The following is a 144,179-nucleotide window of genomic DNA, read 5'->3' as shown; positions in this document are numbered from 1 at the left end:
CACCACTCACGGCCTTCAAGAAGGAACCTCCATAGCATCACTAATAAACATGTGGGACACCATGCTAGAACACCACTAGTGCCAATTAATTGATCTATTGAGACAAGACCCTAGCCTCATCCTAAGCTATGACTTATCAATATCATAAGGGGCTTAACTTGAAATGATGTTGCCATCAAGGAGACTAGAATATGGGATGCACTTATCCAACAAGGAAGGTCTCCTAGAAGTGACAATAGCCTCTTTAGGGATCTCACACTAAAAAAAACTTAGGGTCAAACCCTACCAGAAGGTCCGTAGGACCTTGACCATTGAGGTTGCATAAGCAACTACTAGAAGCAAGCAATTAGTCCCTTGTCACCCACTTGGAGTTTGGAGATGACATAGAGTTAGACCTCATGACATTCTAATTTGAGTGGGTTTAAAGCTGAGAAATTAGAATCATGTAAAGGTTATTTATAAACTAAGTAGAGAGCCCCTTGTCTAGTATAGGGTATGGATTGATTGTTTGATTTCTTGGGTGTATGTGATTGCAATTGCATGTCACTCAGCCCCAATAGCGTGCCTAAGTCTTCAGGTGTCTGAGTATATTTGTTGACTAGTACTTGGCTAAGTATGGCATTAAAAGGTAGCTTACATGCAATTATACACCATAACAAAACAGTCTGGTAGCAAAGAGAAAAAATCGGGTGCTTATGGAAGCTACCAAGGTCATGCTTAATTAAAAGAATTTTCCAAATGGTTGGTTTACAAAAGGATCTCTTTGGCTAACTGTTGGCTTAATGACATTTGGAGGAGCTAGCAACAAAGGCACATTCTACATCATGCTTCCTCTACCATTCAGGTTGGTCACAGAGGTACTGATCGCACCTTGATCTCTAACTAACTAATCACAAATTATTTCCAAGACTGAGGCTCAAATTTAGATTTGCCCTTAGATAAGCACCCACACTTCGATGAAGATCAATTAGATTGCACGAGGATGTGGATTTTAGATCACATTATTGGGCACTAATTGAGTTGTGGGAAAGACCATTAAATGCCAGAATATTGAAGCCAAAACAACTTAGCAATGGAAATTAGGACAATTCTTAGTGTCCTTAGCTTGAATTGAAGCTTATTTGAAACCTTAGGTGCCTCTAACGTGCAAGTAAGGACTCGCACAATGATTGATCTTGAAGGAACTACCCTTGTAATGATACCAAGGATTATACTTCATTCTAGCCAATTTACATTGGAAGCTCAACTTTGGAGTTTCCCTTTATCCTTGGGGGACATTAGAGTGATTGGAAATATCAACTGTAGCAACTAGACACACTACATGATACCACAAGCCATTACAATGTAAGTTTCCTAAGCTTGACTGAAGCCTCGAAAGAACGAAAATAGTGTTGAAATGTACCACCAAGCTTCAAGCCAAGAGAGGGTGGGTGAAGCCATCAAAGATTTAAGAATTGGGAATGCTTACTTGACTTGGGACATGGCTACATCTTACGCCACTCAATGATTAGAGGTAGAATTTGACATCTCAGTGTTCAATGCTATCACAAAAAGTTGGTGATGATTCGAAAACTTGTGCAACTAAAGGCACAAAAATTTCATCATCATAGAAATATCTTTTTTATAATGATGCATTGTAAATGTAACTTTTATAAAAAATTGTCTATGAAACAATGTAAAAATATGTGTAGTCCAAAGGCTCACATTTAAAAATGTTGAAAGGAAAATGGAGGGTCAATATCTTTTGTCTCATCCTAAATTTTGAAAGGACTTAAGACCTTAATAGTCAATGTGTGCAAAATATTTTCATATTTCAATAGAGGAAAATGAGGAGGATTATAAGGTGATTTGAGGAGATGGATCGTTGAGGGTGGTTGCAACCCCCTTTCCCCTTTATATTCTCCTTTCATGCTTCATTTATCCCTCTCTCATTTTGACATAGCTCTCATCTTTCCTATTCTTTTTTCTTTCTCTCTTGTGCTCCTTTGCAAATCCTCATGGAGAGTGAGGAAGAGGAAGAGAGTGAGGATGGAAACATTTTTTAATCTTTTGTATGCCTTCTTCTCTCGTGCGTTTTGAGAGATGGTTTCTTGGTGAAGGAGAGAGTTTCCTTGTAGGTTTTGTGGCCAACAAGCCTACTTGTAGCCTCTACTTGTTTGGTTAGAGCTTCTTTTTGTGCTATGGTAGGTTTCTCTTCATTTGGTGCACTGTTCGGATTGCAAATGTAACTTTTGTCAAAAATTGTCTATGAAGCAATGTATAAATATTTGTAATCCAAAGGTTCACATTTAAAAATGTTGAAAGGGGAGGGTCAACACCTTTTGTCTCATCCTAAAATTTGAAAGAACTTGAGATCTTAGTCTAAGTATGCAAAATATTTTCATATTTCAAGAAATGAAAATGAGGAGGTTTGTCGAGTGATTTGAGGAGGTGATGGTTGAGGGGGCAGTTGCAACCCCCTTTCTCCTTTATCTTCTTCTTTCATGCTTCATTTCTCCCTCTCTCATTTCAACATAACTCTCACCTTTCTTGTTCTTGGCATGTGAATGCACTTTAGAGATTTTATTTTTTTCCAATGATGGGTCTAAAGGTTTAACAGAGAAAAGAATTGTAAGATAAGATCTCGTAAGTGTCGTTGATGCTACTTGTCAAATGGAGGAGCCATAGCCATGATGCAAATTTGATGTTAATGTTTGGAGGAGTTCGAGCTGTGGTGGATGAGGCGAAGTAGGGATGCTCTTGCTAGCATTGCTAGGGTGGAAGAAAGGGGTGGAAAAATTTGCATGGGGAGGCGGAGGCGCATTGCAACTACGTTGCAATGAAAGGGTAGGTGGTGCAAGAATACAAAAGATATTTCTATGATGAGGACATTTTTGTGCCTTTATTTGCACAAGTTTATGGGTCATCATTCCTCCCGTACTAAAATGTGAAACGTCCCCACAAACAAATTGGAGAAGAACCATGATCAACTCGAACTAATCTTCGACGAACTAATCTTCATCTTCATCATTAGTCTTCGTTTTCTTCTTTGATCATCACTAAATTGACATTGGACAAGGAAGGTAATAACACCACAATAGCAAAAAACACAACTAGGATGCAAAGCCTAGGTTACAAACACACCAAACACAATCACACATAATTGAAAAGATAGGGCTTTTCAACAAAACTACATATAAGAACATCACAGTTAGCATGGACTGTGAAAGATATCACAATGATGTACTCCACCCAGAAAAAATAAGTCAAAGAAAAAGGAAAGGTAGGTTTTATTGAAGATACAACTGAAAGAACAAAAAAATAAAATAAAATCTTGTGTGTATTAGAGAAAGCTTGGCAAAAAAGGTTTCTCTCTCTTATGCTCCTTTGCAAAATCTCATGGAGAGAGAGGAAGAGAAAGAGAGTGAGGATGAAAACATTTTACAATTTTGTGTGCCTTCTTCTCCCTTGTGTGTTTTGAGAGATGGTTTCTTGGTAAAGAAGAGAGTTTTCTTGTCAGTTTTGTGACCAGCAAGCCTACTTACAACCTCTACTTGGCCAATTGGAGCTTCTTTTTGTGCCATGGCAAGGTGCTCTTCAATTCAAGAATACCCTGATCTAGAGTAACAACTCGAAATAGTAGATATGGCTAGAAGGTGGGTCAAAAGGCACAAGGCTCATCTCCAAGATGATGGACCAATAGTAGAAGAGGAGCTACACAACTTCTCAAGTATAAGTCCACCCACTTCTCCCACTTACATTAGGTCAAAAGGAAACCAAATGCCTAAGGCACCTCATCATGAGCCAAGTGATACCACAATTGAACATCAACCAAGACCTAACCACTAGAGGTAGGATTGTGAAAGGTACGAGCAAGAAAAACCTAGAGTTAGACTACTTGCCACATTAACCTCGACCCCAGTCTCCCTATCACTAGGATACCTTCCTACTCAAGCAAAGCCCTATGCTTTGGGAAGTGCTGAAAATTTGGATAGAAAGACCAACGCAACTAGAAATGTGAATCATCCTAAGTCATTAAATTGGTATGCATATATCTAACCTAACCCTAAACCATATGTTAGGAAATTTACAAGTCAATTCCTTCTAGGAGGGAATGAAGATGCATGCAATTCTCCATATCATTGCATTGGGCAACACAACCTGAAAAAGGATTGCTGACGTGGAGCCAAAAGTTAGCATTCTCAATGATACAATTATGTAGGCTTGGGGTAATCCACCTATAGAAACTACACACTTTAATATTACATTGGCAGATGGAATGAAAGTCAAGCCTTTCGGGGTATTCAAAGACTAGCCAATCAATATTGCAGGAATGTATTTCTCTGTAAATGTTATTGTCATGAAGGGAGTACACTATGATATATTGCTCAATTGGCCTTGGATTATTCTAGACTATTTCTCTTAGAAATTATTTCCCCTTCTAAATTTGGGAATCCCTCTTTATACCTTGAGTATCAAACTAAACATAGGAGAACTATTTGTAAAATCACATCTTGATGAGGGAGATATTGATATAATAATAGATTGTGATACTTTTGATTAAGCTTCTATAGCATTGATGATGTTGTCATCGAGGTTTCCTTCTATCATGTGTTATCACATGAAAGGTGTCTTGAATCCTATTGACAAGAGTAATGAATTGGCCACTCCTAGGTCAAACATTGAGCTTTAGTATACAATCCAATACTTGAATTATAAGATGCTAGGAGAGAAACAAGAGAAGACTCATCCACTAATAGAGCTTTTGAAGCAAAAGAAGTTCACATGGACTCTAGTTCATGATGATGATACCTCCATGATAATAATCGGCTACTTAAGATCCTAGGGAAAACTTCATCAAAGGACATAAATGTCATTAAAGTTCCTTAAAGATTTTAGAAAGGGGAGTCTATAGACATATCATGTTGAAGAGGAAGATATAGAGAAGATTAGCTCTCCATTCTATGGTGATAGCACATGTAGATATGTTTAATGATACACCAACCAAACCAAAGGATAAGCTGAAACCAATAGATGATTACACCTTCATTAATTCTATTGTAGGATAAGCAACATCCTTGGGAAGTTTTTAACTCAATCTTAGAGTTTGTGCGACAGAAAAATTGGAAATGAAAAAGGGAACACCAAATATACCTAATTCACGATGTAAAGGTTATGAAGTGACACTGATGTCACCCTACTTCCCTACTAAACTACATTTATATGCACATATTTATTCAATTGTATTATATGTTTTATACTATTATATTATATTCATAATTACTTAATCATTATATTATCATAAATATTTCTTAAAAAAGAAGTTCTTGGTATGAAATATATACTTCCCTTCATCAATAGCAACCCAAACCTCATCTTTCTATTGTGAATATGAAAGAATAAAATAACTCTATTATATAAATAGAAGTTCAAAACTCATTTTACTATTTTAGAAAAGAAGGAAACTTATATCTTGCACTGTCCAACACTCATGCCACCTTCTTCTTCTACTACCTTTAATTGTTCTAGGTAATTAATCACAAAAAAAAGTACTATTTGATGCAGCTTTGTATAGGATACTTGCATGCTACTTAGGCCTATGTGCACTAGAGAGTGTATTAATAACAGTAGCACATATTGTGTTGTTTCATCATTTTTATATTTTTGATGATTTTTTGAATTTTATGTTATGAAAACACAAATATTTTTAAAGATTAAAAAATTTAAATTCTAAACATTTTACCAAGAATCCCCAAATCATTTAGTATTTATACTAAAAAGATAGTTATTTTTTATCAATTATATATTTTACGAAAATAAAACATTATAAACATTATTATGTTTATTATCTATTCTACTTGACCAAGTTATGACCCTTATTTGCTTTTTTCATCTTACAATTGGCTAGGCTTGAGCACTTAATAGGAACCCTATGGATAAGGTAACATTTGTAAGAAAATGTAGATCATTTTGCCTTGAGAGATTTGAAATTTTCAACTTTTGAAGAGAACATAGTGGTTATGTAGAACTCAAAGATATCAAAGGACACATTAATTTATTATATAGATTAAATACACTTGAAGGTTATATAAGCCAAATGGTAATATTAGATTAATTGAAACTACAAAGTCATATCTACCATTACATATGTAGTTTTGTACAATGCAAATTTTTCACATTAGAGATAGTAGATGATCTGGGGTGGGTAGTGCTTCCAAGGACAATGCTCTTGGACATTACTTATCTAAGATTGATGAATATGTTTCTTGTATTACAGAATAACTTCTCAAAAGAGGTAGCTTGGCCTATACAATCATAAATTAATATGATGAAGCAACATGATATGAGAGGCTCGGGCTCGTCATGTGACGAAATCTCCATATCACATTGTTTCATTATTTTTATATTTTGTATAAAATTGGATCTCATATCCAATATTATTATTGGGACTTTTGGATAAGCTTGGCACCACCATTGGAAATATATTTGGTGATGTATTGGGTGCTTGTTATTAGCAATTGTGAGTGGGAAAAATCCCAAAGTAAAACTTGCATTTGAGGTTTAATAAAATCATTCAAGAGCAAGACCATGGCTAAAAACTTAATGCTAAAAAGGCAAAAGATATGAGACAACTCTCACATTGGATGCATGCATTCCTAAACTTAAGGCAATCAATTTTACTCATGATAAGGGTGGAGTTCAAGACTTGGAGATGTGACATACATGAATTGATGATTCTTCTTTAAAAATTTTAAAACCAACAAAATAACTCAAAAAATTCTTTTAAAAATACCACAAATCCCCCATAACATATAGGATTTTGGGAGGGGGGGGGATCAACTATTTTTTCCATAAAATTTTATTATGATTAAGTACACTTGAAGGCTATAAAAACCAAAAGATAATATTAGATTAAGTGAAACTACAATGTCATGTCTGATTTGTAGTTTTGTTGCATGTACAATGTTTCCCAATTGGAGGTAATAGATAATTGTGTGGTGGTGCCTCCAAAGACAATGCTCTTAAACATTACCTATCTAAGATTGATGAACATGACATGCTTTCCATGTATTCCATAACAAAATCTCAAAAGAGGCAACTTGGCCTATATTATATATAAAAGCTCTTAGCCTTCTTAACCCAAGGGTAGAATTTAATGCTAATAGAGTCTTGCTTCTCCATGAGAGCAAGAGTGTTTCTAATTGCTTGCTTAGAACTGTTCTCTGAAAGAATGATGTACATACTTGGTGGTGTGATTTTTCCATGCCTACTATATGATTCCAAGGGCTCTTTCTCTTCCATAGTATAAGGCCCATGAATATGAAGGATATGCTACACAATTAAAAAGAAAAATTTACTATATATCAACTATATTTATGTTTCACAAATATATACTTTTCTAGGATTCACCCAAATATTGTAAAATTTTGTATATTCGATCTTTAAAAATATACTCTCTCTAAAATAAAAATAATTTGGTGAATTGATATAATGATTAGTAAAGAAATTATTAAAAATATATATTATCTCAAAAATACATAACTATTCAATATCTCTTATATATTTTTAAAGCTCCTAAAGAAGATAGAATTTATATAGCAAACATATACTAATGCAATATCTATTCCAAAATATAGTCTCTTTTGGATCCAAATTATGTAAAGATAGGTAGAAAAAATAACAAATGAATAGCCAAAAAAATTTCAAGCTTTAGGATAATGGTCACATGTGACTTTACGATAATGTTATGATCTTTACTTTTAGTAAGACCTTACACCTATTAATTTTTTTAGGCTCTTAAAAATTTTAAAAAATTTAAATAATTTTTTAGCTCGTTTACTATTTTAAAATACTTTTAAGTAAAAATTTCTAAAAATGACCAAAAAATCACCCAATCCCCTTACTGGCACCATATTATGATGGCCTTTCGTGATTTTTTTGGTCATTTTTAGGATTTTTTGCTTAAAATAATTTTAAAATAATAAAAAAGCTCAAAATATTCTTTTAAAAATATTAATTTTTTTGAGAGCATGAGGTATTTATAGAATTTTTTTAACTTTTTGGATAGGTGTAAGGTGTGATTAAAAAATAGGACATTAAAAAACGACACGAATAGGGGGACTGTCCTTTGCACGTGCTTGTTTGCGCCTCCACGATATGGAGCAAGGGGGACCCCTACAGAGATTTTGCTTTGCCGCTCTCATGCCGTATCAGCTCCTCCACGATATGGAGTGAAAAGGATCGTGTCGAGATTATGCTTTGCCACACTTGAACGGTATCAACTTTGCTCCATGATGATACGGCGCGAATAAAACCCTATGGAGATTTGGCTTCACTATTCTCACGTTGTATCAACTTATCCTCTACACATGGTATCAACGATATTTCCAGTGAATAGTTTTTTATTGCTCTTCATGTCATTTTCTATCAAGCAATGATGGCAAGGGGACAAAGCAAATAGCAAGAAAAGTTTATATAGAGAGCAAGGATAGTGAACAAGAGGCAAGGCTATGAGAGGTTCCACAAGCTGTTGTCTCTCCTGAGATCCCTCCTACTGAGTCTTCACATGGAGGTTGCTTATTGGGGGTCTTCCCAAACTAGGGATGTGCTATGTGCTTGCAAGATCTCCTATGGCTGATGTACCTTTTGCACTACATGTGATGGTACATGGATTCATCTTTTCATCTCCTACCTTGTTGTTCTCTATAATTCTCTTTATTCCCCCCTCTCTCCTATTCTTTCTTTCTTGTTCTCTTTGTATCTTTCTCTCGGTTTCTCTCTCTCTCTCTCTCTCTCTCTCTCTCTCTCTCTCTCTCTCTCTCTCTCATTTTTCTTTTCCTCTTTCAAGTTTTTTTATCTTACTCTCTTTTCTCTCTATTTTTTTCTTTCCTTCCCCCCCCCTCCCCTATTTCCTCTCTCTCAAATTATATATATATATATATATATATATATATATATATTCTCTCTCTCTCTCTCAAAAAATGTTTAATTTAAAAAAGACTATTCTCTTTCCTCTTTTTCCTCCTCTCCCTCTTTTCCCCTTTCTTCTCATCTTTTCCCTTTTCTTCTCTCTAAATTTTTTTATTTTTGCTCTCTTAAATTTTATCTTTCCTCTATAATTCTCTGTGTTTATATTATCTCTTCTTCTTCTTGTTCTTCTTCTCTCTCTCTCTCTCTCTCTCTCTCTCTCTCTCTCTCTCTCTCTCTCTCTAATTTTATCTTCTCTTTATAATTCCCTCTGTTTCCCCTCTCTTCTTTTTCTTCTCTCTGTATCTTTCTCTCAATTCTTTGTTCTCTCTTTGTCTCTCTCTCTTTCAAGTTTTCTTCTCGCTCGTTTTGTCCTCTTTTTTTTCTTCTCTATTTTTCTCTTTCGTTTTTCCACACCTCTCCCCTATTTTCTCTCTTTCAAATTATATATTTCCTTCGTCTCTCTCTAAGTCAAAAACTATGTTTAAATATGTTTACTATTAAAAAGACTATTCTCTTTCCTCTTTCCTCTCTCTCTCTCTCTCTCTCTCTCACTCTCTCCTACTTATTCTTCTATCCCCCTCTCTCAGTGTGCGAAAAACTATGTCAAAAAAACTTTTTAAAATATTTAATTAAAAATTTTAATCTAACTATGAGAGAGAGAGGAGGGGGAATTTAATTAAAAAGGGGAGGGGGAAGTTAAAGGGAAAGATTGATTTTAAAAAGGGAGGTTTAATAGAAGAGAGTAGGTTCAAGAAACCCTTTGGAGTTTCATGGCTTCCCAAACCTACAACCAATAATATAGTTGTAAGATAAGAAGTACGATAGACCTAACATCACAAGTAATATTGTAAAATTAGGAGCATAAGTGCAATTCTAAAAAATAGTCCTACCTTTATAAATCATGTATAAGGTCATTACCTTAACACAAGAAGAGAAGGATAAAAACAAGCTAAGGGTGGGTTCATTGTTTAGACTAATCTTAGGTCATGACTCTCTACACATAATGACTAGTCTCTATTACTCTTTCACATCAGTCAAGCACTCTCTATTGCAAGGAGCGACTTAGAATTAAAAACCCTAATGGTGTAGTGATGATTATCAAATATTGTTGCTTGCAAAATTTTACTTTCTTTTTTGAAATGAAATGCACACATTTGTTTGGTCCTTGAAATAAAATTCATGAGGTACTCAAATCCCCCCTTAGGGAGCCATTTACATGTGATATGCAAAAACTCATTCGGATACACCAATATATTTGACCCACTTTTCACAATGGGTACCACTTTACATGAAAACTTTGATTTTTTGAGATTGCTTTCATCACATTGTGATGCATGATCATTTTTGTGGCATGCTTACAAACATAAACCTGGGCACCTTGACAGTTTGCATTGAATGATGATAGATTAATCAATTTCAATGGTAAGGTTGAGCCTAGCATGTTTTTCAAACCCAACGGCGCGGGTTATGGAACTCTATATATGTATATATGCACGAAAAACATGAAAAGAAAATCCCAACCAATCAACTCAACTATCAAAGTTTTGAATCTCAAAAGATTTTAAATGTCTTGCAAGATGCAGTCTCTACATTTGTATAAGACACCCTTTGTATATATTACACCTCCTTTTTAAACACATATAAGTGTATGCTTACATACGCCTATGCATGCTTGACACTTTACCATCTTTGTGGGGATGACGACTTGCCAAAAAAATTATAAGGTGTAGTTTGGAGCCCGGATGATTCAAATTTGAAGCGCACCCCTCCTCCAGCGCCCACTGATACAGATCTCTGGACAGCCAATGAGACACCAACTTCGTGTACCTAACATCCATATTCAAGAGATTCTGGACAAGCCGGTCACACTGCTGATTTCTACTGTTACACTTTACCATGACTGTGAATGTGAGAGAGAGGATAACCCAAATAATTCACATTTACGCATAATCAGAACAAGATTCGAAGAGGCGCAGGACAAAAGGAGCTGGAGAAATTTTGCAACCCAGACACTAATACACAATCTGATGCATCACTTGAGAATGTCCATTAAACCACTTCAGAGACATTAAGTTAGGAGGCACCATCATCTACCACAATGTGCCATTAGGACTCGGGAGTAAGGTATTAATATTTCAAACAGAGTTGGTAAACAAGCAAAACTTCACTGTATTTTCCAAGTGTGCATCTCATGAACACCTGACAATCCTTTGCCTCAAAGGAAACACTAGCTACAGTAGGGAACAGTAAGAAGCAGCAGACAGTCAATGTCCTCAATGCAAACTTACTTTTACAAGTATTACGTATTGACAGAGAGAAAGAACAGAAGTACATACGCATCACTAAAAGCTTACCGGGACATCTGCAAATCTGAGGCAAGATAAAGCAGCCATACATTAGGTAAGGTGCAAGGCCAACTTGCAATGCAAAGGCTGCTTGCTAAAGATGCTGGTGATATCCTTCACAGTATCCTCTGCTTATGTAATCGCTTTGTTGCCCAGACCTCTACACCTTGCAACTCCTTCCGTGCAACAAATAATCGGTCCCCTCCTATCTCCATAGCTTTGATTGTATGGCCTAGGCCCATATTGCGCCTGGGATGTACAAGGTTCATCCTGAAAGATGTGTCAAAGTATTCTTTGTCTGGTGATGACTGCAGTGGTACTTCGCTCCATACATGTATATCATCTCCCTGACTGCAAAATACCTGATTCCCACTCGCAGCCAATAAACTTGTTTCCCCCTTTGCCAAGCTTGGCCTTGTATCCACAAATTGCAGCCATGGATCTGAATGCTCTTTCATCATCCTCAGCTCCAACATCTCCAATTCTCCAGACGAAAATCCTATTTTGAAGACAGCATCTAGCTGATCAACTGCTACCCAATCTGCAAAACTGTCTTGCTCATTTGGCCTCAGCTGCATGTTGGGCTCTTTCCATTCAAATATTTGCTCATGGCTCCGTGCATCGAACAACCTCAGATGCCCTGTGTGTCCAAATGCGCCCCCTGATGTTGATCCAGCAACTAGCAATCCTCTCGTATCCATGTAACCAAGCTTGTTCGATGCCATTACTGACAAACCTCTTTGCCTCCCAATCTCCCCAATAATTTCTAGTTTCTCTGGATCCACAATGGTTATGGTGTTATCCCCAGCTTTGGCACTGCTGAAGCTAACAAAGATAGCTGTGGAGGATGCTGTAATGGCATGCACAGTAGGGTTAAACACGCGGGGGTCGAGTGCATCGGCCCACATGAAGCTCTTAGTGTGTCTGCCTTTCACCACATCATAGATGTGTACTCCAGGCGTGTTCACATCCCCAACCGCAGCAAGCGTGTCTGATATCATGTACAGGGACTCTACGCTCTGTAACTCTGTCAGAGTGGTGCGTTGGCGCCGGAGAGCCCAATCATAGAAGGTGATCTTGGCGCCATGCCCCAAGCAGAGTGAGCCATCAGAGCCACAGCAAAGAGCTGAGGGGAAATCCCTTCCATTCACCAGAAGTGCACCTGTTTTTTCCATATCCAGGCCATCCAAGGGGCAGGATGCCATGGCTGCACGCAGGGCTTCAAGCATGCCATAGTACAGGGCCTCATCGATGAGGAGGTTGATGTCGAGCGGCTTGGCAGGGAGCCGCTTGGAGCGGAGGACGAAGAGGAGGTCCTTGAAGAGCTCAGGGTCTCGGTCTAGGAAGAGGTCAGGCTGGTGCTGATTGTCGGCGGGCAGCGGGGCGGCAGCTGGGGGCGAGGCGAGTCGGGCGAGGAGGGAGGCGTCACCGGCAGACTGCAGCGTGGCGGGGCTGACCTCGAAGCGGGTACCACCAACGTTGAGCCTGATGGGCTTGATGGGAGGCATATGAATGACTGACTGTGTGTCCGTGTCTGTGTCTGTGTCTGTCTCTGCACTCGGTGGCTCTCTCTCTCTCTCTCTCGATCTCCTTAAAGTCCTTCCTCTCTCTCTCTCTCTCTCTCTCTCTCAAATTTTCTAACACATATAAAGACCGCATCACCTGGCTCGCCTTTGACCTTTTCTGTCTGACTCAGTCAAATTCCAATTTGACAAGTCCCTCCTTTTTTCAAAAAAATAATAATGCGCACAGATAATTGTAACTATCCGTAATACACATTTGTTTTTCAAATTAAATATAAAAAACCCACATCTTCTCATATTTTAATTACTTAATTGTTTAATTTCTTATATTAAGTATTGAATTTATATAATCTTTACTATTAGTTAAGGAGAGGTGGGGGCGGGTGCCACATGGCAGCCCCCACCTCCCCCACAAGAAAAAAAAGAGAATGCGGAAGTGGGTGCCACGCGTCCAGCACCTGCCCCCGCCCACAAAAAACGCGCCTGCCCCGACAAAGCGTCGGGCTAAGTCTAGGCACGGAGCGCCTAGTAAGAATGTAAAAGTAATATATACAAGCAATACTTAACGTGAATAGTTAACAAAACAAGTGTCACACAATACCGATTTTAGTATGCACCACAATTACCTGACGATGCATAATACCAACGAAGAATTATCTTTTTAATGATTCAATGCCAAAATATAATTTCTGTACACAAAGATATAACTTCATTGTATATCGTTTGATAAACGTGTTAAATAATAATTTTAATCATGTTTTTAAATAATTTATTCTTAAAAATCAATAGCAAATGACTAAAATATCAGCATTGTCACAAAAAGTTTTTTATTTTTTAAACATTGATCATTTACACAAACTATTCACCTAACATAAGGAAAAGCATAGCACATACTACTATAATATTGTCAACATATCAACATACAATAATATATTAGCACATATTTATTTTATATATATATAAATATATCATAATTTTAAAAACTAGCTAATATCATAATCCCTTATATATTATTTTCAAAAATATGTAACATAAAAAATGTCTAATATTTAGTTGATCAAATATGTAAGACTAAAAATTAATAAATATTTAGATATTTAAATTAAAATACACCTTACATATAAAAGAATAATGCTTTATATAGAAATTTGATACAATAAACAAAAATATAATGATTTTTCAAAGTATCCAATTTTAAAAAGAATTTAATATTATTTTTAAAAACCTACAATTTAACAAAACACAACATTAAATCAAGATAATATTTATATTGAAAATTTCAAAAATCAAAATTTTAAACAAAGCAATAATACATATTAAATAGAAAAAATCTTTTAATTTGAAAATTAACATTATATTCCAAGTTGGCGATAAGGATGGACTACCAAAAAAATAATAATATATTATAACACAAAAGTAAAAATTTGAATACTAATACATAAAAATGTAAATTTTTTCTCTCCTCCCTCCTCTCTCTCTCTCTCTCTCTCTCTCTCTCTCTCTCTCTCTCTCTCTCTCTCTCTCTCTCTCTCTCTCTCTCTCTCTCTCTCTCTCTCTCTCTCGAACAAAAGCAAATAGAAAATGACACAAAAATATTTCTTTTTATTTTCAATATATAAGCCGTCAAAGTTGCACAAGGAGACACCACCTCTAGTAGCCAAAGACACCCTTCATCACCAAGTCCATGGGTTGTCATGCAAACCAAGCATACACACACACACACACACACTCTCTCTCTCTCTCTCTCTCTCTCTCTCTCTCTCTCTCTCTCTCTCTCTCTCTCTCTCTCTCTCTCTCTCTCTCTCTCTCTCTCTCTCTCTCTCTCTCTCTCTCTCTCTCTCTCTCTCTCTCTCTCTCTCTCTCTCTCTCTCTCTCTCTCTTCTAAGTCCGTGACCTCTCTCTCCCTATGGTGCAAAAAATACACTTTCTTTTTCTCTTCCAATCACAGTAACCAAAATAATAATAATCTTTTTTAAATCTACTATGCTTCCAACCTTAGCATGAATATATGATGTGCCACATTTACATTCTAGATTTTCAAAGGAGTCTCTCAAGTATTTTCTTTATTATTAGTGAACATTGAACCCAAACAATATGATCCTTATCTTATGAGTAGGACCTAACAAGGGAATTACCATAGTGCTCAGGTGATATTTTATTAACAAGTTTATTGTATAATGAATATGGTCCTACGTTATATGAAAATAAATGTATTGAATCAATATATTTTTAAATATATATCTATCTATCTCTATCTTTTTCTTTCTCTCTCTCCTTGATATGATTTTATCTAAAATGTAAATATTATATATAAATGAGCATAAGAGGATTTATTTTTTACTAGTATTACAAAGATACTTTTGTCAATAATATTTCAACTTCTTGTTTTATATCCAAGTCATTGAATTTGACTTTTATGTTACAACAAGGAGAAATAATTTTGGTTTTAAAGTCTTCAAAATTCATCTGCTTAAAAAATTTTGATGTGCTATCATTATGGTAGTAATAGCTTTTAACAATTTTAGTGTTGAAGATTGTAAATATAACATGATCCACTAGCTCCCAGTAAGTTGCCAATTGAATGAATAGTTTATTTGTGCACCAAGCATCTCATGTATGTGATTGTAAAGCATCAATGTAGAAATCCTAACTTGTATTCTGCATTCTAACTTCTATTGACCAAGACTCTTGAAGTTTTTTAATTATATGCCACTTCACATTATTTGGTAAATCTAGATCTTGTATTCTGCATTCTTACTTCTATTGACCAAGACTCTTGAAGTTTTTTAATTATATGCCACTTCACATTATTTGGTAAATCTAGATCTTCTTTATTGATTCTTGTCCCTGTTTTGGATTCTTCAAAAAAATGTACCAATTTAGTGATTGCACTAGAATAGTATGTAACAAGGCATCACGAGTGGAGACATTGAAGAAGATTTCAACATATCAAGCAATAAAATGGAGCTATATTTTAGGGATTTTGAGGAAAAAACTTGAATTTCTAGTCTTTAAGCATTCAACAAGATTCAATGCACTTCTATTTCAAAGCCTTTATGGTTTTCAAGCAAAGTATGGGCTGATTTGTGAAGATTTTGGATTATGGAGCATTATGGATTGAATGGAAAATTATTCTTTAATCATTAGTTGAAGCTCTATTCTCTTTGAATCATGCATTTTCTTGAAGCTTTGAATAGACATTTCATCTTCTTTTAATTTTTGAAACCTCTCTTAATCCACTTGCTCAAGCTTATCCAATTATTGATGAGAGATAGTGGTTTATTGAGCCCTTTAATGAACCATAGATCAAGGATTACACCTATTTAGGCTAATTGAAGATTCTAGATCAATTTTCAACAATATTGATTCCATTTCATTTTCAATCATGGGTTCAAATTTCCATGCTTTAATGCATAACCATGATTTATACCTTTGATTCTCTTATACCCAAGAAAAAGGTAAGTATTGCAATCAATGAGTCACTGATTTGCAATGGTAAGACCCTCGGCCAATCTTATTTTCAACACTCTTTTATGTATCAATCCATGTATCTCATTAAAGGCTAAAAGAATTATTTTAGAAATGCGTTTTGTCCATGTTTTTATATAGTAGAATGATTTTTCCATGGATATACCCACCGAGGGAAAAGGTGGATGCTAGAGGAGATAGTGGGATAAAAGAAAAGTCACTCTCCCGCACTATTGAAGACCTTGAAGGGGTGCAACCAACTAAAGTGGGGGGGAACTTTGCCCACCTCCTTGTGATTGGAAGCCCATGTAGGGAGCCCATCCTATTGTTTTATTTCTCACACAAGTACCTCAAGTGGAGTTATTGAAGACTTGAAGATCTTAGGTGAAGAGCATTAAAACACGGCACTTATTGATTAGATTATAGGGATTACAAGTTGATCTCAGGTCCTTTTGGTCTTTACTAGTAGGGTACAAGTACTCGTAAAAGGTAATAGGACACTTGGATATTTATTTGGGAAGATTTTCAATCATGTACAAGTAATGTAGGTTATTCCAAGTCATACATAGGTTGCTTACAAGTTATTATAGTAAAATCTTGCGGGTCCACCTATAAGATATCATCTATATAATGTGCGTTCAAAGGATATTAAGAAATACCCTTTCTTTGCATGCTATATGGCATTAAAATAATCCCTTTTACTTTACTAAACTAGCAAATTTCTTTCAAATTGTAATTACAAAACACCTTTTGTAAAAATAATCTTATAAATTTTACTAAATATAATACCCTTTCTTTTGAACTCACGTGGTATCTTACATGTTCTCTACAGTGGACTCCTCAGGAGTAAAATTGGGTACTAAGAGTCATTTTGGAAGCATTATCCACTTGATTATAGGTGCTACAAGATATTTCAAAGCTTAAGCAAGGTTAATACATGCCATTGTACGCTATACTCAGTACCTATAGGTCTTTTCCACGTTGTTATATGATTTAGAGACCTTACTTTGGGCTTGGTATCATAAGAAAGAAGGGTATACCACACACTACTTATGAGATTGGGGAGACATCTTTTAGGTTTGATGAGCTAATTTTGAGCATTGATGCATCTAACCCTCCTCCAAGAATTCCTCTAGCAAGATTTAAAACCAACTATCACAAGAGTGCTTCTCATCTTTCATCTCCCCTTGGTAGCTATATGGATACACATCCCCAAGTATCAAATGGGAAGCAAGGCTTTGTAGAAAGGGAGCCCTGTAATAAGATAGTGCTGACTACACATAGTGGTCATTCAACTTGACCAATATATTTGGAGGAGTGGATATCCAAATTAGAGTCTTGCTCTGACATCTTCCATAGATATGATGATCAAAAGATCCATTTTGCCACACTTTACCTTAAGGGCATTGCTTCTACATGGTGGAGGTACATAAAAAGAGAGAACCAACATGTTGAGAATTGAGAAGATTTCAAAGCAAAAATGGTTCAAGTGCTTGTATCTCCCATAGAGAATGAGAAATTGCCTAGGAACTGGTATTAGCTAGATCAAAGGAATCTATTTGTTAGAGGGCATACTAACCAAGTCTTGAATCTTCATTTTTATGTAGAAAGTATGAGTGATGATATGAAGTTGCATAAATGCATCTATGATCTAGAGCCTAATTTTTTAGCTAATTTCATGGCCTAGAAACTTGCCACACTATTCCAAGCTATTGAGTTACATGAGAGATATGCTTGCAAGTACAAGAAGGATATCCCTACGTAGGCTTATTTTGGATAGCAAAGGGATGTAAATAGATAGGGAAACTCTGGTGGCAATTTTGGTTGATCTAGCACTTCATTTGGTAGCCCCAAAGTTGGCACATATTCTACATTTAATGCTTCAAGGTAGCAAAGTGCCTTGGGGATTTTACTCTTTGTAAAGGAGGCATGTCACTTGTGAGCAAAGAATCCTTAAAAACCCCCTATTTACACCTCATGCAAGAGTCATATGACCCTCCCTTTTTACACTTATACAATATCTCAAAAAAATTTATTGCATATTCTCTTTTTTATATATAAGATTTTGTATTTTATTTAAATATAAAAATTTATATTTGATTTAGCATATATTATACATGTACATAAATAATTAGCTCAATCTATCTAGCTAAGATATCACCTCAAGCCGTGAAATTTGTAATGTATGTTCTTCTAAATTAGTTGAGATTTATTCCCTTGACTTGGCCAACTATACCTCTTAGAGGCAACTTTCTTGTGTGATCATGGATGATGTCGATGATGTTGTTACTATGGTTGTTGTTGTAGCATCAAAGAGGGAAGCAAGCCCTATGCATGAGAACTAGAGAGAACTCACACTAATGATGCTCATCAAGGCGATCGACTTGCATTGCTAACTAAAATACTGCATAAAAATAAGATAAGGGCACACTATTGTGAGCAAGAGCATTGCCTTTTTTTGCATGAGAGAGGGGGGAGAGAGAGAGAGCATCCTTTTTCTTAAATTTTCTAAATTAATTTTTTAAAAATAAAAACAAGATATCCATAGATTCCAAAGCTAGGTGGATCACTAATTGAAGTTAACAATGGGCAATTTTTTTGGGAACTACACCACCTTGTCACTACACCATTGAATAAGCAAGTCCTAAAGGACAATGTTAACAAAGGGCATTCTAGACAACAAAGTTTAGGTCAAGTCCACTAACTTCCATTTGTTTGCCTTCATCCAAAGTTTCTTCATCAACACACTAGTAGAATCACTTTCAACATAATTGTGTTTAGATCCACTTGATCTTGATGTAATTTTAGGGAAAGATGCAAAGAAGTGGCCAACATTTCATTATGCCCACATAGGACATATTCCTTTCAATCATTTAGCATCGCCCTATACATGAAATCCAAGCATGAGAAATATCAACCTCTAATAATTCTTGACCAATGACTTTTAGCTTTGCATATATATGTATCTCTTATCCTATAGTCAAAGAATAAAAAGGGCAAATGCCTAAAAGGGATAAATGTCAAGTCAGACCATGAATTGGGAGCACCATGTATTAGTAAGATCACATGCAATGGCCAACATCTCATTATGCCCAACAGAACATCTTCCTTTCCATCAACATTTGACATGGTAGTCATTGTTGGCTAGAGGTATTGCTGCATGTGACCTACACCAATTGTTGCCCCAGTTCTTTGGGTGCATATGCAAAGAAGTCATATCTTGAAATTGACTCCAACAAAATGCCCAACCAACTCAACGCCACCAATTTGGTGTTAAGAAGGAAGTGTTGAAATAACAAAGCAAAACCTTACAAATTTTACTATGGAATGGAGCAACACTATCTCTTTGCTTATTGCCAAGTTGTGCAACTATATACTTGGAAGATAGTGCTAAAGGCACCATATGCATTTCATTGTTAGTCTCAAAATAAATTTTTTTATATGCATCAAAGGATGATCAGAATATTATATTAATTGATATTTTGGATTATGCTCCCATACATTTCAAGGTCTACTTCGTAGTGTATGCTAGACTAAAATACCTTACTCACTTCACTCACAATCAAGCTTGCTAGGGGGATATAATTAATACAATGGAGTGTATGCAGCTAGGGGGATATAATTAAAAAACTAGTACTATGGGCTATATGTGACTGTGGAATATATTGAACTCCCTCCCCCCTCTATTTCCCACCCCATACTACCTCTCCCACAATCCTAAAACCACCACCTCCCTCTCTTGCTCCCCTTCCCCCCCTTACTTTTACGATTGGTGGGGGAGTTAATGGGGGCCTACACCTAATGTTTATGCTTATGTACTTTTGGAAAAAAACAAAACCATTTCCTACACTCACATGATTCTGTAAGTTGTCCATGGTGAACCCCCTAGGAAAAATGCTTCAAAGCCAATAATCAGCTACTATAAAATTGAGCCTAAACAAGGTGACAATAGACCCAATAATAATTCAGCCTAGACAAGGTGATAGTAGACCCAAGCATAACTTAGCTAATGGTGGGAAATTTGTACCTATGGATCTCTTTAGAAAGCGCAAAGAGAAGGGTCTATCTTTCAAGAGGGCGGTGAAAAGTAAAAGGTTGGCCATGCATCTAAATGTATTTACAAGAATTCCAAAGTCAAAAATTACAACATGATTGTGCTTGAAGATGTTGATAAAGAAGAAATTGAGGAACCAATGAGTGCACATGCTAAATTTGAGGATTGTGTGATGAAGATCTTGAGCAGGATCATTCTTATGACCTAGTTAATGCCTTTCCCTTTGACCCTTGTGGGCATGTTCCTTTTGATCCTTAATCTACATATTGCTACCACTATGCTTTGTTCTATCTCCAAGGATGCATGGATAGCTTGTAGGATCTCTAATACATTCTATATGCAGGATACCATTCATGGAAAAGATGTGTTTATCTTAATAGATAGTGGCAACATACGTACTTTTGTAAATAAGTTAATTGTTGACAAGATGAATTGTCTCCCTTATTGATTTATAACAGCCCATAAGAGTTCAAGTAGCTAATGCTAAAGAAGAAATCAACAACCAGATGTGTGCACACATTTACATACAATTGACTAAAAACTATGAAGCAAAGGTGAACTCAATTACCTTGGAGATGGGACCCATAGATATAGTACTTGGGTGTGATGATGAGTTGAAGGGAGCTAAGTACTTCACAAAGATTGATTTGAGATCGAGGTATAACCAAATAAGAATGAAGGAGTGTGATGAAATCAAGATTTCTTTTAGGACTCACATTTTTAGCTTATTGATGTATAACCAAATTATGGCAAGTATTGATGGAGGAAAACTCACATTTTTAGCTTAAGAATGGCCTCATCTGGTTCAATGGCAGGATTGTTATTTTCCTGAAAATTATAGAAAAGATGCATTCTTCACCTCCAATGGCAGGATCGAGGTATAACTAAATTACAGCAAGTATTGATGGAGGAAAACTCACATTTTTAGCTTAAGAATGGCCTCATCTGGTTCAATGGCAGGATTGTTATTTTCATGAAAATGATAGAAAAGATGCATTCTTCACCTCCAATGGCAGGATCGAGGTATAACCAAATTACAAACTCACATTTTTAGCTTAAGAATGGCCTCATCTGGTTCAATGGTAGGATAAATTTATAGAAAAGATGCATTCTTCACCTTCAATTGGACATTTTGGTACATTTAAGACATATGATAAAATCATCGAAAGCTTTCATCGGAAGGGATTGTGAAAAGATATAAAAGATAATGTCATGAAGTGCATTCCATGCCAATGGAATAAGGACAACACTCATAAGTGTTGGGGGTAAAGGCGCCTCCGCCTAGCCACCCGTGTATTACTACACTGACAGTCACCACCACTGCACACTGGAGGTGGCGGGCGTCCGTCACTGTCACTTTATTCTTTATTCTTTTAGTGGCAATTTGAATAAAGGAAGGCCCGGTCACACATTGTGATTGTTGGAGTTCCCATTTCTTGTCTCTCTCTCTTTCTTGCTCTTGCTCTCCCGCCATAGCTCTCGAGTGCAAGCTTCAATCCTTCTCTCCTTTCAACTGGTATCAGAGCACGGCTTCCGACTCTTGAGCTTGGCTCGTGACATTCTCAGCTTCCCATCGACTCCCCACTCGCATTGGGTCTCCTTCCAGGCAGCCATAACTCATTCTCTTGAGCTCCCGTTACTCCCCGACTTCCCAAGCTTCTTCCCGGCCTATTGAGGCACCATCAGGGCATTGACATTGAGGTATTGCATCATTATTTCAGAGATTTATCTCAGTCCATAGGTCTAGATAAACAGGGTTTTCACAGGTTGTGGGCAGCCATAGCTCACACCTCTTGGAGCTTCCTTCATTGGATCTTGCTTCCAGCCTATCAAGGCTTGCTGAGGCTTGGTGTAGGCCTTCTTTGGCCCCTATTTGTGCCCCCTTTGGGCCCCATTGTTGACACATGGGACAGCAGACCCCCCAGCCAGCTCACGTTTTTTTTGCGTCTGTTTCAAAATATGGCCCAAAAATCACTCTTTTTGTCATATCTCGGGCATTCGAAACCCGATTCAGGCAAGGTAAGAGTCTAAATTGGGGTTTTGGCACGCTCCGGACGCAATGGTGATGTCAGATTTGCCAAATTCTGATGACAGAATATTCTGCAACAGATTTTAGGTCTGAGACAGCATGTATTTGTATGCCTATGGCTTATGTGATGCTTCTATTGATGTCTATTGATACTGGATCACTTATGGATGTTATGCCTCTTATGTGAGACACATTTGGAGCTGATTTAGCTCAGCCATTGACTGTTTAGAATAATGCCAGATCTGTCCAAAACAGGGAGCCACCTGTTACTTCAATTTTATGCTTACAGGTCTTGGCATTTGATGCCCGATTATGCCCGATTGGTGCCTATACATACGGGAATGTATGCCTATGGTTTGCCTATGGATTTGAGCACTGATTTTCTTAGTTTATAGAGGTTATATGCTATTGAAAACTTCAGAGCTGAAGGTATTTATGCTACAGTTGGGTTATGCCTATTGGTCACGGGGTGCTCCCCGCTGCTCGGTATGATGTCATGATGTATTTGGACTATACCACATGTCTTGTTTATGCTCCGGAATGCTTTTGAGCTGAGATTAGAGCTCGATTGGTTGACTGTCACTTCTTTGCAGCTGGCATTTCATCTATGACATGGTTTATGCCTAGGCTACCCAGTAGGGGTTATGATGTCTTGGTGAATGCTTTATGCTTTGGCTGTGGATGTCAGTTGTTTGAGCTCGACTCGACATTCATTTGAGTATTCCCTTGAGCAGTTAGACATTGACTTGGATTTTTCCATTACGACTTGGCTTTTTCCATTATGACCTTGGATGCTATTGAGGCATTGTCTTGGTTATCTGTCTTTGGTACTTTGACTTGGTTTGCTTGAGCTGTTGAGCTCGTTTATCCGCCTTTTCAGCCAATGGGAGCATCTTGTATGCTTGACCGACATTGAGCAGGAGGTTTATGCTATTTGAGCATTTTACAAATACTTGAGACTTTGGGATCTCTTACACTTACATGTTGCATGGCTCATGCACTGATATCTTGGAATTGATTTTGACCTGAGCTTGGGCTTTGCACTCTAGTGAGCATACACCTACTGGTGTCAGGTCTTGCCAATGTTATGTATACTTTGCCCTACTGTCCAGGGGGTATGCCTACTCATTGACAGATGCTTTGGTGACATGTTTGGGTGTTTGCTCAGGGTCTTGATGACTGTTTGGTGCTTATTTATGTCAGTTTATGGCAGGTCATGTCTTGGATGTCATTTATTGACTTGGTGCAGTGATTTGGTCAGTGATCGACTCTCATAGTACCCTGCTGTCATTTATTACAACAAGCATATAACTCCGGATTGACATGGATTTTTCATGTTGAAATATTCTGAAATGATGTACTTTCAATAGTACTTAGTGGGCAACAGCTTTGGTTACACTTTTGTCATTATTTTTCTCTAGATTTTGGTGATTTTTTGATCATTTCCTTCAGTAAACACCAAGCGATTTTAAACTATTTGCAATCTTCCAGCCTGCATTATGGCGAGTTCGTCCACTGATCATGCTATTTTCAACATCACTAAGTTTGGTGGTATGAATTACTCTTATTGGAAGAGCCAGATTTGGCAAGTGTTGGCGCAAAACTCGCAGATCAAATATTTGAGGTTGAGCGGGCATCTGCCTGCAACTATGCCAGATGAGGAATGGCTTGAGCTTGATGAGTTATGCAAGTCCACTATTGTATTATCTCTCACAGAACAGGTTCATTACAATGTATTTGAGGATGAACAAAGTGCATGGCAGTTGTGGGATAAAATCAAGAATCTCTATGACAAAAAAAGTCTAGCGAGTTAGATGTATTGGCTGAAGCAGCTTATGGATCTACGCATGAAGGAGAATGTGACTATGTCTGCTCACTTGAGCCAGTTCCATGCTATACTCAAGAACTTGACTTCGCAGGACATCACTTTTGCAGAGGATGTTACTCCTCTTTTCTTGCTTGTTGGTACTCTTAATGAGTCATGGGATGTATTCCGCACTACATTATGTGCCTCTACTGCTACCTTGAAATTATATGATGTTGAGAGTGCTCTTCTGCAAGAAGAGGTTAACCGTAAGAATTTGGATGTCTCTCGTGTGTCGCATGCTATGACAGTTAGAGGCAGGAATGATGGATATAGAAACCATGGCAATGGCAGTGGCCGTGGACGGGATTCTCAGAAATCTCGGTCCAAGTCTCGTGGGAAGTCACGTAACAAATCCCGTGGCAAGAATGCCGATGTTACTTGTCACCATTGTGGGAAAAAGGGCCATATTAGGCCACAATGCCATGAACTACGCAATGAAAGGTGCAAAGATAAGGGGAAAGACAAAGTGCAGGATAAGTCTTCTGATCGCAGCATAGTGCCTGCAAAGTCCAGTGTTAAAATTGAAGAGATCAATGTTATGCAGCCTGAGGATGTTGATGATTATATCCTTGCAGTTTCTTCTAGTGCTTCACAGATGACAGAGATACACTCTATGTATGCACAGTGTTGGCTCTTGGACTCAGGTGCGTCCTTTCATGTGACACCTTGCCAAGAGTGGTTTCATTCATACCGTACTGTTTCGGGTTCTGTGCACTTGGGTGATGACAGCTCTCTTGATATTGTGGGCATTGGTGATATTAGGCTACAGTTTCCTTATGGCAGCAGTTTTGTTATGCAGGATGTATGTCATGTACTTGCTTTGACATGCAATCTCATGTCAGCTGGACAGCTTGATGACGCAGGTTATCATGTGTCTTTTGGAGACTCTGCATGGAAGATCACTCGTGACAAACTTGTGATTGAGAAAGGTGCCAAGACTGGCAACCTCTATCCCTTGATTGTATCCGCTTCTTCCCTTGATCATGTTTTGTATGTGGGTTCTATCCCACATGTATCTCTTTGGCATGCCTGTTTGAGCCATGTCTTTGAAGGGAATGAAAATGCTTTCTGGTTTGCAGTACTTACCGCCCCTTGATTATGTATGTTTTGATTCATGTGAGCATTGTCTTTATGGCGGGCAGACTAGGTCTACGCATAAGAAGTCTGGTAGGCCACGCATGAGTGAGCCCTTGGTATTGATACATTCGGATGTCTGTGGGCCCATGCCTTATCAATCTATGGGTGGTGCAAAGTATTTTGTTACTTTCATAGATGATTTTTCACGAAAAGTTTGGGCTTACACCATTAAGCTCAAATCCAATGTCTTGGCTGTGTTTCAAATATGGCTTGCATTGGTTGAGAACTAGTCTGGGTATAGGCTAAAATGCCTAAGGACAGATAATGGGGGTGAGTATGTCTCACGTGCTTTTGAGCAGTTATGTGATGAGAGGGGTATTAAGCGTCAGTTGACCGCCCCCTACACCCCCCCCCCCCAGAATGGTTTGGCTGAGTGGATGAATAGAACCATCCAGGAGCATGTATGCAGTATGCTTAGCCATGCAGGCCTACCACAAAGCTTTTGGGCTGAGGCAGTTAGTACAGTTGTGCATGTCATAAATAGATCACCCTCTAGTGGTTTGGATTTCCAGGTTGTAGAGGAGGTATGCATTGGAAAACCTCCCTCTTATGCACATCTCCGTGTCTTTGGATGTGAGGCATTTTGCCATGTGCCCAGGGACAAGAGAAGTAAGTTGGATCCTAAGAGTGTCAAATGCATTTTCCTCGGTTATGGGGATGCAGGCGAGATGGGTTACCATCTCTGGGATCTGCAGGCACAGAAAGCCATCCTCAATCATGATGTAGTCTTCCATGAAGACAAGATGCATCGGCAACCTGAGAGAGTTGTTGAGATCCACAGGGTCATATTTCAAGAGGAGCCAAGAGCTCCCCTACAGCCAATTAGAGAGCCTACAGCTGCAGCACAGATGCTCATGGTCAGGGTGTTGGACAGCTGGGCAAGGAGCAGAGCCTGCCGTGAGACGGTCTACTAGAGACATACGTCCACCTAATAGATTTCAGCCCTCGATGCATTATGTCTTGGTTACAGATGCAAGAGAGCCTTTCACTTATGATGAGGCTATGCACAGGGGTGACAGTCACTCTTAGGAGAGGGCTATGCATGATGCCAGGAGGCATATGCCATGGTGGATTCCGTGAGGTTTTACGGTGGATTCCGTAAAATTAGATGACCGGGGCTCATACACAAAGAGGATTCTTTGTGCGAGAAGTTGATGGGGACGCCTGTCCTTTTCGGGCGTTTCATTAATTTAGTGTGTACATGGGTGATTCCATAGCGGGTGATTCCGCAAAATGCATATTAAATTAATAAACGTTTATGAGTTTAGAGTGCGCACTCGTAATAAATTAAGGTTAGGATTTATTTCTAACCAGTTGATTTATTTATGTAGCTGAAGACTGCTAGGTATTCACTTTTGTCGGTTTAATTGTATTATTTTACTAACGATTGTGAATGCTTCAGTTGATGTGTAGAGATAGCAGCAGTGGCGGAGGAAAGCATTGGAGTCTAGCGAGTATTCGACCTTTGGATTATATTTTGATAGGCGTCACGCCTATATTTTATTATGTCTATTGAGACATTGATTATTGATTATTATTTTGTATGCGCCTATGCGCCCGGATATGTTATTTCTATTTGGACATTGAGATTGGGCGTGCCAGACTCTATGGGCACCGTCCATTAGCTTTATTTTCCTATTTTTGTAGAAAGCAAACTCAAAAGCTAAAAGCTTGTCATATTTTTGTAAATTGGGCTATTATTGAGCATGAAGATGGAAATATACATAAAATACATGCTTTGTGAAGCGCTCACACAAGGCATGGGGGAGATTGAACCCAATTTGTCTCTTGCCTCTTGTCGTGCATGCTTTTACATTGTTCTTTGTGCAAAAAGGTAGAGTTCATTGTTCTTGGGGACCTTCAGGGATTCACTACGTGAGCTATCTGCGACCGATCTGCGCACCAGTGGTATCAGAGCGGAGCAGAGATCAAGAGCTTCCAATCGCTACCAATCTCGGGCGAAGGCGGAGCTCCAGGAACAAACAGGCTCTACAGTCAATCTCGTCGCGAATCGTCGATACAGGCAGACTTCTGGCGATCAAGAACCCCTGTTTCCACTGTCAGATCGCGAAGGACCAGGCTCTAGAGGCGGAGGACCACGCATTCATCTCCATCAACAAGTCGTTGAAAAACAGTGAGAAAATTCTTAATCTTCTCAATTAAAAGCTTAATTACAAAGCTTTATAAGCTTAAAGGAAGCTTAAGGCTTCTCCAAATCACCTCGGCGTGTCAGAGTGTGGCCCCGAATTTTTCGCGCGATCAAAAAACGGACCCCCCCTCATGAAATCGACGCCGCCTGCTAAGTCCACCATTAAGCTTATTAAGCTTAAGCTTAATCACTTAAGCTTAAGCCACTGTAAGTCACACAGGTCAGACAAGTTGGCAAACTCCTGGTCTCGCACTTCTGAAGTTAAGTTCTGCAAGTCGACGGTAATCAAGTTATGCAAGTTATGCAAGTCGGCCTAAGTTCAGCAAGTCAACAACTCTGCAAGTCTGCTAAGTCTGCAACTCTGCAAGTCAGACTAAATCAGAACTGACTAGTGCTCAAAACTCCTAGAAGACTTGTTCGTATGCAAAAACTCTGAACTGGAAAGTTGTTCGCAGCAAGCTGTTCTACCTCTCTACAAGTTCGTTGAAGTACTTTCAGCAAACGGAGACAGAAATATTGCAGATTTTCTGAAAATATACAAAGAAATACCCAAAAAATACATAGCCTTGTAACCCTGAATTTGAGCTACGCTCATCCCGCTAACCTGATTTTGAGTGAGAAAGGTTTATTGAGTTTTACAGGATGACTACCCCACATATGGATGATCCTATGACTGAATACGACCTACCTGAGCCTACCATGGAACAAAAGCTGGATCTGATCATGCTACAATTGGAAGAAGAGCGAAGAGCTAGGCAAGCATTGCAAGTGCAATTGACAAAACTTCAAAGAGCGTCCACTGATAAAGAAGAACCTCAAGCTGAAGATTTGATTCGACGTACCATTGACGCCACTCTTGAAGTACAAACCATTCGCAAGGAATCCAAGATAAGTAAACGAAGTTTCAAGTTTCGCACTTTCAATGGCATAAGAGAAGGAAAGGCTGTTTTATCATTCATTAGCCAGTTTGATGACTATTTCCATGAGGAAACTTATCCCAAAAAAGATAAAATCAAGTGTGTTACTAATCATCTGATAGACAGAGCATCACTTTGGTGGACTGTAGTCCGCAAGAGCATAGAATGTCCTGCTACTTGGGAAGATTTCAAGAAGAAGTTCATGCAAAATTTCCTTCCACCGCAATTTCATGAGAAGGCTATCAAGCAATGGGATTTACTTCAACAGCGAGATCGTGAGCCTATTCCACAGTATATAGAGCGTTTTTGGAATGCACTCCTACAGCTACGCATGCTTGAAGACGTACCAGAGACGACGCATAAGCGGAAGTATATGTCTGGACTTCTTGGACATTACTACGCTGAAGTGAACATGTTCAAGCCTGCTACCCTTGAAGACGCCATATCACTGGCTCACGACACTGAAGATAAGTTACGCGGAAGAGACAGACGACCACAGCAATTCCAAGCCAATGGTAATTATGGATCTAAACAATTCAATTTCAATTTTAGAAGGTTTAATCCAGGTTGTTTCTCATCACCATCTTTCCGCAAGAATTGGCATAAACCACATGCATTACCATCCACTGTCAATCCAAATCCAAAGCCTATTTCACAAGCAAATCAAATGTACCCAGACTTCCAGCCATTGCAAATAATGTAACCAAAACCAAGCCAATAGTATGCTACAAGTGTCACCAGCCAGGGCATCTCGCAGCAAATTGTCATTCAAAGAAGCCACCAGCACATATCAACTACCTTGGAGCTATGGACGAAGAAATGCATGAGGATATGCCGGATTTCACTGAAGAAGAGGATGATATTACTACTACTTCCGACACTTTACCAGGTATGCCTACTCCACATTCATTGTTGACTATGAAATGTATGGTGCATGGAAAAGAAAGAACTATATTGCATGATGACGGTAGTACTCATGACTTTATTTCAGCAAAATTGGTAAAGGAATTGAAATTATAGACTGTACCTACGCATTATCGCATAAAAGCTGCATTTTTAGGCACTAGGTACAATGGCACACAAGAAGTACAAGATTTAGAAATTCAAATTGGTTCATATATTGAAAGAAGAAATTTCTTAGTTGTCCCATTACAGTCAAGTGACATTATTCTAGGAATGCCATGGAGACACCAGCATAATCCAAATATAGATTATTCCACGCACACAATGAATATTAATTTTCAAGGAAAATCTATTACATTATATGTATGCATGCATCTCATATTTTTCCACTGCTTTCGCATACTCAAGCAAAACGTGCACTACGCAAGAATACTAAATCATATCTCATTTGGGTGAATGAATTGCACGCAAAGGAAAATCATATGCACCCTAGGCATAAGGAATTTCTTGCATATTTTAAGGACTGTTTTGCAGAAGACCTATCACCAGGTTTACCACCATCACGTCCAGAAGACCATAAGATTGATCTAATACCTGGCACACAACCACCTTGCAAAGCACCATATAGGCACAATCAAATAGAGCAAAAAGAAATCCAGAGTCAAGTTGAAGAATTACTAAATAGAGGCTTAATTCGACCTAGCAGTTCCCCATTCGGTGCACCTGTGCTCTTAGTCAAGAAAAAGAATAATACCTATCGTATGTGTATTGATTACCGAGCATTAAATAAGATCACTGTAAAGAATAGGTATCCTATACCTAGAGTTGATGACCTTATGGACAAACTGCAAGGATCTTCTATATTTAGTAAAATTGACCTTAAGTCTGGATATCATCAGGTCAGGTTAGATAGATCCGACATATTTAAGACTGCATTCAGGACACAGTTTGGCCATTACGAATTCTTAGTCATGCCATTCGGATTAACTAATGCACCTGCTACTTTCAGTAGAATGATGAACCGTATCTTTCTGAAATATCAATATTGTGTGATTGTTTTCTTTGATGATATTTTGGTGTTCAGTCAAAATGAAAAAGAGCATTATGAGCATTTATCATTAGTTTTTCAATTACTGAAAGAAAATCAATTGTTTGCAAATCCTGAAAAGAGTGAATTCTTTAAGACAGAAATAGAATATCTAGGTCATATTGTATCAAAAGAAGGAATAAAAGTTGATCCTAAGAAAATTGATGCAATATTGCATTGGCCCGTTCCTAAAAATGTACATGAATTACGCTCATTCCTTGGTCTTGCTAGTTTCTATAGGAAGTTTGTACGTAATTTCTCATTACTTGCTTTACCATTAACAAAACTTCTTAAGAAAGGAATTGTTTATCAATGGACTGAAACTCAACAGAAATCCTTTGATTTACTTAAACGTGCATTAACCAATGCCCATGTTCTACAATTGCCTGACTTTAATAGACAATTTTTTCTAGTTGTGACCGATGCTAGCGGATCAGGAATAGGAGCCGTATTAATGCAAGACAATCATCCAATAGCATATTCTAGTTCTAAGCTGAAACCCTCTGAGCTCAAATATTCCACTTATGACAAAGAACTATTAGCAGTTGTACAAGCATTAAAACAATGGAAGCATTATTTAATGGGTTCAGAATTCATGATAAAGACTGACCAGCAAAGCATTAGACATCTACTTAGCCAACCCCAAATTTCTGACCGTCATATCAAATGGGCTTCCTTCATTCAAAGTTTTCATCCTATCATTCAATACCAACCTGGAAAAGAAAATGTAGTTGCTGATCCATTGAGTAGAAGACCTGCAATTCATAATATTTCTATCATATCTTTTGATTCTTTGATTGCTATGAAAGATACATATCACCAGGATATTACTTTTCATTCTGATTGGCAAAAATTAGTTCAAAATAATTTCATTCCTGTTGATTCATTGCCATATAATGATGGATTTATGTTTTTTGAAAAGAGACTGTGTGTTACTATTCCATTCCGATCTTTTGTTTTGAATGAAATTCATTGTCCCCCATATCAAGGTCATAGAGGTATCATATCTACATTACGCATGTTAACTGAAGATTTTTATTGGTCGCATATGGATGCAGATGTATCTAATTTCGTTTCTGAATGTTTGATTTGTCAAAGAATAAAGAGACATCATGGTAAACAGTATGGATTATTAATGCCTTTGTCTATTCCATCTAAACCTTGGGAACATATTTCTATGGATTTCATTACTGGTTTACCAAATACTAAATCTAATCATGACATGATTTGGACAATTGTAGATAGATTTAGTAAGCAAGCATATTTCATTGCATGTAAGAAAACTTTAACAGCATCACAAGCAGCACAATTATTTTTGAAAATTGTTTTTACTAACCATGGATTGCCGAAAGTGATTATTTCAGATCGTGATTCTAGATTTTGTAATAATTTTTGGATTACACTGTTTGCAAATCTAGGCACAAAGATTGATTTCTCATCTGCATTTCATCCAGAAACAAATGGACAAACAGAAGCCACAAATAGCACCATTTTAGATCTTTTACGTGCATACACTATCTCTAAACCTCAGACATGGGATACTTATTTGCATTTATTACAGTTTGCATACAACAATACACCGCACACATCTACAAAGAAAGCACCTTTTGAAGTCATTTATGGATATAGATTATCTACACCTGTTGCATCTTTGTCTAATAGAATTCAGAGTGCTGATGATATTGCTACTACGCATAATAGTATTTTTGATGAGGTTAAGGATATGATTGCTAAAGCCCAACAATCATATACCAAACAAGCCAACAAGAAAAGACAAGCCATGAATTTCGATAATTAGGGTTAGCTCCATGTGATCTTTACAGATAGGTACTTCAGATTGTTGGCACTCATCACAATGCTTCACGAATTGTGTCGCATCTCAGAAGAGGGTAGGCCACCACATCTAGGACTGAAACACTTTGCGAGGTGTCGTGTCTCTGTTGAAATGTCATCCTACGACTCCACCATGTGTCTCTATCAGTACGTCATGCATCTCATGCTCATATACGCATCTGCGCAGTAACCCATCTTGTCTCAGCTTGTAAAGTTGGCTAGCTATCAACTAATAGGCTTGGATTTTCAGGATAAGCTACCTAAGTCTCGACCCTTTTCTATCGATTGTTTCGGTAGTTTGTGTTCAAGCACTTGAACTATGTCATCTACCCAATAACGTGTCATGTTAGCTCTAAATAAATCTTTTTCGCTGGACAAACGGAATAGATGCGTGTTTGGCAGTTCATCCACAATGCCTTGTCCATCCGGTTCTCCTGTGGAGATGCGAGATAGATGGTCAGCCATGTAATGTTGTTTTCCTTTATGCACTACCACGGTGAAGTCAAATTCCAAAAGTAGAAGAAGCCATCTAGCAATGCATCCTGTAACACATGGTTTATTAACCAGATACAACAAGGCTTGATGGTCAATAAAGAAAGTAAAAGGCATAGCCAAAAGATAGTGACGAAATTTCTTCACAGCAAACACCATGGACAAGCCCTCTCTCTCCATTATCGAGTAATTCATTTCAGTCTCAGTGAGTTTCCTGCTAGCAAAGCTCACTAGGTAGTCTAGGTTGTGTTCACTAAGTTGGCACAACACAGCTCCTACAACGAATTTCAAAGCATCAATGTGCATGTGGAACGTGAGTGTCCAGTCTGGGGCTCATAGTATCGGAGTGATGGTTAGAGCCTTTTTTAGTTTCTCATACACACGTTGGCATTCTGTGGTCCACTCAAATACAATCAATAGCTTGTATAGAGGCCTAGAAATCAATGCATAGTTTAGCACAAACAGTTGATAGTACCCGATATGTCCTAGAAGCACTAAACACCATTGAAATCAGTTGGGGGTGGATGATCGACAATGGCCCTAATCTTTGAAAGATTTGTGGCAATTCCATTCTTCGACACCATGTGTCCTAGGACATATCCATGTTTCACCCAAAACTAGCACTTCAAGGGGTTCAATCAGAGATGGTATAGTTGAAACCTTTCAAAAACCGCTCGAAGTCTATCCAGGTGTTCTCGCTAAGTGGAGTGAACACACAAGTCATCCACGAAGACTTCTAACTCCTTCCTTAGCATGTCTTTGAATATTGTACACGTCAATTGTTGGAAAGTGGCTGGCATGTTAGTCAATCCAAAAGGCATGACTATGTAGGCAAAGACTCCCTATTCAATGGCAAATGTAGCCTTATGCCTATCATTAGGATGCGCTTGCACCTGATTGTATCTAGAGAAACCATCCAAAAAACTGTAGGCCTCCTTGCCAGCTACTCTCTCGAGCATGTGCTCGGTGTACGACAGTGGGTAGTTATCTCTCTTGGTAGCTGTGTTTACCTTCTTGTAATTGACAGACACTCTAATCTTCCCATTCTTCTTTAGTACGATGACTATGGGTGAGAACTAGTATGTGTGTTTAATTTCGTAGATGAATCCTACTCTCATCAGTTTGTCAATTTCCTCCTTAACAGTGTGAGTATGTTTTGGATTCATGGGATACGGTCACTACTTTGGCAGGTGTTGCGTTAGGCGTCATGGGTATGTTGTGAGTCACCATGCTTGAGCTTACTCCTTTGAGCTCTTCTAGGGACCAGTCTATATACTCTCACAGGAGAGTTACAAGACTTGCTTCATCTTGCTCTGCCAAGTCATTTACTATAAAGACAGGTCGTGGGGTCTCCCCTTCCCTTGCTAAATTGACTTCCTTGACCTTGGCGGGTCCCTCGATTGGTTTGCTTGCCTGCCCTTGTCATTTGGCTCCTAACAAGATCACCATTCTATCTCCCTTTTTGAACTTTGTGAATCGTTTTGGCAAGTCCTGCAGTTTTCGTTGTTTGTCCGCTCGTGTTTCGTGGTTCCGCACCTATCGTTCCTCCTTTAATTGTCGGTATCATAGGTGGACGTGTAGGTCCCTCTTAGTGCGTCTAGTCTTGGGAGGCCAAGGTATTTCAGAGTCACTATCTGAGCTGATCTCAGATTCAAAATCAAACTCTCCATCTTCAGTAGAAGAGGGGCTCTCTCCTGGTGGTCATAGCTTAGAATGCGAGTCCATTTGCAGCAGTGGTGCATCGCTTGGTTGGTTGGGCTAGGCCTACTTGCTTGTAGTTGATTGCGCCTGTGTGCTCTAACCAAGTTTGATCGCAGTCCTTGTGCTTGACTCCTTCCCCTACTCTAAGTTCACTAAGCTTATGTGGTCTTGGGTCAACTTGTATTTGTTCGATCATATGCCCCCCAATTCCATACTCTAGGGTATCGACTTCGTTCTCACTCTCATCACTGAAGAAACAATAGTCCCCATATTTGTCATCGAAGCTGTCTTTGTCATGTTGTTCCTTATTCTCCTAGTTTTGACTATTCCCTTCTTGTTGGTGGGGAAGTAAGGCCCAATTATTCTTCAAGTTCAAATCGTGCACCTTGGACCATCGCCATTCAGGCTCATCTAAGAGATCTCGGAGTGGCTTAAGATTCGTTGCTGAGTTGCCCCTCAACTTGTCGGTCAAGTACCCTAGGATCTCCAGGAGCTCTCGTCTATTGTTCAGGATTTGGAATGCAATAGGGTGAGGTTTTCCACGTAGGATTCTAGCCATCATGTAGACCCGCACCGAAGGTGTGTCCTTGAGTTTGTGAGTTGCCTTGATGGCTTGTTTGTACTCCTTAGTGTGTCTGAGAATGGTAGGTCGATAGTAAGAACATGCATCTAGTCTCACTCGTCTTCAAGGCATGGGATATACTTGGTAAGAGCTCCATAGGATCCCCTAGTCTGTCCATCACCCTTCAACATAGTGGATATGGTGTCTAGGTCGATTGGCGTAGCCTTCCAAGTGTCCATCTCCACTCCCACAGCTTCTATTCGATTGTCTAAAAAGATAAGACTGTTGCCCCAGTCTTCTACAGCTCTCGCCTTGCGCATCTAGGGTCGGCCTAGAAGAATATCGTAGTCCACTCCCTTCATGACTATGAAGTCAACAGAGAACTGGATCCCTGCGATATTTACTGGCCAATTCTTCAACACTCTGAATGGCTTCACCTTCCTTCCATTTGCTAGTGTGACATTAAACCTAGCAGTCTTGACGGGTGGGTTACCCCAATTTTGGAGCATAGCATGGCTTAGCACACTCACTCCTGCTCCTGTGTCCACAATTCCCTTTCTTGTGACATCCCCTAGAGCTAGGACTAGTAGGAATGCATGCATTTTTGTGCCTTCCCAAAAGGCATTTACGTGCAGGGATTTAGGCATGGAGTGTAGTGTCAGACTTGGTATTTGAGCATCTGCATCATGCTTAGGCAAGTCCGTGGTAATTGGCTCATTTGGTTCTTCAACCCACTGCTTCAGCTCTAGCCATAGCATTGGGTGCTGCCTAAGCAGGTCGCCTAAGCTCACACCGGAGTGGTCGCCAATGTATTGAGGAGGTTGCTAGTCACTCGCCTCTCTGATAGGTCTGTGGTCATTAGCCAATGGTCCTAATTAATTTGCTATCTTGAGGTAGTTAGAATTTATCAGGGTGGCCTAGCTTGTGGTTCCCTCATCTCTCTTGGTTTTGGTTGTGGGAGAGAGATTGGGGTGCCTATGCTTGAGAGATTGTCAATCTCATCCTCCAATATGGGCTCACCGTCCTTTAGGTGCTCCTAGGCCTCCCTTACCCATTATTTCACCTTCTTGATGGCTTCAAGCTGGCGCTTCAGGTTGGGGCACTCCCCACCCTTAGCACTTCCCTTTTTTGCCGTTTGAGATGCCAACATCTCTTCTTTTGCGTCAATGACTTTCCTTCCAATCGGCATTGTTGTGGCACTTTTAGTTTTGAGGGTGACGTTGGCATCCGGTCTTTTTTTCCTTTGTCTCCAGCTCTTCTTTCCAACTGAGGTTGTGTCAAGGTTGCTAGGCCCTAGCAATGATACGCCGATCCGCTTTGTCTGCACTCGGGTCATGACGTGCAATGGGATAGGTGTGGCCTCCCCGTCGAGTGTCTCAACACTGAACAACCCCAATGGAATTGATGGCTCAGTTGCCAAACTAGAGGATGGCCTCTGTTTAGGGCAATCAACAAAGAGATGTGTGATTCCACACTCAGCGCATCTCAAGTCAGCCTTATCTCTATTTGCTTGCTCCCTCTCAAGGTAGCGTGAGGAAATATGTTCGGGGTGAGACCGCAAGTCTAACATACAATCAGTTCTTAGGCTTGCCCTCCTAGGCCTTTGCCTCTCCCTCTACCTAACACCATCACCCGTATTGATTGATAGTCCATGAGGATAGCATTGCCTTTCTCATCATACGACACATATGGGTTTACATAAGGCTCGTCGCTACTAGGCATCCACATAGTGGATTGGAGTATCACTTGGTGGGTCAGCCATGTAGGGTCTCAGTGGTCTAGGGATGCATGTAGTATCTATTTCCATTCTAGGGATGGTCGGTTTAGCATTGTTAGGTGGCGGGAGAGCCAATGGGGCTCCCCTTCTGAAGAGGTTCGATGGCCTGTTCGCAAGGTAGGGTTGACCATAAGGATGTGGGTATGGGAGCCTCCGAGGTAATCGACAATGCATGGTGTCATGGTCAAACCTACCACAATCAATGTTGTGATCTAGGATCCTGACACTTAGCTAGCAAGTGATTTTCACCACAATGCACACATTGAATATGTGGGCGCATTGGCCACCTTATCATCTCCTATAGTTTGGCTATGCCCATCCTAATCTCTGCTAGCTCTTGTCTTGAATCAGCACCCTTCCCTTTATCCAGCGTGCTTGGGTCTACCCTTTCACTTGGTGTTGAGGTTCTCTTGGAACTCGTGGCATTGGACTCTTCTTGATTCAAGCCTTTGGAGCCTCTTTTCTTGAGCTAGTCATCCACTCTAATAGCTTCTTCAAAGATCCTTGCCAGTGCGTCTCGCTGTAAGCTTGAGTTGCCAGACAAGGCTTTGTAGAGCTCTTTGCTTTATATTCCATTGAGGAATATTGTGATACCGCCCTTTTGGTTGGCCTCTCACCCATGGAAATTCTCTTGAAGAGGCTCCTCATGTGGGTCACATAATCTCAAATATCCTCTCTCTCTTTCTGCTTGACGTTCATAAGTCACACTAATAGGTTATCAAAGTATCTAGGTTCGGAAAATCTCTTAATGAAGAGATTTTTCAAGCCATTGGAATCAGCACGCTTTCTGCAGCATCTAGACTTGTGTACCAAGTTTGACCCTTGTCACCTAAGCACAATCCGAAGGCTTGGGAGTGTTGAGTAGGGTCCATGAGGCCGTTGGCCTTGCATACCTACTCAAACTGCTCCACGAAGCTGTATGGGTTGTTGGCAGCTTTGCATTTGTCTAGCTCTTTTGCTACCACATGGATTTTCAATTGGCTCTTAAAGCCTTGGTTCACTCCTGACCCTATCAGTAGCAATGTTGCCGATGCTGCAGCACTTTGTTCTGCGGCCATGTTATCTAGCAACTGCTTTGTCAGGAGCTCGCTCAGTGTGAGATCTCCTTCTAGTGCTCTCTTGCTCTCTGATTGATTCCTGTCTGCTAGGGCCAGCACCCTCTAGATCTCTCGCATTTCAAAACTTTGGTGTAAGTTCCTAGTTTGCTAATCCTAGTTGTACACAGCTAGGCCTTGTAGAGCCTTGCGGGCCAGTTTTCTCTCTTCCTCTAGGTCTGCTATGATGTTCTCTACCGGCCTACTGAGGTGTTCTAGTAAGGTTTGAGCGTCATATTGGTTCACTAAATGTTGAACAACCTCAAGAAAGTCTCCTAGGTTAAGCTCCTCGTTGCTTCTACGGCCTGTGTTGCCCTCTTCCATGTCTAGGACTTCCTACTCTACCAAGTCATTGATCAAGTCGATAAGGTCGGCGGGTAGATCCACTTCCACAATAGTACGCATCTAGTTTTCAGCTGTGTTCCTTGCTTGGTTCTACCTTCGGGGATTCGATCACCTGCCTATGTCTTTGGGTCTTCTCCTACTAGTGGGCTCCTTCAAGTTCTTACGTTTGGGTGAGTTCCTTATTAATTACAACTAGTCCTCAACTTACCCTCATTATGTGTGTGTGTGTGTGTGCGTGCGCGCGCGCACTCTTTTCCGTGCACTATGCGAAGTCACGCTTTTAACTTTTCTCAATTGTGCTTAGAGGCCTGGAATTCAGAGTGAGTGAGAAGACAACTGCCAAGATGACTCTATCAATCTCATTGTGGGTTTAGCCTGATAGGCTTGTATGCCTGGTTTTTGACCCATCCCCACTGGTTTATAGGGTTCTTTGCTACTCTCTCTGCCTCATCATGATTTGATAGTGCTCTAAAACTCCACTCGATGCTGTTTGTCAGGCTGAATTGCTAGATGGTCGACTAGCTCTATGCTTGCTTCTCACTGATCCCTTCGTTCCTTGTGCCATAAAGGTTTCTCTAGCATCTGTGTGGTCTTCGGATGTTCGGACAACTGATGTCTAGGTGGTCTAGTCTAATGTTTAAAAGATTCTAAAAATTTAGACTCGATCCGACATGTCAGAATTGCAGGGGCCGAATGTCTGATTTGGCCCATCGAAATGGCCGAATGGCTGAGGGCCGAGTCAGGTTGGCCGAGGTCCAAATGGTAAATTCGGGCGAGCTGTGTATGAATGGGATTGGCCCAAATCGGTAGGGCCGAGGGCCAAATTTTTGAGTGTCCCAAATGGTCCGAATGCCAAGTTGGTCCGAATGGTTGATTTGGACAGGGCTGAGTCAAGTGGGCCGAATGGTCAAATGGCCGAGGGTCGACGAGTCAGCCAAGGTCCGATTTTGGGACTTGGCCCTAGAATCGCTATCTCTCGAATGGGCTGAACATGACACGTTTTTCGCCGAGCTTGCACAAAATTCGCTGCACCGAGCGATCCAAGCCTTTATGCTGCTCGAGCATCTCTAGATCCTAACTATACATGTAGGGGAAGGTATGGGAATACCTATAGTGGTGGGTGATGAACTCGTCGGCAATGAGATTGAAGCTCTCTCTCTCTCTCTCTCTCTCTCTCTCAAGCAACCAGGGTTTCAAATGAGCTTCCCCTTGGTTTCCTGGTTGGTAAACCCCTCCTCCACAAAGTTCTTGCCATTCCTGCCCCCTTGCTTATCGGTCTCAACCCCCTTCAGCTCTCCTTCCTCCCGTTTTTCACAGATCTGTGCCCTATTTGGCCTATTTTATAGCAGCAAACCCTACACTTTTCCAACCAATTTTCTAACCTTAACCTACTCTAAATGCAATAAGAATCGAAAGCAAGGTACTGAACTAATTTCTCCTACTAAACTAACCATCAAAGATAAAAAATACTTAATTGTAGCATTGATTAAAGACCCAAAACCTCCTATCTACCTCAAGCTTCGATTCGGGGATGGAATCCTTACTTCGATGCTCGATTTGAAGCGCGCAAGTGCTCAAGCTTGAATCCGTTGGCCTCGGCAATGGAACCAAAATGTAGTGGCGAGCACAAGCTCAATCACCAAGACCCATAGACTATTTATTATTCAAGCGTTTCAAGTGAGCACTAATGGCTACCTCTCACATAGCCAACGCACTATCCCTCTCTATGAGTATAGTGAGCTTACCTTGATGCCCTATTGAGTTGCTTCCTCTTTTAAGCACTCCGATAGCCCCACAATTTGTGATGCAAGCTCAAGCATCCTCAAGCCTCTTCCTCCAAGCTCCATCCTCCATAGCCATGTGCGAGACAAGAGAAGAGAAGAGAAGAGAAGAAGAAGAAGAAGAAGAAGAAGAAGAAGAGAGGAGAAGGTGGAGAGCTTCACCTCCAAGATCCCTCACTCTCACGAGCCCACTCCCTCACTTCCTCACACTCCCTCCCTCAAGCACTCACAAGCAAGCAAGAGAAGAGAAGGAGAGAAGAAGAAGAGTCCACTTTGCCACACACCAAAGAATGAGCTCTCATTCATATTTTGAACTTTATATACAAAGCCCTAAATCTCATTTGGACGGTCATCCCCTTTTAACATGGCCGGTCATAGCCTAGGCCCTTTTTTCCATTGTCCTCCTATCTTCCTAGCTTCCTTCCTACCACCCATCTACCTTTACAATTACGGGTGGGAGCCCAGCACTCTTAAATTTGTACGAGTGGGAGCTTGACACTCTTAAATTAAATCATAGTGTGCCTTGTGCTCTTTTACAAAAGTATTGACTCGCACTTTTTCTTGTGCGCCTTTCTCCTTGATTTAGGATTTTTTTGCACTTTTTGTGTTTCCATATTTTTCTTAGCGTGCCTTTGTCTTCCATTTCACTTTTGCCTTGGCCTTGTTCTTTGCTTTAGAGTTTCCGATGTTTCACCTGGTTTGTCTAAGGCTTAACATTCTTTGTCTGAGGGTTAATAGTACTGGATCTCTTGTGTCCACCATCAAGGTTGATTTTGGAGATGGATCGAGGCACTTCACCTCTAATGTATACATGCCAAGCATCCTACAATCCATGCTTCTCATTTTATATCTATGAAGATATAGTCGATGCTGTATGGCTCAAAGTTCCAAGTATGATGTGGACGTTATCAAGAAGGATAGATTAAAGTGTCCTTATGTGGATTATAAATGCATTGAGACATAGTGGGATGTGCTTTTTATTATGTAACCAATAGAAAATGGTTGGTGTAGGTAGTGGCTTATCACCTTGCATATAATGAGCTTCCTGGCATAAGGAGTTTGATAAGCAATGAAATTATAATCACCTTTTTCATTTTCAATCGATATAGATTGCTCACTTGCAAGCTTTAAAAAAGGACTAGATTGCTTTCTTACCTTTGTTTATCTAACTAGAAAATAGTAGGGTTGCTCCCGATCATTTTTTGAAACAATGTCTAGGTTTTTTTTTTTAAAAAAGGGTGTTCCCTTATGTGAACGTCACATTTATTTAAGAATGATTTCTAATGTTGGAATATGAAATCTCAAAATCATGGATCCCCATCTTTATCTTGGTTCTAAACTCCATAAAACCCCATCTTAGTTTTAAATTGAACTTGTCTGCTACTATATCGTTCACCTTTCTCGCTCAATTTTTTGGGCTCACTCGATTTTGTTTGCTCATCCTTTTAACTACCTTGGAGAAAATCATTGTTGATTCCAAATGTAGAGAGATACAAACATTACTTATCATTGGAATTGTCAAAATAGACTACAATAAAACCTATCTGGAGTACCTTGAAGTGCTAGATTATGAGCAAGCAAAACTCAGCCAAGTAGATCTAGTGACATTATATGAAGTGGGGGTTGAATATGAGCTATATCTGCTAGAAGAAATATCTTTATCCAATGAGAAATGTGACTTTAACTTTGAATTAGAAGTTAGCTCTAATAGTGACCCAAAAATACTTTCACTACCTTAGACATGATGCACCAAGGGGGGTCTTCCAATCCATCTACAATGCAAAAGGTTGAAGGAGGAGAGGAAAAGGACTACTAAGAATTCTAATGTTGAGAGAAAGAAAAAAAACCTCAAGATCTTCCTATTCATTTTATAAATTTCAAGAAAGGAGATCAAATAGTAGTGTTACTATTGAGATGTCTCTACATGAGCTAGTATCTACGACGTGCCCTTGATGATTTGGCAAATATCGTTAACATATGTGGGAGCTTGTGCTCAACTGCCAAGACCCACGGACCGCTTATTGTTTCAAGCGTTCCAAGCCAAGCACTAATGGCTACCTCTCACATAGCCGACGCGCCATCCATATCTATGGGTGTAGTGAGCTTACCTCCATGCCGATCGAGTTACCTCCTCTCCCGCGCACTCCAATAGCTCCATGATCCAAGTGCAAGCTTCAAGCAAGCTCCATCCTCAAGCTCCACACTCCAAGCTCCATCTCCGCGAGCAAGACCTTATCCCCTTTTTTACATGGCCGGTCGTGGCCTAGGCCCTTTTTCCCATTGTCCTCCTATCTTTGTAGCTTCCTTCCTACTGCCCATCTACCTTTACAAATTGCACGGGTGAGAGCCCGTCGCTCCTTAAATTAAATCATGATGCGCTTGCGCTTTTTTACAAAAGTATTGACTTGCGCTTTTCCTTGTGCGTCTTTCTCCCTTATTTGGGACTTTTCTACGATTCTTGTGTTTCTAGATTTTCCTTGTGCACCTTTGTCTTCCGTTTCACTTTTCCTTGGTCTTTTTCTTCTGCTTTAGCTTTTTCATATTTTCCACCTTATTCGTCTGACGGTTAACATTACCCCCCTCCTAGATTAGTGCCAGTCCCATGGCACTCACCATCGTAGGTAGCAGGCTTTGGCATGCACTGAAGACGTGGGTGGAAGGGACATCGGTGGTTGCTGTGGAGGAGGGTTGGTGGTGGTGTGGAGGAAGGTCGTTGGGGGCACGTTGGTGGCCTAGGTGGCTGGTGGTAGGGTTGTTGGAGTTGGTGGTAGGGCTGTTCTTTGTTGGGGATTGTACTGATGGCCAGCACAAGTGTTGGTTTGTTGGGGATTCTATACATGACGATTCTTAGCGGGCTTGCAGGATGATAAAGGATAAGAATTCAAAGTTGGGTGTCGATGAAGAGAAAACGACACTTTCGTTGGAGTCTTCAATACCTGCAATTGAAAACCTCTCATAGGTGGTCTCTCCCTAGGGTAGTGCTATTCTTCTCTATCGTGCACAAGACATAGTGCAATTAGTTTGGGAGATAGGTCTAACTCTAAGAAAATTGAGATTATTGTCTTGCACTTGAGGATCCAAACTGTGTATATATTTTGGTGCATATATTATGTGAGTGCTCATGGATACTTAGATATTACGTAGTTAGAAGACCGCAAGCTGGTTTCTCGTAACAATGTGTGGATGAAGTAAAGTTGTCCATGTTGAGAAGAAGTGCATGTGAAGGTGTATGAGACATCATTTGCATTGTGACTGCATGACGTAGCATAATTGGACACAGGGACACCGCACTTTCGGTAGCTGGGAGCTAGTGGACTTGCTTGATGAGGACGGTGTACTCTTCATGGCCATTCGTGCGGTGCTTACCACAATTGAATGCAATGGTATTAAGGCAAAGTGCAAGGGGGAATCGTGCGAATGGGTCAAGGTGACAGGTCTAACCATAGGCGAGACAAGCTCCCTAGGTATGTAAGTCACTGGACGTGCCTAATTTGAGGACCTCTAGGTGCTATGATGTGATCGTGGGTGCTTCCTATCTTTTTTTTGTTTTTTTTCTTTTCTTTTCTTTTTTCCTTTTTCGTTTTCTTTTTCTTGTGCTGTTTTTTTTTTTTTTTGGACTTGCCTGAGTACAACCATTGTAATATGTTGAGGTTATCAGCCTTTCAATGGGTTGGGGAATGTCAAGCTTTGAAGGCTCAGGAAACATATATTACAATGATGATTGTGCCCTAGCCTCGTTGTTAGAGAAGCAGTCATTGAGATGGGGAGATACACTTGAGATATTACAACCCTCTTTGGAACGTGCGATGTTGGTACAATTGGGGTAACAGTTGCCGTGAGTGCTCGGCGCAAAGTGTAACCTAGAAAGGGAAAGTGGTTACGATCATGCTTTGGGCCATGCGATGTGGGCACTCGCACGGGTGATTTTTTGCTTTCGGTAGCGTGGCTTTGTCGCGGCTCTTTGTGGGGTTGGTGGTCTTGCGGTGACTTGGGCATTGAACACTTTCGCACAAAGACCTGTGTCATCCTACATCCACTTGTCACTTCATGAGAGTACATGCACGACATATGCCGCAACTATAATAAACTAGTGCAATGCAGGGAGACATCACTTATCTGAATTCCATGGTGTTGACTTAGATACTTATCACTTGCGCTTGATTAGCTTTTTCTTTTGCTAAAGACGTGAAATATATTAAACGCAAATATGAGAGGTTTGTACAATCGGGAAACATGTCAGCACTTTAACCATTTAAAGACAAAAAGTCATGGCCAGGTAGCATTTGATAAGCCCTTTATACAACATGGGGCTATTCTATTTGTACGAGGCGGGGTGAGTCTGGGCGATCGGGCGACTGAGGTTGTGCTGGTGAGGGGCTCTTGTGAGGCTGGTCGAGGAAGATGTCGGCTGGGACCCGGATGGTATAATCCCTGGCCGCAACTGTTTCCAAGATGCTTTTAAACAATGCGTCAAATTCCTGCTTGTCCCGAGCTGCCCTCTCCTCTTTCGAGCACCTAGTGCCTGAGTGTCTGGTGGGAGGCTGCATGCCTGGTGTTGCCACACCCGGTGTGCTCCCTTGAGCCCTCGTCCTCTTGGCTTGGGGGGTTTTTGGCCTGCATCCTGGGCGGTGTCGTTTAGGGCCTCTTTTCGGTGCGTACCTCTTTAGAGTAGGCATGTAGCGTTTTGGTGGGGGCGCTTGTGTTGCATGCTCCCTTCGATGGCGAATAGCATCCTTGCAAGCCAGCTACATTGGGTGCTCCATGTCGGCTACCATAGGGGGACCTGCAATATGCAAACTGAGGATTAGGCCTTGAGGCAGGATAAAACTGTTCCCATGGGAGGGATTATACAGTGGGTTATCAAGTGCACATGACAAGAAGGGGAGAGGTGAGGCATGCAGTGTTTGTTATAGAGGGATGGCCCCCATGATGATGTTCATTTGGCCTCCAGCCATTAGCAGATCTTGGCTCATGCTAAGTTGCATGGACTGGTTGTCATGGAGTGGGGCAGGGCTCATCCTCGGAAGGATAGACCGGAAAGGGGGAAAGGTGTATAGAAAGGGACGGTACCCTGTCTACACCATAAGAGATGTTGGTCAAGGCTTCCTATGTCAGTAATGAGGGTTGCATGCCTTCCCCTTGGAGGCGGGAATGATCACACAACTTCTAAATGTGTGGTGAGAGGAGGACCTGAGGAGCTTAGCTTGCCAAACCCAACTCTTCTCCCTGCACTTGACTATCATTGCTTGTGTGTGTTGATATTGTCTCTACAGGGTCACAAAATTCATTGTTTATTGATGTACATATTTACAAATCCATGTCACTTCATGAGGATAAAAGCCAATTGTAGAACTCCGGATTGTACTGGAGTCTGGCACACATATCCAGTCCTCGTGGCAGCTTACTCAATACTGATAGATATTTTGCAACATCGAGTAGCATGGAACCTTGTCCGAGTCTACTAGCAACATGTAACTCCTCCTTAGTGAGAACCTTATCAAACAGAGAGTTCTCTTGGCTAGTTTCAGCTAAGTCCGTACCCCAAATGGCAATCAACACTCGAAAGAAAGTTGGTGCCACATAGGTTGGGTCTCTTTGGGATTGCCATTTGGCCAATCGCTCCTCTGAGACTGTCATGATCTGGGCTCCTAGTTCGGCCATTGCAACGCGGTTTTCACATCAACATTGTTCAAATTGACTTCGACCCTCTTATTGTTGCTTTAGTTGCTCTATCTCTAAGAGATTTGGTTGGCAGAGCACATCATTGAATGTTACAGTTAAGCATAGTTCATCGGCTTCCTTGTCAGATATGAGTCGCATGCATTCATGCAGGAGCCTGTTATAGTGCTCGTCAAGATGTTCTTGCTCTTCCCAAGATAAGGGAAATGGCAAGTATTCTTCAAGCTGCTATTTAGGGAATGCTCCCATATCTGCCAGGACATAGACACGTGCGAACACTTTGAGCTTAGCATCCAACTCGGTTAAGCATTCTGTGACACTTCTATGTTTAACGAGGGCTTGCTCGATTGCTATCTCATATAAGGTTCTAGGAGTTTGCCTAGGCTTTAGCATAGCTCGGGGCTCAGGCCTAGATGAGCAAGATTGGTCAACTCTAGGATTGCTTATGCTCTTTGGGTTTCCATGTTTCTCCCAAGGCTTTGTTATTGCGTCATGGTTCTCCTTGGATGTGATTGGTATAAATTTGTCACCCTATTGTGACAACGTTGTATCCACTCTTGATTGGTCAATGCGAGTTCTGTTGTCGATGGATTGAGTGTTGTAAGCAACCATTGATGGTAACGACTGCTTTGATTTTTCAGAGCACATGGATGCGTCTGAGGTTTCACCGCTATTAGGAGAGGCTTCAATGGGGTCATTGGTGGATGGACTCGATGCTTTATTTTTCAGCTCTCCATCACTCTTGGTGTCAATGTTCTTGGGGTCCACAACCACCTGTAACTACTGTTGTTTTCGCTGTTTTCTCCTCTTTTTCTTGGTCAGTGAAGATGCATCTCTCAATGACTCAGGACCCTGGACTAGGTCAAACGTTGATGTGCTTGGTTGGGCCTCATCATTCTCTTTCTCTAGTGTGTCCTTATGGGACATAGCTGTGGCCTGCTGAATAGCCTTGCTAGGTTGCGAGGGTACAACTGCCTTCCTTTTTGGAGAGTCTAGCTCTTCCCTTCTGTTTAACTCCTCTAGCCTAGACTTTAGGTGCTTTGGAAGTGCTAGAGTTGTCAATGAAGTTGGTTGCGACACCTCCTCCACAGATGAACTACTAAGGACATGTTCCGTAAGGGGCATTGTCATGGCCAAGGGCTGTGATTGCTGTGATCCCCGATTGGAAGTAGTAGGAGCTAGTTCGGTGGTCTTGCTATAATTGGTGGATTGCGGTGTCAAGTCCTTAGGTCGACTGGAAGTGGTCGTGTCTTTTTTTGCCCTTAGAGCATTCACTTGCGTAGATCGAGTATCAGTTGAGCTAGCCATGGTGGATTGCACATGCATATCCTTAGGTTGAGAGCTAAGGTTGGTGTCGTGTCCTGTCTCTTGGACATTTGGAAGCTCTGATGTAGGTAGAGATTGGGATTGAGTAGCCACACTTGACGACTATTGTGCTTCATGTGTCCGTTTAGGGGAAGAGGGTGTAGGAGACTTGGGACTCCTAAGTGGCTAGCTGGGAGATTTGCTCGTGGCTATTAGATGATTTTGCTATTTGCTTTGTTGAGCATTTAACCTGGCCATGAGCAATGTTGAGCTTATGATGCCTGCTATCCTCTTGGGGAATCAAAGGCTCCTTGGGCACTAGCGACTTTTGTGTATCCTCAACGATTACATCTGATATCTGCTTGTCAAGCATGCTAGGCTGAGGATTTACCCTCCGATTGGTCCCGTTTGGTTTCTTGATTTCAACCATGAGGGGCTCGGTCACTCCACTGTTGTTGACTCGAGACTTAGTTTTTCGTTTAGAACTCCTCCTATGCTTCTTTGCTCTTGATACGATCTGTCCTTCAGTCGACAAGGGAGGTTTAGCAAGGGGCTTTGGCACCCAAATCCATCGGTTACCTGCGTAACACCCTTGAGCACGTAGCAATACTTTGGATATCCATCGTGGTGTTGTGCTGACCCTCCATCGATGCCTTCGTCTATAAGGCTTGGGCTTCTTTTGGGGCCTTCTATGATATCTGCAAGTCCAAAGCCCATCCTTGGCATTGTCTCTTGACCTTCTTGTTTCAGGCATGGCCTCACTTACTGGTTCTCGTTGTTCGACCTGTGCTTGTATCAACTCCTCCAACAAGTCCTTGCTCTCGTTAGCAGGCTTGTGACTGTTATGTTAGCACCCTCCTTGCCCTTCCCTCGAGGTTCGATGAGGTCACCCTTGCTAAAGGTTGTGACAATTCTCACACCCGGTTGTGTCACGTGTATCCTCTGTGCTACATAGTCGGCCTCACACTTGGTCGCCCTTTTGAAGGGTCTTCCAAGGAGGGTTTCCTTCCTGTAATTAGCACTATTTGGAGGAACATGAAATAGGATAGGCAAGCTTTCAATTTCAATTTTTGCAAGGATTTTGCACTTCCCTATGAGTGCTTGTGGGTGTACCCCGTAAGGGCTAAGAGTTGCATTAGTCGGTGTGAGCTTTGGTTGGCCTAGTAGGGTCCATGATTCATAGGTCAAGATATTAAAATCTGCTCCTTCATCAATTAGAGCATTGATAGTATGCTCTCTTTTCGCAGTGAGTTTGACCCTAAGATAAGCAGGTGGTGCTATGTCTTCATCTTCCGAGTCTTGGCTTGTAAATTTAAGCCTTCTGACAAATGCCCTTGAGTCCCCAACTGCACGACCAGATGTGGATTCTCCACTGATGTCTTGGATCGTCAGTGCAGTGCTATTCAAGGAGCATCTATCATCAGGATTGTCATATCCAGTCATTCTCGCTGTTGTAGCTTGATGTTGTTGCTTTCCGCTTTGACTAGATGCAGTCCGAATGCAACACGTATGTGTTTTTGCAGCGTGGCCTTTTTGCCCTTGTTGGCTAGATTGGCCCATTGATGTTCTAGGGTCTCTGTTTCTCTCTATTCGGGTATGGGCTTTTGGTTGTTCTTTTGCAAGTGAGAATCCATGCTTGTGTAAAGCCATTACTACACTAGGGTCCAATTTGGAGAACTTGTCATGACGTACGTTTTCTCTCCAACCTACTTAGGGGAGGTGCAGAGGGGGAAGAGCCCCCTCTGCAGGGGTTTGGGGGGGGGGCAGTCCCCCCTGGCCCACAGGGCCATTACGGTAAACACTTTGCGCAATTTGGAGGACCGTTTATAGCCAAATTTTGAACTACTTGCTCTAAGTTTCAGCCCAGTGATGGATCTGTGATGTGCCTTTAGCTCTACGTAGCCTTTGGGGTCAACTTCGGGGTTTAGATGCGTCAAAACTTGTGTTCTAGATACCTATCCAATTTTGACAGTTTTCTGTCCGATTCTCAGATGTCCAATTTTCAGGAGTCCGATTATCAGAATTGGACGTCTAATTTTGGGTTGGTCCGATCGGCCCAATGGTCTGATTTTGGTCATGTCCGATTTCTAGAATTGGATGTCCGATTTTGACAGGCGTCCGATTCTGAGCCATCTGATTCCTTGTGTCCGATTTCCAGGGCCTGAGTGTCCGATTTTGAAGTCTGATTTTCAGTGTGTCTGATTTTTAGGGTTCGAGTATCCGATTTTGAGACTGGGTCCGATTCTAGCAGTTGGACGGTCCGACCCTGAAATTGAATGGTCCGATTCTGGAAATTGGACGGACGGGTTCAACGGCGTTGACGATGGCCCGCGGGTTGCGCGCGATGCCTCAAGGTCAATGCCTACTCCACGGAATCATCCCGTGCCTTCCAAATAGGTGCAAAACAATAGAAGGAGCTACCAAGCATACTTGGAATCAATGAGGTGTTCGAATCGATCAGCACTTCAACGATCTCCCCGTAGCTCTCTCTCTCTCTCGCTCTCTCCCTGGCTCTCAAGCTCACTTTCTTCTCAGAAGGCAAGATGTCAAATGTGGTCTTTTCTGGTTCCCTGGGCCTCTTATTGCCCTATCCTAGCCTGCTGTAACCTCAGAAATTAATCCCTCATACTCTTCTAGCTAGAAATCTGAATTTGTGCCCCTATTTCCCTATTTCAGCCTATTATACAGCAACAGAAAACCCTACTTTTTGCTCCAATGTTTTGCTCCTATCCTTTCTAAATACAAGAAAAAATTATAAGAAAAATACCTACACTACTCCATCATGCTTTCCCAAGTCCAAAACAACAAAAATCTACTTGCTAAGGAGATTGAATACGTCTTCAAACTCCCTTGCTTCCTACCTATCTACCTCAAGCACCGGTTTGGGGAAAACCCTACTTCAATGCTCGATTCGAAGCGCGCAAGTGCTCAAGGCTTGAATTTGTTGGTCCCGGCAATGGAACCAAAATGTGGGAGCTTTCGCTCAACCGCCAAGACCCACAGACCGCTTATTGTTTCAAGCCTTCCAAGCCGAGCACTAATGGCTACCTCTCACATAGCCGACGTGCCATCCATATCTATGGGTGTAGTGAGCTTACCTCCATGCCGATCGAGTTAGCTCCTCTCCCGCGCACTCTGATAGCTCCATGATCCAAGTGCAAGCTTCAAGCAAGCTCCATCCTCAAGCTCCACGCTCCAAGCTCCATCTCCATCTCCGCGAGCAAGAGAAGAGAAGAGAAGAGAAGAGAAGAGAAGAAGAGAGGAGAAGATGGAGAGCTTCTCCTCCCCTATCCCTCACCCTCACACACTCACACACTCACTCCCTCACACTCTCACACTCCCTCTCTCAAACACAAGCTCAAGCAAGCAAGAAGAAGAAGAAGAGGATAGCCACTTTTGGCCACACACAAGAATGAGCTTCTCATTCACTTTTCAACTTTATATACAAAACGCTAAATCCCTTTTGGGCGGTCATCCCCTTATCCCCTTTTTTACATGGCCGGCCGTGGCCTAGGCCCTTTTTCCCATTGTCGTGGCCGTGGCCGTGGTCTAGGCCCTTTTTCCCATTGTCCTCCTATCTTTGTAGCTTCCTTCCTACCGCCCATCTACCTTTACAAATTGCATGGGTGAGAGCCCGACGCTCCTTACATTAAATCACGATGCGCTTGCGCTTTTTTACAAAAGTATTGACTTGCGCTTTTCCTTGTGTGTCTTTCTCCCTTATTTGGGACTTTTTTGCGCTTCTTGTGTTTCAAGTTTTTCCTTGTGTGCCTTTGTCTTCCATTTCACTTTTCCTTGGCCTTTTTCTTCTGCTTTAGCTTTTCCAGATTTTCCACCTTATTCGTCTAACGGTTAACAGCATGTTAGGTGACCATGTAAAATATACACGGCGCAGCGAATAGAATCTGAGAAAGAGATAGAGAGTACACAACAGATAAGAGGAGAATCAGTAAATTCTTTAACTCCAAACAACTGATACAAAGATGGCTCTGTCCACCCGTGCGCTTCCACTGTGTGAAGCTTAGATGGCGATCTAGACAGAAGATAGGTGAAGAGCTTAAGGCTAGCTGGAACAACAACTCTGACTGGGTGAAAGATGAGTGAGTGATGGCTGCGAAGGGGTTTAGCTTTTATAGCCCGCGAAGGTCGTTAGGTCGGCCTGCTGACCGACCTACCATATGAGCCTCCACTAGTCGACCAGGGAATATTCCAGGGAATATTCCCTTTACCATGGGCCGGGGGCGCTGCCCCTTTTAACTCCCTTACCACGCAACTCAATGCAATGTGCCTCGAGTTGCTACCAGCTTAACCACTCCATCTAACCCAAAGATTAGACCCACAATAGTCACCTTTTTGCCATCCGGTCACATAGAGCTCATCTGATATACAAGTCAGGACTCAACCAATGTCCGGGCTCACATTTGGCTTCTCCTCATAATGGGGGCCTTACAACTTTGAGCACCATGGATCATTGGTAGCACCTAATGAGGGTGGGGCATTGATCATATCTAACAGACCAATATGAGGATACGTTAGTGATTCTATAGCTAGACTACACCCACATAGTCCATCCTTGGTTATGGCATATTCATTATGCCACCTCTTCTTTCTTAATGGATTTACACTTAGTGACCATGTGTATGTACATTGTGGTACTTTCATATTAGTCTTATATCATGTTATGGACTTAGTTCTTTTGTGTGGAGAAAAAGAAAGAAGAAGAAGAATATTTCAAGCCTATCTCTCTGTGTTCTCAAGTCTCCATTGATTTTGTGTGTATGTGCTCTTGGTGGGTGCTAAATCTCTCTCCCCTCTTATCTATTTTCATGGTATCAGAGCCATCCCATGATTGCATGGAGCTTGATTGAAGGCTAAGGTAAAGGTGTTGGAGCACAAAAGTAAGCAAGCAAGCAACGAGTAAGAAGCTCTTCATAGAAGATTTTCATTCCTTGAAGCCTATCAAGAAGCTCATCAATCCTAGGAATTGGGTATTTATTATTCATTTTCACCTAGTTTAGCCCATGGTAATCGATACAAAGATGAAGAGTTCTATCTTTCTTCTTTTGGAATGGGATTAGGGCTCCCCATAGAAAATTATTCTATCAAATTAAGCTTAATCCACTAACTATTTGAGCTATTCCTTCAATGTAATGGCTTTAGGAATTGACATTCGATAAGGCCTTTTTACCACCATTGGTCTAGGTATTGGCACAAGCTTAATCTGGTGATCAACTTTTCTCTTGGAAGGAAGTTTGGTTAGTTCTGTAAGGAAGACATCTACATATTTCTTCATCTAAGAAGGTTCTTCTTCACATTTCTTATCTTGTTTGGTTTTGTTGTGTTTAATTAAATAGATGGGCAATCCTTTCCTTAGACCTTGTGCAATGCATAAGGCTTTTGAAAAGGTGAGAAGGATCGAAGCTTGCTTGGAAGGGCTATGGCGGGAGAGCAAGAGCAAGAAAGAGAGAGAGACCAAATGGGAACTCCAACAGTCACAATGTGTGACCGGGCCTTCCTTTATTCAAATTGTCTCTAAAAGAATAAATAATAAAGTGATGGTGATGGGGGCCCACCATTTGCAGTGTGTAGTGGTGGGTACTGTCAGTGTAGTAATACATGAGCGGCTAGGTAGAGGCGCCTTTACCCCCAACAACCTCCCACTTAAAGGTGAATATGTTGCAGTGAGGAGTGAAAATAAAAAAGAAAAGACAGTGCAATGTACACATATACAACAAGATGAGAAAAAATGACATCTCATCCAACGCCCATCAATCTCCTAAGAAAGGCAAAGCGCTCAGTAGTGAGGCTTTTCATGAGCAGATATGCAGGATTTTTGTCAGTGGAGATCTTGAGAAGGTCAACAGACTTGTCCTTCATGACCCACGTATGAAGTGATACCTCACTTTAATGTGTTTCGTCGTTGCATGAAAGACCGAATTCTTGGCTAGGTGAATAGCACTCATAGAATTTGAATACAGCATAGGTATAGCATCAATGCCAAGGTCATGAACCAAATGGCCCAACCATATGGCCTTCTTACAAGCCTCGATGGCTACAACATACTCGGCCTCAGTGGTAGAGAGAGCCATACACTTCTGAACCCTTGACATCCAAGAGATAACACCTCCAGCATAGGCGAATACATAGCCAGAAGTGGACTTTCTACTATCTACATGTCCTGCATAATCGGAATCTATGTACCCCACAACTCCAGTATCCTGGCTGCCATAGCAAATACACATATCTGCTGTGCCTTTTAAGTATCTCATGATACCCTTTACAACATCCCAATGTTTATTGCTAGGTGTAGCCATATAGGGTGCCACAACACCAACTGCAAAGGCAATATCTGGACGAGTGGCTATCATGGCATACATCAAATTGCCCATAGCTAATGCATAAGGGATCTTGGCCATCTTGGCCCTCAGCTCATCTGTCTGCGGATAATAATCGGCCTGCGAAACCTTCACATAGGAAGGTAATGGACAGCCAATAGGCTTCACGTCTTGCATGCGAAAATGCTCAAGGATTTTATGAATATACTCCCTCTGTGAGAGGTAAAGTAGGTATTAGAGTTCAGAGAGAAAGATGCACAAAAGCATAGTCAGGAAGGGTAGCAGTCATGCTCCTTGTTCATCCCATTTCTTCAACACACAGTGTAAAGGTCAACTGTGTACCACACGCATATACAAAGCAAGTAACCTAGTACTAACCATGGTTAAGTCAGTATGAATTAACCTTATTCAACTAAGGTAGGGCTATGAGCTTGAATCTCAACACTTCTCCTCAAGCTCAAGTGGGGTACTTCACTCCAAGTAGCTCTCTAAAGTGCACAAACTTATCTTTACCCAAAGACTTGGTAAAGGTGTCTGCAGCTTGGTCTTTTTTCCTCACATGGACCAAATCAATGTCACCTTCAATCACTTTTTCTCTGATAAAGTGATAGTGTACCTCAATGTGCTTAGTCCTAGAATGATGGACAGGATTATTGGCTAGGAGCACACTACTCATGTTGTCACAATAGAGTGTGACAGGATTGACTTCTTGCATACCCAAATAATCAAGAAGCTTCATGATCCATGCTGCCTCACATGCAGCTAATGCAACACCTCTATACTCTACCTCAGTACTAGAGAGTGCAACTGTAGGTTGCTTCTTACTGCTTCGACTGACCATACTACTACCAAGGGAAAATGCATACCCACTAGTAGATCTCCTATCATATGTATTTCCTTCCCAATCCTGTATATCCTGTAAGCTCCAAAGGCTTACCATGCTCATAGAATAGACCATAATCTGATGTAGCCTTCACATATCTCAAGATCCTAGCCAAAGAGAGTAGGAGATGCTATGATAACAATAAATAAGCCCCAAAACTAAGCCAAAAAGCATACAATAATAGGAAGACTAAGCCAATACACTATTATCCCCACAAGCATGAAGCATTAGAGTGTTGAATAAAAGTGCTTGCTCTCTCAAAGAAACTGATCAAAACTAAAATTATAGCCAAAAGACCCAAAATGCAAAACTCCCATTGCCAAGGATATGCAGATAGCAACCAGGATATATGATGCCAAGAGGCATATTCCACGGTGGATTCCGTGAGGTTTTGCGGTGGATTTCGTAAAATTTTATTACCAGGGCTCATACACAAAGTGGATTCTTTGTGCGAGAAGTCGATGGGGACGCCTATCCTTTTCGGGCGTTTTGTTAATTTAATGTGTAAGTGGGTGATTCCATAGCGGGTGATTCCGCAAAATACATATTTAAATTAATAAACGTTTATGAGTTTTGAATGCGCACTCGTAATAAATTAAGGTTAGGATTGATTTCTAACCAATTTATTTTTGTAGCTAAAGACTGCTAGGTATTCACTTTTATCGGTTTAATTGTATTATTTTTCTAACAATTGTGAATGCTTCAGTTGATGTGTAGAGCAAGCAGCGATGGCATTGGAAAGCATTGGAGGATAGCGTGCATTCAAATTATCATCAATTTTTGATGGGCGCGTATCTTAGGCATGGTGCCTATATTTTGTCGCACTTATTTATTAAAGCACTTGATATTTATTTATTATTTTTATATGCGCATGGGCTTACGATTTAAATACTTGTATTGGACATTGTATTTGGGTACTGCTTGACTTCTTGGGTGCCCAATAGCTTTAATTCTTTAGTAGCACAAAAGCAAAAAGCGTGCTAATTGTAAATTGGGCTATTTCTTGAGCTTGAAGATGAATAATATATAAAATACATGCTTTGTGGAGCGCTCACACGAGGCATGGGGGGAGATTGCACCCAATTGGTCTCTTGTTTATGTCGTGCAAGCTTTCTTCATTGGTTTTTGTGTAAAAAGTAGAGTTCTTTTGTTCTTGGGGACCTTTTGACGCTCACTACGCGCGCATACGGCCACCAATCTGTGCACCAGTGGGATCGGAGCCAAGCTGAGATCGAGAGCTTCCAATCGCTTACGATCTCGCGCGAAGGCGGAGCTCTTAGAATGATCGAGCTCTACAGTCAGTCTCGTGGCAAACGGTCGATACCAGCATGTTCCTGGCAGTCAAGAACCCTCTGCTGTACACTCAGATCGCGAAGGACCAGCCTCTATAGGCGGAGGACCATGCGGATAGTTTCTTCATCAAGTCGTTGATTACAGATAAAAGATTCTCCTCCATAGCTTCAAAGCTTTCAAAGCTTTAAGAATAAGCTTATTAAGCTTTTCAAGAAGCTTATTAAAAAGCTTTATAAAATGAATTTATTTTGCATGCGGCAGTAGTATGAACTGGCTGCCGTCGACACTGGCGAAAAGCTCCTGAGGTCCACGAAAATCAAGCTTAGTTATTAAAGTTTAAAACTACAAGTCCTCCAAGTTATCCAAGCTACTAAAGTCCTACAAGTCATCTCCAACAACTACAATAGCGGCAGTTCGTATTCAATTACACACGACCCACTTTACTACTCTCTAGAAGCCCCTGTTCATACCTGTGAGCTGTTAGACGCAGATTACAGCAATCAATTATCAATACGCAGACTATACGCAGTCTATATGCAGTCTATACGCACAATTACTTTCTTGGAAGACGGTTGTGACAACGAATTCCGCAATCGTAAAGGAGAGATACTACAAAAGCCAAACTAAAAATATATATACAAGACTTGTAAACCCACCTTTGAGCTACGCTCATCTTGCTAACAAGGTTTCGAGTGTGTGAGGTCTTTTGGAATTTTGCAGGATGACTGATTAAAACATGGACGATCTTATGGCTGAAGGTGATCTACCCGAACCAACAATGGAGCAAAAGTTGGATTTGATTATGATGCAGCTACAAGAGGAACGAAGAGCCCGACAAGCTTTGCAAGTTCAATTGGCCAATCTGCAACGATCTACCACCGACCAAGATGGATCGCAACCTGAAGATCTTATACGACGTATCATCGATGCAACACTTGAAGCCCAATCCATTCGCAAACAAACAAAGATAAGTAAAAGAAACTTCAAATTTTGTACTTTCAATGGATCACACGATGGAAAGACTGTACTTGCTTTTTTCAGTCAATTTGATGATTACTTCCATGAAGAAACGTATGCTGAGAAAGACAAAATTAAATGTGTCACTAACCATTTAGTTGACCGAGCATCCTTATGGTGGACTGTGGTCCGCAAAAGCATTGATTGTCCCACTACTTAGGAGACTTTTCAAAAGAAATTTTTGCAGAATTTCCTTCCTCCCCAATTCCATGAAAAAGCCATCAAGCAATGGGATCTTCTACAACAAAGGGATCGCGAACCTATTTCCCAATACACTGAACGTTTCTGGAATGCCCTATTGCAACTACGTATGCTCGAAGATGTACCTGAAGCAACTCATAAACGCAAGTTTATGTCTGGCCTACTTGGACATTTCTATGCGGAAGTCAATATGTTTAAGCCAACAACCCTTGAAGATGCAATTTCCTTAGCCCATGACACAGAAGACAAAATTCGCAGACGAGTCAATTCAAATTTTTGAAGATTCAATCAAAGTCGTTTTCTTCCATCTTCATTCCGTAAATCTTGGACACAACCACCTGCCTTGCCATCAAACACAAATCCAAACCTTAAGCCATCTCTACAGTCAAATCCCAACATCCCTAAACTTCTTGCCATTACCAATAATGTATCCAAAGCAAAACCCATAGTTTGTTATAAATGTCATCAACCTGGACATCTAGCAGCCAATTGTCAATCCAAAAAGCCATCCGTCTATATCAATTATCTGGGAGCAATAGAAGATGAAGAACGTAAGGAAATGCCGGACTTTACGGAAGATGATGACGACATTGGTACTACTTCTAATACTTTGCCAGGTATGCCAACTCCCCATTCTTTATTAACAATGAAATGTTTTGTGCATGGTAAAGAAAATACTATTTTACATGATGATGGAAGCACACATGACTTTATTTCTATAAAATTAGTCAAAGAATTGAATTTACATACTGTTTCTACACATTATCGCATCAAGGCTGCATTCCTAGGTACGAGATATAATGGAATACAAGAGGTGCATAATTTAGAAATTAAAATTGGTGAATATACTGAACGAAGAAATTTCTTAGTTGTACCTTTACAGTCTAGTGACATTATCTTAGGAATGCCCTGGCGTCATCAATACAATCCTGATATAGATTATTCTACGCATTCAATTAAAATCTATTTTCAAGGAAAATAAATCACACTGCATGGTATGCATACTTCCAATAATTTTCCATTGCTTACTCATACTCAGGCTAAATGTGCATTACGTAAAAGTAGCAAATCATATTTAATATGGGTGAATGAAATTCAAGCTAAAGAAAAACAGATGCATCCTAGGCATACACAATTTCTTGCCCAATTCCAAGATTGTTTTGCTGCTGATTTACCACCTGGATTACCACCTTCACGTCCTAAAGATCATAAGATAGATTTAATTCCTGGAACACAACCACCATGTAAAGCACCATATAGACATAACCAAATTGAACAGAAAGAAATTCAAAACCAAATAGAAGAATTGCTTAATAGAGGATTAATTAGACCTAGTAGTTCTCCATTTGGTGCACCTGTTTTATTAGTGAAGAAGAAAAATAATACTTATCGCATGTGCATTGATTATCGTGCCCTAAATAAAATTATTATTAAGAATAGATATCCGATTCCTAGGGTAGATGATCTTATGGATAAGCTACAAGGATCTGCCATATTTAGTAAGATAGATCTTAAATCTGGATATCATCAAGTAAGATTGGACAAATCTGATATATTCAAAACTGCATTTAGAACACAATTTGGACACTATGAATTTCAGTTTAACTAATGCACCAGCCACATTCAGTCGTATGATGAATCGCATATTTCTGAAACATCAGCATTGTGTCATAGTTTTCTTTGATGACATATTAGTTTTCAGTAAAAATGAGAATGAACATTATGAACATTTGTCTTTAGTTTTTAAGTTATTAAAAGACAATCAATTATATGCTAATCTAGAAAAGAGTGAAATTTTTCAAACACAAATTGAATATCTAGGACATATTATTTCATCAGAAGGTATTAAAGTCGACCCTAAAAAGATAGAAGCAATTTTAAATTGGCCGATACCCAAAAATGTGCATGAATTACGTTCTTTTCGAGGTCTTGCTAGCTTTTATAAAAAATTTGTGAGGGATTTCTCATTACTAGCATTACCTTTGACAAAACTCTTAAAGAAGGGTATTGTGTATGACTGGTTTGACAATCAACAAAAGTCCTTCGACTTATTGAAACATGATTTAACTCATGCTCGTGTATTACAATTACCTAACTTCAATAGACCATTCTTTTTAGTAGTTACTAATGCTAGTGGATCTGGAATAGGAGCAGTCCTTATGCAAGATTCTCATCCCATAGCTTACTCTAGCTGCAAACTCAAACCATCTGAACTTAAATATTCTACCTATGACAAGGAATTGCTAGCCATAGTACAAGCCTTACGTCAATGGAAACATTATTTAATGGGATCTGATTCATGATCAAAACTGACCAACAAAGCATTAGACATCTCCTTAGTCAACCACAAATATCTGACCGACACATTAAATGGGCCGCTTTTATTTAAAGTTTTCATCCCCTTATACAATATCAACTTGGAAAAAAGAGAATGTTGTTGCTGATGCTTTGAGTAGAAGACCGACAATTCAAAATATTTCTGTGATATCATTTGATTCCCTTATTCCTATGAAAGATACTTATCATCAGGATCCTACTTTTCAAGCTGATTGGAATAAACTAGTTGCAAATAATTGGATTCCTATTCATTCATTGTCTTACACTAATGGATTTATGTTTTATGAAAAAAGATTATGTGTGACTGTTCCATTTTGATCATTTGTTTTGCATGAAATTCATTGTCCCCCATATCAAGGTCATAGAGGAATTATATCTACTTTGCGTACATTAATTGAAGATTTTTATTGGCCACACATGGACACTGATGTATCTACTTTTGTATCTGAATGCTTAATTTGTCAACGAGTTAAAAGACACCATGGTAAACAATATGGTTTACTAATGCCATTATCCATTCCATCACGACCATGGGAACAGATTTCAATGGATTTTATCACTGGTCTATCTAACACTAAAGCTAATCATGATATGATTTGGACTATTGTAGACAAGTTTAGTAAACAAGCATATTTTATTCCATGCAAGAAAACTTTAATTGCATCTCAAGCTGCTCAATTGTTTTTAAAAATTGTTTTCACTAACCATGGTTTACCAAAAGTCATTATTTCTGATCGTGATTCTAGATTCTGCAATAATTTTTGGATTACTTTGTTTGCTAACTTAGGAACAAAGATTGATTTTTCATCTTCATTTCATCCTAAAACAAATGGTCAAACAGAAGCTACTAACAGTACTATTTTAGATCTTTTGCGTGCTTACACCATTTTAAAACCACATACATGGGATACATATCTACATTTACTTTAGTTTGCATATAATAACACATCACATACAGCTACAAAGAACGCACCATTTGAAGTTATTTATGGATATCGATTGCCTACACCTGTTACATCATTATCAAACAAAATTCAAACTGCTGATGATATTGCTAACATGCATGCTACTATTTTTGATGAAGTTAAAGATATGATTGCCAAAGCCCAGCAATCATATACAAAACAAGCAAACAAGAAAAGATAGGCTATCAATTTTAAAGTTGAAGATTATGTTTGGTTACAAATTGAAAAACGCAAATTACAAAGTGTAGATAAACACCCAGTTGTTAAATTAGCACCTAGATTTTATGGACCATTCAAGATCATACACAAAATCAATGACAATGCATTTAAACTAGAACTACCACAACATTGAAAAATCCACAACACCTTTCATATCAATTTATTACGACCTTTTAGAGGCCAACTACCTGTACACCTTGTCTATGAAAACCCTCCTTTGCTAGATGATGAAACTGAAATCCTTGAGCATGAAACGATTATAGATACTGATTTTATGACCACTAGAACTGGCTGTAGATATTCTAGATATTTGGTCAAGTTTAAAAATCATCCTGTTGAAGAGGCCCAATGGATGCACGCTAGAGATCTAAGTGTTTTTCCCACATTGTTAGCTCCACATTGAGCTAATAGCAATTGAGGACAATTGCTATCCCACCCCGGGGGCATGATGCGCTAGGAGGCATATTCCACGGTGGATTTCGTAAAATTTTATTACCGGGGCTCATACACAAAGTGGATTCTTTGTGCGAGAAGTCGATGGGGATGCCTATCCTTTTCGGGCATTTTGTTAATTTAATGTGTAAGTGGGTGATTCCATAGCAGGTGATTCCGCAAAATACATATTTAAATTAATAAACGTTTATGAGTTTTGAGTGCGCACTCGTAATAAATTAAGGTTAGGATTGATTTCTAACCAATTTATTTTTGTAGCTGAAGACTGCTAGGTATTCACTTTTGTCGGTTTAATTGTATTATTTTTCTAACAATTGTGAATGCTTCAGTTGATGTGTACAGCAAGCAGCGGTGGCATTGGAAAGCATTGGAGAATAGCGTGTATTCAAATTATCATCAATTTTTGATGGGCGCGTATCTTAGGCATGGCGCCTATATTTTATCGTGCTTATTTATTAAAGTGCTTGATATTTATTTATTATTTTTGTATGAGCATGGGCGCACGATTTAAATACTTGTATTGGACATTGTATTTGGGTACCGCCTGACTTCTTGGGCGCCCAATAGCTTTAATTCTTTAGTAGCACAAAAGCAAAAAGCGTGCTAATTGTGAATTGGGCTATTTCTTGAGCTTGAAGATGAATAATATATAAAATACATGCTTTGTGGAGTGCTCACACAAGGCATGGGGGGAGATTGTACCCAATTGGTCTCTTGTTCATGTCGTGCAAGCTTTCTTCATTGGTTTTTGTGTAAAAAGTAGAGTTCTTTTGTTCTTGGGGACCTTTTGACGCTCACTACGCGTGCATACGGTGGCTGATCTATGCACCAATATACAAGGCAACTAGCAATGCAAGGTATAGCATAAACCACCAAGGTACCAAATGCTATCAGAGGCCCAAAATACATCAGATGCATAGATGCAATCCCAAGCAATAGAGTAGCATGTACACAAGCCAATTGTGCATAAGAGATCTCCAAAAGAAACAAAGACTCACCAATCTGCAACTAACTCACTGCATAGGTACACTAAAGCTTAAGTACACAACCAAGGATGCACCTAGAATTGACAAACCTATCCGATAGGAGGAAGTAGTGAGGTATCAAATCTAATCTAAAAACAACCTACAATCATCAATGTCTGCAAGGAGGAAGTATCGAGTATCAAATCTAATCTAAAATCATCCTGCAGTCATCAATGTCTGCAAGGATAGTGTATATCGAAACCAACTGAGCATATATACATAGGTACGAGACTCCCACTTCCTCGAATAAACTAAGCTTTACAATGAAAAATATCAAAGTGCTCCCATAGAAGCAAATCCAGAATGTTCAAGAGCAAAGCAAAGTTCAATACATGTGTAACATCTGGGTTCTCAAAGAGATGAAGCAATACATCCAGGAGCGCATATCTACAATAAGCTTTCAAGTGCATAAATGAAAAACCATTGAAGCAAAGAGCCACTACAAGTATGTATCCAATGGAGCTCAAATTCAAAGCTTAGAGCTCGACATAAGCATACACTGGAATCATTGCCAAGCATCAATACATCCATGTAGCATCCCCAAGGTGCTTGAAGGCATAAATTACATAAGCTTTCAATATGTATGCTTGCTATCCATAGGGTATAATAGTAAATAACCCTTAGATGACGGAGCTATTCAAGCTCTAAAGAATCAAATGTCTTTCCCAAGCATTAATACATCATCTTGGCATAACAAACTTGCCCCACATAAGTATCAAAGAGCATCAACTAACCAAATACTTGCTGCCCAAACAATGAAAAATAAGTCTATCTTAAACATGAAGTAATGATTGATTTCAATCTCTCTAAAAGATACTCAAGAACAAGCCACAAGTACCAAGAGCAAATGACAAGATTTGCCAAGCTCAAATAGTGCCTGGAGAGCTGAAGTGGAGCTGGAGATGACAGAGGAGTAGCTATAGGACAACATGCACAATTCACACTATCTGTGTCATCCTGGGGGTGTTATTGCTCCTGCTAGAGCTCATTCACCACTTTTTGGAGCTTAAATGATCTAGGGGGAGGCCCTAATCGGTATACTAGAAGGTGCGGAAGTGCTTGGGAAAGCAACAAGATTGATGCATGCCTCAATGAGTGGTTGCCATGAAGATTGAGAATAAAGTCCTCTTCCCAAGCTAAAGTGAATGTTGAAGACGCTTCTTGAATGCCAACTCTGATACCAATTGAAAGGTGGAGCAAGAGTGAGAACATAAGCACAAGCAAGAGGATGTAAGAGCTATGGAGGTTCAAGTAAGAGAGAGAGCAAGACATTATGTGGAAACTCCAACAATAAAAAAGTATGGCCTACCTTCCCTTGTTCTATTGTCATAGAAAGAATAAAGAATAAAGTGATAGTGATGGGTGGTCCCCACCTGTAGTGTATAGGTGTGCAAGCACTATGTACAAAGTAAATGTAGGTGGCTAGGCATAAGAGCGACGACCTTTAACCCCCAATATATGTTACCTATATGCAAACAATATATAGGAATTGTATTTGCTTTCCTTACATATTCTTAAAGATATCATTCTTGATCTCGAGGGTTAACAAAAATTTGGATGCAACTTTTTGTTAAATTTTATTTCTCAATTTCTTTTAAATTATGGGTATTTTTCAGCTCACAATATCTCCACTAGATGCATGCATAATACATGTAAGTATTCTTAGGTGGCATAACTATAAGTGTAAAATCAAGTGATTATATGGAATTCCAACATCCATAAGAAAATATTATTTCCATGTTGGATGGTTGCATATGTAATAGTCCCATTATAGACTTAGTGCATCATATTGTATAGATTTTGGTCAAATGAGAGACACATCGTATGTGACATAACTAAGCATATGATCATGGTAAAAATGGCAAAAGTGTGATACAACCATTTGATATGGACATGTTGAAGAAATATTTTTCAATGTGTTAACACTATGTACCAATTATGAGCTAATTATGTGGTATCAAAACTATATATCAACTTTTTGTCGGGACACCCATTTGGATAGTGCAAATAAAAAGTTTTGTGACTCCAAAATATTGACAAAAGACTTTAAAAGTTATAAAGAAATCAAGTACATTTTCTCTATTGAAATTTTATGGTTTAGGAGCAAGAAGATGACTAAAAAGATATTGATTAATTCAAATACTAGTTGAAAGGACACAAAATCCTCAAGATTTCCACTTATAAATAGCTCCTACCAAAAGTCATTGCATTTATTAGTGAGGACTTTGAGCTTATTGAAGTATAGTCATGGGAATTTTTTTCAAAACTAATAATGAAAAGCATTCAAAACGAGTAATATGCAAGTTCTTTTCTACATTATGCACATTTATTATCATTGTATAACCAAGTCTACCCTAAAAAATGAAATTAGGAAAACCAAATGTACCCTTAAAAATGAAATTAGAAAACAAGAATCTCGAAAATTTTTATGCAACAATTCATTTGTCAATAAACCTTAATGTGCTCTTAACTATATTATTAGATATGTGAAGTTTATGCCACAAAAATTGGATGAAACCCTAATAGAGACAATGTTCTTAGTAAGTACATACTTATTAAAATTAGAAATGTGAAGTTTATGTCACAAAAATTGGATGAAACCCTATACAATCAAAGAGCTTAGCAAGTACATATTTATTGACAGTAGAGTCCTTAAGTATATGTATTAAAGCCACACCCCTTTCCATAATCTTCAAAGATTAATCAACTAGCTTGGCCATAACTATGGATCTCTGCCTAAGATCATCTCCTTCCTCAATTTCTAAATAATTGTGAAAACAATCACATCCTCCCCTTGAAACCCACTAGAACTTGTCTCTAAGACACTTTGTCATCATGTAGCCTAATATAGCTTGTTTTGATACTCAAACTATATTTAATTCTTGATCACTTACCCATACCCAACTTTAGAAAGAAAAAAAAAGCTCTCTTTTAGATTCATGGCTTTTCAAATGTAATTTGTACACCCAAAATTCCCACAAAGGAAACCATCAAACATCTCAAGGCACACATCTCAAAGTAATGGGCAACATAGAGGGTTTCAAAATAGTCTATTGTAGAAGTAATGAAGCTCCTTTGGTTGATTTGGTCACTTTAACACAAGTAGTTAAGGAATGGGATTAAGCCTTTGCATTGGAATATACTCTTGTAAGTTCCTTAGATCTATAGGTGGTGACATGTATTGAGAACTATTTTGCACTCACAACATCCCCTAGCCAAAAGCTCAAGGATAATTGAGTAGAATGAGTTCAAAGATCATACTCACATTGTATTAGACATGTGACAAACAAAATCACATATATTAACTAGCATTAATGTATATAGCTTTTATGTAACAAATATTTGATGACACCAATGTTAATAAATGTTACTTCCATACAAAAATAATATATACATGCCAACCATGGATGACAAGGTTTGAGTTTGTTGACCTTTTTTACATTCACTTTATCATTTTGTTATGCCAATGAGTGTAATAAGTGATTGGAGTTTTTTTTTTTACTTGGAGCGCACTTGTTGCTGAGTCTCTAAGTTAAATTACAACCTTTTCTTTGGTTTTTCTTTGTGCATACTTGTTCACACAATAAATTATGCTCAAAAAGTGAACAAGTTTGCCTTGACCTCTAACCTTATTAGATTGGGCCACAAAGATCTATTTAGCATAATTCAACACGACCCCCTACTCTTTCCATATCATAACATCAAAGTTGATAAATGTGAGGCACTCCATCTTTGCTTCAAGTTGAGACTTTGCCACAAATGCATGTCATGTATCATACAGCTACAATGAAAATGATATATTTTTATAACTCCTTAGTTTTGGGTCTATGCCAATAAAATATCTAAACATAGTCAAGGTTGTATCCCTTTTAGGAAACCTTTGTTGAGTCTATACACCTTAGATAATTTTATTGCTGTGTTTCTTATAAGGCTACACTGTCTTTGAGCAAGATGAATATTAAACTTATTTACAAAAAGACCAATTGCATTATTGGGTTTTCAATTGAAGGTTGTCAAGTTTTGTCATGCATACAAGTCTACTCGTATAGCAAACTATCATACTTTGGTCTCTTGACAATTGAACATCCTTGGATAATAGATACTAATAGGCCTTTTGATAGACTTTTAAGTATAACAAATACATATACAAGGTGCATGAGAGGAAGCAATGGTGGGATGTAGAGCCAATGCAACGAGAGTGCGAGGGTGAGGAAAAAAGGAAGCACAAGAGGGTTTTTTGTGGATACAATGTTCCCTTTGTTCTTCATTATCTCCACTTATATATGACTATACAACATGTATATAAGGGTTGCTCGTTGTGCCCACTCGACCTTTGGCCATTGGTTTGTATCCCAATTGAACACACCCTCGTGAGCCTTGGATAATAGATATTAGTAGGCCTTCAAATAGACTTTCAAGTGTAGTAAACACATATACAAGGTGCACATAATCTTTCTTTATACGCTAAAATAGCTATGTTTGTAGACGAGAAAAACTAGAATAAAAACCAAGTATGATGGATACAAGTTGTAAATGGAATAAAGAAAAAGTTATATCCTCTATTTCAATTCATAGAGCATGAAATCCTCTCCAAGTGAGAGAAACTCGAGACCTATTAAAATCTCTTTGTACCTCTTAACTTTATGTCCACCACCACTTTACCCTTCATCCCGTTCTTCTTCTCAAGAAAATTGACAATCTACAATTATGTAGACCATTGCTAATTTTCCTATAAGTAGTAGGGGGGTCACAATTGCAAATGGAATAAAGAATAAGTTGTCTTCTCTATTTGAATTCATAGAAGGTGAAATCCTCCCCAAGTGAGAGAAACTTGAGACCTATTAGAATCCCTTGTTATCTCTTAACTATGTCCACCACCACTTTACCCTTGATCCATTTCTTCTTATCAAGAAAATTGATAGTCTACAATTATGTAGACTACAACTAATTTTCCTAAAAGTACTAGGCTAAGGGGGACCAAATTTGTAACAATTATATTGAGCCTCATCTCAAATGAGAGATATAGAACTATTTGCCTTCAAAGATGGGTCACAATCGTGAATTAGCATAATAACTTTTTTTAAAGATAATCCCAATCACATTTTGACATCTCAATGGGCTGGCAAACAAGTTCTATGTGGCAAAAAGAAGCCAAAATTTTTTACAATAATCCTTGAACGAAAAGCTGAAAAGCCATTAATGTGACAATGTGAGAGCCTCTTCCTCCATCTCCTTTAATGTTTAAACTAGCATAGCCCTGCACCAAATAAAATTACTAATTAGGGGGTTGTTACTTTATTAGCCTCCTCCCCTTAAGGTGTTCAAGTTTTATGGGTGTAAATTTGTTAAGGGTAAATGAACCATTGTGTTATGAATGATTGGATGTGTCTTGTCATGTGTGCATGTGAATTTTAATGGAAACCTCATCCTCACCTAACAAAATAGTGCACGTATGCACACATAAATGGCGAACTTCTATTGTATTATAATTCAAGGATACATATACGTCACCAAACAAAGTCAAATTTTTTTCTCTTTATCAATCTCCCATCACATTATCAAACAATAATGATTTCTCTTCATTGAGATATATAGATGCAATACATTACAACACAAAAGCATATACAAATTATGTAAGTGAGACATGCAAACCTTATGAAAAACATTCAATGTGAGAATGAACACACACACACACACACACACACACACACACACACACACAAGTCAAGGAAATGACAACCAAAGTGCAAGAGGAAGTACAAAAGGAAATCAAAACAAGGAGGTAGATAAGTTGCACTATTTTTTCAATAGTTAATCAATAGATTACAAAAGAAGATTGCATTCCATGCATCTCTAGGAGGCGTTGCTAATGATGGCATGAAGAAAAACAAAACAAACTAGATGATGATAGCAACCAAGGATGTTCAGAGATATACAAGCTAAAGACTAAGGCTAAATTCTTGAAGAAACAAGGTTCAAGCAAATGATACTATGAAAAATTATCAAGCGAAGAAAGAATCAAGCAACTTTGGAGTTTGGAAGCATGCAAGATAAAGTCGAAATGTGAAATGTTTCATTGGACGAAAGTATGGATCCCATATGAACTTACACCAACATAGCTCAAAGCACAACCAAGTGAAACGGCGAAGATGAAGGCAACTAGAAAGGAGGGCGAATGGATGGATTATCGAGGCGGCAAAAAGATTATAGAAGAGTTCAAAAAGCCTAAGTACCAAGTTGCCTTTAGGTCATGATACATATAGTAACTTTTATACCTTCAACAAATGGTTTTCTTTTTGTGCCAAGGGCATCCTAAAGTGGGTCAACTAAAATAGAATACTCACTCACTCATTGCCAATTGATCATGTGGCTACTTGTTTTAGTCCCTCCTATACAATCCCATAACTCAACCTTGTGTGAGACCCTGATGCGACTCTTGGCATGCTTGGTTCAATTTTGAGGACAATCCTTTTAATGCACTAACATCTAGCAACTTCCACCACATAGACCCATGCATTCATTGGCCTACAAATAATTTTTTCGAGCGTACAAGGGGCGCACCCTAGAGAAAACTCAGTTTTAAGCATGAGTGGGAAGTTGGAACAAACAAAAGAGGTGATCCTCATTTATCACCTTAGAGAAAACTCAGTTTTAAGCATGAGTGGGAAGTTGGAACACACAAAAGAGATCTTCCTAATTTATCACCTCCTGAGTCCTCCCCCCGAGATTCAGTTTTTGAACCCCAAACACTCTAAGTGCAACTGCACTGATCTGGACCCATCTTTCAGAGCTCATGAACACCCTTGACAATTCCTCACTGCAGAAAACCAAGAGAGCGTAGTATAGCATCGGATCAATCATAACTCCCTCACCTAGAAAGCTGTCTTTGCATTGTGACTAGACAGACCATCTTGGACCATTAACACCTGCCTTGACCATTGAGCACCTAATGCATGTCAGACTTGGTTGAAGAATCTGCCTGCCACTCATCTCACCTAGAAGAGCTTATACATGGCTCCTTTGTCATCTCCATCTCACCAGTAGAGCTTATTCATAGTCTCTCGTCTGTTCGTGTTTATATCAAGAACTTATCAATGACTCCTCATACTTTGAAACATATGAATGCAGTAAGTATGAGCTCCAAGAAGCTTTTCTTCTTGGATGTGCAAGTCCAAGACATCAGGATGGGATGGCAGGCGGATGGTTTGAAAACACTTTGCAGCTTGAGAGTACAAGCAGAAAATCGAGACTTCCTAAAGCTGTGAAGCCTAGTAACAATCACCATACATAGCAATGAAAGCAATGTTGGACCAAACAATAAACTTGGTACTTAGTGAAAAAACTACACCACTTGGTATTAATGAATAAAGAAGGGCTCTGCAGAAGGTCCAAAAATAGTATACAAGAGAGGGGAGGTTTTGACCTGTGCACATACTTGGAATACAAGACAGAATCTCTCAGAAATATAAGTGGAGTAATGTCCTCACATACTTCCAAGTGATTTGTGAGGAGCAAAGGAAGAGCTCTTCAATCCTGGCTTGTGTGACAGTGCTTCAATTTTGGAATTCACCACAGAAGCTCCCTTAACATGCATCAGCAAGTTCTCAAAGCGGACAGCGAAGAGAGGTTTGGCTGCAAGAAGGCTAAGAATCAGCTTGTATGACAAGTCTTGAACTTCTGCTTGATACCCTTCATTGACAGGCAAAGCTGTCACAACAGCAGGCTTGACAACTTCCACACTGCAACATGTTTATGAACTGATAGAGTCAGGCCATTGTGTAACTGGTCAGCACAAAGATATGCAGTCCATATAAATGATGTCAAAAGAATTTCTCTGACGCATTTATTGCAATAATTGGTTTGTACACTATTATGCTAAAATAACCATGAACTTTTTGTCTTGTTGACCTGCAGTGCAGCTGACATGAGTACTTGAGAAGTTGAGGTTGCTCTTTAGTTCTACCACTGCAAGATAACATTGTGAAAACCACCACCAAATGCACATACACATTAGAAGGGTGTTTGCCAAGACATTCATCTGCACAAAACCATTCATTAGAAGATTGTGGCTTTTACTTGGGATACAGAATCCAAATAACCTCACCTGAAGCTTGGTAAGCATAACGATAAAGATGGTCCATGCCACTGGTTCTTTGATTCAGATCTTGACCCTAAAAATGTGCATTTGATGTTCAAGAAAGCAGGCAATTAACTAGAGGACTAATAGTTACTTTCAAACTGACATGCTTCCAAATAAGATTCACTCACGATTGGCAGGAAGCAGAATTTGGCATAAAGGTCTCCGGCGGTAACCATCTACCTCTACAACACGGAACTCTGATTGTTCAGAGCCTTTGTTACGTTGCCACCCTTTCCAAAACCAACTTCGTTGCTCTATGGGCTTCACTACCTGTCAAGGACACCCAAAATGGCCCAAGATTGAATCAATCCCTCTCTCTCTCTCTCTCTCTCTCTCTCTCTCTCTCTCTCATGCGTAAAGGGTAATTTGATTAATTACCAAAACATAATCTCACCAAGAGTACAAAGATACAGCATGACCAAAAGTAGAAAGGAACTAGATGGCCTGTACTGGAGCTAAAGAAATTGCAGTGTGCCAAGAAAGCAAATCCTAAGGGAGAATATCGGCCAACTTGCTGCCAATGAAGAAGGCCTCTCAAGCGGACTATATAACTCTGCACTCTTGAAGCAGAAATGAAAATTAATGCATTCCTCATAGTCCATATGTGCCAACAACCCCGGAAGCGTAAAAAGTGAAAGAGCACGTTCGGGGTCCACAAACTTGGGATGTCCAAAGACCTGGTCTTTTGGAAGCATCGGTAGCCCAACCACTCCAGACCAAATAGCTGATAGCAATGACCAAACCTTCCTCACCACTTGACAAGAAAGGAACCGATGGTGAGAGGTTTCCACACGACTCACAAAAGAAATAGCAGCCATTGGAAATCCGGTGCTTGGAGAGTGCAGAGGCAAGAGGAAGAGCACCAATTATCATTCACTAGATGAAGACCTTGTATTTGAAAGGCGTTTTGTTAAGCCAACTTCTCATCACCATAGATTTCCACCACATTTGAACCTTCTGAAGACCCCTGGTGATGTCGCCTTTCTAGGCAAGCCAATCCTTATCACGTATAAGCAAGTTGTATATCTAATTGACTAAAGAACATCCCAAATGCAACCAATCATTAATCATCCAATCTTGCCGAGGGGTATGTTGGTCCAAAGGGAGGAGAGGTTGCATGGCGCATAAGGAGGTTGAAATGGAGTCCCATAAATGACGATAGCCTCTAGGAACATGACAGTAGTGTCGAATTGGTCTAAAAGACATGATAGCCATGCTTGTAGGTAGAAAAGCATTAGCAACAGTGACCAGTCCCAGGTGCACCATTCTATTCAACGTCGACCTTTGTTCCAGTTTGCCTTGCCATGTGAGGAAGTCTCGAAACAACTAGCACTTCCTCTCTCAAGGAGTTTTGTTGGCTCCTAATCCGGAGGTGGGTGCCAAGAAGATTTAGCAAGGACTGATTTACAAGAATGGACCAAATAATTCAAAAGCACAAAAGATTCAAGACGAAGAGGTTGTTCAGCATTACCTACATGCCATCATGAAATGGAATTATTGGTGTTTCCATCCTTAAAACCCTAGATTTCAAGGAAAAATGTGGCAATCAAAGACTAGGGCTGCCGATCCTCACAAAAAGCCTGGAATAGTGACCAACGGAGAGCAATCATATGTGTCTCCAAATCAAGAACAACCCCACCTCCCATTCTTTTGGGAGTGCAAACATGATGCTAGGAGATATGCCCATCCATGTAGAATCTCTCTTTTCTTTTTTTCGTAATGTAGAATCTCTCTCTCTCTCTCTCTCTCTCTCTCTCTCTCTCTCTCTCTCTCTCTCTCTCTCGATGAGTTGAAAAATATTTTCTCGCGATGGAACTCTAAAATTTCTCTCTTTCGCATTCTCTCTCATCCTATAGCCATTTCTCAACTCCCCTCAGCATTTTCTAGCAGTTTGAGTCATCAAGGTGTAAATATTGAAAAATCTATATTGTAAACCCTAATTTACAACAGAAATTAGGGTTTGACAACCACTTCCGGATGGTGCTCAGAATTGAGGGTCTAGGAGTTGAATTCCAGGAGCCAAAATTAAAGAATTTAATGGAGATACAAGAGGCCAGCTAGCCAACGTTAATTTTGGGTTAAATTTGTCTTGCAAGGAGCAGGGTGAAGGCCAATTCCCTAAGAAAACCAAGGGACAAATTGGTTTAAAGGCTTGCTTGTTAATTTAAACAATAAGAGGCACTTGGATTAGCAGAGGGGATTACAAAATCTCAATTGTACTCAATCCATTTTCAGTTAAAGCTAAAGAAATACTGCAAGAGGCACTAGCTTAAGGGCCACCAAGTTGCCCATTGGCCAAGATTAAAGCGGTAAAGTGTGCATTTCAATTTATGTGAATTAATTACTTGCTGTAATTAGTGTTAAATCAGGTTAGTACCACCCTATCTAAGGAGGATGGTTGGTTTGGTTTCATTGCTGGGATACCATCAAATCCCTTGACTTGGTGGGCTCAAGGCACCTGACTGAAGGCCAAAAGTTTTGCTCAATAGTTACTAAGACATCTGCAATACTTCTCACTTTCAAAACATTCTCATTTACAAACATCTTTCCTTTCTTCAAGGTATTCAACTCTTGCTTGAGTTGAACCTTCCGTACCTTTGTATTTACTGAAAATATATTCTTAAAAATTGTCCAAGATACAGGGAGCCAATAGTGGCAAACTCAGCTAGTAAACTCTGATACTCGGCCAACTTGACTTTCAAATCATCCCCTTAATGAAAAACTCTTGAAGCTCAAAATCAAGATTGATACGTCCCCAGTGCGATCTCGAGCTGCATAGCGGTCAATGAGATAACTCCAATGCTCAGATACGAGGGGAAAATGTTGTAACTGAGAGTAGAATTCAGGAAGCAACCCCTGCATTAACTCAACATAGACTGTGGCATTGCAGGCTCTCCATTGATGAATGTGTTCAGGGTTACCTAATTGAGGGTCTAGGCTTGATACTAACAATGAGGTCTCAAAGTCCCTCAGACTCAAGCACTTATTGCATGAAGTTTGACTAAGTGGTGAAATTCCACCTGTTAAAATGAGTCTTATTCGTAAAGGCTTTCTTGGCCATGCCAACACCACATGAATGGTAGTGCTAGGAGATGGAGGTAGGGTGGAGAGGGAGGATAGGAAGGTGGAGTGGAGTACAATTGAGAAGTTATCCTAGAGTGTCCACTATGCATACGAGATGTGTGTACAGGAGCTTCAATGGTGGAGATGGGTAGACTAGCTATGGGCATGGTAACCACATGAGGAACCCAAGGTGGAGGGATATGGACACGGGAAGCACAAGATGGGAATTCCTTAGTAGGAGTGACCCAAGGGATGTGTGACAATAGTTCATAAGCAGAGGATGGATATCCTTGCATCTTAAAGGTCGTGTGGCAGGTTTGTGAGTGTCCGGGGGTAGTGAGGGGGATGCCATCACAATCGTCCCAAAGTACAAGGATGTGGTAAAGTGGGGGTAGGTAGAAGGTACAGTGTTAAAGGGTGGCATTTCCCCTAACGATGCACCAAGAGGTAGAGGGAATGGAGGGTAGGTAGATGGTGGGATGGAGAAATAGAAAGTATTAGGAGCAAAGATGGAAGATCTAAACCCTAGTGTACTTTGAGCAGAAGTGGAATGCAATCCAAGATTTTGGATTGAAGATGTGAGTAGATCAAAATGTGGAGAAGATAGTGGTGGGATGGGAGGGAGTTAAGAAGTGTGGTTTACTTGCTCAAATGAAACAAATGGTAGAGATATACCTCATGAAGGATATTTGCCTCAAGAGCCTCCTCTATTAAAGTTAACATACTAGAAATCATCTGGATCGTGCACACCAAAAGGAGAAACAGAAAAGGGTTTTGGCTCATATGACTCAAAAGGTTTATACAAACCTGACACAAGGCTTATACAAACCTGACACAAGGCTCATACGACTCAAAAGGTTTATACAAACCTGACACAAGGCTTGGTTGTGATGAAGAAGATGGATCGCCAAAAATGCCGAATGTCATGGTCCCTCCAAGATCGGGGAGATGGCCAGTTTAACCAATCGGTCCAAACGGAATAGTAGCACTCGGAAGAGTGTAAACAGAACTATACATGATGCTCAAGTACTCCTTAAACTCTTCATCTGTAAGATGACCAAAACAAGAAGAAGAAGAAGATGGAAACGGTGAAGGTGTGCCTGCCTCCTTATCTAGACCATAATGCCTTCTCGGAGCCTCCAATGATGGAGAAGCCTAATAAGGCATCATAGGGTCCCAAGAAAAAGGTGTCTGAGACATTATGAGTCAGAATTGAGTTACATGTGAGTTTCACACAAAGACTAACCTTCACAATCAATGCAGGATACTCTTTAGAAGAGCATCAACTCTGATACCATGTGAAGATATGCTAGGGTTTGCACTAAGGAAACACAACATATACGACCAAGACTGAAACACAAAGACTTACACAGACAAATAAAACTTAAACCCTAAATGCAAAAACTCAAAACTCAAACACAATGACAAACACAGAGAGAAAACACTCTGAAGTGAATGAATGTTGTAAATGAATGTAAGAGTATACAGAATGTCCAAGGGCAGAGCAATGCAGTATTGGAGAGTGACATCCATTGAAGATGGATCCCAAGTGCAGTAACCATCGATTGTAGATGAGAGAGTGCTGAATAATGAAGGGCAGCATACTAGTCACCAAAACACAGCAGTCGAAGGCTGAAATCTAGTAAATGCAGCATGCTGGTCACCAAAACACAGCAGTCGGAGGCTGAAATCTAGTAAGCGCAGCATGATATCACCAGAGGAAGGCTGAAAATTGATCATGTGAGACAAAAAACTGTCAGGCGATAAACAGAGAGGTGTTTGCGGATGTAGACAGCCTGCTAGATAGCAAAAGTGCAGGTTCTACAACAATCGCCTAGTGGGAGAGATGGCAACAGCCTCTCGCTTGACAACAGGTGCTAAGATGGCGCAGCAGATGGAGACCTTCAAACAGCAGGTGATGGCTGAAAATAGACTACCTAGGGCTGGATAGTGATGGGCGGCAATCAGTGATGGCTGAATAGTGGATGGTAGGTGGCTGATGGCTGAAATCTGCATGGTGGAGTGAGAAACCCGCACAAAAGGATGAGGTTGAATGGTGGGCATCTTATCTATTTATAGATGTTGAAAGATGCCCCAAAAATTAGGGTTTTTGGGAACATTGAAACTCTCTCGAACAGCGCACCAAATTTGCATTTTTAATTAATTAAGCATATTTTGGGGCTATTTAAAAATGCTACTCAGCTATAAAGCGTGTTTTAGCTCAACGTCCCATGCCGGAGAGGGAGTGTGAGAGGGTGGTGATATGGAGCTGGTACACCTCATCTATACAAGTATACAAATGCATAGGTTCCCTAGAGAGTTTTTTCTAACGCATCGACTGAAGTCTAGTTGTTTCAAATCTTGAAGCTAGGATTGACATCCAGGTTCATGATGAGCTGGTTATTTGACAAAGAGCGAGATTGGCTCCTAGTCTAAGCTCACATAAGGGGACACTTTGGTGATCTGTTGGCCAAAGGCGGGGAATCCATGGTCACATATATTTAATAGGATGGTCTTGTATGCTATTGCAAGACATTGTTGACAGATATTGAGAGCTGCTATGATTCTTCTCTGTTTTCAAGAGCTCATGCGATTGACATCAATATCAAGTTCTTTTCGAGGCACCTTGGTGGTGGCTTGCACACCCATTGCTTAGTTATCCATGGTTCTAATGTGGTGGTCCTTGTTGTATTTATTATGATGGGACATTATCATTATATATTGTATTGTATTAGATCACCCATGATTTGAGAGAGGGTGTTAGCAAGTATGTCACTTCATGGTTGAGTTTGTGCACGCCAGAGAGGGCTCGACACATTCTAGATAATTTAGGCATTTTTATTTGTCATTTTGATGGTGTTTATCGCATTTATTACTAGCCGACCAGCATTTAATGCTGGCTGACCTGACATCATTTATGGTATTATTTCAGCCTATTTATTTCAAGCTCCTCCTCCACAGTAGACACACATGCATCATCTGTCATTCATCATTTGACAGGTTTTGGTGGAGGGAGAGGAGTAGGTGCCAGTGCCTTCACAGTCGGTGACTCACATTGGTAATTTACTGTCTCATATCTTGGTGTATGGATTCCATTTCTCGATCATTTCTTTGCTTCAGAGTTCTTTTTTTTCTTTTCTTTTACAGTGTTTCTCTTCCCCTTGTCTCTTGCGTTTAGCAATCTATTATAGCAATTTTCCACGCTTCCATCACTACATCCACTTCTAACACATCAGTGATTGAGACCCTCGGATGACCAATTTGTTTTGGAAGGCGTTGTTTGAAAATATTGATACCATGCTGAGATTTTCTTTGTCCTTCCATCTGCAAACTGATAGTCAGTTATAAGAGGTAAATTCTACACTGCTTGATCTCTTGATATACTATGTATCTAATCATAAGTCACAATGGGAGCATTATTTGCCTTTGGTAGAGTTTACATACAATAACATAGTGCATAGTTTCATTGGCAAAGCTCCATTTGAGGTTGTGGAAGGTAGCAACAAAGTGCCCCCTATTTTACACACAAAGGATAAGATCTTTGAGGCTGTTTGGTATGTAGAAAACATGGATGCAGCTTATGCAAAGGTTAAGTATGCTCTCCACAGGTCTCAAGAGAAGCAAAAGAAGGTAGCCGATCACCATAGAAGTGCTTTGCAGTTTACGGAGGGCGATTATGTATTGCTGCATTTTGGAAAGGCAAGGCTGTAAAAGATAAAAGGTAGAGAGAGGCTGTATCCAAAGCTAAGTATGAGATATGATGGGTCCTTTCAGATGTTGGGGAGGATGAGTACACAATGCCTTTCATATGAGCTTATTGAGGCCTTTTCATGGTGATGTACCTAGGGCTATATCTACTGAAATTCAGCCAAGGGTTGAGAAGCTAGATGAGATTTTGATACCTCAGAGGTAAAGTTTCCAAAAGGTATTTGGTGAAGTTTCAGAACTATTCACCAATGGATGCTAAGTGGATGGAAAAGGATGACTTGGCAGACCATCCTCGATTGTTATAGCTTTACCTTAAGGCTTTTAATTAGAGCCAACTTTGGTTTGAGCTCAGCCATTTTCCATTAGCATATCTTAATTGTTCTAGCCAAACAACCATAGCAAAGCATAAACTGAGTGCAACCCATGGTTGAACTATCAATGACATTCATAAAACATGTTGCTGTCCACAAAACCAGCTGAATACTAGTGAAAACTTATGATCATCACTGAAAACCGGTCATTGATAAATCAATCTCTGATGATCATAGACTGATGCATACTAATGCATAGTGATGTATGTGTATAGTTTTAGAGCTACAGTGAAAACCATACCCATCTGCATACTAACTACAGTGACTAGTATATTACATAGTGACCTCATGGTAGACATACCGTTAGCATAGTACCATGGATGCATGTTGAATACATCCAAGATCCACTATACACGAGAGCTGTCTATCACTAGAGGAGTGGAAGTGCTACCTCCCCCTTGAGCATTAGGTAATGCTCTGGACCCTTACTCTACTAAACTTGAATTCTATGGTTTTGACAATAGTATTGGATTCTTTATGAGTGCTATATTTTATGTATGATGGCTAGAAATTTTCAGTAAGTTTGGCATTAGCAAGGTAAAGCAACACTAGCCAAATGTTATTTTTATTATGATGCCTTTTGGAAAATTCCAGTGTAGTATATTTTGCTTTGAAAAATTGCAATGCAATCGAGGATGATTGCAAGGATTTCAAGGGGGTGGTTTATCATCTTGACGATGTGAAATTGTATTGCTTTGCTTAGAATTTGATTAAAAGTTAATCAAATGTGCTAATGTGACTTGCATATGTGAGGTGCAAGTTAATTATTTCACAATGTGGAACCCAAGATCATGAGATATCAATTGGTGCCAAAGACAAAAGTTGTATAATAAGTTATGCCTAACAAGTACTAGGTAACCGGTGTCGGATTTGGGCCTAGACCACTTTATTGGCCACTAATGTCAATGGTGACATTAGAGACTAGGCATTAATTAATTGATTGATGCCATTTTAGGGATCAATAACTACTTAGGGACACTTGGGAGACAAATTGGCCTAGGCAATTTAATTATTGGCTAGTTGAATTATTTTTCTAGATACAAGAATTATTATTAAATTAATTTTCAAAATTAATTTAATAAGCTAGATAGTGCTTATTAAATTTATTTAATCAGATGGATAATGCTGAAAAATGAGATTAGAAGACTGCCACTTGGCAAATCTAGCCCATGTAAGTGGGAAATACGTTTTTAAGGTTGGGAGAGAGAGAAAGAGGGTCATTCCAACCTTGTGCAAGCTGAGAGAGACAAAGAGAAGGCTGCCATAGCTACTACAACAGTTGACAGACCATTTCTAACTCTCAGCTTGCACAAGGTTGGAATGACCCTCCAACCAAACAATATTGTATTCAGTATCTTGATACAATATTCCAAGGTTGGAATAACCCTTGTGCAAGCTTGGAATGACCCTCTTGAGAAGGCACAAGATTGGAATGACCCTCTTGATAGCAATCTGTCTCTTGATAGAAATTTGAGGGCTGTTTCAACCAAACAATATTGTATTCAGTATCTTCTATCAGTGGAGACAGCTTTCATGGTTGTCTAGATAGGGCAACAACTCATTTCTTTCATTTTCTTGCAATGAGTATCTAAATTTTCTCTTTCTTTGGCATTCTCTCTCATCCTATAGCCATTTAACAATTCCCTCGGCATTTTCCAGCAATTCGAGTCATCAAAGGTGAAGATATTGGAAAATCTATTATAAACCCTAATTTACAATAGAAATTAGAATTTGACGGACACTTCAGGATGCGTGCTCAGAATTGAGGACCTAGGACTTGAATTCCAGCAGCTAAAATTAAGGAATTTCATTGACATTCAAGAGGCCAACCAGCCAATGTCAATTAGGGCCTAAACTTGTCTCGGAAGGACACGAAAAATGTCAATTTTCTAAGCAAACCAAGGGGCAAATTGGTTTGAAGGCTTGCTTGTCAGTTTTAACAACAAGAGACACTTGGATCTCAAGATGTTCCTTTTCTGGCACTCTAGTTTTATCTACTAATACCACAATGGAATAATTGAATGCAAAAAATATAGCAGTTTTGGGGCCAATAGGCTATCCATTGTCCAAGATTAAAGTGGTAAAGTGTGCATTTCAATTTATGTGAATTAACTACTTGCCGTAATTAGTGTTAAATCAAGTTAGTACCACCCAATCCAAGGAGGAAGGCTAGTTTCAGCTACCATATCAAGATGGTAGCCTTCCTTTTGTAAATGCAAAGAGGCCTTATGCTCAAGCAACATAGAGGTCATATACTCAAAGTGAACATGTATTGCCGGTGTTTGAGCTTGTAAGGTATTGGCTACACCATCAAACTTGAGAGGAAGCTTGTAGAGAACAATCCCCACAAGATGTGCTTCTAGAAGGACCGATTACATGTGTCAAAGTTGGTCTTGTATCTGTATCACATGAAGAATGAAGGATTGAATCATATCATTTGCTTCAAACTTGATAGCCTAAAATTGGCCGTAGAGGGTTACAGCTCACAAGGTTGATGAGGACTTGTACATAAGTCGTAACTTCTTCCACACTTTTGAAGATGTCCAACAAGAGGCAACCAATGGAAGGAATTTTTTAGAGATGCATCAAAGAAGAGTAGAGTATGTGTGGGAATCGTCTGTTTCCCACGTAAGAACTGCTTCCTCATAGTTGTCTTTGTTCTAATTGTCTAGAATAGGAGAGGGCATTGAGCACATAGGATAGCTCCTAAAATGACATACCACAAGCACTTCTATACAAACCAAGCTTTCGTGATAGCACTCCAAGTAAGATAGTTAGGTCCCTTAAGCTTGTCATCATTGAAGCAAGAAGAAGGTGCCATTTAGATGATGTGTAGAGAAGATGAGAAAAAAAGTGCTGGTGTTGGGGAGAGATATGCACTTGTAGAGAGACAGACAAATACCAAATGTTCAAAAGTTAAAAGCAATATGATTCAAACATAGAGAGAGGAAAAAAGTGAAGGGAGTATAATGACAGAAGCAAGGTAACTAACACGTGTGATCTAGTTGAGATCACGCTGAAAATGCAAACTTGGCTGAAAATGCAGACTGTTGGAGAGTAGATCTGTGAAAAAAGGTTAAGAATGGCTGCAAAACAGCAAAATCATCAGCTATAACAGAAAATCGTCAGCTAAACAACCAAAAATGACTGTAAATCTGGTAAAAAAGCAGGCAAAACAGTTAAATGCAGGGCAAAAATGCAGGCTGTAGACTGGCCGCATGGGGCTGAAAACTGCCACCCAGCACTTGCACAGCCACCTGGACCTACTAAACTTGATTATTACAAACTTTCATTTTAAAAAATGATTTCTAGAGAGTGGTCTGTGTCCCGTAAGCCAAACCCTAATTTGGGAGGATCCACTCATCTATAAATAGGCAGGCTACCCACCACTCAGCCTATTCTTGTTTTGCAAATTGTTGGTGCATGTTCTCTGCTGTCCACACCCCTTTCAGCGGATTTCTCAATTTGACACTTTTGTCTACTTGGTGCCGCCTACATCCAAACTCTCTCCTACTCCTGGCAGCTGTTTTCTAGCCTACTGCATCATCCACAAGCTGTGTTTGGCTGTTGTCTACCTGTTCCATCCTGTGTTCACCATTGTGCATTTGTCGCCTCTTGTGCTGAGTCATCATCTACACCTGCATTTAGTATCCAGCACTGCCATACAATTTGCCATATCGTCATATCTGCTGCATTTTGCTGCTGCAGCTGTTGCCCACATCATCCTAACTATTTTCAGTCTGCTCCTTACTCTTTCCAGCTGTCCAGCTCATCCAGTATTGCTCCAAACTCTACTAATCTACATTTGCTGCTGCGGTACACTTTTGAAGGCTGTCTACTTTGTTTTGGGATCTCTACAAAAGATGCCACACTCTCTAGCTCATACTCTCTTCCTTGGTCCTAGAGATACGAGAGTTTGAGGTTTTGTATTCACCCTACAGTGTGTTTACTGCATGAGAATTGTATTTATTCGTTATTCTTCATTCATTGTCTGTGTTCATTGTCTCTGAGTTACCCTATCCCTATTGAGTCCTTTTATCAATCTGTGCTTTTTCATACCATTATGTTTGTTTTCATTGGATACTAGAGCTAGGTACTCACTAAAAAAGCCTAGGTTGTTTATTGGAAAGCTCATCACTAGAAACAGGATCTTAGAGGGAAGATGACTTCAAACATATCATCACTGCTTTAGTCTCCAGAGCACTACGATGGCACTATCCAAGTGGCACAATTGCATTGCATTTTTCTTGGGCATGACTAGAACATCCTTGGATATCCGGATGGGTGCTAGTAGCATTGGTCACAATGGTCATGAAGTAATTTAGTATGAATGCACTAAGGACACTTCAAGGTTAGGATAGTGGAGTCCTCCTATTTATAGTACTCAAGACTCTATTGTGCACATGGGTGTGTGATCACCACTCTTGGACTCTTGGTCCATAGGCTGATGTGTATGTATGCCCGGATGGTGCGGATGGTGGTGTGGGACCCCAACTCATGTGGTCATGACCAAGAGTGTTGCTAGCTCCTAGGCTCAGGTGAGCCCATTTGGCTCTATGGCTAGGAGGTGAGTTTGATGTTTTTGTGGATATAGCTTGTGTCATGTCTCATGTGGTAGGTTGGAGGACGTTTTAGTAGTATTAAACCATCAACTTGCGATTTGGCATGAGATTCAATGGCATGTACAAAACCACTTTCACTCATGAAATCGTAATGGCTCACACATAACATGTATGCTTTTATGTCATTTAGGGTGGTATGGGACATTGCTAGCAAGAGGGTTGTGAATGGGGGGAATGTATTGCAAGTGTTGAGTATGACAAGATAAGTTTCTTGTTCGGTACTCATGCTTGGGTTTTTTGTTGAGGAGATGCTTGGTGTGCAAGGGTTTTCAGTGGTTCTGGTCATTGCAATCCGAGGAGCTACCACTCCAAGGCTATGGTAGACCATCATCGGTAGCTGAATTTTGTAGCATGTATAGGCATCAACATTTTTGTTTTGACAATGATATTTAATTTTGATGTGATCATGACATTTAATGTTGTTTTCACATTTAATCTTAATAATTAATATTAGCTTTGATGTTAATTTATGATATAATGTATCAGTAAAAGACAATATAAGAGAAAGAAAGAAAAGATATATTAACGTCTACATAAGGCCAATGTGGCCTATGAGACAAAATCCAGAGTACATCCATGTCTAATGTCATCCCATCAATAAGGAAAAGATAACATTACAAATAAGTGGGTGGCCTATGAAACAATACTGAAAATAACTATACGATGGGACTGTACTAGGGTTGAACCATGTGTAGTGTTGTTCCATCGATAGAAAAGAAAAGAAAAAGAAAAGGAAAGGAAAGGAGAACCAAATCTGATAGAACCGTGTACAAAAGTGTGGTGGGGACTATGGGCTATAGCTGATTTTTAGATCTGCACATGATCTCAGCTATGATGCGGTCCCTAGCTGCTTCATTGATATGCCTGGTGGTGAGTCTACGGTGTCTCGTGATAATGGCTCAAAGAGAAGAAGTGATTATTGAAGAGAGAGAAGATATAGTAGTTAAGGAGAGAATACATCTTGCCAAGGGTTGTCGAGGAAAGCCAGCAAGGGTAGGGCCTGGTGGTGGAAAAGATGATAGTAGTCGGAAGGGGCACGGGGGAGGACTGCATCAGCCTAGAGAATTGCTGACAGCCCAATCAAGCAAGACAAGGAGGCTATGTCAGCAATCAAATGGGGCAGAAGGATTGCCACAATCCAGTCGAACGAGACAAATTTTTGCATCAACCCAGTAGGGGGCACCAACCATCAAATGGGTCAGGGGGACTACATCAACTAGATAGTCTTGTGATGGGGGTCGATCTAGCATGTATGTGTTAGTAGCAGCTATCTCATAGACTTGTGTGGAAATTTCAGATGTCCACAAAAGTGGACTTATTTGGGAGGACCATGAAGTATTGAATAATGTTAACAAAGGTTTATTTTTTCTTCCATCCTATTTTTGTTAAAAAGATTATTCAAGCTACCCCCTTGAGCAATCCCTTAAGCTAGCCCCTTGTAACTATGCCCAAAAAAAGGCCGATTTTTGCATTTATTGTTGCAAATTGATTTTGACAATTCTCAACTACTCTTGCAATCCACTCTTTCTCATGCCTTCTCTCCCCCTTCTCTCCTAAACACTTCCTACTTGCAAATCTCTTCGTAGAATAACTTTTTGCTTTCTCTACTCTCTAGTCTTCTTCATTTTTCACACCACTCTCTCCTATCAACACCATGGCTTCTTACGCTATGTCTCCTTTCGATGTGCAGCAATGACGTACCAAGCATGGGACACCCTCGTATACACCAGAATTTGGCCTTGCTTCACTACTTTTATTGGTTGTACATAAAGGCTTTGGTTGAGTCTTACATGCATGAGTGCTTACAGTGTCAACTTAATGAAGCTGAATAACACAAACAAGCAAGAATGTTATATCCTTACATGCACATAAAGGCTTTGGTTGAGTCTTACATACATGAGTGCCCACAGTGTCAACTTAATAAAGATAAATGACACAAACAAGCAAATATATTATATCCTTTACAAACTCTTAATAAGAAGTGACATAGCATTTCTATGGATTTTATACGATTACCCCATATGAATTGAGGTCATGATGCAATATGAGTCATGGTCAACCGATTGACAAAAATGGCTCAATTCATTCCCACAATGACGACTGTGAAAGCCATGAGTTGGCTAATCTCTTTGTTAAGCATCTTTATAGACTTTATGGCTTGCCCGATGAAATAACTAGTAATCAAGATCCTTAGTTCACTCGCTGTATTTGATAGATGGCTTTCCAAAAATTGGAAACTTGATTGTCTATGTTGTCCTTGGAGCATCCTAAGACTAATGGATAGACACAAAGAACAAATCAAACTATGGAGGATATGTTGGGTGCATATATCTCTCGTAGACGATCTGATTGGGAGTGTTATCTTCCTCAGATTGAGTTTGCTTATAACATTGCTAAGCATTCATCTACTCGCTATAGTTGGTTCAAACTTATATACGATTATAAGCCGAAATCACTGATTGCCATTGAGTTCAAGGGGGTGAAAATGCAATCCATGGTAAACTTTTTGCATGATATGCATGAAATATTAATGATTGTGAGGGAAAGCATTAAAACGGTTCAGGATTGTGATACACTTTATGCTTACCAACATCTTACTCCTTGAGAACTTCAAGAGGGCATGTGGGTTTACCTTAAAAGTCCCAAAGGACTCTGATTCCATGACTATTGTGGCCCTTTCCAGATTATTGAGAAGATAAATAGCATGTTGTACAAGCTTGACCTCCGAACATCTGAATTCACTGTGTTCCACATGAGTTGTTTAAAAGAACGACTATGACAAGGTGAATTGATTGTTCCAATTGAAAAAGTCTCGCGGCTTGAGAACACTACGCTTGATATATTCCGCTCAAACCCAAATTGGTTCTTAACCATAAAACTAAACGATCTAATCAAACTATTTACCCCAAATATTTGGTCAAGTACGAGCATCGTCCTGAGGCAGAGGCTACTTATGGGAGTCTTGAAGAGTCATTTTCCCCACTTTGTTTTCCTAGGGATATTAATAAGAACAACAATCATTCATAAGGGGGAAAGCGTTACATCCTTGGACATTCAAATGGGTGCTAGTAGCATTGGTCATAGTGGTCATGAAGTGACTTAGTGCGAATACACTAAGGAACTTCACGATTAGAATAGCCAATTTCTATTTATAGGACTGAAGGTCCTATTTTGCACATCATTGTGTGGTCACCACTCTTGGACTCTTGGCCCATTGGCCAATGTGTCATTACATCAAGATGGTGTAGGTTGGTGGTATGATGTGTTAGCTCTTGGGACGTGGTTGTAATCCAAAGTCCTGCTAGCTCCTAGGCTCAAGGATACACCCATTTGGCTCTATCACTGGGGGCTGAGTCTGATGTCCAGTCCCTTTATATTTGTGAATATAGCTTGTGTTGTGTCTTATGTGCATGCTAGATCTTGGACAGACGTTTCAATGACCTATTGCATTGCCCTTTGCATCACCCCATGCATTGGTATTCTATTCCTAGAAACATGCATGTATGCACATTTATCTCTTTTCCGTTAGAGAGTGGTTAACTCTAGATCCACCATATTCGTGGCAACTCATATGGCAATCTACCTAAGTAATCTCTACGGCTTTTTCTTCAATCTCTTCAATTTGATTCATAAGAAAATGGGTAAAAGAGTCCCATGGTGTTGATACAAATTGGTAGGGATAGATATACTAAGGATAATCCTCAAGCTAATAGAATAGAAAGTGAAAATTTTCACCTTGATCTTGGTACTTGAAAATAGAATATCTTCATTATACAATGTTGTAATATCAACTTTTTAGTAAGCACTAATGGATAAAATGAGGATAATATATTATAATTAGAAGAAAGGAAGTACTTTGATTTCTGGGAGACAAAAATATTTACCTAGTAATAGATTAAAAACGTTTATTATTCAATTTTTAGTTTCTTAAAATATAAAAAACATTAAACAAGTAATAAATAGAAGTATTAGTGATATTGTGTATCATATCAACTTTAGGACTAAAACGATTTTATGTGTACAGGATGCTTCGAAGAATATGAAGGATACAACTTCTTACTTGATATTAGCTCTTAGGAGTCTTTTTCTCATCATACCCTCAACTATGATTAGCACTATGGGGTTTCAAGTTTCAATATCCTCAATTGCGATTCTTATTAGCACTTTCAGATTTCAATACTTAAATAGTGGCTTGATGTCATGGGATGATACTACTCATGCTATCATATCCTAGCAAATCTCTTAAGATCTCTTCCCTTGATTTGTAAGAAGAAATAGAAAGGACTTGACTCTATTTCTTTCTCTCAGAACTCTGATTCTAATGTAGACTGATTTTATAATTGAAAGCATCACTACATTATTGATGCTTCATCCTTGTATATCTTTTTTCAAATGCAATATATCTCAATTTCACAAAAAAAAGACCATCAAAATAATCTCTGTGATTATAGATCTCCTTTACTCTATAGCATTCATGATCTTATTTATTTTTTAAAAATAGTTTAAAGAGAATTATATGATGTTATACAAAGTTCTCTACATGAAATAACATAAACTTTTGACAAGTCAATGGAGTTAGATAAATAAATTATTAATGGAGTCATTTATATAATAATATAAACTGTTGATAAATCAATGGAGTTGAATAAATAAGTCATTAATAGTCAAATTCTTATATGAAACCTATGATAATAGATATAATTATTCAATATCTCTTCAATCTTTTTCTATATCTCAAAAGGATAGAATATACTATTTAGTAAAGATAAACTATATTTCATAACTCTTCAAGAAGATACCCTCTCTAAAATAAAAATATTTTAGTGAATTGATAGAATGATTAGCAAATAAATTATTAAAAATATATATTATCTCAAAAATATATAACTATTCATATCTCTTATATATTTTTAAAGCTCTTAAAGAAGATAGAATATTTATAGCAAATATATACTAATGCAATATCTATTCAAAAAGATAGTCTATTTTGGATCCAAATTATGTAATGATAGGTAGAAAAAAAAGTAAAAGAATAGCCCAAAAAATTTTAAGCTTTAGGATAATAGTCACATGTGACTCTCTGATAATGTTATAATTTTTATTTTTAATAAGACCTTATACCTATTTAAAAAATCCAAAAAAAAAAATCATAAAAGCGACACTTAAAATTTTTTAGAAAGTTTTTAAGAAATTTTTGATCTCATTTGTTATTTTAAAGCTATTTTAAGAAAAAAAGGAGAAGAGGATCCTCCTTATATGTTGTAAGGGATAAGGGAAGCTGAGTGTGAATGGTCTTGAGGGGAAGGGGAAACCCTAATCCCAAAAAGCCACAAAAAAAAGGCCATCATGATATGCCATGAATAGGGGGTTGGGTGATGATCACCCCCCCTATTCACACCATATCATGATGGCCTATTTTTTTGTGGCCTTGAGGGGAAGGGGAAACCCTAACCCCAAAAAAGTATTAAAAAATCACAAAAAATAGGCCATCATGATATGACGTGAATAGGGGGGTTGGGTCATCACGCAACCCCCCCATTCGCACCATATCATGATGGTCTTTTTTTGTGATTTCTTTGTGCTTTTTTTGGGTTAGGGTTTTCCCTTTCCCTTAAGACCATTCACACTCAGCTCCTCTTATCCTCTATAGCATTAGGAAGATTCACATGTATACACTCTCAATACCTCGTCCCCTTTCTCCCCCCCCAATGCCACATTGGATTACAAAGCATGACAAGATACTCTCCCTTAATCCACAAAAAGATGCCTTTATAAATCAAGCTATAATAAAATGCAATATATATTCTTTCTCTTTGGCTTGGAAGCTCACTTCCTTGAGCAAAAGAGGATCTAGATTGATTTGTTGGCTGATCAAGTACTCTAGGGGAGATTGGAACCTTGGCAGTTGTCTACTTTGTCATTGTCATTACTACTACCTGAGAAAATGACAGGAAGAGTAATAAAAAACTATTCATTGGTATGGTTGATACGAAAATCTTCACAGGGTCCTATTCGCGCCATATCGTGGAGCAGCTGATACGGCACGAGCGTGGCAAAGCATAATATTTGGTACTATACTTTTCGCTCCATATCGCGGATAACCTGATATGATGCAAGAGTGGCACAACGAAATCTCTGTAGGAGGAGTTCTCGCTCTGTATCGTGGAGGAGTAAACATGCACGTGCAAAGTACACCCCCCCCCTGTAATGACTTATTTTTTGTGAGACCTTAAACCCATCAAAAAAATTCCAAAAAATTTCCATATGATTATTAGGCTTTGAAAAAAATTTAGAAATTTTTAAAGATTTTTTAAAGCTCGTTTGATATTTTAAAACTATTGAACACTCTTTTTTTGTGCCGTATCATGATATGCTATTTTTGGGTGGTTTTTTGTGATTTTTGGGCCATTTTTTGCTAGAAAATAGTTTTAAAATAACAAACGAGCTCAAAAAAATCTTAAAAATTTTCTAACTTTTTTTCAGAGCCTAATAATCTTATGAATTTTTTTTGGTTTAATGGGTTTAAGGTCTCATAAAAAATAAGTCATTACAGGGGGGAGAGTGTACTTTGCATGCGCATGTTTACTCCTCCACAATACGGAGCGAGGACTCCTCCTACGGAGATTTCGTTGTGCCACTCTTGCGTCATATCAGGTTGTCCATAATATGGAGCGAGAAGTATAGTACCAAACATTATGCTTTGCTACACTCGCGCCGTATCAACTGCTCCATGATACAGCGCGAATAGGACCCTGTGAAGATTTGGCTTTGCTGCTCTCGCATCGTATCAACTTATCCTCTCCATGTCGTATCGACCATACCAGCGAATAGTTTTTTATTACTCGTCTTGTCATTTTCTCAGGCAGTAGTAATGACAAGGACAAAGTAGACAACTGCCAAGGTTCCAATCTCCCCTAGAGTACTTGATCAGCCAACAAATCAAGGATATTTTTGATAGATTTTCAAGAATGTTGACTAAAACTGGCCTGCAAAAGAAATGGTAGCTTACCTGCAAAAGAAATGGTAGCTTGCAGCGATTCTTTCTCTTTAGGAGGCAGTTGAAGACTTTGTTATTGACTTTATGAATTATGCTTACATTGTTATTGCTCATACTCATAAGATCACCCTAATGAATAAAGATTTTAATATGATTAGCAGAATAAGGTACCGAGGATGATGTTTGTAAGAGAAAAATTGATGTACTTGGCCCTGTTAATTATAAGAGAATGGGTGAGGTGTATGGGCAAATGGTTATCAATGTTTCTTGCACTTCAGAGAAAGAGGACTATCTTAGCATATCTCATGAGAACAAGTCCATGCTAGTTGTAAAAAGGATATTTGATTGTTAGATTCTGTAGTTTATTATTGCATAAGGTAAGGCATTTTGACTCTAAAAAATTTTAATATATAGAATGATTGTGCTATTGATTGCAAATAACACGCCTTTATTTTTGCTATTAGCTTTAGGGCATTGATTGCATCTCTTAGCCAATAAATCTCTAAAATTATGTGTATTGTTGATCCATTGTTATCAATGGAATTGTTTTCGAGATTTGGTTCAAATATAGCAATGTCTTTCAAAGCTTTTGATTCCATCACAAACTACCATATTTTTTTTCATTACATCGGATACACTCACCAGAGAAATTATCCTCATGAACTCTCTAAGTGGTATCCATAGCCAAGGAAGAATGTGGGTTGAATGAAATACTACTTGTTTTTTGGTTAATTATTTATTTTATTTGATTGTCTATTTTAGTTACATATTTCCATTTGCAGTGCTGGCAGGCTCGTGACTACCTTCTTGGACACCACATATGAGGATATTGTTGATCCTAAAAAACCATATAACTCTCTCTAACAAGAAGTACCATCGCAAAGTCATACATATACTTGTGGAAAGAGAGTGCTTTTCAAATGTCTGCAGGACAATAGATTCAAAGATACTCAAGATAGATGGAGTGAATGTAAGTCTCTTTCGTATTGTTGGTTTTTTTAGGGACCCTTTTTTAGTTTACCAACTTGTTACATTTTTTCTCGTAGTGCTAAGATTACCCTAACTCATATATGCGGTGGATAAGGGAGCAATGTATTGAGTTGATTTTGGATAGGGTAATCACACTAGTTGATTTCGATTTCCCTCCACAAAGCCACGAAACATGCATAATAAAAGAACCCACAATCTGATTAGCATAGATAATGTCTGCGAACACCTTATAAATCACATGGAAGGTTCCACTTAAGCTTTCCCTTTTTCCCATTGTCCTTCTATCTTCCTAGCTTCCTTTCCACCGCCCATCTACATTTACAAATTGCACGGGTGAGAGCCCGGCGCTCTTTTACAAGATTTCAAGGTGCGCCTTTTTATTTTAAAATGCGTCTTTCCCCTTTTGCATTTGCCTTGGACTCTTAAGGTTGCCCTTGCGCCTTTGGCCTTTCCTTCTCTTCTTTCTTCAGTCGAGCTACCTTTTTTCCGCCTTTGCCATGCGTCTTTTTTATTTCCTTTTGCTTTCTTCGTGTTGGGGTTAACACCTACATGTGGCAAGTAGAGTGGGCGGCGCCCCACATGGGACCTTCTTCACCGTGTAGGAGGGGGGCGTTTGGCCCTTGACAGAGAGCAGCAAGATGAGGGGATAGTTGTCCTTTCATGGAGGAGGATTCATGTGGTTAGCCTTTAGGGGAGTACATGGCAGTTGGACCCTTATGTTTTCTGGGGAGGAGCTTCGGGAGTGGCAGCTCTAGATTTGGGAGGGCAAGCCACTTGATGAGCTGGAGTGGGATCCGGGAGAGTGGCTATGGCCGGCCACTGCGGTCACCAAGAAGCCACCGAGGTTCCCGGAGTACACAGCCAGGATTGGCAGACTTGTACTAATACAGGAGGACATGGACTGGGCGTCGTCGTGTAGCAGGTACTGGGCGGTGCGCAGCATCACGGATGCTTTTCGACGGACCTTTTGGCGCTGCCTATGGGACAACTGGAGGCTAAGGAGGGTATCGTATTTCTTATGGCTAGTGGCACATGGAGGCCTGGCGATGGGGAGTTGGTTAGCCTAGATGCAGAAAGATGGAGGTTGTAAACATTGCACACAGTAGCGTCTGGAAACTCCAAAGCACTGCCTTTGGTCGTGTGAAGCGGCGGGAGAGGAGCATGCCGCATCCTCCGCCGTATAGCACCCAACCTTGGATGTATCTCATGGAGAGCTTTTTGCTGGCAAGCAGTCAACCAAGGCCGTCACCTTTTGTATGAGGCTGAGATGCAAGACACGATATTCATTATTGAGGATGGGTTGTGCGCAGTGGTCGGCTTGGAGGCTCTATCCATCTGCTAGGTACTGGAGCCCACAGCAGACCGCTTTGAGGTATGGGAGATCGTAGGGAGTCTTACTAGATGGCATATTTGGAAGGCGCGGTGTTAAGAGGTTTTTGGCGGGGAGAGACTTTCAGCACAGGCGACTTTAGCAGAGTTTTGTACCTCCATCATCCACTTCCTCTGTGGCCAATGGAACCAGGTGCAGGGGGAGTCTCGAGCTCGTCAGGAGCTCCGTTTTCATTTCATACGCACTTGGGGTGGCCAGGACCTATTTTTCGTGATGCAAGTAGGCAGCCGCCCTAGATGGCGATACACCCCCTCTCCATGGCTTCTTGCTCCCATCCCCCCTAGACCGCCTTGTGAGGCTTGTATACTTGATATATCTGTGACTCTGCATCAGCTCCAGCTAGTCTATTGAGCATGAGCACTTCTTTGTATTCACATTTTTTCTGAAGTAATATAATTAGCCACACTTTATTTGCAAAAAAAAAGAAAAAGTCTAAGGGTTATACTTTGTACTTTACATTACACACTTCCCAACTAATCAAGTGTCAAGCAATGACCACACTCTCTACTATCTATGCACTCTATGCTGAGCTGATAGCTGCCATCTCCAAACCAACATTCAAGAGGAGATTTATGTTGAGTAGCTACTTGGTTACATTGTTCCAAAACTAGAGGAAGATGTCTATCGCTTGTTGAAGGTCCTCTATCGTGTGAAGCAAGCACATTGAGCTTGGTATTAGCAAACGGACCACTTTTGTAGCATAGCTTTGGGGGTTGATCTATGGCCCAATATGTACTTTAGATTGGCTGATGGATTCTTGGACTTGAGGTCTCTTAGTTACCACAGGAATCTTTATCTCACAATAGAGTTGTGTGGTTAAATTGTTGACATTCTTGCTTAACAGAGCTAGGTCCAAGATATTGTAGACAAGTGAGGGTTCGGGTTCCAGGAGACATACATCAATAAATACTAGAGATTGATTGGGTCACCGATTGGAAGCTCAGTTATACCTGACCAGATTTTCTACACAGTTGCTGCCTTGAGTTCTTTCATGTAAAGGAACTTTTTGACCTCACTGATCAGTTGCTTTTCAGGTGTTGCAGTACTTGTAGGGTACCTTGACAGATGGAATTATGTATGGAGAGGTGTGCCTCTGAGAGGTCAGACCAATTCACATTGGGAAAATTTGAAGATCCACTGTAGGGTTTTTGTTTTTCTTTGGAATCATGTATATAGAGGGGTCTCTTTAACAAGTTGGACTGATTCAGATTGGGTAGGTTATTTTTTTACCATTAGGGCCAAAAATGCTTCAAAAAATGCACTTTTATTAATCATGGGATTAAGAAAAGGGCCAAAGAGAGTTTGCCATGTGTGCAAGAATATGGTATTCTTGTCTCCTCTTTTTTGGAGATAGTAGAGTCCACTTCATGATTCTCTCCTCCTTTTTAGCCAAAATCTCCAAAGTTTGACATGTTTTGGTAGTCCCGAAGTCCTTATTCACTTATAAAATCGGACAAATGACATAATAAAGTTGCTGTGAAGTTAATGATGATTTTTTGAAAGTTGAGAACTTTTTGGCGCCCAATATATTTTCATTAGTCTTCTTAATATTCCTTTTTAGTTCATTCACCTTTCTCGGTGAGCTTCTTTTTCTACTTTTTAGTTCATTCATCTTTCTCGATGAGCTTCTTTCTCTGCGAATTTAATTTAAGTATGGCATCCAGAAGGCGCTCTTCTCGTTTAGTAAACTCTTGCACTGTCTATAGCCACAAAGTTGATGAAAATTTGGAGCCAAAGATCTTAAGTATAAACGATTTGGTTGCCATGCTGCCCTCTTGCAAGGACTCTCACAAGGTGAAAAGAAAAAAACGAGAGGATATTAAACATCACTGGAAGGGACGTATCATTTCTTTCAAAATTATGCATGAAGGGTGGTTTATCAACTACGGCCATGTAAAAAGGGGAAAAGGGAATGACCGCCCAAAAGGAATTTAGGGTTTTGTATATAAAGTTGAAAAGTGAATGAGAAGCTCATTCTTGTGTGTGGCCAAAAGTAGCTCTCCTCTTCTTCTTCTTCTTCTTGTTCTTGCTTGCTTGAGCTTGTGCTTGAGAGAGGGAGTGTGAGAGTGTGAGGGAGTGAGTGTGTGAGGGTGAGGGACCGAGGAGGAGAAGCTCTCCATCTTCTCCTCTCTTCTTCTCTTCTCTTCTCTTCTCTTGTCTTGCTCGCGGCAATGGAGCTTGGAGCGTGGAGCTTGAGGATGGAGCTTGCTTGAAGCTTGCACTTGAACCAGCCCACTGGATATGGGGGCGCTCGCCAATTTGTACCCCATCCCGATCTCTAACCTGGGGGTTCCAGATCAACAGTTGGTGGTCTATCACCTCTTGGCAGCCTGGGGGGCTTTGAATTAGGGCCTTACGAAGGCCCTGCTACACACAAAGTAGGCTGCGTAGGAAGGGGGATTTGGGACGTATGATCTGGGTTGTTGTGAAGATCCATCTCAAGGACGGCCTCCAATCACTGCCAAGCCTCGGTCTACACTCCTAGAGACCCTCTTGCAATAGGACCTTCCAGGACTACTAGTTTGCCCAAAAGGGCCAGACTCTAAAACTCTGGGTCTATGATCCCAAGCCCTCCCTATGACCAATGCTAGATGATGATCGCCCACGCCACCTTGGCTCGGGAGCCCCTGGAACTGTCTGACCCGACCCAGAGAAAGTTCCGCACTAGGCGGCAAAGCTGAACTACACAGGACGAGGAGAAGCATCAACATGAGGTGATGTATCAAGCCATTGCTAGGAGGACCTGGTTAACCACCAGGGCTTGGCCCGCTAGGGAAAGGCGAGCAGTACTCCAGTAGGTCAACTTCCTCCGAATAGAGCCAAGGACTGGAAGAAACTGTTGGGCAGGAGTGATGTCGAGTCCCACCTGGAACCCTACGTAACGGTCGGTCTGCCCTCTGCACACCCATCTAAATCCCAAGTGGACTTTCCACTCCATGCTAGAGTCCGGGTCTGTGAGGAAACCAACCGACTTTCGCTGATTGATTTTCGCTCCTGCTGTAGTACAGAACACCTCGAGAGCTAGTCTCACTCTCTCCAGCATCAACTCATCGTCCTCTATGTAAAGTGTTGTATCATTTGCATACTTTGAGTCTAACAGGTCCGTCTCCTCTCTCACTAGAAGTCGTAGGCCGTGTAACCTACTCACACATGACCTAAGGAAGTGAGACATCGCCTCTGCAAAGAGTAGGAATAGATACGAGGCCAGAGAGCAGCCTTGCGACCGATCTCTCCAGCCAGAACTCCTCCCCTCGTTTGCCACCTATGAGAACCCTGCTGGTAGCCAATCTGTAAAGTGCGGAGACGCTGCGGATCCATGCTTGGGGGAAGCCCAACCTCACCATGGTGCCCTCTAAGAAGTCCCAGTCCACCCTATCATAGGCTTTCTCAAAGTCCAGGAGTAGTACAACCAATCCTTGACCACTGTGTCGCCTCAAAGAAGGTGAAGACATTGTCTAGGGTGCTCCTATCCTGGACAAAGCCTGTCTATGTGTCATGAATGATGTCTGGAAGCACAGGGCGGAGTCGCCTACCAATCATCTTTGCCAGTGCCTTATAGGCCACTGACAACAGGGTGATTGGTCTCCACTAGGAAAGCTCCAACTGGTCTCCCCCTTTGGGGAGGAGACTAATAAGACCTGCCGATAGACTCCCTGGCATCCGTCCTGAAGTGAAAATCTCCTGGAAGGCCAGTAGTAAGGGGTCCTTCACCACGTCCTAGTAGATAGTGAAGAAGGCCTTAGAGAGGCCATCCTCTCCCGGGCATTTCTACTTGTCCTGTGTATGGAAAGCCTCCTCTAGTTCCTTCTCTGTGAAGGGGCCTAGGAGGGAGCCTCCCATCTCCTCTGTGACGAGGGATGGGATGTGATCCCAGACCTACTGTCTACATCGCTGTCCTCTAGCTGAGGTTGTCTCTTGCTGGAAAAGGCATCTGTAGTAGTCGGTGGCAATCTCCATCACCTCGTCTGGGCTAGAGCGAATCCTCCCATACTGATCCCGAAGGCTGCGTATCTGCTCTCCTGAGGTGCCGGGCTGATGCACCTAGAAAAACTCCCTACACATCGTGTCCCCCTTCCGCGCCCAGAAGGCTGCTGACGTGCGGAATGAGAACTCTGAGAACTTATCCTCTAGGCCGGCGATGGCTGCTCGGGCGTGCACCCCCTGTGCGTGGAGGATGGGATCCCTTGGTGCCTCCTGTAGTAGTCTCTGCGTGGCTGCTAGGTCCTGCCAGAGTGCTCTCTCCTCCTCCTAGCTCTCCTGCCTGACCTGTAGGGCTGCCTCCTGGTAGATATTGCGTGACTCGGCTAGGACCTCTGCAACCTCCTCTGCGATCCGGTCCCTCCTGCCCCATTCCCTAGTCCAAATCTCCTCAAACTATCTCTTCACCTCCTCCTCCCTTCTGTAGATCGAGACAGGGATCCATGACACGATTGTGTGTCTAGGGTAGATGCTCGGGGATCAAGTGTCAGGAGAACCGGGCAGTGATCGGACAAAGTGGTGCCAGCCAACTGCCCTACCTGGCCTCCACGAGAGCATCCCCACTCTCCCACATAGAACTTGTCCAACCGCTCCAGCAAGACTCTACCTAGCCTCCTATATCCCCAAGAGAAGTCCAACAACCTCTCCCTTCTGTGGAAAGCTCGGTCTCTCCAAGCATCGCGTGCTCCTACTGCCAGTAGGAAGGCCTCCCATGCCTCCTGCTCCTCCCCAGCCATGCCCTCGTAGTTTTTGCCTCTGCCCTGCTGGTCCTCTAAGGCCTCCAGGTTGTTGAAGTCTCCTCCAATAATCCGGAAGTCCACCTCTGGGAGTCCTACTGCGATCTCCACCCAGAATCTGTTGCTTGCCCTAATAACCTCACTAGGGGCATAGACATTGAGAACTCCAAGGTACGAGTCCCCAATATCCAATTTGATCCATAGAACCCTCCCTGCCACAATCGTCCCGTGGTCCCGGACACAAGCGGTGAGGCTCGGGCCAATAGAGGTGCATATGCCTCCACTCCTGCCGTGGGCACCGATGGCATGCTCCCAGTGTGTGAACTGCCCGGGAGTACCTTCTCTACCCGCTGGGCCTGGGCGGGAGTGAGCTTGTGCTCCTGTAAAAGTAAGATGTAGATCCGTCCGGCAAGGACAAGCTACAGCTCCTGCCAAACAATCAACTTCTTGGAACCACGTACTCCACTATAGTGGAGGTTGTTCACATTCTAGGATGCAAGATGTAAACTCATGGGGAAACCTATGACTGACCGAACAAGCATCTGTTCGGTGTGGAAGCTGGTGACGAAGAAGAGGAGCTATGAGGCATGCGGATACGCTTTGCTGCCGGCTTGGACGGTGAACTTCATTCCCCCATGGTAGCCCTCGGGCAGGACCATGGGGGTGATGGATGCGCTTGGTAGTACCACCAGGGCATCTATCAGCCAGGCTGAGAGGCGAGACTCTGTACACGGGTAGAAACGGGCCACCTATGCCAAGGGCCACTCGATCATATCCATCGGAGCTTTCCACTGCAGAGGGGCTTGAAAGATAATGCTCAGATGTGGGACCTTGGCCCTAGCCCACCAATTAATGTCCATCATGCAACCTAGCCACTGCTGGGAAAAAAGTGCTAGTTCTTCTCCCATCCACTAGGAGATGTGGTCTGCCACCTAGCTCTTCACCTCCTCCTCTATCTGTGTTATCGTCCAGTCTCCTATGTGAGGGGTCTGAAGGAAGAAAGCGTAGTTTGGTCCATCCGATGGTGCTAGTAGATGGACCTTGCCGCTCCTTGACTTGCGTACCACGGAGATTTCCACCTCCAAGGGTAGTGGAAACTCTCCGCACTCCGACGGTCCATTGCGAAAAAACTCTTGTGGTAGCAGTTGTGCTTGTCTTGGGAAAGTGTGACGGGCGGCATGGATAGATGAGCTGGTGGTTGTGTGGGGAGGGGGACTGGACTGCTTCTGAGTGGAGGATGTTGGCGTATGGGGCTCCTCACCTCCGGTTTGGGGGGGGGAGGGGGGCCCTCGGATGAGGTGGCCTGTGGTGATGCCTCCGTGGTGGGTGGATGTGTAGGCATGTGGTGCTGCCGGGTGGGGCGAGGAGGGGAGGGCCGCGTGGTGCTCTATCGGGGGGGCACCACTTGCCCTCTTACACCCTGCTGATGTGGCTGTGTCTCAAGGGCTGACTACGGCTCCCCCCTGCCGACTCCCTCTCTGTCGTCTCTGGACCCATGTAAAGTCGTCCGCGTCCACTTGTGGGCCTGTCGGTGAAGCCGCCTTGGCTCCGAGAAGCGTGTGCACTCTATTGCTTGATGCCCAAAGTCATGGCAACACGGGCTCTGCCCGGGCTACCTAGTCACAATAACTTGTTGCTTGAAGGAGTGTCCGCCTGCCTCAATCTCTAGAAACTGTGGTATATTCTTTGTCTCTTTCACTACCGCTCGTACCTTTGGGACTCCTGCGGCTGTCACTGCGTCCATGAAAGAGGCGGGAAGAAAAGTGCAGAAAAGTCGTCCAAAGTCTTCCACTATACACTATTGCCAGTCCGAGGAAGAGCAGGGTGATCGGGTACCTAAGGAAACTATTGTGGAGCGCGAATGCCTCCACTTTGAAGCCACTGTACCACGGAACCATGTGGATGACCCCCTTTGTGGAAGGATAGGGTGAGCTAGCCAGTAGCTCACGAGTTGCATCTGCCGAGATAAGTCGTATCATGAAGATCCATTGACCCATTAGAACCGTCTCCATGATCTGCATTGTGCCAATGCACAGCGTGGAGTGAAGCCAATCCCGAAGCTGGGCCTTGGATAGGGGGTGTCCTGCTACCTGACCAAAGATCATTGTTTCTTTAAGCTCTAGCTTTGTGGCATAGACGGCTAAGAGCTATTCCTCAGATAGGACGAAGCGCAAGGTGTTTGACTAGGGGGCACTTGCAGAATGCACCGGTGTCTGACTAGAGGTTTCCATTGCGTGTCCCTGTTGAGAACCTACCAATCACGCTGCTGTGCTACCAGAGGGGGGGGCAAGTTGTTGTAGAGGGAGGGAGCAACTTGGGGGAGGGGGAATTGTTGTTTTCTATGCAGGTGGTGGGTTTGCCGGACGGGGCTGGGGCCGCAAGGCAGAGAAAGCGGGGCAGCACATAGGGGGGAATCAGGGTGGGGGTGGATTGGGGCATAGCCTTGCCTGGCGAGGGGGGGGGGGGGGGGGGGGGGGGACCCACAAGGGGCATTGGGTAAGGGAGCAAACAGGGCAGGAGCGGGCAGCTAGGAGCAAGAGCAGGCGGGGGCGGGACAGGAGTAGGTGCAGGCGGAGTGGGCAGGGCAGGCATGAGCGAGCAGGGTGGGCAGGAGCGAGCAGGGCAGGCACAGGCGGGCTACGGCCAGAAGCAGGCGGGGCGGGCGCCAGTTGGCACAAGGGTACAGGCAGGGACAGGGGCAGGGGCAGCAGTCGCGACGCAACGGCAGGGAGCTGTTCTACTATTGGTTGGAGGTGGTTGCTGCCCCAACCCTTACAAATAAAGAATAATATGACTGGGGGAAAAAACCTCTCTTATGAAGAGTAAAAAGTGGCTCAGTGTCTTATTGCCGATCACCAACACTCCTATGTGAGCATAGGCATGAGTAAAACCCAACAAACCCCATTGGAGTGAAAAGTGATTAACATACAAGGATCATCCATCAAAGGAGATCAAATTTAAAGCATTGTGAAATGCTTCAAACTTGCCACGATAAAGAGCTTTGGTGAAGATGTCTACCACGTTGTTGTTGGTAGGACAATAAGATGATATCCCTTGCATGTAGCCTCTCTCTGACAAAGTGATAATGTATCTCAATGTGTTTCATGCGTGCATGAAACACTGGGTTCTGTGCTTCTGCAATGGCACTTTGACTGTCAGTAAACAAAGGAGTAGGCTTTGTGTAGGTACATCAAGATCAACCAACAAACATCTCACCCATACACATTCAACTATAGTAGTAAAAGTTACCTTGTATTCAGCTTCACAAGACCATGTGGCAAAAGTGGATTGTTTCTTACTAAGCCAAGAAAGAAACAATTTCCACTTGTAGAGTAATGAGAATCAAAATCTCCACCCCAATCGGAATCACTGTAAGCATGTAACTGTAGCAAAACCCCCCCCCCTTGGCATAAAGCAATCCAAGAGTCCTAGCGCCTTGCAAGTAACAGAAAGCATACTTCACGGCTTGCCAATGTGACATGCGTAGACTATGCATATATCTACTCAGGATTGAAACTGCAAACTGAATATTTGGCCTTTTGTTGCATAAATAAATGAGACATCCAACTACTAGAGCATATGTATGAATGTCAAATATGTCACTGTCATCATGCAAAGACATCTCAAGTCCACTCTCCATCAGCGTACTTACTGGCTTGCAATCTTGGAAGCCAAATCTCTCAAGGAGTTTACCAATATATCCAAACTGTGACAATCCAATGCCTCTAGTATCACGAATAAATTGAATGCCCAAATAGTAATGCAAAAGCCCCAAATCTAACATTTAAAAAGTTTGCTGCAAAATTTTCTTAATTGCTGAAATCTGACCAACATGTGTCCTTGTGAGCAGAAACACATAAAGACAAATGACTAGTAAGGATCCCCCCTCTTTGCACTTGTAAAGAGCAGACTCTGATGGGCTGTTAATGAACCCTTGGCTGGGTAAAAAGGCATCAATTTTGGCATACCAAGCTCATGGAGCTTGCTTCAAACCATACAAAGTCTTTTTCAGCTTGTATACCGTGTTTGGATCCTTCAACTGCAAAACCCGTGGGCTGCTGAACATACACTTCTTCTTGAAGTTCCCCATGTAAAAATGCAATTTTAATGTCAAGCTAGTGCACAATCCAACCAGAATGGGCAACCAATCTAACCATACACCTGATAGTAGTCATAGGGGATGTAGAAGCAAATGTCTCCTCATAATCACTGCCTTTCTTTTGTGCATAGCCTTTTGCCACAAGCCTGACCTTGTACTTATCAATGGATCCATCCGCTTTTCGTTTTTGCTTATAGACCCATTTAGTACCAACGGCTTTTTTTCCAACATGCAATGTAACTAAATCCCATGTTTGATTCTTCATGATAAAATCAAATTCAGCTTGCATTGCTGCCATCCAATGTACACTTTGTTGTGCATCCTCAAAAGAATCAAGGTCATCATCATGAAGTGTGTTTGCTGCCATAACAAACTCCATAGCATTAGCATGATCAATGTGTTTGTCTTTGAGTATGACCAGCAAGAGGAGTATCTAAATGACTGTCTTGTAGAGTCTACAAGTACCATCTAGGTATTCGTCTAGCCTCCTAATTATGTACATGCTCTTGATGAACCTCAAGTTCAACATCTTGTTGAATGATCAACTATAGGCTGAATTTCTGCATTATTTAATGGAGCAATTGGCTGAACATTTTGTTCATTTAATGAAGCTCTAGTTGTATCACCAAAAGATATAGGCAACATCCCTTCAAACACATCATTTGCAACCTGATATGTGTCATAATCAGCAAGAGATAATTCTGATTTTTCATCAAAAATCACATCTCTACTGACGAAAACTTTCTTGGAAACAGGATTGTACAATCTATACCCTTGCTTTCACTATTGTACCCCACAAATATGCACTTGATAGCCTTATTGTCCAACTTTTTTCTCAATACTTTGGGAATATGAGCATATGCAAGACACCCAAAAGTACGAATGTGACCAACTAAAGGCTTTCGGCTATTCAAAGCCTCAAAAGGCATTATATTTTTCAAGGCCTTAGTAGGGCACCTATTCAAAATGTGACAAGCACACATAACCACTTCCATCCAAAAACCATGTGGCAATTTTTTCGTTTTCAACATACATCTAGCCATCTCCATGAGTGACTAATTCTTCATTTCTGCAATCCCATTCTCTTGTGGAGTATTGGCAATAGTATACTGATGTGCAATGCCTTTTTGCTTCAAAAAATTATTCAGCAATAAGGAAGACATGTATTCCCCCCCTTGGTCTGAACAGAGAGTCTTAATTTGAAAGCCAGATTGATTTTCCACAAATGTAGTAAAAGCCAAAAATGCATCATACACTTCTGAATTTTTCACCAATGAATAAATACAATAAAAACGAGTAAAGTCATTGATGAAGATGATGAAATAATAGCATCCACCCAATGACTTCGTATGCATGGGTCCACATATATCCAAATGCATAATCTGCAACCTAGCTATAACTTTAAAAGCAACATCACAAGGAAACGAGAACCAATGCCCAAAATGCATCCCTCACAAATGTACTCAAGAGATCTCTCCAAGAGAGATAAGCCTTCCAACATCTAAGTTGCATAAGCATCAAACTGCCATAGTTCACATGCCCCATGCAAGCATGCCATAACTCTGTCTGTGACATAGCAAGAGTAATGTAGATGCTAAGTAAATTGATTGAACAATTGAATAAGCATCTAACTCATAAATTCCATGACATAATATGCCAGTGAGTACCAAAGTCAAGAATTCCTTATCCTTGACCGTGCATTTATCATCATCAAATGTGACTTGCATTGTTCCACACTTTGCTAAAGAAGAAATGAACAGCAAGTTCTTCTTTATCCCTAGCACATATAAAGCATCTTGAAAAGGGAGAGTAAAGCCATCAATGGCTTTCAAGACAATCTCTCCAACACCTTTCACAAGATAATATCCATTGTTTGCACATTGCACTGATTTGCCAACAGGAGTTGCAACAACAGAGATAAACAAATCCCTATGGGATGTAATGTACTTAGAAGCACCACTGTCAAGAACCAAGTGCTAGCATCCTCTGTATAGCTGAATGCTCTATTTTTCCAAGAAGAATCATAACTGCAAGTGTAAAAACAGTTGTCATGGTCATCGATAAATGACACCGACTCTCTAGCAATAGCAGTAGAAGAGTAGCAGTAGAAGGTGCATCTGAAACAGACATCCCAGACTCCTTTTTCTCCTTGGCAAAGTGTTTCTTGCATTCTGTGATGCAATGACTTGGTTTTTTACAATAATGGCAATTACCCTTCTTGGCCTGCATGCCCCCTACTTCTTGTTGTTGTGTAAAGTTCTTGAACTTCCTAAACTCTGTAGAGCATTCTTGGACTAATTGCCCTTGCCCTTTTGTCTTGCCATAAAAGCTTGTTTAGAAGCTACAACATCCACTCCACTATTCTTCTTGTTTACTCTTCTTCTAGCAACAAACTAACCAACTAAAGAAAGTCAAGTAGTTGCATAGAAATTCACATTGAAAGATTCTATGCCGTGTGAAAGGCGAAATAAGGTGGCAGAGAGTTCAAATTAGTAGAGATCATTTGAGCATTAGAATAATACTCATCTATATTCATCAACTGCTCGCACAAGTCCTGAATTTTATTAAGATGAACCTACATAGTATCACCTTCTTCCATCTTTACATTTTCAAGCTCCTTTAAGAAAGAAATGCCAAGTATCATTTTTTCTAACAAACATATGCTCAAGTGTAAGCCATGCTACTCGTGAAGTAGCACCAGAACAAATATGCGGAATTATTGACTGCTAAAGTGTCAATGCAATAAGTGACAATGCTTGGGCATCCCTAATGTCCCAAGCCTTCTATGCAGTTATTCTTGGGGGTGGTGGCTAAACCGGAGCTTGCCTTTGACCATGACCTCCTTGTGGAGGTGTAGGAGGAGCCATATCTCCAAGACAAACTTCTTTCCCACTGACAAAATCCCAAATATTCTTTGCAACAAGTACATTCTTTATCATAAAGGACCACGGAGAATAGTTATTGCCATCCAATCTATCCTCTTTAGACACATAAGTAAAGACATCACTATGTCCTTGATTTTCCATGATAAATGTCACTCTTCCAAATGCATGAGAACAATAACAAAAGCTGGCCTGACCTGGAAATCTGCAAATCACCAGAAGTTACAGCAAATGCCAAGCTGTAATCAACTAAACCGTGTCACACTTGACCACTAGTGTCTCAATGTGCTGAAATTTTCCACATTTCAGCAAGCAGCACACTGTCCAATGCAAGGACAATGCTCAATAGCACTAAAAACACAAAAACCCCAAAATTTGACCATCCAATGTGCAAGATTTCAGTCAATTTCAGATTTAAACTTCAGTACATATGCCAATGTCTGCCAAACATACAAAAGCCCCAAATTTTCTAACCCAAATTCCAACAAATTTCTGCAATTTGTGCATGAAAGCACATGCTATAGCAGAAATGGACCTTTCCCTATAAAAGCCCCTTTCTTTGGCTCTGATATTTTGAATAAAATGATAAGATATGCCTGTGGCAGCTGAGGACGAGCTGTTGATGCTGGCGTTGTAGGTGGGACTGCCCAGGCTGGTGGGCAGCTCAATTTGTATGCAGGCAGACCTGGCAGAGCTGGACAGGATCAGGCAGTGGCCTGGATAGGCTGGCGGAGCTGGTGGCAACAAATAATGGAATCTCGTCCAATAACAACTGTTGTTCAATCTCTGTTTGTGTGTCTTTTTCTATTCATGGTGCTTTCGACCATCCATGCAATCATTCTGGTTTTCACAAACTTTTCAATGCAATGGTGTTGGCTTGTGCCTATCAATTTTTGGCACCTTTGGTGGCTAGTTGCTTCTAGTGCTACATTTTTGTTGGTTACATTCATAATGAGTCATGACTATGCTCCCTGGAAATGCACTGTAGAGAAATGGACTGCTATTTTTGTAAATGCCTTGTACAACGTAGTATGCTTAACAATTATAATATTCACCTATTTCTGAGACTTAACAGAGACGGAGAAAAGTTGACAGTTATTGAACAAGCCTTCAGCTTCCGAAGAAATAGTCGATGCCATCCAATTATTCTATCAGGGTCGGAGAATCTGAAGGGGAGACTTAACATTTCAAGTAAATGGAAAGGATGAACATTTGAAACTCAGCATCACAATTATTCGGAACACTACAGCATGAACATGTAAAAGAGAAAATAGTTGATGCCATCCAACTATTCCCTCAGGGTAGGAGAATCGGAAGGGGGTCGTTGACTTAGCCACATCTTCAATGTGAGCAAATGAGAGAATGCCTAAATCTCATAGAGACTCTAAAATCTGGTCCAAAACTGGCTAGCAGTAGTGAGATGCTTCACATGCAGGAACACATTATCAGAATGATTCATAAAGTTGAGGGTTATCAAACAAGCCTTCAGCCTCCAAAGAAAATAGTTGATGCCATCCAACTATTCTCTCAGTGTAGGAGAATCTCAAGGGGAGACTTAACATTTCAAGAAAATGGAAAGAATGAGCATTTGAAACTGAACATCACAATTATTTAGAAAACTACAGCATGGACATGTAAAAGAGAAAATAGTTGATGCCATCCAACTATTCCCTCAGGGTAGGAGAATCGGAAGGGGATAGTTGCCTTAACCACATCTTCAATGTGAGCACATGAGCTAATGCCTAAATCTCATAGAGACTCTAAAATCTGGTCCAAAACTGGCTATCAGTATTGAGATGCTTCACATGCATGAACACATTATCATAATGATTCATAAAGAAGAAGATCGAACTCTAGCATTGACTTCACGTGCACAACACATTGTCAAAACAATGTACAAAGAAGGTCCAAGATCTAGCATACTGTTTTTTTGTTGGTTTCTTCAGTTTTCTTTTTTGGGCTTTTTTCTTCTTTTTGTGTGTGTGTGGTTTTTTTTTTGGGGGGGGTGGGATTTTTTTTTGGTTGGGGGCGCGTGCTGTTGTTGTGTATGCGTGGGTGGGTGGTGGGTGTGTGAGAGGCTACACACACATCAATCTTATATACCACATTTCAATGACTAATGTTCATACTTATGCTCACCTTGGAAAATTCCGCAAATCTACTGGGCAATCCAACTTCCTACAAGGGAAAAAAAAAAGTGAAGGTTTTAAAATTCGATTGTAGCTCAAAATTACCTTTACTAAGAGACCTAGTACACTATTAACAGAAAACTAAATAACTATAATAGCACATTCTTTTCTATAAATGGCTATACAAATGTTGAGCAAGATTCCAAGTACAACATACTCACAATTTGCAACCAATACATTATAACCATATTCACAAAATAGTAATAACCAAATATAATCACAAACACCTAATATTTTGGAAACTAGTTGTCCTGTATGCCCTTCAACATTATGGGGATCAAAGAAGGTAGGTGATCCTTTTTCTTCCCAAGAAAAAGGTGGCTCATTATATTACTCAAAAGGCTTTACAATGAAGTATATGTGCTCTACAGCTTGGCTGCAGAGTTGATACAAGGCAAGCTGGGATCATACATACAAGCCTCTCAAGGCAGTCTGGGAGGAATGGGGGATAGAAGACAAAGGAGGAGAGTAGCACCACCTAGGTTTGCCTGCCTGCATTGTGAAGAATGCACCATGGCCGCCCCATGTATGTAAGAAGTGGTGTCAAAGCTCCTCACCAGCTTGTGAGTCACCCTCCACTTGATCCCAATGGCCACAGAGGGAGTGGATGATCGAGGTCTAGAGCTTTGCTAAAGTCTCATAAGTGGTCAAACACTCACTGCCTAGAGCCAAACACTCATAAGTGGTCAAACACTCATAAGTGGTCTCATAAGTGGTCAAACACTCACTGCCTAGAGCCAACTAACATCGTGCCTTCCAGATGTGCCAAACTGTGAGGCTCCCAATAATCTCCCATACCTCCAACCACTCAGTTGTCAGCTCTAGTACTTGCCACATGGGTAATGCCTCCAAACTAGGCACAAAAAAAGCACTTGCCTTGATGAGAAGAATGGTATCATGCATCTCCATCTCCTCATACCATAAGTGGTAGCCTTGGCTAACTACCTATGCCACCAATAGATGACCCTGTCAGAGTGTAGCGATGCAGAAGCGTGGGACCAAGACTGAGAGAGAGAGAGTGAACGCAGAGAGAAGAGAGAGAGAGAAAGAGAGTGGAAGATGAAGATCTGCTATATAAAGTGTGCTGTATACAAAGATATGCAAATATGTACACGGGCGCAGTGCGCGGGACTGTCTCCACCTCGACAATGCAACCTGCTGTTCACCTCGAAGTCCGCTGCAGTCTGCACGATCTCCAGCCTGTAATGTGCAAACAGAAAAGTGTGGAAGACTGTGCAGAATATCGGCTATAAATAGCCAGCCAGAATACGCCCAGAAAAGCAAATCGGCTGCATTAAATGCAGCCGACTGATCAGTACAGGTCGGACTGCCACGTGGCAGTCCGACTGGTCAGTCCGACCAGCCTGCCTGTACGGCCAGGCCAGGACCTTATATCGCTAGCACCCCCTCTCAGAGCCTGGACGGGGCAGAAGCCTGAGGGATCTGGCATGTCTCCGAAGTAGAGCCTGGGGAAGCGCCTTCGTAAACAAATCTGCAAGATTGTCCTCCGTCTTGCAGTTTTCCACAGCTATGGTCTCATCCAGAAGCTTCTCCCGGATGAACTGGTACTGGATCTCGATGTGCTTCATCCGGGCATGGAAAACAGGATTCCGTGCCAAGGCAATGCAACTCTCATTGTCGCATTGCAGCAAAGTAGGACGAGTCTGGGGGCAGCCAAGCTCCTCCAACAATCTCCGAAGCCACACAGCCTCACATGTGGTGGAAGACGCGGCCCAATACTCCGCCTCAGTAGACGAAAGGGCTACAGTGGGCTGCTTCTTGCTACTCCACGAGATAACACCTGCACCCAAGGTAAAACAGTAGCCTGTAGTAGACCGCCTGTGGTCCACATCACCAGCCCAATCCGAGTCGCTCCAACCTGCAAGTACAAGATCTGAACCACCTGTGCCTGCTGGATAATGAATCCCTAGGTCAGATGCCCCCCTCAAATACCAAAGTATCTGCTGGGCAGCCTACCAATGCACCGTCTGAGGTTCACTCATGAACCCCGCCAAGAGACCAACATCAAAACAAAGATCAACACGAGTGTTGAGGAGCCAAATCAATGATCCAATCAACTGACGGTAGCGGGAAGCATCCGCCAAGGGAGAATCTGAATGTGAAGTGGCCTTCCAGTTCGGATCCATAGGAGTAGAAATGGTCCGACAATCCTCCATCGCAAAAGAAACCAAGAGCTCCTGTACATATCTCTGCTGAGAGATGAAAATCCCCCTCTAAGACTGATAAATCTCATGGCCCAAGAAGAAGTGGAGTAGACCCAAGTCCATCATCTTGAACGCCTGATGTAAAGCTACCTTCGTCTCTTTGACCTCCTGTGCATGATCACCCGTGACAATCAATTCGTCAACATACAACACAAAAAGCACACAACCAGCCTCGGAAGTGTGTACATAAAGCTACGGATCGACCTTGGAACGCCGATATCCCAACTGTGACTGAAGGAACGAGTCAATCTTCTCGTTCCACGTACGCGGAGCCTGCTTGAGGCCATACAAGGCCTTCTTTAACCTATAGACTTGCCCGTCTGAAGATCCAAAGCCAAGAGGCTGCTCTACATAGATCTCCTCCTTCAAATCACCATTGAGGAAGGCCGACTTCACATCCAACTGGTAGACAGGCCATCTCCTATGGCCAGCCAAGGCAAGAACAGCTCGAATACTCGCCATACGAGCAGTGGGGGCAAAGGTGTCATGACAATCAATCCCTGGGCGCTGTGCAAAACCTTTAGCAACAAGGTGACAATAGCCTCCAACTCGTCTTCCATAGCTTTCTTCCATGGTGCGGACTGTAAAGCCTCCTTCACGTAGGTGGGCTCTCGATCCTGCACAACACGGGTCATCAAACAATAGTTAGAGCAAACAAGCTCCGTAGAATGTGCCTGGTGCCTCCGTGACCGCCGCGGACCATCCTGCGGTCCCCACTCCTCAGGAACCCCCTCGATCCTTGAATCTCGGAGTGTGTCACGGGCCCAACGAGGAGGAGGCCGGCGTCGCTCTCCATCAGCTGAAGACTCTGGGATATCCACCGGTGGTAACTCCTCGGGGGTGACCGGTGGAACAGTAGACTCTGTATCGGAAACAGAATCGGAATCAAAAGGCGCTGGCTCCAAAGGAACTGTCTCGGGAGCCCAACTCTCCCCTGGATCTCCAAGAACGGGATGCTCCTCACCCACTGCTATGGCTCCACGAACCGCACATCTCGACTGGTGTACACATCCCGCTTGACGGGATCATACAAACGATAGCCTTGGGACTAAGAGCTGTAGCCAATAAACACCTGTCTTCGGGAAGCTGCTTCAAATTTATCACGATGAGTCTTGGGAATGTAAACATAGGCATCACACCCAAAAACACTGAAATAAGAAACATCGGGCTTAGACCCAAAGTAAGCCTCAAAAGGTGCCATCCCATCAACGGCCGAAGTGGGGGATCGGTTAAGGATGTGAACTGCAGTAGCCACAGCCTCGGCCCACAGAAACTGAGGTGTCTGTCGGTGCTCCATCATGGTGCGCGCCATCTCGATCACACTTCGGTTCTTCCATTCAAGAATGCCATTTTCTTGAGGAGTGTTGGTGTTAGCAAACTCCTAGTGAATACCTTTATCTGCACAAAAACGAGCAAACTCATTAGAAACAAATTCACCACCCTTGTCGGATCGCAAGGTCTTCAATCGCCGGCCTGATCGGTTCTTCTCAAAGAGAAGCCAATCCTTGAAGTGGGAGAAAGCCTCCGACTTCAACGCCAAGAAATAGGCCCAAGTCATCCTGCTGTAGTCATCTACGATCAACATGAAGTACGAGCTCCCTTTCAAGGACTCATTCCTCATAGGGCCACAAAGATCCGTAGATACAAGCTCCATCGGGAAAGTAGACCGCCGCGAAGCTTTGTTGGGAATCGCATCCCTATGCTGCTTCCCACGAATGCAGGAGACGCATGGCTGCTGGCTCAGCACTATGTCCGGCAACCCTCGAACAAGCTGTCCACGTGACACCCTCCGAAGATAATCATAGTTGAGGTGACCAAACCGAGCATGCCATAGTTCTGACTGTGTCTGAGAGGTAAGAAGAAGAGTAGGGAGAGCGGTAGAAGACGTCAATTTGTAGATGCCGTTCTTCTCATATCCTGATGAGAGAACCTTCCTTGACACACGATCAAGGACTCGCACCAAATCACTGTCAAACTCCACCAAAAGTCCAAGTGAACAAATCTTATGAACCAAAAGTAGATGATACCCTAAACCTGGCACATACAAAACCTCTGAGGTATGAGTACCACCACGTCCATCGGGAATAAGTTGCATCTCACCCCGTCCTGCAACACCGAAGAGCTATCTCCAATGAGAATCTGCCCACGTGAAGGTCGCAACTAGGCAACACCAACTGATGAAGGAGTCATGTGCCGGGAGGCACCAATGTCAACGATCCACTCTCGAGCCTGGGGAGCTATCATCGCAGTATCAGAAGCCTTCGGTGTAGAGTCCTCAATGACTGCTAGATGAAGAAATGCAGCTGATGAGGGTGCAGCCACCGCTCCAGAATCCTTCGTGTCCTTGTTGGTGTCCTTCTTGTCTTTGTCGGGGCAATCCTTCTTCCAATGGTCGGTCTTTCCACAAATATGGCATGTGGATTCTTTGTCCTTGTCCTTCTTTGACTTGTTGTTCTCCTTCTTCTTCTTTTGGTCCTTCCCCTTCTTCTAAGAGGCTTGACCTGTCAAGGCTTCCGATTTGGAAGAATGCTGTCCCGTCAGTTGTTCCTCTTGGTCCAAGACCATAGGAACCAACTCTTCCCACCGAAGAGTGGACTCACGCCCCGAGGTAATAAGGGTGGAGTAGAAAGCACTGAATCGTGGCGGCAACTGGGACAAGAGTGTGATCGCCATGTCTTCGGAGGAAATCGGCTTCCCCGCATTCTAAACCTGCATCTGAAGCCGTCTAAGCTTGTTGATGTGCTCCCGCAACGAAGAAGACTTGGTCACGGACAAGGTCCACATCTGCACCTCCAAAGAAACCATAAGGGTCATCCGGTTATACATCTGGTCAAACTCCAGCCATATCTCCCGAGCCACTGTCAAGTGCTCGATATGGGCTATCACGGCTGTAGTACAAGACAGAAAAAGAAAAGAACGAATCCGGGCATTCAATTTGTCCCAGTGAGACTGTGCCTTGGCCAACTCCGCACGAGCATCGGAAGAGAGTTTGGACTCATCTCTCACCGAGGGCCGGTCGATCTCCTCCTGTACAAGCTCGGCCAAATCGTAAGACTCAAGAATGGCCAACATCATCACGCGCCAGATGCGATAATTGTCGCCATCGAGCTTTTGATCTGCACGAAGAGCCGGTAAGACAGGCCCCGTCCGATCCATGATCGTCTAGAACTCCAAGTCAATCTCTGTAGACATCTTCACCTGTAATGCCTTCACAAACGCAAAAGCAGCCCCCTCTGACTGTGAAAACGTAGCCTGCTAGGGCTCTTTCTTCCGCGTCCCGAACCTTCTTCACCCGCCGTCAGAGGCGATGAAAAAGTAAAACCTACACTTGAAAGCTGAAAACTCAGCCTTCCTCCTCTTCAAACAGCAGTAAACAGCAGCAAGCGTGCCCACGCTCGCTTCAGCCTTGTTCCGATGCGCAGCCCTCCCGCTCGCCCTCGAACGCTGGAAACGCAACCTTGTGTCGCGATAGAATCTCCTCTTCAGGTAGGTTCTTCACTCAATCAGCCCTTCTTCACTGCTCTGATACCATGTCAGAGTGCAGCGATGCGGAAGCATGGGACCAAGACTGAGAGAGAGAGTGAACGCAGAGAGAAGAGAGAGAGAAAGAGACAGTGGAAGATGAAGATCTGCTATATAAAGTGTGCTGTATACAAAGATATGTAGATAGGTACACGGGCGCAGTGCGCGGGACTGCGTGTCTCCACCTCGACAATGTAACCTGCTGTTCACCTCGAAGTCCGCTGCAGTTTGCACGATCTCCAGCCTGTAATCTGCAAACAGAAAAGTGTGGAAGATTGTGCAGAATATCGGCTATAAATAGCCAGCCAGAATGCGCCCAGAAAAGCAGGTCGGCTGCATTAAATGCAGCCGACTGATCAGTACAGGTCGGACTGCCACGTGATAGTCCGACTGGTTAGTCCGACCAGTCTGCCTGTACGGCCAGGCCAAGACCTGATATCGCTAACAGACCCCCCAAGATATAAAACCTAGGCTAGGTACTACACGACGAAGAATGTGGCATGCTCCTCTTTACACCAATTGCGCTGCCTCACAAGACTAGAGGCAACGCTTTGGGGTTTCCAAGCATTGTAGTGGACAACGCTTGTAGACTCTATCCTACTATATCTGAGCCAGCCAACTCCCACTGCCAAGCCTCTATGTGCGAGTAGCCATAGGAAATCACATGGTTGCTCCTTGAGTGACTCTATGATGTGCAAAGTAAGTTGCAAAAGTGGGTGTTTGAGGAATTCAAAGCATGGATTGACGAGGAGCCCATAGGAAGCATAAAGGAGGGAAAAACCATTCAACAACTTTGACTAGAAAAATCATTTTGGGCAGATGTACAAGACTTAGTCATTGTGATCACACCCTTGTATAGGGTTCTTCGCATGACAGATATAGAGAGCACCACTATAGGCTTTCTCACTCATCTCATGAGAGGGGCCGTGGAGGAGGATTCCACAGTAATAATTTATAATTAGATTTTTTTAAATGCAATTTCAATCTTTTTTAAATACAAATTCAATCTCACTAATTTTATACCTATTGGTTTTTCACATAAATAGTGGCATTATTGATGTTTTGGGTGCTACACCATGATGGAATGACATTCTCTACCTTGTTAAAAAGAGGCGAAAATGAATGAAGAAGCCTATCCATGGCCTAGCAGCTCTCTTACATCTTGCTTACAAGAGCCCCTACCTCTTCATGAACCAGGAGCTAGCCTCGAATAGAGATGCTTATTTTCCGAAGGCTTAGCACGAGAATTCGCATGGTCCATTCCTCTAGCAACTAACAAACTATGGAGACCAAAGGGGAATTGCCTTTGCTAGCATCATGTACTAGAAAATGGCCTCTTTGGTCAAGCCACTATTTTAGTGGAAGTCATTTGGGTATCAGTTACCCAATGTGTAAAAGGTGGCTTTAAGAGTGTTGGCTTAGGTAATTAAATTTTAAATCTTATCATTATGTTTCTAATAAATATTTCTACTTTTCTTATTAATTTTCACTTTTAACAAGTTAAAGTGATTTTGTTAACTTCAATAGGATTGTTCAGCTAGTACGTGTGAGAGAATTTGGTGAGCTAATTCTCATCCGAAACAAACTCTGCACGACATAGTTAGAACAACTTATCTATTGTCATTCTAACTTGTGTATGCTTAGAGACACGTAGTTAACATGGCCCACACTTAAAAAGCGTGAATAGAGAGAGAGACGAGGAGCAGGACGCCATCCTTAGAGAGATCTATATTGTTGAGATGTCGAGCTCTACATGAGTTGGCATCCACTACATGCCTTGGTGATGTGGTACAATATTATTCACTGACGTGTTTGGTGACCGACATGAGGATACGCCAATGATTCTATAGCTGAACTACACCCATGTAATCCATCCTTCGTTATGGCACATTTATTGTGCCGTCTTTTCTTTCCTAGCAGGTTTACCATTAGTGACCACATGTATATACGTTGTGGTATTTTCATATTAGTCTTTTATCATGTTATAGACTAAGTTTTTGTGTGGAAGAAGAAGAAGATTTGAGCCCTATCTCTGTGCGTGCTCAAGTCTCCGTTGATTTTGTATGTGTGCTCTGGGTCTCTTCACCTCTCTTCCCTCTTGTTTGTTTTCATGGTATTTCAGCCGTCCCATAGTTGTACGGAGATCGATTGAAGGTTGAGGTGAAGGCGTTGGAGCAAAAATCAAACAAGCAAGCAATGGGTAAAAAGCTCTTTCACCTTGCTCGATTTGCCTTAGGTTATAGCCACAAGAGGCTCTTGAGGATAGAAGGGCTACAGTCTTCGATTGCAATGAAACTTGGTGAACAGGAAGAATGGTGTATATACTATAGACAAGCCCTTTAGGGCTTACCCACAATGATTTTTGGCATCCAAGGTCATTTTGGCCTATGTTTTGGATCTGCAAAAGTGGTCTCGATAGGAGTTTTTGGGTATAGGGTAGTTTCGATTGTATCTGCCGTTTACAAGTGCACAGGTTACAAATTTCGTATCTGTAAGGTTTCAGATGTTTGTTTGGTTGTAGATACAAAATGCATTTGTATACAGATTGCAAATTATAGTTATTGTTGCGCAATCAATGAAAAAAGTTGTACACCTAGTATAAGCTTGCTTGCAGATTGCAAGTTTTTGCAAGGATTTCCGTTTTGTCAAAATGTCTGACTACTTCAACCAGATTGTCAGTGAGAAGCTTGATAAAAGCAATTATCATGTATGAAAGTTTAGGATGACAAATTTCTTGAAGGGCAAATGTGTTTGGAATTACATTGAAGGAGACATGGCAGTAGCACCTAAAGTTCTTGCATGAAATGCTACTGCAGAACAGTTAAAGGTTAAGAAAGACTGGAAGCATATACAAAGTAAAGTCATGTATTGGCTATCTCTCAATGTCATAGATAGCATAATGGGCTATTTGCAAGAATTTGAAATCCTTGCTATTGCATGGAAGAATTTGGCAAGGTTGTTCATAGTAAATACAAAGGCCAGAAAGCTACAGTCCAAGTCAAAGCTGAACCAAGTGAAAAGAGGGAACTTGTCCATTAATGATTATACCTTGAGGATCAAGAGTATTGTGTACTTGATGATGATGATGTTGTGTGTGTATGTTTAGATAGACTTGGGGATGAATACAAGAGCTTCAAGTCATCTATGAATACGAGAGATGATATCCTTGATTTTGTAAACTTGATTTCTATACTAATACTTGAGGAAAAGAACCTTGGCTTGGATTTCTCTTCTTCTTAAAGAAAGAACAAGTCTGAACAGGTGTTTTACTCTACTAGCAGAGGTAGAGGTTATGGCAAAGACCAAGATTGTGGTCGTGGTCAAGGTTATGATGCACAGAAAAATAGAGGACAGTCTCGAGGAAGGGAAAGCCAAAGAGGACAAGTTACATATTCTAATAGGCAATAGAATTCTGGTGATAATAGAAAGTGTTGGCATTGTGGTCTGAAAGGCCACATTTCTAAAAATTTCCTCAAAAAGGAGGCTGAAATTAGAAATGGAAAAAAGCAACAAGGTAATTATGCATCCAATACTAGAAGCAATGATGACAGAAGTAAATGGTTGTTTGTTATGCAACATTTTATGAATATTATGACAGTTGATAGTTCATAAAAGAATAATGTATAGTCTGTAGATTCAGGTGCCTCTAACCACATGACTTCTCATGAAGACTGTTCTAGAGAGATGCACAGTCCAGAGTCTCCGGGCTATGTGGAGACAAGGGATGATACAGCTCACCCCATTACTCATGTTAGAAATGTTTCTTTGAGTATGTAGGATGGTAAAACTAAGTACTTAATTGATGTGCTACATGTACTAAATATTACAAAAAACTTAGTTTCTATTGATCAGATGGTAGAACAGGGATTGCAAGTTCTGTTGGGATAAAAGTCCTTTATTTACCTCCGTGTATTATTTAGTTGTATATGTGAATGCACCCTTATGTGTCCTAAGTATAAATACATTTTATTCTTTGTGTACCAACATATTGTTGGTACACCCAAAAATCAGATTGTACTCTCTCTCTCTCGCTGTCACTCACCTACTCACTCCTCCAACTGCAGCACACTCAACAACTGGCTATCAGAGCATAGGTTGTGCACACTTCCCGAGACCACAGGCATTAGTCACCAGCTGCAACTCAACAAGTTAGGCGTGACCAAACTAAGACCAGCGGGGAGTGAATGGTACTCGCGACCAGACAGATTTCTCAACAGGCAACGTGGGCTTCAGATTGAAGACCAGCGGGCGACTGAGCAGGTACCAGCAGGCACACGTGACAGTCTAATGAGAGACCAGGCATGCAGGTCGACGTGGAGACCAAGCACCAATGAAACCAGGCGACCTGATGAGACGGGTCCAGCGTGCAAGCGATGGCTGTAGGGAGTCGCGGTGACCACCGTGACGGGTTGGCGGAAGGGAAGGCGACAGGCATCGCATGACAGGCAACAGGTCGTGACGGCGGGTCAATGACCCCCCCCCCCCCCCCCCCCCAATTTTTTAATCAAAATTTTCTTTTAATCTTCCTTATCCCCTTCCTCCAACGGGGGTTCGCGTGTGGAAGCACAGTCTTCAAATCTGTGCAAATTTGGGGCTTTTCCCAGGTTTGATGTTGTTTATGCTTGACAATGACATTTGTGTTAGAAATTGCAGACATTTTGCGTGTTGACCTCAGTTAAATTGGGGATTTTGCCAAATTTTTTGGAATTTTGCTCATTCAAGAAAATTTTCCTGACGTTGGACCCGAAAAAATTGGGGCTTTTCATGTACTGATGAATTTTTTCTCAGCTGGGTCAGATTGACTGACATTTATACACTGTTGGACATGGAAATTTGGGATTTTGTGCAGATTTTGGTAAATTTCTGCAATACTTTCCCGTGTGGTGTCTGGTTTATGTAAAAAAGCACAAGTTTATTGCTGGTTGGGCAAGAACAGCAGTGTATTTGCTGGTTCAGCTTGTGCTCTTGCAATTCAGTGCATTTACTCTTGTGTTTGTGACAAAAATGGCTGCAACTTCTTCCAGTTCCAACATTAAGAGTTTGATGGAAATCAAACGGTTTGATGGTCAAGGCTTTGACCTTTGGAAAGACCGTATGCAGGGCATATATGTGAGGATGCTTTGCACGAAGATAGACCTGCACAAATGTTTGACACAGCAAATTGGACCAAAGTCAACAAAACGGTTATGGCTTATATAAGGATGGGTGTCACTGATGACATTTTGACAAACATTAAGGGCTTAGATACTGATTATGCAATATGGGAGAAGTTGAAAACTACCTATGAGATCACTACACTTGTTAATCAGGTGCATTTAATGCGCAAGTTGGTGAACATGTGACTGGATGAGTCCAAGCCTTCAGCTGAGCACTTGAGTGCATTTACTGGTATTTTAAATCAGCTCAAGGATGCTAATTTGAATTTTGATGATAAGTTGAGGGTGATCTTTCTGATCATGACATTGCTTGATTCCTGGGAGTCCTTGATGGTTTCTCTCAGTAATAACCCCAATCTCTCATGTGATGGTGTGAGGGGTTCAATCCTGAATGAAGAAATTAGACGTGTGTCTAATGGAGAAGGCAACAACTCAGCTTACAATGTTAGAGGCAAGGATGAAAAGAAAAATGCAAATCCTGGACATAGAAGCAGAAGCAAGAGCAAAGGGAAGGAAAAGAGTGATATTACTTGCTATCAGTGTGGTTGGAAGGGCCACAAGAAGCCTGATTGCAAGTACTCAAAGAAGGAACAAGAGAGAAAAAAAAATGTAGGAGACAAAAAGAAGAAAGAGGATAAGACAGATGTATCTAAGGCAGCCAAAGGCAAGGAAAAGGCCAATGTGGCCTCTAGTGTAGTCATAGAGAAGCTCTCGGATGCAAAGGATGATGTATTATGTACAGTTGATTATAATGCCCTTGTATGTCACATGCAGGATATGTAGATTACCAAGACTAATGTGATTAATGCACTTTTGTCAGTTGATGATGGTATCACTCAGACTTGGATTGTAGACTCCGGTGCCTCTTTCCATTTAACTCCTTGCTTGGAGTGTTTTGCGATGTTCAATGCAGGCAATTATGGAAAAGTGTATCTTGGAAATAACCATGCTTGCAGCATTGATGGGATAGGCATTGTACACTTGTCCTTGGATAATAGGCAAAAGCTTGTGTTGAAAGATGTCAGATATGTGCCTAGCATCAAAAAGAGTTTACTATCTGTTGGACAGCTTGACTTGCATGGTTACTCTACACTGTTTGGTGGTGGTTTGTGGAAATTGAAAAAGGTTTCCATACTGCATGCAAAAGAAACCAAGAAGGGCACTTTGTATTGTCTGCACTGTAAAGCTTTGAATAGCAGGCTGTCATTTGGAGTTGTGGCACAAGAGATTAGGCCATATGAGCCAAAAAGGACTTGATGTCCTTACCTCTTTGAAGAGGGTTGATAGAAAAGGCTCTAAACTTGATTTTTGTAATGACTGTTAGTTTGGAAAGCAAATGAAAATTTCATTTTACTCTAGTGTCTCCCATAAGTCCAATGTCTTGGACTTAGTGCATTCTAATGTATGTAGTATGCCCGTGAAACCGTTGGGTGGTGCTACATATTTTGCCTCTTTTATTGATGATTGTTCCAGGAAGATTTGGGTTTATCTGTTGAAAAAGAAAAGTAAAGTGTTTGCTGTTTTTAAAACTTTTCATGCTTTTGCGACCACTCAGACAAGTAGAAAGCTGAAATGCTTGAGAATTGATAATGGGGGTGAGTTCACATCTACTGAGTTTAAGTCTTTTTGTGACTTGCATGGAATCAAGAGGGATCTTACAGCTCGTTATAGCCCTTCTTCAAATGGGGTGGCTAAAAGATACAATAGGACTTTATGTGAAAGAGTGAGATGCATGCTGTCCATTGCTAATCTCCCTCATGAATTCTGGGGAGAGGCACTTAAAACCGCGGTTCACATTTGCAACCGCTCTCCACATAGGTCCTTAAGTAATCGCATCCCTGAGGAGGTTTGGTCTAGCAAATTGGCCTCATATGACCGTTTACGGATATTCGGTTGTGATGCTTTTGTGCATGTTGAGATATTTTTATGGGCTATGATGATGAGGGTGAATTTGGCTATAGAGTGTGGTTACCATAGTCCAAGAAGATTTTTCACAGCTGTAATGTTGTGTTTAATTAGGCAAAGTTGCTGAAAAGTACTTTAGCCTCTGATGAAGACATGAAAAAGGTCAAATTTCAGAATTTGCAGCCACCTATTACTTCAAATGATGAGCCTCATGATGTTGTACCACAAGTTGAAACTAATGATCAGCCAGTTATTTTTGAGCCAGATGATGATGGACAGCAAATAGAAGCACAAGGAGGCCATGGACAAAATGATAGACTTGCTGAATATGAAAATGCAGGTGTTCGAAATGAAAATGAAGGTGCTATACAGCATGAACAGCATGCTGAAAATGGCTGACATCAGCAAATAAATGCTGAAAATAACATACCTCTAGATGTAGACCCGATTCCTGAGAATGTAGATCATTGGGTATGCAGGTCTACACACTTAAGAAGGAAGCCACATAGATATGACCCCTCTTTGCACTATGTGATGCTTACAGATGAGGGTAAGCCTCTTACTTATAAAGAGGCCAAGTCATGCAAATTCAACAGTAAGTGGGAGCTAGCTATGTAGGAAGAGATTAAATCTCTGTATGCTAATGATACTTGGGATCTTGTGTTGTTTCCCAAAGGAAGAAAGCCTCTTCCAAACAAATGGGTTTACAAAGTAAAGACAGTTGATGGGAAACCCAAGTACAAGGCAAGACAAGTTGCCAAAGGGTATGCACAGAGAAGGAAGGGATTGACTTCCAAGAGGTCTTCTCACTTGTTGTGAAGATGACCACTCCACGTGTGCTTTTTGCTCTCACTGTTGTATTGGATTTAGAGTTGTACCAAATGGATGTGAAAACAACTTTTTTGCATGGTGACATTGATGAGGAAATCTACATGAAAAAGCCCAAGGGCTTTGTAGTTCCTGGAAAAGAGCAGTTGGTGTGCAAACTAAAATGCAGCTTATATGGGCTGAAACAAGCACCACGCCAGTGGTACAAAAAGTTTTAACACTTTTATGCTTTCTCATGGGTTTACACACAACCATGCAGATCATTGTTTGTACATGAAAAAGGATACAGATGGCAACCCCATCATACTTGTTTTGTATGTGGATGATATATTGCTAGTTGGGAAAAGAAAGACTACCTTGGATGCTCTCAAAGATCAGTTGAAATCAGCTTTCTCCATGAAAGATTTGGGAAATGCAGAGCTTATATTGGGCATGAGGATTTGCAGGGATAGAATATAGAAATTGATGTTCTTATCTCAAGAGAAGTACATTTAAAAGGTACTAAATAGATTTAACATGGCTGAAGCTAAGCCTCTTAGGGTGCCCTTACCTCCATATCTTAAGCTTAGTAAAGCCAACAGCCCAAAAGATGACGTGGAAGCCAATGCTATGAAGGGAGTCCCTTATGCATCAGCTTGAGGCTCTCTTATGTATGCTATGGTTGCTACTCATCCATACATTGCTCATGTAATGGGAGTTGTCAATAGGTTTATGTCAAATCCTCACAAAAAAAATTGGGAGGTTGTCAAGTGTATTCTTTGATATCTAAAGGATACACAAAGAAAGTGTATTTGCTATGGGCAAGTTGCACTTAGTCTGCAAGGTTACTGTGATGCAGATATGGCAAGTGACTTAGACACTCGCAGGTCCACTAGCGGGTATGTCTTTACAGTTGCTCGTGGGTCTGTTTCTTGGTGCTCCGAGTAGCAGAACACAATAGCACTAAGTACTATTGAAGCTAAATACATATCAGCTACTACTGAAGCTTCTAAGGAAGCTATATGGTTGAGCAGACTTACAGAGGATCTCAGCATGTCTATGAGTACTCCAGTGCTGGGATGTGACAGCAAGAGTGCTGTGTATCTGGCTAAGAATGCCATGTATCATTCATGCACAAAGCATATAGATGTAAGATATCACTTTATCACACAGATTCTGGAAGATGGTCTAATCACATTGATCAAGATCGAAATATAGGACAACCCTACAGATGTTCTCACAAAAAGTCTAAGCAAGGCTCAGCATGAGCATTGCATATGACTAGTGGGAGTTGGTTAGAGGTTCACTTCAGACCTTTAAGTGAGAGGTTATTGGGATAAAGTTCCTTTATTTACCTCCGTGTATTGTACACGTGTATTATTTAGTTGTACATGTGAATGCACCCTTACGTGCCCCAAGTATAAATACATTTTATTCTTTGTGTACCAACACATTGTTGGTACACCTAAAAATTAGATAGTACTCTCTCTCTGTCGCTCTCACTCGCCTACTCACTCCTCCAACTGCAGCACACTCTCAACAAGTTCGGTTCACATCTGATGGTTATTATGTAGAAGATCTAAAAAATAATTACAAGTTGATTACAAAAGGAAAAAGTGTTGGCAAATTATTTACTCTCGATGTAAGTCTACCTGAAATGAATGCTGCCATGTTTGGGAGTGATGGAAAGAGGCAAACAAATAAAGGGAAAGGGAGAGAAAGAGGAGTGGGAAGAGAAATAGCAAGGAGGATAGATAAAAATAGATAAAGGTAAAGAGAAGGGGAGAGAAAATAAATGGAAAGTAGTAGTCTAGAGATGGTAGAGAGAGAAACAATGGGAGAGAGAGAGAGGGGGGAAACAAAGAAGATAAAAGCGAGAGAGAAAGAAGGGTGGGGAGAGAAATAAAGAGGGCAAACAGAAATTAAGAAATCAAGAGAAACAGAGAGATGGTAGAGAGAGATAAATAATGAGCGAGAAAAACAATGAGATGAAAGGAAGTAAACAAAGAAAGGGAAGGAGAGAGAGAAAGGGGGTGGGGAGAGGAAATAAATAGGGGAGAGAGAAAAGGAATGGTGGAAAATATAAGAATGGAGATCGAGAAAGATAAGTAGAGATTAAAATGGAGGAATATCATTAATGAGGGGAACAAAAACATATTGTTTGTTGTAGCATAGACCAAATGCAAAATGATGATGATCATGATATCCAAGATCGCATGGTGTATCTTAATCAACATGTCTTGTGCCCTTGCACTCAATGCAAGCTAGTAATTAGATTAAAGTGTCGCTTCTCCATAGGTTTCGGCAAGTTTCAATTAAAGATCATTTACCAAATGATCTAAAACTTTGAGCGAACGGTAAGAAAAGTGTGTATCAATCATGCTTTACATTTGCAAAGTAATTGAATATCATATACAAAAATATTAGATGTACCTTGAAAATGTGTACAGAGAGGTGATGTTTCATCCCAAGGAATGCACCAATGGATGGAGTTCTTGAGATGAAATACTAAGTGGAGGACATGCCATAGACTACAATGTCGATACCAGAGGAGACAGTGGGCCTTTCGGATCTTTCTCCAATCTTGGAGCCTAAGATGAAGGCAATGATTGATATATTACTCACAAGGTTCAGGTGTTGTGGCTGATATTGAAATTTGGCATAAGAGAATTGGCCATGTAAATGTGTAGTGACTAAAAGATGTGTAGTCAAAACAAATTGTGGACAGCTTGCCTAAGTTTAGAGTTGATGGGATGCACAAGGTATGTGAGGTATGTCAACTTGGAAAGCAAGCAAGGCATGCGTGTCCACATGAAAAGGATATATGCAAGATGAAGGAATCGATTAGGCACGGAGATCGAGGTAGACAGACCTTACGCTCAGTGAGGGAGACAGAGAGAGTGCGAGTGAGCAGAGTAGAGAGTGAACATGTTTTTTCGGTACAATGACGAGTGTACCACTTTAGGTTTTAGATAGATATATGTATAAAAGTACAATGTGCTAAGGGTGTATTCACACCCGTGCACATATAAAAGGCACGATGACCCTTTATTCCCAACAACCTCCCATCTAAAGGCAATGTGCCTTAAGAGGAGAAAAGAATCAGCTAAGTCTAAGTATGTACAAAGCTTAAATAAATATATCTATCCAACTCCCATCATCTATCGGCAATGAGCAAACCACTCTGCTGGAAGACCCTTCGTGAGAAGGTCTACAGGATTATCATCTGTATGCACTTTGACAAGCTCAATGCTCATCCTGTCAAGTACATCTCTAATGAAGTGATACTTCACCTGTATGTGCTTTGTCTTTGCATGAAAGACAGGATTCCGTGCTAGCATGATAGCACTCTGACTATCACAATGGAAAACAGGTAACTCTGTGATGCTAAGCTCTCCCACCAGACATAAAAGCCATAAAACCTCCTTGCATGCCTTAGAGGCAGCTACATACTCTGCCTCTATAGTAGACAATGCAACACACTTTTGTAGCTTGGAGATCCAAGAGGCCGCTCCTCCTGTGAAAGTAAACACATACCCAGAAGTGGACTTCTTGCAGTCCGCATGACCAGCATAGTCTGCATCCGTAAAGCCAACAACAGATGCCTTCTGCTTTCCAAAGCAGATGCACAACTCCTTTGTGCCTTTGAGGTATCTCATAATACCTTTCACTGCATCCCAATGCTTCTTGCCAGGGGTTGCCATGTATCTGCTAACCACTCCCACTGCAAAAGCAATGTCAGGACGTGTAGCAACCATAGCATACATCAAATTGCCAACAGCTGAAGCATATGGTATCTTGGCCATTTCAGCCTTCTCATCATCAGATGTAGGGCTGTCCTCTACACTGAGCTTCACATATGGAGGCAATGGAACCCCAATCGTTTTCCCCCCCTCCATATTGAAACGCTGCAAAACTTTGGAGATATACTCCTGCTGAGATAGATAGAGTAAACCTTTAGATCTATCTCTGAGTATTCGCATGCCAAGAATGTGATTTGCATTACCCAGATCCTTCATGTCGAAGCTGCCATGAAGACTTTGCTTCAATGAATCCAAGGCATGAGTATCCCTGCCAGCAATCAGCATGTCATCAACATACAAAACCAAGATAATCAGGCTGCCATCTGCTGCCTTCTTGGTGTACAAGCAGTGATCCACTTGACTTCTATGAAAGCCTTGGGACTGCATGAATGTATCAAACTTATGATACCATTCTCTTGGTGCTTGTTTCAGCCCATACAAACTCCTTTTGAGTTTACATACCATTTGTTCTTTCCCTTGTTCAACAAACCCTTCAGGCTACTACATATATATGTCTTCATGCAGATCACCATGTAAAAACATAGTCTTTACATCCATCTGTATGAGCTCCATATCCTCAACTGCAACCAAGCCCAAAATGGTTCTCGATGTAGTCATCTTGACTACAGGAGAGAAAATCTCATCAAAGTCAATTCCATGCTCCTGCTTGTACCCCTTTGCAACCAATCTTGCTTTGTACTTTGGTGAGGAATCAGAAGTGACCTTCATTTTGTAAACCCATTTGCATGGAAGGGTTTTATGCCCTTTAGGCAACTGCACCAAGTCCCAAGTGCCATTTTTGTCAAGAGATTCCATTTCTGACAGCATGGCTTTATACCATTTCTTGCTATCCTGACTGTCCATTGCTTCCTTGAAGCAAGACGGTTCACCACAGTCTGTTAACATGACATACTCAGCCACATTAATTGCACCAGGAACAAATTTGTCAGGTTGTCTAGTAGCCCTAGACGATCTCTTAACCCAATGGTCATTGTTTGCTGGCTGTTCCTGCAAATTTTCATTTTCAGCATACTGTCCTGGCATTTCAGCTTGCAAATCAGCATTAACAGCTTGCTGTCCTGGCTGTTTCTGCACATGTAATGGCTCATTTTCATGGGCAATAGCTGGCTGATCATTTCCAGCATCATTTCCTGCATTTACAGGTTCATTTACAGCAGGTATTTGCTGCTGTATAGCGGGCACATTTTGCTATCCAAAAGGTATTTCTTCCCGGAATACAACCCTACGGACCTCCTCAATCTTTTCGGGTTGTTTGTGCATGCGATCTTCCCGGAAGATAACGTCATTGCTGCGTACTATTTTTCTTTTCTCAGGATCCCACAATTTATACCCCATTTCACCCTCGTCACCATATCCTAGGAAAATGCATTTACAGGACTTTGGCTCAAGTTTGCTACGTTTTTCTTTACGAATGTGTACAAAAGCCTCGCAGCCAAACACTTTTAGATGAGCATATGAAGGTGGCTTGCCCGACCACGCTTCGTGGGGAACTCCCCTCCCCCCCAAAGACCTGTTTGGTGACCGATTAATCAAGTGAACGGCTGTCATAATAACCTCTGCCCAAAAACCATGGGGTAATGCAGTATGAGACAGCATCGTACGGACCTTATCCTGTATAGTCCGATTCATACGCTCTGCAACTCCATTTTAGGGTGGATTATGAGGGGCAGTGAGCTCCCTCTTTATCCCTTTGCTGTCACAAAATGCCTGAAAGGCTTTGGACACATATTCCCCACCATTGTCAGAGCGAAGACACTTAAGTATCTTATTTGTCTGATTTTCAGCCAATGCCCCCCTAAAGATAATCCTGGCATTTGACATACATCTGAATGTACTAACTCTAGAGGAGAAGATTTCAAAGAAAGAGACTTTTTGTGAGAAGTCTGTGCATGTTTGCCATAAATACAATGATCACAGTGCTCAAAATCAACATAAAGGCAAGTAACTCAAACGAGAAAGCACTTTCATTCCTGTTTGACTCATGTGTCCCAACCGACCATGCCACAAAGAAACACTTGGCTGCTCGGTCACGGCAACAACATGGTCACGCATACTAGATACATGAAGTGGATACAACATATCACTCTTGCAACCTCTAGCAATAACCCTAGATCCCTTACAGATTTTCTATTTTCCATCACCAAAGGTGGTATGAAAACCATCATCATCTAGCTGCCCTGTGCTGATCAAGCTCTTCTTGAGCTGAGGTACATGCCGTACATGCTGAAGTGTAAAGACAGAGCCATGCTGAAACTGTAACTGCACACTCCCAATACCTGCAATCTCACATACATAGTTGTCCCCAAGATGGACAACACCATGTTGACCCCCTGTATATACGGAAAACCACTCATGATGAGGGGTGACATGAAAGAAAGCACCTGAATCAAGAATCCAGGTATGCATGTCATCATCTGTATCTGCAAGTAGAGCATGTGCACCGAAATGTGAAGAATCAAAGAGTACATCACTCTCACTGTCATTGTCATGAGTGACTACATTCACCTCTTCAATTTTTACACTGCTCTTCTTAGGCTAACTGTCCTTCTTCTCTTTCTTGCAATCATCTGTCTTCTTACCTTTTCCTTTCTCTTTCTTCCATTTGTAGCAGTCACGTTTAAAGTGACCCTTCTTGCCACAATGATGGCATTCAACATCTTTGCCACGTGATTTACTGCGTCCCTTGCTATCATATTTTCCCTTTTGCTGTGATCTGCCCCTAGTATGCAAAGCACTAGAAGACTTACTGGATACATTGTTCTGCCAATTCATCTCTTCCATAAGTAGAGCACTCTCTATATCAGCATACAAAAGGATCACAATAGAATTGCTCATAACAGTCCTGAATGTATTCCAACTCTCTAGTAGAATGCAAAGCAAGAAAGTAGCCTTAAATTCCTCATCAATCATGAACTTCAAGGCAACTAGCTGGCTGAAAATGGAGTTAAACACACTCAGGTGAGTAGACATTGCTGTACCTTCTTTCATACGCAAATCCATAAGCTTTTTCAGCCAATACACTTTACTTGCAGCGCTCTTCTGTGCATACAGTTCTTCCAGTCTAGTCCATATAGCATATGCAGAATCCAAACCTTCAATGTTGAAGAGCAAGGCATCAGAAATCAATAGCTCTATGGTTGAGCGTGCAAGCCCATTCAACTCATCCCAATCGTCCTGATCCATATCCACTGGCTTTGCCCCTTTAGTTTTGATCGGCTTTGCTTGCTTCTTTTGTAACAGGATATTGTAGCACTGTTTTTGCCACACTGCAAAATTATGTGCGCCTTCAAGCTTCTTTATATGCATCAAATTACTGCTGTCATTGCTGCCAGCCATGGTTTTCAGCTCAAAAGTGACCAAAAAAACAGTAAATGCAAGCCCAAATTGTCACCCAAGTGACCAAGGTACAAACAAGTACCAATCAGCAATAAATGACCACACAGAAGTACAGATTTCAGATCTGTAATCCAGTTTTCAGAAGTACCAAACCAAGTGCTACAGCATTATCCAATTGATTACAGTTGTTCCAAAGGGCATGTGCATCACATTACATGAGAAATCCCAAAATTTCAGCTGCAATTTCTGTTGTACATGTACCCATGGGCATAAAATTTGACACGAACGGTCAAAAGCCCCAAAATTTTGTGCTCAAAAGCATCAAACACACATCTGCATTTCCTCTGTCATACATAGGACTGTCCAATTTTGCCAAAATAAAGCAATTTCAGCAAAACCCCCAAATTTCACCAAGTGTTGATGTCCAAATTGCACGGAATTCAACCTGCATGTACATAAAATGACCAAATGCTGCACAAATTTTGCCCAAATTGCAAAAGCCCCAAGTTGCACAGGGTCCAATGCAATGTTTGGAAATTGGGTTAATTTCAGCCCAATTTGTGCATGCACATGAAAAACCCCAAATGTCGGGGACAAAATGTCACAAATTCTTGCAATTTCTGAGACAAATTTGCTTGTCCTGTATCAAATTTCCCAAATCTGGGAAAAGCCCTAAATTTCTGGACTAAATGTTGAGAAATTTCACTCAGATGAGTAAAATTTTAACCATTTTGGCAAAATTCCCAATTCAAATGCATACTATCTGCAATTCCGACGCAGATGCCTCAATTTTTCACGAATAGTGCTTAGTCTGGCAAATCCCCAACTTTCTGGGCCAAAATTGCACAAATTTGATGTTTTGTGCTTGCATGCACGAACCCCGATTAGGGGAAGGAGTTTGAGAAAAAGATTTTCCTTTTTTTTTTGTCCTTCCCGTCGCGCGCTCGTCAAACCTGTCCTTGCCCACTGGCGTCGCGCGCCCTGTCAGGCCTATCCTTGCTCGCTGGCGTCGCGCGCCCCGTCACGCCTGTCCTGCTCGTCCCGTCACGCTCACCCAATGATGAGTGGCCTCACTGCCACCTCAAGGCAGCGCATCTACTGTTCCGCCACACTGCGATACTGCAGACCTGCTCGACTAGTTGTCGCCCGTCACTCCACGCTGGGGGCCACACAACTATAGTTCCCGCCACTCCACGCTGGGGGCCAAGTGTACACTCTCCACGGCCTGTCCACTTTCTGCAGCTCACGACTGCCTCAGCCTGACTGACGATTGTGCTCAGCACGCTCAACACCTTACGCTCTGATACCAATTTGAAGGAATCGATTAGGCACAGAGATCGAGGTAGACAGACCTTACGCTCAGTGAGGGAGACAGAGAGAGTACGAGTGAGCAGAGTAAAGAGTGAACACGTTTTTTCGGTACAATGACGAGTGTACCACTTATGGTTTTAGATAGATATATGTATGAAAGTACAATGTGCTAAGGGTGTATTCACACCTGTGCACATATAAAAGGCATGATGGCCCTTTATTCCCAACACAAGAAGCGACTTGAATTGATACATTCTGATGTGTGGGGTCCTACAAAGACTACAACTTTGAGTGCTTGCACGCATTATGTTTCCTTCATTGATGATCATATTCGCAGAGTATGGGTTTACTTTATGTGTGAGAAAAGTGAGATATTCACTTACTTTAAAAGCTTTAAGGCTTTGGTTGAGAAGGAGACAGGGTTTCATATTAAATACCTAAGATCAGATGGAGGGGAAAAATATCTCTCCAATGAGTTTTCAGATTTTTTGCAAAAAAATAATATACAGAGCCAATACACATGTAGATATACTCTGCAGCAAAATGGAGTTGCTGAGTGGAAAAACAGGCATATTGCAGAGGTGGCTCATGTACTAATGTCAGAAAGAAACTTACCTCATAACTATTGGGTTGAAGCAATTGCTACTACTATATACATTATGAATAGGACACATACTGCTGTTGTACATGGTATGACACCTGAAGTGTCATAGCACAAAGGAAGCCCTGGAGTGCACAAAGACTACTGAAGAAGCCTCTGAGTCTGCAAACGCAGGATGAGGAGATGTTACCTGGAGCAGGGAGACTATAAACATGTGTATAACATTTATATCCAAAATTTCTAAAGTGTGAAACAAGTGGTTTCTTACCAATATAGGCCTTGTGAGGAATTTTTCCCTTGAGAGCCTTTGTGTAACTTCAATTAAGAATGCAAACTGCAATATTAATAGTTTCAACCCAAAACTAGTTAGGCAATCCCTTACCCTTAAGCATGCACCTTGCCATTTCCACAATGGTGTGATTTTAGTGTTCCATGACAACATCTTGCTAACGTGTATGAGGTGTCGTCAATTGATGTTTAATCCCTTTGCTCTTAGAAAAGTTTTCAAACATCTTTAAGTTGAACTCACCACCTCCATTTGTTCTAAACTTCTTAACACTTTGTCCTATTTCATTGTCAACAAGTTTTAGCCATTCTTTAAACTTACCAAAAGCTTGAGCCTTATCACAAAGGAAATACACCCACAACTTCCTACTACAGTCGTTGACGATCAATGTAAAACAAGAAGATCCCCCCCAGTCTTGTGTAGGCATTTTACCACACAAGTCAGCATGCACCAACTCTAGATGAGCCTTTGCTCTGTTCTTGCTTTCTCGTGAAAATACATTTCTCTATTGCTCATCCATCATATAAGCTTCACATGGTTCCTCTAGGTAGGTAAGCAACCATACCTTGCTTATGCATCTCCTTTAACATTATAAATCCAATGTGACCAAATCTTTCATGCCAAAGATTACTTATGCCCACACCAGCACAAGTTTCATTTCAATTTACTACAGTTAAGTGAGCAACCATATCTTGCTTACGCATCTCCTTTAACACTGTAAATCTAATGTGACCAAATCTTTCATGCCAAAGTTTACTTATGTCCATACCAATGATGGTTGTAAAAGTACATAGCTCATATAGATTGTTTCTTCTTTCTCCTTTGCCAACAACTTTGCTAGCACTATCAAGAATTTTTGCACCTATCTTGGTGAACCTTACTTCATGACTAAGATTAGTTATGGAAGCAACTGATAACAAATTTCTCTTAATCTTTGGAACATACAACACATTTGAAAGTTTTTTGAGTTCACCATTGTAGTAACAACCAGTGCTCTCAATAGGGCATTTTGCATCATTTCTAATTGTCACAATGATGGATTCTTACAAAGGCTACATAGAGTTGTATAGACCTTTCTTGTTGGTCATGTGACAAGAGGCGCCACTATCCAATACCTCATGATAATTCTTGCACCAAGGAACATACTTCCAATATGGTCGCTAAGAATAACTCTAACTCTGCTTTAGTTGTATTGGTTGTCTCCTTCCCTTTAGTTTTTAGGGTGCCATTCTTTTCATCTATCTTTTTGACACAACAATCTGCAATTGCATGTCCTTTCTTTTCGCAGTAAAAGTACTCTCCTTGAAACTTTTTCATAACATCATTCTTCTTTTTCTCACCATTGGTAGAGGAACCACCTTTTTCTTTTGCATTGGCAAAGAATGCAACATCTCCACTACCGCTACCTTCTTGGTCTTTAAGGTACAACTCCTCCATTAGTAGTGTTTAAAACCTCTCCGGTGTTTAGGGAAATTACCAATCCATCAAACTTGGTAGAAAAATCTGTAAATACCTTTGAGCTAGCTCCTTACTAGTCTTTTGTATACCAGCACTGCCAGAAATAACAGGTATGCTTTGATACCATGTTAAAAATAACAAGTATGCTCTGATACCATATCAAAATAAGCGACAGTGCAGAGAGACGGTAGGATTTGTGTGGAGTAACACAGAGTGTGTACGGCAAACATTGAGAGAGAAGAGAAACTCAGAAACACAAGAAGAACACAGTGATGATGCAGTGAATCATGCTATGAGAAGAAAAGTTGATACAACGGAGCCAAAGCTCTAAAGATAATTGCATTGTCCTCTTTGGATCAAAAGATAGCACCTTTGGGGAATCTGCATAGTGAAGGGAGCGAAACATGGTCCTCCGAGCAGTGGACTATCGAAGTAATCACTAGAAGGTAAAGGACGATTGTTGAGGGAGCAAACTGCAGTCCTCTGATGCCGTTGGAGATGTGGAAGATGATCACCAGTTGTCAAGGGAGTGAACCACAGTCCTCTAATGTCAGGGAGTGACCTAGGCAGCAAAACGCAAATCTTAGAATATCAGAGCTATCAAACACAAGGAGAGCAGCCTAGATATTGATGCCAGGTGGATAATGATCAAGGTCCTAGTAGCCCCTCTGATAGACGAGTGATGGCAGGTGATGGAGGAGCAACCATACTACAAAAACGCAAGTCCCAGCAGCCCCTATAATAGATGAGTGACGCCAGGGGATGCAAGAGAAGCTAGGCTGCAAAAATGCAAATCCCAACAACCCCTATAATGGACAAGTAATGAAATCATTGATGCTCTGTGATGTAGACTGTCGCCAGAGGCTAGGATGCTGATACCAAGCTAGAGATGATGACGCCAGGCAAGAAGATCTTCATACTAAAGAACGCAGATGAAGGTGGAGCTTGAAGGAGAAGGGTGTTGACACCAAGTAGATGATGCTAACACCAGGTGAAAGATGCTCCAAATGCAAGGCCTCATGCTAGAATAGGGCACCTGAAGCAAAAGAGGAAGGGTGAAGGCAACCAAGAGCCATGAACCGCAATGTCCTCCTGAAGGGGTATGAGGGCAGTGGAAGGGGCTAGTGAGAGAAGCGAAGGGTGTCTGATCATGGAGGAAGAGGGGTGAAGAATGACTGAAGACTGGTAGTAGGAGTGTAAAGAATAAAGAATGAATGAAGTGACTACCTATTTTATAGGCATAAGCTGTCTAGGGTGGCGCACCACTGTGTGGACGCCCACTGAAAAAGTGGCCAAAATGTGGACACCAACCCTTTTTGGGGCTGTCAGTGCAAAACCCTAAATGAAGTGTGTAAACTGAAGAAGTGGTTTCTCAATACCCCCTCTTAGGCCCAAAAAGGGATGATTGCAAAGAGAGAATAGGGTTTGTGGGGTGTAACACAGAGTGTCTACGGCAAACACTAAGAGAGAAGAGAAACTCAAAAACACAAGAAGAACATAGTGATGATGCAGTAAGACAAGTTGATACAACAGAGACGAAGCTCTGAAGATAACTACACTGTCCTCATTGAATCAGGTGGCAGCACCTTTGGGGAATTTGCACAGTGAAGGGAGTGAAACATAGTCCTTCGAGCAATGGGCTATCGAAGTAATCACTAAAAGGTGAAGGACAATTGTCGAGGGAGTAAACTACAGTCCTTTGATGCCGTCAGAGATGTGGAAGATGATCTCCAGCTGTCGAGGGAGCGAACCACAGTCCTCTGATGCTGAGGAGTGGCTTGGGCAGTAAAACGTAAATCCTAGAGTGTCAAAGGTGTCAAACACAGGGAGAGCATCCCAGATGCTGACGCCACGTGGATAATGATAACGCCAAATGATGGAGGATGAGCCGGGCTACAAAAACGCAAGTCCCAGCTGCCTCTATGATAGACAATTGACGCCAAGTGATCAAGGAGAAGCCAGCTACAAAAAAGAAGGTCCCAGTAGCCCCTTTGATAGACGAGTGATGCCAGGTAATGGAGAGGAAGCACACTGCAAAACCGCAAGTCCCAATAGTCCCTGTGATAGACGAGTGACTCCAGGTGATGGAGGAGAAGCTAGGCTGTAAAACACAGATCCCAGTAGCCCCTATGATGGACAAGTGATGAAATCATTGACGCTCAGTGATGCAGACTATTGCCAGAGGCTAGGATGCTAACGCCAAGCTGGAGATGATGACGCCAGGCAAGGAGAAGATCTCCACATTGAAAAACGCGAGTGAAGGTGAAACCTAAAGGAAAAGGGTGGTGACGCCAAGCAGATGATACTGACACCATATGAAAGATGCTCTAAATGCAAGGCCTCATGCTAGAATAGGGCGCTTGAAGCAAAAGAGGAAGGGTGAAGGCAGCCAAAAGCCACAAACCACAATGTCCTCCTGAAGGGGTGTGAGGGCGGTGGAAGGGGCTAGTGAGAGAAGGGAAGGGTGTCTGATGACGGAGGAAGAGGGGAGAAGAATGATTGGAGTGGTGGTAGGAGTGTAAAGAATGAATGAAGTGACTACCTATTTATAGGCATAAACTGTCTAGGGTGGCACACCACTGTGTAGGTGCCCACTGAAAAAGTGGGCAAAATGTGGATACCGACCTTTTTGAGGTTGTCAGTGCAAAATCTGTCTCCTAGTAATGCAACAAAAATGAAGGAGGAAATCTATAGATGATGTCGAACCCGCAACCTATCTGTGTCTTTTGATGAGCAGGATCTTTAGCTCTCTGAGCTCCTGCACTCTGATACCATGTTAAAATAAACAAGTTTGCTCTGATACCATGACAAAATAAGCAACAATGCAGCGAGACAATAGGGTTTGTGGGGAGTAACACAGAGTGTATATGGCAAACACTGAGAGAGAAGAGAAACTCAGAAACATAAGAAGAACATGGTGATGATGCACTAAATCATGCTATGAGAAGAAAAGTTGATACAAGGGAGCCGAAGCTTAGAAGATAACTGCACTGTCCTATCTCAATCAAGCGGCAACACCTGTGGGAAATCTGCATAGTCAAGGGAGGGAAACGCAGTCCTTCGAGCAGTGGGCTATCAAAGTAATCACTATAAGGTGAAGAGCAATCATCGAGGGAGCAAACTGCAATTCTTCAATGCCATTGAAGATGTGGAAGATGATCACAAACTGTCGAGGGAGCGAACTGCAATCCTGTGATGCCGAGGAGTGACTTGGGTAGCAAAACACAAATCCCAAAGTGTTAGAGCTATCAAACACAGGGAGAGCAGCCCACATACTGACGCTAGGTAGATAATGATGATGCCAAATGATGGAGGATGAGCTGGGCTGCAAAAACGTGAGTCCCAGCAGCCTTTGTGATAGACAAGTGACGCTAGGTGATGGAGGAGAAGCCAGGCTGCAAAAACGCAGGTCCCAGTAGCCCCTCTGATAGAGGAGTAATCCTAGGTGATGGAGGAGCAACCATGCTGCAAAAACGCAAGTCCCAACAGCCCTTGTGATAGATGAGTCATGCCAGGTGATGGAGGAGAAGCTAGGCTGCAAAAACGCAAGTCCCAGTAGCCCCTATGATGAACAAGCGATTAAATCATTGACGCTTGGTGATGTAGACTGTCCGCCAGAGGCTAGGATATCGATGCCAAGCTGGAGATGATAACACCACGCAAGAAGAAGATCTCCACACTAAAAAACGGAGGTGAAGGTGGAGCCTGAAGGAGAAGGGTGTTGATGCCAAGCAAATGATGCTGATGCTAGGTGGAAGATGCTCCAAACACAAGGCCTGGTGCTAGAACAGGGTGCTTGAAACAAAAGAGAAAGGGTGAAGGCAGCCAGGAGCCATGAACCGTAATGTCTTCTTGAAGGGGTATGAGGGCAGTGGAAGGGGCCGATGAGAGAAGGGAAGGGTGTCTGATGACGGAGAAAGAGGGGGTGAAAAAGGACCGAAAAGTGGTGGTAGGAGTGTAAAGAATAAATGAAAGGATTGCCTATTTATAGGCATAAGCTGTCTAGGGTGACACACCACTATGTGGGCACCCACTGAAAAAGTGGCCAAAATGTGGACAACAACCCTTTTTGGGACTGTCAGTGCAAAACCCTTAAATCAAGTGTGTAAGCTGAAGAAGTGGTTTTTCAATAAGCACCAGCCATTTGGTCACACAAATTCTTAATCCGAGTAATGAACGCTTCAATTGACTCTCCTTCAACAAACTTCTCCACTACTAGTTGGGCCACTATTGCTTAACCATGCTAGTGCCAAAACACTTGCTGAAAATTTGCGGCCAGCATAACTAAAACATAAGACTCAAAAAGAATCCAAAACTACTGCCAAAAACCCATGAGATGCATCCATTACTAGCATAACTCAATTGTTTTGGCCAAACAATAGCAAAATGGAGCCAAACACATATCTAGGTTGCGTTAAGGGAAAAATAGTAGATGCTGGATCAATATTCGCCTCTCTAGGATATTTAATCATGGCCATGCAAATATCCAATATGAAAAAATTCACATGTAGTCCTCTTCTCTATAATTTCACAAGAACCAACTTGCCTAGATGCAAACTAAAATGCAACTCTTACAAATGAGAGAAAACATATGGCAAACAATCAGTACAAGTATTATGTGTAGCCTCAAGAAACTTTTGAAGATATGGTTGAAACAATCCTAGGAAAGGATAGGAAGAGAATATTTGACCTGCTTTGCAGAGCCCAATAAAGAGATGGCCAGCAGTACTGACTAATGGAAGACCAACAGAGAAATCACAGCTAGAGGCCATGTCTCCCTTGATAAGGAAGACGATACATATGCTTTCTACTGATTTACAGTGCTTTCCTTTTTCCCTACAAAATGCCTAGACACCTTAAGACAAGGGTAATGTTACAAGCCTTGTTATCCCAAATGGAGTTCAAACTCTGCATAATTACCTCTGTGCATGTATCAAATAGAAAGCTCGCCCTCATGTAGGACCAAAAATTCACATCTCATATGATGCAAGTGGTGGAAATATTCAAAATATGGTGATCAAAGCCTCTAAGTAAGACATCTCTTTGAGAGGGAATGCATGGAAAAACAATAGATAAGTGTTTTAGTTCTTATTTGCTACTTCAAGCATGATCAGGCAATGACAATCACGATCGTAAGATCAATGGTTAGGGGAATGGAATTAAAAGCCTTGTATACTTTAAGATAAGGCAAATTTTGAGGTTTTCATACTGATGAAAAGAGTCTTCTATTGTGACAAAGTTTACAAACATTGTGAGCAGACTAACCTTTTTTCCATGATCACAAGCCTCCTCACTATTAACAAGAACTCGTGCAGCCCACCTATATCATAAATAAGACTTCAGCTATGTAAAGCAGAACAGAATGCTTACTAACAATTTCATGCTCTAAAACGCTTACGCGCAAGATGTAGGGGGATTCCAAACCGTGCCTGCGATTACCACAAGCTGCAACCCAAAAGTAGACAATGCCTAAGATCAAATTGTTAGCATATAGTGACCATGCATTGCCCCAAATTTTCAAGGCATGACGGTAATAACAAAACTCTGAAGTAGAGGCTTGAGTGAACCTCATCAAAAGCGCCCGCTGGACTTTCATCATATTGAGCAAGATATAAGCCACCCAAAGTATACCTATCTCACATAAACATCTGCAATGAGTTGTTGACCAGATGGTTCCTTTGCTTGACCAAACAAAGTAAATGCACAATACTAACCCAAAAGCCTGAACAATTTTGAGATCTGATGGAATAAACTTTCTGGCAATATCAGCTTTCACCAAATGCAGCTGGTAGATAGCCCTGCAGTATTACAAGCATGTTGTTAGTGATACTTCAACCCAGTTTCAGAAAAAAAAACAAACGACCAAAGTTTTTATCAAACCTCGTTGCAATTATAATACAGGCAAGCACATTAACAATCATCAAATAAAAAGTTTTTTTTCACCTTGAGGAAGCAAACAGAAGAATAAAGGAACACCTTGAAAAACCTGACAGCCTTGAAGAGGGGAACTGGTATAGGTTGCTCTTTCATCTTGCCACAGACTGGGACTTAAGTAGACTTTTTTGGTGTGCCTTTGATTGGGTAATAGTTTGAAAGGGTGACAGACACTTAGGCATATGTAAAGCTCTTATGATAAAAATGTTCAATTAGGAACTCATAAGGGTTTTATGTTAGAGCTAAGAAGAAGCACAAAGTGCAGGATTATGCCATGTCCTGATCGCTCTTGTAGCTTTCCCTTGCTCCCACAACCTTTAGTCCTTTCTACAGTGGCATAAACAGTGATCACTTCTACATAGGCAACTCAACTATGTTTATAACCCATTGATGTTAGTAGTTTCAACTCTCAACGAGGTCACAATCAAGAAAGTTTCCATAGGTCTAAGTACATTCTGGAAAGGCTCTACATAACCCCAAGTACTTCAGCAAGAAAAATCTGAAGTATGTTTACCACCAAGTTACATTTGGGGCATATTAACAACCAAGTTTTCATATTCAAGACAAATGTCCCAAAGACGGCCTTTCAGAAAGTCTTTTGGTCTCACTAATGCAAACAGCCATATTCAATGGTTATACTGGTAGATTCAGTCCCAGATAGGGAAATTTGTACTCATTTTTAAGGATGGCATGTTACATTTTTTGCAGACATTGGAATAGTAAAAGCAGGTGTCCATCCTGTCCTGTAGTTGTTAAAGGAGAATGTATTGCACATCAATATACAGAGTCATCCACTTTGGTCTGATGTAAATGCAATACATGTGATATATGAGCAAATAAGATTATATTTTCCTAGAGTCCAAAGCTATGCTAGCTGACATCATCTTCTCCAACTGGCGGCTCCTCTTAAGAAGTAACTGAGAAAAGGAGGATCTTGCAGAAAGGATGTTGCAGTCAAAGGGAAGGCTTTGCAGCATAACATTTGTACTTCAGTTGGTCTTAGTCTGGCCTTATTGATTGTGATTCACATAGAGTAATTTTTTATGTCTGCACATATGCTCTCATCACTCTGAAAGCCATTTTAATAAACTCATGTAAAGTTAAATCAAGATGGATCAAGCACAGCTGCCTTCAAATCTACCAAATATACACATACTAGCCAGCTGGTGCAAGTATGCATCTAAGAACTCTGCCTTAACTGCTTTCTTTGCTATGTCCGAACCCATCCCCCCCAACATTGAACTTCATTCATCTGACTGTATATCACATGCTTACATGAGTCAACAAGCACACACAAACTATAACCTAAAAGATGGAGAGACCTCCCAAATTAACCTATTTCTCAAGTGCATAAAAGACTTTCTCACTTGCCCATGCTGAAATCTCTTCACCTGCCACTAAAAATCCATGGAGGCCCTGCTTTATATCCTGATGGGGCCTGAAGGCTTAGGTGCTGCTTCTTCATTTGACAACCTCACAGGCTGTTTTCACGTCCTTCTTGCTTGTATTTTGCAGGCCCTGAAGATATTGCCCTAGATGAGTTAAAATCACCTGACAGACATAGATCTGCTCCAGAAAATACAGAACATTTGAAATGTCAAGAAATTTTCTCACACAACTGTTGATAAAAAGGCAATAACAAAACATTGAATGCACATTGTTTAGACTGCTCATAAAAATCCAAAAAGAAGACATTTTATAGATAATTTTTGTAGATTTCTGTGAATGCTTCTTGTTCAATGGCACTTGCTACGAACACCTTCTTGGAATTAAAAATGGTCCTTAAAACAGAATGCTTTGCAAAGGAATACAGGCTAGCAGAACAATTGAAGCTGCCAGGAAGAATGAACACATCAAACAGGTGAGGTTAGTTAGAAGCTGTATCAAGCAGCACTTTGCTTCAACTGGTAAGGTTAGAAATAAATATCTTTGCGCAGAGTACTATATAGGGGCCTCACTGGTAAATTAAGGAAAATCCAATGTAAAGGCTTTTGTTTTTTAAGCATCAGCAGTGCCAACCACCTGCCCATCACACCTCTGCATTAGCACCAATAATAATGGACAGAGTTCCATATAACTACACATCAAAGACCTGAAGTCATTTGCTTCTTGAGTAGGGAATCAATCAGGTCTTCGATTCAACCACCTCATGCAAGCTACTAGTGATGTATATGCTGTCTGCCTCAACTTCCACTGCATTAAAACAATAAAAGAAGTAAAGTATCTGACCACTTTCTCAGCATGCTTTGAAGGTGTTCTCTGACTACCGTCACACCATGCTTGTTGATAGCCTTGCTTCAGCAGCCTCAGCAGCCTGTATGAATCAGAAAGACTATCCACAAAACTACCTTCTGCATTAGGGCTGATTACAGCATATCATACCTATTCATTATTAACCAGAGGCTGTGCCTTTGAGCCCAATGGCATTTTTTGTAGAGATAACTTTATTTCTGGCTATGCTGTTCAAAGTTTGTTGGGATCTTGCTCTTTACAAGATGCCTCCTGCTGCTGTTGGCTGCTGGTTGGCTAGGGAATCAGGTCTTCTTCTGCTAGTCTCATCTGAGGTACTGGTGATTGCTCTCTGTTTGCCTCAACTTCAATAAGTCAAAACTACAAGAGAAAGAAGTTTTAGGGTTCCTTGCTTGTGCTTCACAAGCTCCTGTTTTCTTGGCTTGCATGTAAACAAAGTCACCTATGTTTCTGGACTGCTGGTTTTAGTATCTGTGGAGGATGACACACATCTCACCACCACTCACATCTTCGTTTCAGCTGATCTCATATTACATGCCACACTATCAGTGATCCTGTGCTATCCGCCTTAACATTCACTAAGTTAACAAAACAAAAGAGGTGCAGGTGAAAGCTGCAATGTCACTACCTTCACACCATGCTCAAGCACTCCTTTTTAGCACGGCCAAATATCTGCCTGTAGAGATAGAACTAACCACAAAACAATCAGAACTCTGCAATAGCACCCATAAGATGTCCATCCCTTGAGTCCCACATATGGTTCACACCCAAAGAGCTGTGATTAATACCTCTACCATGAGAAGAAAGCAGTGTAGTGATCACTAATTAAGCAGTTGTGGGCTCAAATTTCACTCACTACGAAAAAGCCTCCTCCCGCGGCACCATAGCAGCAACACCTAGGTTTCTGATGACGCTGTTCACTATGTGTGTGCCACTTTTACAAGCTTACTGTTACAGTGGCTTGCCTGCTGGGTAGGTCATATTAGTCGCATGCAAGTGTGTGAATTGTGGACCTGGGGTCATTGCAAAAAGAGAAAGAAAGATGGTGAAATCATTGCTTTCTTGGGTTGTCAATTGGCTAAGGCTAAGAGTGCCATGACTGAATATTGATCTCATAATAGTCACATACCTAGCAGTGACTTACATAAGCCTATTGAGAGTCTGTACGTTTCAAAGCAGCTTCCTCAAATGTCTAGGGCAGAAAGACAATCTGAAAATACATAACTTTATATGAAACATGAAATGTAAAACGGTCCGAATGTTCAAAATTCCACCTTTAGGTATGATGATGAAGAGGAATGTAGGTTGAGAGGGTGCCTATATAGTTCAACAAGACACTCATGGTGAGCCAAGGACTCAACTAGCAAGACTTAAAGCGCAGTAACGGATCCTAGAAAAACCTGACAGCAGGTAGATTGCTTCAGATGATTGAGAATTCTGTGCAGAAATCATCATCATCATCAGTAAATACTGTGTGCACGATGTGAAAACAAGATGGGCACCTGATAGCTCTCCTGGGAGCTTTTGATGACACAAACCCAGTCTGCTGGCCAATTCAAGGAGTATGACAAAGCTCGGCCATGGTTAACCTGCCAGGGAAAAGAGGCAAGATTCGTTAGTTTAATTGTTTTTGAGACGATGATATTATGTATCATTTGATGGGATAACCAGCCAAGAATCGCCTCTTTTAACTGTCTCAGAAAATCTGTGCAACTGCAGCTACCTCAAATTTCTCTATCCATTAAGGATGCAACGTCTAAACTCAGTTGTAGTGCACTCGGGCACCCCTCCCCCAATCTGGGTTTATCACTTCACGTAGCTACTCAATCGGTTCACATACGTATATATAGGCACATACAGACAGACAGACAGCGAGAGAGGGAGGGAGGGAGAGAGAGAGAGAGAGAGAGCGCGTTTCCACATCAGCGCACACCTGATAGAGAAAGAGCGGGCCCGGGCCCCGGGGGGTTCTTATCGGACTTCGTGATGTGAAATAGATATCTGGCTTCACGTGTTCCACATTCGAATGATTTCCAATGATTGGTTGGATAAGGGGCCAGCGCCCCTCTGGCTTTCAACAGCACACCTTTGAACAAGGGGTAGCCTAATAAGAGTTGGTGGTCCCATGCACGACCCTCGGACTCACCCAAGGGACTTTGCGGACTTCGACAATCCATAACAAGAGTCTCAACTGCAGCTTCTCCCACCACATGCCCACGATCACAAGAAGTTTTAGACAAATTCCTACTATGACCCATATCGTGTTATGATAACATGGTAAGCTTTTGCAAGCAAGGGATCGCATACCTAGCTAGGTGCGATTGGGGGAAAAGGACTACCAACCCCGACATGCATGCAATGACAAGGAGTTTTAGACCTCGGTCTAGCAATCCCCTGCGCCCCCCCCCCCCCGGCGCACCTAGCTAGATATGCAATCCGTCCCTTGCAAAAGTTCATGATGTTGAATACTAAAGGGAAAAACAATGTATAACAACTGTGATGAAAGTGTTAAAAACTTCTTGTGGTTAGAAGCGAGAGAGAAAGATTGCACTTGGGGACAGAAGGTATCCACTGATGAAGTCCATAATGCATTTACACCAAACAAGAGTGAACTTCAATGTGTTCACCAAGTATCCCCCCTTTTGAGGGATACTCTCTCAAGAAACTATAGCTTCGCGACTTTCTCAAAGTCCAAGTTGGAGGTGCCCACCCACACATTACTTACTAGCATAGCTTACACACGTCCATTCAACATGCATGTTAAGTGTAGACATGAGGACCCACCTAGCCAACGCTCCCCCTCAAGCTCAACTGTATCTCTACAACTCCGAGTAAGCTTCTAAGTTTTCGAAGCTTCTTTGCACCTAATGCCTTTGTGAAAATATCAACTATCTAATCATGTGTGCTAATATATACCAAGTCAATCTCTCCTACAAAAACCTTCTCTCTCACAAGGCACTGCACCTCGATGTGTTTTATCCTAGCATGGAACATTGGGTTCCTAGCTAGCTATATGCTACTCGTGTTGTCACGGTGAATGACAACTGGACCATCTCCTTGCACATCCAAATCACTCATTAAATTTTGCAACCATATCACCTCACATGTTGCTATACTTAGTCTCTGTACTCGATAAAGCAATTGTAGGTTGCTTTTTGATGCTCCACGTAATTGCTAGACTACCAAGGGGAAATATGAATCCGCTAGTAGATATTCTATCAGATATACTACAATCCCAATCTGTATCTCTATATCGAAACACATGTATATCCTTACTACCTCATTACAAAGTCCATAATGCAAAGTGGATTTCGCATACCTCAATATGTATCTAGCTGCATCTAAATGAGGCTTTCTGGGCATCTACATAAACTAACTAACAAGGCCAATAACATAACTCAAGTCTAGCCTTGTGATAGTCATGTAAATCAAACTTCTTACTATCCTCCTGAAAAGAGTAGGGTCTTTTATCCGATTCCCAACATCAGCACCCAACTTCGCATTTTGCTCCAATGGCATTGAAAGGGGCTTGCATATTGTGATACCATACTTGGATAACATATCCAAGCCATACTACCTTTGGGATAGGCATATAACGTTATTACATCTAATCACATCAATACCGAGAAAGTACCTTAGCTCACCCAAATCCTTCATCTCAAACTTCTTCTTCAAATGGTCCTTGACTTTAGCAATCCCACTGTCACTATTACTTGTAATAATCAAGTCATCCACATAGATGACTATGTCACTTCTTCAAACGATACTTGACTTTAGCGATCCCACTGTCACTATCACTTGTAATAATCAAGTCATCCACATAGATGACTATGATAACCAAACACGCATCTCCCTTTCCCACATAAAGTGAGTGATCTGCATTAGAAACATAAAAGCTAATGTTAACAAGATACTTGACCATGCTCTGGGTGCTTGCTTTAGCCTATAGAGAACCTTCTTTAACTTGCATACGTTTTGTCCTCATAACCTATTGGCTGCTCCATATATACCTCTTCTTGCAATTCACCATGCAAGAAGGCATTCTTTACATCCATTTGCTGCCAACTCTAACCTTTGGCTGTTGCCAAAGCAATCACAAGTCTAATAGTTGCCATCCTCGAAACTGGATTGAATATCTCTTCATAATCTATACCATATGTTTGAGCATAACCTTTTGCAGCCAGCCTAGCCTTATACCTACTAACATAACCATCTACATTATGCTTAATTTTATAGACCCACTTACAACCAATAGCTTTCTTTTCATTCGGCAATGATACTAGATCCCAAGTCTTGTTAGCCTCTAATGCAACCATCTCCTCATCCATTGCTACATCGCAATAAGCATGACCAACAACATCCTCAAAAAAAGTGGGCTCAACATCCTCAACCACCTTTATTATATAAGTATAATAGCGAGTTGTGTAACCTTCAAAACCAAATCTTTTAACATGTATTTGACCATGCTAGATCTGTGTACCACAAGATCACTTGATGGAACCTTTGCATTACTTTGTTCTCTATGTACACCTGGTGTCTTGACTGAAGGAATACCAAGCTCATCATCCAAATTCTCTAAACCACTTGAATCTCCATCAAACCTCAAATGATTGGCAGATGCATCATTACCATTTAACACTTTCTTCTTTCCTTTGTCTTTACTTGCAACACTTGCAGATGCACTTAAAGATGTGGGGCTGATCCTTAGTCTCTAAACTAAGGGCTAACTGTAGGTGTAGTACCAGATAATGTTCCTGATCCACTAAGGCTCCATGATTCTTGCTTTTCTTTCTATATATAACTATCACGATCATCATCAACATCTAATGCATCACCACCAGATGCATACCAACTACTCATCTCATAAAAAATAATATCCATGCTCACTTTGAACTTACTTGTGATAGGGTTATCATAATGATACCCTTTTCTACTCTAAAGAGTATCCATTGAAAATATATTTTTCAACCTTTGGATCAAGCTTCTTTCACAGCTCATTTGGCACGTAAACATATGTAATACAACAAAATACTTTCAACTGTGACACATGGAGCTTCTTGCTCGTAAAGCATTCTGCAAAGGTCATTCCATGGGCTGCAACTGTGGGTGTTCTATTCATAGTAAAGACAACAATATGAAAAACTTCAGAAAAAAATGTATTGGCAATTTCTTTTCAGTCAACCATCAATGCATGTGTAACTTTTGCAATATGCTCATTTTTTCTTTCTACAACCCCATTTCGCTATGGGGTATACTTGCAAGCAAACTATCTCTTCATCCCATCAGACCTCAAGAAGTCACTCTGAACTCATTAGAGAGGTACTCTCCCCCTCCATCTGACCTCAAGCACTAAACTTTCAAGCATGTTTCTGTTTCAACAACAACCTTGAAAGTTTTGAAGTGCTAAAATATATCACTCTTTTTCTTCATGAACTACACCCTCTTGAGAATAGCAAATGATACTTGATATATGTGCCCAAAAAAGGCTGAAAGATAGACAAATGATGTATGCTCTAGGAAGAGATGATAGAATCCCATATGCACAGTGAGGAGAGTGGTACTATTCAAAAGGCTATAAAGGCATGTACTTGACACTCATTTCAATGCAATGGAACTATCAGTTTGAGTCACTCGATATTATTTTTATGAGTCCAAGCTAATCTATCTTGGAATCTAATTCACTTGAGTTACAATCCCTCGTTTTGATAATGTATTGTGTGTTTGACTTGCATCCACCATAGCTAGCTAGCTCTAGATCCGTGTTTCTCAGCATGGTATCAGAGCCATGGCTGAGCTAGACAGCTAGTGGGTATAGCTTCCTAACATTTCCTTATTTCTTGCATATTCTAAATCATCTCGTTCTTCTCCTTGTACAAGCCTATTTCCCATCTCAATATCTCAAGCTTCAAAAATTCTTAGAGGCCTTCCCTTCAGCACTCTTCTTTGTCTCACCAGGGTGCGCCCCACCTCAAGAAGAAGATCAGAATCTACTACTATTCAAGGTGGTTTTTTGGTTTGTTTTTTCCACTCTGCATGGTGACGAGAGGTCTGCTAACCATGTCTTCTCTCTCCCCCCTCTCTCTCTCTCTATCTCTCTCTCTCTCTCTCTCTCTCTCTCTCTCTCTCTCGCGACAACGGTAGAGAAGACGCAGATGGAGACGCCATGACAGAGTCCACAACCCTTCCCGAGGTCCTCAAGGCTCCCATCCGCCCCGACATCGTGAGCTTCGTCCATGCTAACATGGCAAAGAACAAGCACTAGCGATATGCCATCAACAAGCGTGCAAGTCACCTGACTTCTCGAGTCCTGGGGTACGAGCCGCATCGTCTCGTATTCCTTGTATTCCCAGTGGAGGCACTCATCGCGCCGGCCAGGGAGCCTTCGGCAATATGTGCAGAGGCAGGAGGATGTTTGCCCCGACCAAGATTTGGCGCCGATGGCGCCGCAAGATCAACATCACCCAGAAGAGGTATGTCATTGTCTCTGCCCTTGCTGCCATTGCCATTCCTCCCTTGGTCCTCGCCCATGGCCATAAAATCAAGAAAGTTGCAGAGGTGCCATTGGTCTTGGATGATTTTGTTGAGAGCGCAGAAAAGACTTATGCTGCTATCAAGGTGCTGAAGAAGATTGGAGCATATGATGTTGTGCAGAAGATTGAAGGTGTTGGGTCCC

The 144,179-nt window shown here is 41.2% G+C and overlaps 2 protein-coding genes across 23 annotated transcripts; both read right to left on the bottom strand.

Annotated features, from left to right (window-relative positions):
• Positions 1 to 11,062: 11,062 nt before the first annotated feature.
• Positions 11,063 to 12,925, bottom strand: LOC148014174 (protein ENDOPLASMIC RETICULUM-ARRESTED PEN3-like). The gene has a single exon (XM_087666945.1). The coding sequence runs from the start codon at positions 12,800 to 12,802 to the stop codon at positions 11,411 to 11,413; it is 1,392 nt and encodes a 463-aa protein (XP_087523071.1). The 5' UTR covers positions 12,803 to 12,925; the 3' UTR covers positions 11,063 to 11,410.
• A 56,120-nt stretch (positions 12,926 to 69,045) lies between these two features.
• On the bottom strand, positions 69,046 to 139,571 carry LOC148014173 (protein NEOXANTHIN-DEFICIENT 1). Of its 22 annotated transcripts, none has more exons than XM_087667234.1 (14): positions 139,230 to 139,433; positions 139,009 to 139,095; positions 137,486 to 137,570; positions 137,215 to 137,278; positions 136,648 to 136,774; positions 135,037 to 135,120; positions 134,890 to 134,953; positions 134,721 to 134,791; positions 134,588 to 134,642; positions 104,842 to 104,880; positions 69,994 to 70,135; positions 69,830 to 69,896; positions 69,634 to 69,690; positions 69,046 to 69,464 (listed from the first exon to the last, which is right to left on the bottom strand). In XM_087667234.1, the coding sequence occupies exons 5-14, from the start codon at positions 136,719 to 136,721 to the stop codon at positions 69,209 to 69,211; spliced, it is 909 nt and encodes a 302-aa protein (XP_087523360.1). In that variant the 5' UTR covers positions 136,722 to 136,774; positions 137,215 to 137,278; positions 137,486 to 137,570; positions 139,009 to 139,095; positions 139,230 to 139,433; the 3' UTR covers positions 69,046 to 69,208. The 22 variants fall into 22 exon arrangements, with proteins under 22 accessions (XP_087523360.1, XP_087523357.1, XP_087523352.1 ...); XM_087667231.1 differs by lacking the exon at positions 137,486 to 137,570 and adding an exon at positions 137,349 to 137,449; XM_087667226.1 differs by lacking the exon at positions 139,230 to 139,433 and adding an exon at positions 139,440 to 139,571 and having other exon boundaries at positions 137,215 to 138,906.
• Positions 139,572 to 144,179: the final 4,608 nt, after the last annotated feature.

The sequence above is a fragment of the Lygodium microphyllum genome, chromosome 25 (assembly GCF_053477565.2).
Source record: "Lygodium microphyllum isolate KBCC chromosome 25, Lygodium_microphyllum_v1.1.10, whole genome shotgun sequence".
In the NCBI taxonomy this organism is placed as follows: Eukaryota; Viridiplantae; Streptophyta; class Polypodiopsida; order Schizaeales; family Lygodiaceae; genus Lygodium; species Lygodium microphyllum.
Note: the sequence above shows the minus strand (reverse complement) of the source record. Positions and strands in the feature narration are given on the sequence as shown.

What these genes read in the sequence shown, in the direction of transcription:
- LOC148014174 (XM_087666945.1), bottom strand. Translation starts at nt 12,802, where the DNA reads ATGCCTCCCATCAAGCCCATCAGGCTCAACGTTGGTGGTACCCGCTTC.
- LOC148014173 (XM_087667226.1), bottom strand. Translation starts at nt 136,721, where the DNA reads ATGAAGAAGCAGCACCTAAGCCTTCAGGCCCCATCAGGATATAAAGCA. An exon ending in AATTCTGCTTCCTGCCAATC is followed by an intron (nt 69,897 to 69,993) that starts GTGAGTGAATCT and finishes GCACATTTTTAG; the next exon opens with GGTCAAGATCTGAATCAAAG. An exon ending in TTATGCTTACCAAGCTTCAG is followed by an intron (nt 69,691 to 69,829) that starts GTGAGGTTATTT and finishes GTTATCTTGCAG; the next exon opens with TGGTAGAACTAAAGAGCAAC.